The sequence below is a fragment of the Pyrgilauda ruficollis genome, unplaced genomic scaffold (genome assembly GCF_017590135.1).
Source record: "Pyrgilauda ruficollis isolate IOZ18807 unplaced genomic scaffold, ASM1759013v1 scaffold2, whole genome shotgun sequence".
Taxonomy (NCBI): domain Eukaryota; kingdom Metazoa; phylum Chordata; class Aves; order Passeriformes; family Passeridae; genus Pyrgilauda; species Pyrgilauda ruficollis.
This window is the reverse complement of record NW_024519206.1, coordinates 26,618,462-26,762,640: the sequence shown is the minus strand read 5'-3', so window position 1 is coordinate 26,762,640 and position 144,179 is coordinate 26,618,462. Positions and strand designations below refer to the sequence as shown.

The window sequence follows — 144,179 nt, the reverse complement described above, 5'->3', positions numbered from 1 at the left end:
ATACTTTGGAGTAACTTATCACGGTACATTTTCCTCATTAGTGTGAATTAAAAAAAAAAAAAAGATAAAAAAACCACTTTGTATTTCTGGTCTTTCAGCATCTCCCTCCAGGCAGAGCATCCTTCTCATGGGATGCATCTCCTACAATCCCACCCCATACCTTGTGTTCATGAATCAGGAGCTAGATGGATGGCTGCAGGGGCCATTGCAAAGGAGCAGTCTCCGGGTGTGCTGCAATTAGAACTAAAGCCAGACTGAGGTGTTCTAGTCCTCACCTGCTCTTGAGGTGTTCTAGTCCTCACCTGCTCTTTCCACACCTCTGTGTCTGTGAAGATTTTGGGGGCCACAATATAAACCAGATTAAGAACAGGACTCCAGTACAAAGTCTTACCCAGTCCAATGACCAAGGTTAGAATGTTATCTCTGAGTGAATGGCGTTGGAGGTGGGGAACAGAAACAGGCTGATATTTTCTATCATTTTTGCTGCAGAAGGAAAAGTACTGTATAACCTTACCCTGAAAGAATTACACTTCTAGGAATTGCACCACCATGGGGGAAAAAAATCAGATCTTACACTCATTTTTCTCAAGTCTCTGCTGTAGTATGAGGAACAGCATAATGTTTTATCAAACATGATATGTGCTTAATGCTTCTTGATGAAATGGATAAACTGAAATATTCTTAGTTGAACAGACACAAACCTCAATAGTTTATTTTCTGAGTGAAAAACAAGTTTTTGTCATATTGGAAAACTCTTGATTCTCCTCCTGCTAAAATGCCTGTCAATAATTTATTCAAGTCAAAATTTGCCCACTGGTTCTTATTAAGTAATATAAAAACAGAATAAAATGGACACATTAAATGAAGTGGTCTTTGTGGTGTCTTTGCCAGATCCAGAGAGTGTGTTCCATTTTAAGAGCAGAGATGGTGCTACAACACATAATAACCCTAAAATAGGAATGAACTAAAATGAACTCATTTCAATATTATTTGTAGCAGGCAGAAAAGAACAAACATCAAGTAAGTCAGTCAAAATGTTTATTTTTCTTAATTTTTCTTTCTCATGTCACATTAAGGAAAAGGTGGACAAAGAAGAAAAGACCAGTTCTTTTTTCACTCGTGGACAACATATAATATTGAGTCTGAAAAACAAAAACCCAAGAAGCACATTTCCTGAAACTGGGAAAATGAGACCTCAGTACTTAAAAGAGCCCATGAAAAGGGAGTATTAAAGCAATTTCTCATTTGATTTGCATAACACATTGCTGCAGCTGTAGCTCAGCTATATCAGGCTGGAGTGAATGTGATACAGAAAAGGAAGGCTTAGTTAGGCTGTGGCTATTTGACAAGTGAGGGACTGGCGCTCTGCAGTCTCACTGTGACCCACATGCCCAGCTCCCATTTCCATGGAAAGCACAGCAAAGGGATGGAAGACAGAAAAATATCTTCTTCTTATCTAAAGTTAAAATGCCACCAAGTTGAGTTCTCAGCTTTGGGAAGTGACTCACACAGTTTATCTGCAAGTTTCTAGCCTCAGCTTGCATTCTACACAGAAGCAGGGCAAACCCTTGGCACCCTCTCCATGCAGTATGTGGATGTATGCTGAGGATTTTAAGGCAATCTTCCTTATCTCCATAGCACACAACAAGGTTTCTCAAGTCTATGTGGGTACTTTAAGTTGGCATTTTTGTCGTGGGTGGTGTTCTCCCACATATTTTATATTCATTGGCTTTGCTGCTTAAGGACATTTTCTCATGCAGATTTCAAAGGCGAGGCAGCCTGGGAATGGGACATTTAGTCTGAGAGGAAGATGAGATGTTTAGTTTAACTTACTGCATTCAAGTAGCCAATACAGATCTTGAGCATATTTGTATGGCATTTAAGGATTGTCACACAACATGCAAGAAACCCCTGCTATAATTTTCACCTTCATTTTGTGGGAAAATATATGGGTTTGGAACAGCTCCAACACAGGTCTAACCGATCATTTGTAACCTGTGTAGTGGTAAAGAAGGGGTGACCATTTTGAATTGCAAAAAAATTCTGTCTTTATTCAAGACCAAAATTCAAAATCAAAGCTCTCTACCTGGGCACAAAAATGGGGAGGTTTCCTTAGGCAGCTTTTCAATGATTAAGCAACAAATAAATTGCCAGTTTATGGACAGAACTAAAAGAACCAAAGTAAAGTTTCACACCAAAGCTGAAGCAAACAAAGCATTCACTTAAACCCCCAACTGGAAATATTAATGGTTATTATAACTCATATTAATTATTAACTGAACTAATTAAAACTTTGGCATTTACAGCATTTTAGGTTTAGGAGAAAGAAAGAGCCTTTCCTCTTATTTCCTAGCACTTAAAGATTTGCTCAAAAACTTGGAAAAAAATTATGAACAGCTTAACCTCCTAAATTAATAAGGGCTCTGAGAGGAACACTGATGTAAACCCATTCAGCCCTCTCACTACCACCACTGTGATCTCTTTAATTACGGGCACAGTATGTTTTATAAATATTAGTTTACAGCCTCCTGCATGTCAGCAAGGGGAAAATATTGAAAGAAGTTTTTATAATTACAGTTCACTGATCTGCATTTTAATTGAGATTTTTACCAAATAATTTCATAGGAGGACAGGAATGTTCCAATAAAACTGATTCATGGTTAGGCATTTAGGGTTTAAATTGTCCTACTTTGTTATATTTGGACCTATAAGAACATGGAGACAGGGACATCAAAATATTTCTAAGTGTTAGGGGTTTTTTTCCTCACTTCTGTTTGCAATATTCTAGAAAAACACATCTTACTCCCTTATGTCTGCCTACTTCTGAACAATCAAATACATTATACAGTGTTTTGAAGAAGTACTTTAATTAAAGTTGATAGTGGGGTCTCAAACATACTTGCAAAACACTTGACTCTGCTGCTGTTATTTTCTGAGATGCCTTCTCTGTAATTCCACTTTGTTGAAAAAACACACTTTCTTTATTTTGCATTTGCCTACTTATCCAGTTTCTGCCCTATTTTCTCAGCTGATGCTTACTTGACAGGTGTTGTTACTTACCAAATAGAGAGTTAATAATGAGATAGTAGAGTTGACAGAACTTCTTCCAAGATAATTTCTGCTGGTGTGAGAGTTCCTTCCTAAGCAAGGAGAATTGGACCAAGATGTCTAATGGCTTGTGATACTACTACTGAATCCTTATTTGGAGCTCTAGCAAACTCCTCTCTGCCGTCACTCTAGTCCAAAGGATAAACACAGCCCCAGTAATGCTAAACTTATTGCTTAACTCCATTAAATGGTGTTGGAGAACAATTTCTCAGAGCTTTTGTTGTTGTTGTTGTATTTCCTAGGCCGACAAAGTGTTGACAAAAAATTCTTGCTACCAATCCTCTCCTTCTCTTATCTCTGGTATCTGTGATAATATTAGCCAGTCTTAAACAACCTGCCAGAAACATGGAACTTCTTTTCATGCCAACAAGCTGTGTGAGAGAGGGAGGCTCAAAATTGTGTCACTCTGGTAGAGGTGGTGAGTTTGCTCTCTGATACCACATTTGGCACACTTTAGATGCAGATCTGCTAGAAATCAGGTCTCAATAAGTGAGGTATGACAAAGCAATTACCAGTGCATTTTTTTGCTTTTGTCCAGTTGCTTTTATTGCAACTTTTTTTGTGTGTGTATTCATATTTCAGATTAAACTCAGGGTAAAATACCAGATGAATGCAGCTCACTGTTTTCAAAGTAGTCTAATAATTCTTGTTTCCCTACTGCTGTGTTCAGTGTTCTCAGCTTAAATGTGTTTATTTTCTTTGTGATTTTTTCCTTGCTGCCAACTGCTTAGGCACTTAATAATGCCTTCAAACACGTTTTGTGATTGGTCATTTATTACAGGTGCGGGAATTTTTTTTTTTTTTCTTAGTATAGACATAGTAAATCCAAATGTTCTTGGCAAGTGCATCAAATAAAAATGCAGTTCTTCCTACCTTCATGTGTAAAACCATTCAAATACATCTCTCTGGGTGGTCCTTTTCCAGTTGTGCAAAGGGATTGCTACCCTTTTGGATTGAAAAGATCACAACTGGGACTAGACACACTGAGAATGCATTTGAAATTGTGTTTCAGTTGGGTTCTTGTACAGGTAAGGTTGTAATGTATCTTTTTATGTTCCACTTTCACTTTCCCAGAAACCTTTTCAATATCTCACCTTCAATATCCAGCCTTGCCTTTTCTCTTGTGAACTCTCATCCATTTAAATTAGTAATCTTGGTCTACAGAGGCATAAACAGGAAATCAGAGTACTGTCCTTTCTGGGCATGGACATTTGCAATTTTTGAATATTCACTGACTACTACCAAGCCTCCCAAGTTATAGAAAACTCTTTATTTGAGTGCAAACTTGAGTTTCCAGCATGTGCTCTTCCCATGAAAAGTTAGATTTGGAAGAACCATCTGAGTCACATGAAGTACATGATGAGCAGAAAGCTCATGCTCATTTTACTTCAGGTACTTTTCCAGATGTGTGCATCTGTAAAAATAGGTTATGTACATACACTATGCATAAAAGTCATTCATAAATAACCTCATTTGATTAAGAAAGAACCCACATATAACACATCTCTCTCTTTTGCATGTAGCTTTTGTAATCCATGCCTTGGATATTATAATTTATCTGATTTTAATAATTTAGTATCTTTCTACTAATTTAGTAATGATAATAATAATACTAATTTAGTATCTTTCAAGTTAAATAACTCTTTTCCTTGATCATCTTCCTCCTTTCTTTTTCTAAGATAAGTTGTCTCTTCCAGGCACAATGTATAGCTGTCTCAAATTATATTGTAGCTGAGAGTCTCTGGCTTTCACTTCCTGTGATTACCTTTTTGTACCTGTGTTTAGAGAGTATATTCCATGCTTTGTCATATGCTAAGCACCCAGTCTAGTGAAAAACATGAAATCACCAAACAAACTGCTACTTAAAACCAGGAAAATAAATGTTGCACTTAATTATCTGTACTCTCATTTAAGCCTACCTGATACTCTATTAGGTTCTGATTGAAACTTCCAGAAAGTGTGTATGCACCCCAGGAGACAATTAGTGGAGAGTAATAGTGCACTCTTCTCCAGAATGAAAATAAATCTCATCACTGCAACATAATGCTACTTATTATTGATGTTCCATCTCAGCTGATAACAAGAATGCTCAGTTGCATTAGATAAATATCAGTATGTCATGAAGCCTCTAAAATTCAGTATCTTAGAAATACTTTTTCCAAAAGCCATAATAATAATTTTTGTCTTTATTTACATCAAACTACCGACCAGTGTTGGAAAAAAAGATAATGGCATAAAGTTAATATCACTGTGGTATCCTAAAGATAATACATGTTTGAGCAAATTTAGATGTAACAAGTTGAACTGCTCTTCCTGTACTAAAATCAGCAGCAGAATTTCCAATGGGATTGGGGCAAAGCAGCTGAGTCACTTACTGAAAGCTGTAATTTTTAGGAAAAAAGACAGCTCAGACTATGATCTTGTCCCATGACTAAATATAGGGGAAAACCAAGCCTTTCTGTCTTTTTTGTATGATTGCAGTGTGGTGAAATTCTCAGAGGATGAAAGGACAGATCTGAATGTGATATTTCCTGAGAGAAGGATATTAGTTTTATGAATCTAAATATAGAGAGTGGACAGACTGCATGAGAGTCACAAACTCCTAAACTCAGTGTGAGAGAATTACAATCACCAGGAGTATAAAACTGCTATTTGTGTAGCATCAAAAGAGTCCTGACCCATGTCAGAATGAAGGAAACTAGAAAGAATCCATTTTCAGAAATTCATCTAATTCAATGTCAGGCATTCCTAATGTAGGCAGAAGGATGTACCCTGCCATGCGAGAATGGATTTCCTACACAGAAGGTAGATATGTATAGAAAATGAGATTATGAGAAAATGCAACTTTTTGAGAATCCAAGATTCAAAGGATTAACTGCAGAAACTGAATCTAAACAAATACTCCACTCCAAAACTGTTTTTATACAGAGAACAGATTGTATTCCAGAGCCTTTCAAACTTCTTTTCTCACTTGACATGTGTTTGCTTATTTCCAGGAAACATAGAGCAAATTCATCTTATTTTATTCTTCCTCCTCTTCAGGGCAAGAATTAGTCTTCATAAGGTTTTGCTGTTTTGTGCTGACTGCAGCCTCTCCTTAGTTGGTGTTGGCTCACACTCAAAGTTACAGTAAAGCTCAGGTAGGTAACTTGAGGAGAGTTTTTTGGGGAGGCATTGTCCTTTTGACTGCAAAACAGCCTGTAAAGAAAGTACTGTAACTTTGCACAGCTTCTTCCCAGGGGTAAAAAATCCTATCTAGAAGGCCCTAAAATCAAGTATGAGGGTGAGAAATTTTCTTTCAGTCTAGAGAGAGGGTGGTTACTTCACAAGCTGGTGGTCTTCCCTTTTCTGCTGCCATTAGCTATTTCCCTTCTATTGACAAGTCAGAGAAACCAGGACTACTCCTAGACTTACTGCTGTCCCCATTCATTTTTTTCATACTGTGGGGAATTGAGCAAGAAGCTCGTCCCTCTTGTTAAATGCAGAATTTGTCTGCCTGAGGCTGAGTGGAGTGATGTTGCACTGAACATACTCCACTGCACTGATCCATTGCACCCAGGGAGGGCTCTGGTGTTGTATCCCTTTGAAATAAAAGTTTGTTCCCTCTCTACTGAGGGCTTTTTTTCCAAGTCCAACAGCATGGATCACTAGTGGGTTTTGTGTGAGTTGCTAGTTAGGGAACAATTAGAGAGAATTATTTACCTTGAGGGAAACACAATTAAAAATCCTTTCAAATCAAAAAGCCATGTCTCTTCTCTAACACTCTCTTTTCTTTTTTTTTTAATTTTAGTCACAAAATAAAAATAATGTTGAAAAAAATAATGGAGAAATATTGAGGTTGTGAAGAAAATAATTTGGTGGACTTAATGAGTCATATCACTGTTTTGCTTAACACCTTTTTCAGTTTCTTCGTAGCAGACAAATGGACACACACACAGGAGCATTTCCTCGCACTGGTTTGTAGCAGAGCTCTAGGTTCAGCTGCTTATGATCCCCCAGCCTGCCACCTCCTCTCCCTTTGGATAAGTAACTCCTCAGGATGCTATTGCAGTGCTTGGATATTTGACCATTTCCAAAAATAATTTCTTGTGAATGTCCCTGAGTTTGTAAATGAATCATTTCAAACTATGAATCACTGAGATGTTCTACAAAGGGAAAACAATAGCCCCAGTCACAGTTAAATTTATGGTTTAAAAGCTATAAACCCAAGGCTTGTAGAAACAGAATTCGAATTTGGTAAATACTCCAAACCCAAGACAGAGAGCGAGGACAAGAGCTGCCTCTGAGCAGCTTCTCTTCAAGCAACTGAAACTGTTGGCTGTGGTTTGGGGTGCTGAGCTGCAAAGCTCTCTTATGCTGCTCCCAGGAAAGGCAAGCCTTCAGCCTTCTCTGCCATTTGGGTTTAGCAGAGCAAAGATGGGACACTCACATCTCCTGGGAAGCATTCAGATCCTCTTCAATTCCCAGCAGATGCAATCAGCCCTGCCACTGATGACCATGACCTGGGTGTGTATTTCAGGCATGCTCTCATGTGGTATCTTCTGCTTCCATTGCCTGATATATCTGCAGCATGCAAGCTGCCATAATTAAGGCAAATGAGAAATTGCCTCTACAAAACAAGATTCTTTCGCACTGCCTCCATGAGTTGGTAATATCAGCCACAACCTAGTCAGTTTTAATGAGATTGTTGACGCCTTCAAACAGACAAATAAAATAAAATAGCTCTCCTGGCTACAAAAACTGCTATGATTTACAGTGAAAAAGCTCAATAGGCCCCTAGACTATGGTAGAGCATTGGAATTTCTGCAACACACCATTGTTTATCAGCTTCATCTGCGAGTTTCAGGTAAAGGCAGGGGAAATATCATCCTATTTAATTATCTGTTTATATGTGTAGGTGTTTTTCTCAGGAGAAACACATTATGGTGTATCTGCCATAGAGCTCAGAGCCAGGACATAAAGTTTTATAACCCTTTTATCCTCTCTTCTTTAGGTCCCCCAAAATATATTCTTACAAATTATTCCTCCATTTTGTCTTCCTAATGTGTTTTCCTCCTCTCCCAGCCACAGTGGGACTATCTACCATGTTCCTAATTTTTTTTTATTAACCAGCTGCATTTTTGTTCATTGTTGCATATAGGTAGTTTTTCAATCTTTTCCAGCACTGCACTTTTGTAGATGTAATTTTTTTTTTTTGTCCTGGTATTACAATGTCCCTAACTGACATCACCACATGTTTAAAGTGCACAGAAGGCTAAGTATGGGCATTAGTCTGTAAGCATCTTTCACAAATACATTACTGTGCATGCAGAAATGGGGCTTTTCTTCCATGATTACACATTTTTCATATATGACGTGATATGATTACATTTAGAGGGGCCCTAAGGGTCCAGTGTGTTAACTCCTAGGGGGTGCTAGTGAATTCTAGGGAATGTCCAATCAGAAAAGACCAAAGCTTTTAATATACTTCATAAAAATGTGTGGTTACTGAAAAACATATGACTTAGTTGAATGTGCAATTACTACTTGATTGAATGGTATATCTGATTTCATCTTTAAGTAAATGTTAGGGGATCTGCAAAGTAACCTATGAAATGAGGTTAGGATCACTGAACTGTTTGAGATAAAACTGGATGGAATATTAGATTAAAGCAAAACTTTTCAGTCACATTGTTCACTAGCTGGAAAATCAATTTTTGCATGACCTAAACAATCTCCCAGTGGGGAACTAAGTTCAGAAAAAAATAATTCCTTCAGGAAAAATGAGGATCTTATAATATTCTTTTTCATATTTCTTGCAGCATTTTCAAAGTGAAAACATATTCTCTTCAAATCCTCATTTTAGATCATGATAAACAAAATGAAAATTTAAGAAAGTGATACCAGCGCTAATAGAAAAGTGCTTTAAATTCTAAAACAAAAATAGTTATGCTTTTTCTTTAATCAGGTGATGAGTTGGAGGAGGAAAGCACCTTATGCAAACTAGATTTTATTTGTTGCTGGTTAGTTTATGGTTTCAGTCACTAGCCCAAAATAATCAATTATTTCTGAAGTTCCACCTTTCCAAGAGCTATGATGAAAAATAACATATTTAAGACTTTCATTAATTATTCCTACAACTATTGACATCAGTGTTCAGTGTTCATACAGAATTTGGAAAATAGAAGGAGGAAAGCTTAATGTCTTGCTTTTAAGTATGTAACTAGAAGGATGTGTCTAAGACACTCATGTGAGATGACCTATTTTTACTAGACACAGAGAACTTGTCAAAATTGACCAAAATTTAAAAAAAAACAAAACAAAACAAAACAAAAACAATCCCCCCACAAAAAAAAAAAAAAACACCAAAAAAAGGGTACCCACCCCAAACCCAAAACATTGCAAGACCTTCAGAGAAGTATTCAAAAGGCCTCCTATATCCTGCTATAACTGATTCCTGAGCTTCCCAACTATTAAGATTCTGCCAACTTTGATAAGCCTGTTTCATTTAAGCAAAAAGATTCTCCTCCTTCCTACGTATTCCAAGAAGAATCAGCAGTAGGGAAAAATATAAAGTGTTAGGTTGTTTTATGTTGGGTTTTTTTGGCAGGAAGTTCAGGTTAATTATTCTATGTGTTTTATCACATTCTTCAGGACAAGAGAAGCCATTTTAGAAAGTTTTCTTGATTCTGAAGTGATAAAAAATGCTATAATAGGAAGTCTGTTTCTTTTATCTTCTTTTCATGTTTTTCTCTAAATACATTATTTTGGCACCTGAAAAGAAGTGAGAGGAAAAAATTATTAACAGGAGTTCATCATATAATTCCCTTGTCAGCCTATTCAGAAATCAGCTGTCAGATTAAAAACAAAAGAAATTAACAAAACAAAAACATAGAAAACAAAACAAAAGAATCAACAAACAAACAAACTCCAACCAACCAACGGAAAACAACCCCAACGTTATGCTGGCACCAGGAAAAAAAAAAAAAAATTAGAAAAGAGTTTATCTGAAACTTAGCTGTTTAATCTTGTGGTTGTGAATCTGTAGAAGTGAAAATTGCTTTGATATTTCACGGTAGTGGAGGTGTCTACATATCCCTGTGAACACATCCCCAGCAGCAAGGTCAGGGCCAAAGGCCTCACCTGTCTGCCTGCTGGGAAATTCTAGGAATGTCATGCATGCATATCACCTGGCATGCTGGGAGTCCACAGGAGACATTTTTGGTGCTCCTGCCCCTGTTGTGCTGGCAATAGGAGCTGGTGAGATCAGCATGGCTGAAGGCAGATGCGAAAGGCTCCTCCCAGCACAGGTTATTCCATGATTTGCGACACTCCTCCCTCCTGGGGCCATGCACTCTTGGAGTACAGCCATGAAGCACCATCCATGTCCCTTGACCACCCTTTGCCTTACTGGGCAACCCTGGGGCTGTGGCAACACCAGCCACTTTCTGCTAGAGCTGAGCCTTTTGCAGGCACCGTTCCTACTGCCCTCACCACAGAAGGAACATGTCGCATCTACATGGGATGCCTGAACCTTGCCCTTCTCATCATCCTCATCAGCAGACCCCAAACCACAGAGCTGTAATACTTTCAAACAGCTTTGCTTCTGGCAAAGAGCTACAGAAACGTTTAATCATTATGGTCTTCCCTGATATGCAAGCAGTCTCTCTTTGATTAAACTGTTTTTGGGTTTTTTTTTTTCCTTTTATTGGTTTAATGACAGATTCATTCGTTTTTAAAGTGCTTGTATCTCTTGCCTGTTTTAGTGGTTCTTAGATGTTTGTGAATCTAATCTGAGCACAAGTTAGGTGGTCCTCATATTCCAGGCCAGATTCTGCAAATTAATTTAATTTGCAGTAAGTATTTAGGCACCAGGATAAGAGGCTGGATTTTCAAAAGTGCTCAAGAAGCTGGACTGTGTAGACACTTAAAATTCCACCATGAATGATAGAGCAGCAAGATGTTGAGAGTTCTCTAGTTTTCAAAACAACATACAAAATAAAATTATTTGTCTTGGTAAGAGAAGAGAGAATTTGAAAAAATCATCCTATATTTGCAGACACTAATTCCTGGAAATGGCACTGCAAATACTCCTGGGTTGATTGTTCAATATATTTGGTGAAAACTCAATTCTTCCTATCACTAATAGAGAATTGCAAGTTTTGGGTATTCTGCCAGCAGAGAAAATTCATCCAACTTTGTTACCAAGTTTTCTAGATTTTACTTTTCAGAATTTGAGTTAAACTTGTTTTTCAATCCAAAACAATGTTCAGGCAAGTACATTTTCACTTCTAGTTTAATTAGAGGCCAGCATGTCTGGTTGGAGTTGTTTGATGTCTTTTTCAATTCCTTGAGGTTCCAGTGATTTGTGATGTCTTTTGTTTGTAAGTAAAGGCACAGCCAGCTTTTTTCCAGGCCTTGTTATTCTATTATGAAGCTACATAAAGGAGTAAATGCCTATTGGTAATGAGCAACAATCAATACTGTTGTGTAACCAAGTCACCCTCTCTGCTTCCTGTCTTTTCATTTAGTCATCAAAGTCCCCATCTCACTGCAAATATTCTGCTTTCTGATAAGTAGCTGCTGGTGCTCAGTGGATACAGAAAGAGTTTAGTTGGTAGTACAGAGGCTGGCCTACAAGGTGGTGCCTGTAAGGGCAAGGCTTTAGCATAAGCCATGCCCAAGGTACTGCATTAAGTTTGCCCTTGGGATTGTAGGCTAAAAGGGTCCTGGTAGTGGGCTCCATGGGCAAGGAAAACTGTGCAAGTATTGATGCTGGCTGGAGATAATGACTCACTTCTTTCCAAGCATGATGCATCAGTCTAATGTCTTTTGCAGCATTTCCTGGGAGACCCATGGGTATTATGCCAACCTTAAGACAAAAATTGAGAAAATGGTTCTTCAGTTCCACTTACAGAGGGGAAGGTTTCAGTTGTGTATTGAGGAAATGTATTATTTCCACAAAGTGGGAGCATTAAGAAAAGGTCTGCATTAAGCATCTAAAATGTCCTGTATGCAGCTGGGAAAGAATGAGGACTGGAGAAATTGAGAGGAAATGTAGAAAATTGAATTAGGAGATTTAAGAAGAGAACTGAGCAACATTTTTTCCCCTTTTCCGGAAATTAAAGAAATAATTTTGAAATCCCTAAGTCATTTCCATCTTTCCTCTTTTTCTCTATAAGAATCAGTCTGTATTACATGCTCTGTTAGAAACTCTGTTCTGTTTCTTTGTAGTCTCTGGCACATTCAGGACCCCTGCCTTTCATTCTTACAGGTGACATTAACAGCCATTTGTCAGGAGTGCTTCTGTAGTGACATCCTCACGGAGACACTTTAAGTCTGCTACTTGGAGACAATTATCAAGCAGTGAGAACAGCACAGAAGGCAAGCATTTCAAAATGGAGTCAAAGCTGTAGTGAAACTTTTGCCTCAAGCTAAAATAAGCCAGGTAGACTAGAGCTGAAACAATAGCATGGTGCAGGCACATGCTGAGTAGATGCAACAGTCTTATTTTATCATAAAATCTTCCACACTTCATAGTGTAAGAAAAAAGAAAAAAAAAAAAAAAAAAACATTAGCTACTCAGCACTACCATTCTCTACTATCTCATGGCAGATTGACACCCTGTACTGGATGAGGGCTCCCCAAGTATCATCCAGGTCCACATAATAGAAAGCCACTCAGAATGACTCCCCATTCAATATGCTCACACTGAAGTCAGAAAGATAGTGAGTACTCACTATCTTTCTGACTTCAATAAGGTTTTTATTTTTATTTATTTATTTTAAAGTCACTCTGTTTTCTTTCTGTCCCCTCTTTGTTTTTAACCCAAACTATTGGCTATAGGAGTTTTGTCCAGGGTACCCAGCAAGGTAGCACAGGTAAAACATGCCATGCTCCAGCTGAATTTCATAAGAGGACTTTTCATAACAACAGGAATCCTGGCATGTACTTAGGAGCCTGTGAACTGGATGGTGGCTTTTAAGCCAGTGCCCTGGTGTCTAATTCCTCACAGGGAGTGGGAGAGCAAGCTTTTAATCTCCACCAGAAGCACTCTTCTTGTCCTGTGTGTGGACCTGTTGTGTGGGTGGTGAAAAGGCAAGAAAGCCCTGTCACTTCTCCAGACTTCTTGTAAGATTTATGCTTTCCCTTCATGACAGTAAGAGTGAAAGAATAGTTTCTGAATGACCTAAAATATAGGGATTTCTCTTGTCTGACCTCCCCAGCTGGCTGGTTGCAGGGAGAAAAACTGTGCAATTAGAGATGTCAGAAAGGTAGATGAAGTGTTTTTTCTTCTTTTAGTTGGTAGTACAGAGGCATAATAGCACTTGAGCTGTTATCTTTCTGATTGATATTAGCCCTGGGGAGAAAGACTTGTACAGTCTTACTGTAATGTGTAACAATACATTGTTTTGATTGTGCAGGATATTAGCCCTGGGGAGAAAGACTTGTACAGTCTTACTGTAATGTGTGTATACATTGTTTTGATTGTGCAGCAAAGGAGGAAAATATATATATATACCTACCTTTATCACCTTTAACTCTGCTGACCATATATAAAGAGATCCTAGCATTTGAGAGCAATTGAACTTGTTCTGGTCATTCTCTAAATATATTAGAGCAGTAGCTGTTTCTAAGATTCCCATTCTTAAATGTTCTGGCAGTACCTGAAATGACTCAAAGTTCAGTGTAAATGTTATGTGCTGTCTGCTCTATGTTGATATTAGGGTGGCATGTTTCCCAGTAGCAAAGTAAATAATTAGCACATGAGAAGTAATTATTTCTGTTAATAAACAGCCTACAGTGCCAGTTTGCTCAACATAAACCTATTGGATCTGTCTGCCTAGGCAGCACAAATAGTCCATGGGGCCACAGCCTCAAAAACTCTAGTAATACAGATAGGGTAAGGGTGGCTGCTACATGGCTGGAAATCTGGAACCTTGGAGGAAGAGATGATTTCATATTTGTGCTTCTACCTCAAATTCACCAATGATCAAATTAGCTGTAGGGGACTCTCTCCCTGTGGATGTACTGGCAGATTAACAACACCCAAAACAAAGGCTCTGAAGAACAGCAGGCAGAGCATGGTCTTATATGCCCAGCCACGAGAGTGGAGTTTCCTCTCCATTCTAGTAAGGATGATTGCAGTAATGTCTGTCTCAAGTTCTTTTTCCAGCCAGACTGAACATAATCCAGTGAACCTGTCTGTGTAAGCTGGTACAGACCAGCCTGTCACACAGTAAAAGGCAGTCTAGTTTGGCAGAGGAGGCAGTGCAGCACCCTTAGAAAAAGTTTCCTAGTAAACCTTGTACCACAGCTCGATTTGGCTGTATAGCTGGTTTCCAGCCCTCCTTCAACCTCCTCGAGGAGAGGTGAGGGTCTGGCTTTTCATACAGGTGTTACTGAGAGGAGGGGATGGAGACTGAAGCCAACCTGCCTGGCAGACCACCAACCAAGTTCACTCTCTGAGTGCAAGGAGGGAGAGCCGACTGTCAAGAGTAGGATGATGATCCCTTTTAAATTAAATTGTAGTGGTCCAGATAAGATTAACAAAGATGTTTCAGCCCCTGAACTTCTTGCTACGTAATTATGAAAGGAACAAGAGCACCAGAAAACTTAAAAAACATCCAGAGTATGAAGAGTAACCCTCACTAAGCTGGCATTTGCCCAAATATGAGACATGAGGAGGGAGGAAGAGTATTACGGGGTAGCAGTGAGGTTCAAAAGAAATACATTGTCTCCTTTCCTAATAGGAATAATAGGGGTGAATTTCCTTTTTCTTAAAGCTGCAGCTTTCCAGAATCTGTAACACACTCTGAACGGTTGCACTAGATGTTCTTAGACTCTTTCCATCCGTCATACAATTATCAGATGAAAGGGTAGTTGGTTTGAGCCTGAAAATGAAGTCTTCTATACCTTAGAAGTACTATTTCTCACTCCTCTTCGTCATTTTTTGAATCACTGCAACATGCAAAGCCGCTAACTTGAGCTCTCCTCCTCCTAATTAGGCAACAGCATTAAAACTCTTTATTAAAGGCACCCCTCCTGGGTGGCTGCAGATATATATACTTCCACTGAGTAATTGCTTTCTGGCCTTCATTTTAATTGGAGTCCGTGGGGGGCCTGTGGAATCCCACTGCCTTCATCTCCCACTGGCTCATTGTGCCTGTGACACAAATTTAGGAACAGGGAACTACTTTCCAGATCTGCATCTGAAAGAATGTAAGTGAGGGGGGGAAAAACTAACAATAGTAGATAAGATGTAAGAGGAATTAGACTGGAAGAAAACAAAGTCTTTCACTTTGGTTCCTTCTTTTACTGGGAGAAAAAAAATAGTGAAAAATTTTTTGGCATTTCTGTTTTTCGTCTTTTGTCTAACATGGTGCAGCTTGTAACTAGGTTAACCAGATCCTGAAGGAACTTAAAGACTATTTAAAGCAAAGCTTAAATAAAACCTACTTTGCAAATATGACCCACAGCTTTCTAGGTCCTTGGAGTCTCAGGCAAGGAATGTAACCCAAATATGAAAGAAACTGCCTCTTCCCATTCAGACTTTGTCAACTTTAGCTCCAGAAAAAACGTTTCAGCTTTACCAGAAGTTCATATTTTGTTGAAAATGGGCCCTTTTAAAGGCGCTGAAATAAACGATTTGCCTGAACAAAACATTTCTGTCAGAGGAACTCCAAAAAACTAACAGGTTGGAAGAAAAACGCATGTTCATGCTTCATTACACAGAATATAGTCAGGATGGTTTTATGCATAGAGACAATGCTTGGTTTTATGCTTTCAGTTTTTGAGATATGTGCTTTAGCTAGGTATTTCAAATTAAATGAATAGTAATAAAATGGTAATTGTATTGTTCTTATATGTCTTCAGAGTTAATATATTCTAAGATGAGCTAATTCATATCCACCAAGCTATTGTTTCAGGCAGTAACTGCAGACACTTCTACTCTGTATAGTGCTCCAATTAATGTTTTCTAAATTATAGTCATAATCATAAGGACTGGAAACTATAATTTTTCAAAAAAGTGTGCAGATACAACAGCATGAAAAGAAATTCTGTCTCATTTCAACATTTTAAAATAAGTTTTGTTCAATACTTTTTGTATCAACACAGAAATAACTTCATAAAACTGCAGGTATATAATTGCCTCTTTTGGAGTTTTTTTTTTTTCAACATCTCACCGTTTTGACTGTTTTCAATTAATTCCACTAGAACTTAATATACATCCTTCATTCTTCTAACTCTTTTCTCTGTAAGTCTAGGCACTGGAGCAGAGTTTTACCACAACCTAAAAATGCCCCAGTGCCACACACACAGAGACAAACAAGGCTCTGCACCTGAGTGTCAGTCCATGGTTAATTGTAGTACCAGTGTTTTTGTTTCTGGTCTCCGACAAAAGGCTGATTACTGTTGCCATCTCCATGCACAGTTGGGTCTTTCTAGAGAGGTCTGTAGCCCTTCATCACATCTATCTAATTAGGCTGATTGGTTCACAGTGCTGAGCCAACCTGACTGAGAGGTGTGCTTGGCTCCGTGTCCTTATTTCTAACTGCTTTTTTGTGTGTTAAATGAACCTTTGCTGAGGCCCTTTGTGAGCCACTCTGCCAACTTGAAGCAAAGATTTGTGACCAGTGTAATGCTGAAGAAGTAAAACCTATCCTTCTTACTTGCAGTGGATGAACTACACTAGAAATACCCTGAGGTCTTAGTTTTAAAGCTGTGGCTGCATAGAGAGAGAAAAAAACAGCCATGGAGTTCAAAGATTAAGGATTTGGACAGACATTTAACAATACAGGGATCTAAACATAGAGATTAGTGCAGGTTGATTAAACTTATTTTCCATTTAAAGGTAGTTTGGCCATCCCAGATTGCTTTAAGTCTGTTTTGTAGAAGGTATAAACAAAAAGCCCAGTGTACTTGTTTCACGGGCTGTGAGCCTACATCTGATATAGTTTCAGGCCACAATTCTTGCAGCCCTTTCATAACTCAGTGATCCCATTCAATTCTCCTCCAAGGCCTCAGAAACTCAGCTTCCAGTGTTGCATAAGAAATAGATTTTTCTAGTAGAAGTATCATAAAAACATATGAGGAGGTTGATGATGGGTTACACTGGAGCAAGAAGGATGAGACAGGGCTGTGCCTGGAACGAGCTGCCTGACTTCTGTGCTGCAAGACCAAGATGGAGACAGGGGAGAGAAGGAAGCTGCATGGTGTGAAGCAGAATTCAGGCATTGGTTCATCTTTTACATCCGAAACTTGGAGATATTTAGGTTAATGAGATTTATTCACTCCATAGTGGTGGCCCAGGAGCTAATTCTCTGTTGGCTGTAATTTTTGTAATCAAAATAATTATTTCAGCACACCGTGCCTAGAAAATCATTTGCAGCACTTGCAGCATTTGCAGCATATATGTCAAATTGGATTTTGAACTCTCCTTAATGTGCAATTCCTCTATTCTCAGAGAAACCAGCCCTCTTACGTTACAGCCTTCAAGTTATCCATTGACTTTGACAAGCAGTCACAGGAATGCTCTGCTATTTAATATGGGCTGTGAATTTAATATGGGCAAATGTTCCTTTTTGTTGAACCTTGTAATGAAAATGTCTCTAAATATCTCTAAACCTTAAACTATCAAGTGCTCTACTGGGTTCAAGTTCTGCTACAGTTAAGTAATGGTTAATGTCAAGTGCATCAAAATTTGCAGAAATCATGTTCCTCTAAAACAGATGAACCACCTGACAGATTTACATCAAAATCAGAGACACTTTTTGCAGTTTCATTTGATTACATGTGAGAGTGTTTCATAATCTGATGTTCTGCTGTGCAAATTTAGAGTGCTGCCATTAGCTTTGAAAGCACTGCAGTAAATCCACCTTCCATGTATCTGACTCAGCAAAACTAAACCCCACATTCCTCTTTAGAAAATGAGCTCTTAAAATTCTGCTCTTTTACCTTTGTTTATTCCTAAGGGATCCAAAGAAAAAATCAAATGGTTTCATTTTGGAGGAGAAGGAAGATGTTACAGCTGTAGCACTGTGCAACATTTGGTCCATTTTCCATTTCAAATATACATTGGTATTTACAGCTGACATCCACAAAGAATTTTGCATTCAGAATTAAAAGCTCATTTGCACACAGTATATGTAGTGCATTACCTCCTTTTATAGAAAGACCACTGCTCATGAGTAGCTGTCTAGAAAAGGTCTTACTTCAGAGACGTGACAGATAAGAAATCAAAGCACTTCCACAAACACACTCCTTCCTCATTTCATGCACCCATGTGGTTTGGACCAAGCCATAATAACTCACAGGTTTGAAAGGCTTTGTCCACATCATAAATGTTAAACACTGGAGAGATTTTTCTGAAGAGATGAGATAAATTGTGCACAAGTATTGCAAAGACCAAGGTAGAGTGTGGGTGAGAGAGGGCAGTTTGCACTGGTGTAAGAGTGAGAGAGCTAGGAGCTATGTTTGGTGTCTCAATAAGCATTATAGGTATTAGTCTTCATGCTTACATGGCTTAAGGCATTACAGCTGAAAAGCTGGGCTTAGGGAAGGCTCAACAGTCTTTGATAGGATACTTTACATTGTTGAAATAGAATTTCAAGGAATAAAAGACCATCCCTTTCTCTTCAGTTTGAATAACAGACCTTTATGCTAGCATCAAGCTGAAACAGCCAATGAGTCTATGGTTCATAGGTGTTCCCTTTAAATAAATAGGAAGCAGTTTTTCCTGTCACCCCCATCAGCTAATCACTGAACAAGTAAACATGTTTTGAAATCTGCTTGCAGTCTGTTCCTGAGTCTACAGGTTGTGAACAAAGGCACACAGGCTCGATCAAACACATTGATGGACAAAATCACTCTAACTCCATGGTCTTTCCTTCCCCACCTGGGGAAGGAGGGAAAACCCTCAAGCAGCAGCTCAAATGGACATGCTCACAAGCCTTTAGAAAATGTCCCCCAGGAAGGCTTACAGCTCATGGATTTCCTCCATATCTCCAGTGAGTCTTTAACAAAGGCCAGGACACTGGCCATGCTCTCTCTGAGCAGCAATTCACCTCCTCTTCACATTGGGAAAACTTATCCAGCTGGTTACAATGCTACCTAAACTGGCAACCATACTTCTTCACATCAGCCAATAAATCCCAATAGGGATTAAGGTGTTGTAGTATAATCTGAGTGAAAAAATAGTAGGTGAAATTTGTTGGAGAGACCTGACAAGCCATTTGCTAGATAAGGCCCCCAGTATCAAAACTACGGTTGTGGGGAATATATAAAACATTTACATGTCCAGGACCAATAGTGGAATATGAGCTGATAACTAAGGTGACTAATTAAAGCAGAAAACCTTTGCTTCCTGAATTAACATATAACATTTGAATGGAATTAATGGGAACCCCTGAGGCTGAAATAGGGACATGGCTTTTAAACTGTGCTGAAATGTATTGAAATAGTTACACTTCTTTGTAAGACAGACTATACAGAAAAATACAGAAAATAGGAAAGTGTGTGCTAAAAACGGAGACTGTCCTTTCTCCACTGGAATGTCTGACAGCTAAAACAAATTGGTTTGGCTTGTAATTTAAAACAGTGACTGATATTTTTTCAAGTTGTTCCCTTGTGGATAGATTCTTACAAAATGAGAGCAATGATTCCATTAATTTGTGTCTCATCTGTGGTCCCAGGTGATGTAGTTAATATAGTTTCCGTAATGTCAAGTTAATACTTGTTCCTCCTTTTGGAGAATTATTTTACAAACTTGCCCTCAGCTTGTATTATATGCTGTGCTAGTAGAGGAGTTGAACTTGGGAACAGAGACTTTAGGCTTGAGATAAAGAAATTTATAAGATCTAAAGAAATGAAACTTCCACATATGTCTTCAAAAGCAAGTTGGGTTATGGCTCTCCTCTTTCCTGTGGGGGGCCAACCCAATGCCTGGACATTTCACAGAGTTTTACCTCTTCCATTCTTTTTTTTTTAACATTTTCTGTGTGAAAAGCACAGTCCCTCATCTTGACTAAAGAGGAGGATGAGGTATTTCAGCTGGAGACAGTGGGACAAAGTTGCCAAATGCAAATGTGCTGTTGGCATGGACAGTGCTCCCAGGAGGCCTGGTCCTCGGCCCAGGGAGCCTCTAGGCAGAAGATGGGAAGAAGTAATATTCATCATCAGAATATCTAACTATTTTCATGAAACAAGCTGCACATCTATTCAGAGAAAACTTATGCTTTCAGGAAGAAATTTCACACCTAAACTTTAATTTCTATTTAAAATATTAATCAAAATTTATGACCTTAACTTTTCAAAAGAGCAGTTGTTTGTATTCTTCCATGCCTTTGGGAATTTTTGAGTGGTCGTCTCAGAGATGAAATGAACACTGGTGTAAAACTGTTTCACAAAATAAATTTGTATGTTTCAGGAAATGCTTCTCTCACAATGATAGAAAGAAAAAAGTAATTGGCATAATTTGGTACAATCAGATGGTACAAAAAGCACTGAAAAGAAGTAAGCATTAGAGAGTGATAAATCCAAGGATTTTTTTTTTTTCTATTTTTCATTCCACTTGAAAAAAACCCCACAACATAGTTAAAGCATTATCAGAATTGATGTGGATCTCTCTGGCTAACATCTCAATGAGTTAAAACTTCAGGGATATTTGGCTATATTCCAGTTTTTTTCAGTTCTGTGCTCTTTTAGGAATTTTAATTTTTCTTGGATAATTAGATCTCTGACATTAGACGCATATAATTAACAGGGAAAATGGCTTGCATGCTGGCTATAATAGCACTGTCTGATCTGTTTGCCAGATAACTGCTATGACCTGTTTTTTTGGAACCAATTTATTCCCACAGATAGCGGCACACATGCCTAACTGGAACCACTTCAATTTGTTTGAAAGGATGAAATCTTTGGACGTTTACTGATTTCAGTGGTCCCAGGACTTTGCGTGCATCCTCAACATTTCCTTTTAATACTTTTTCAACTTTTTTTTTTTAATGTAGTTGAATCTGAATGACTCCCCCATGTCAATAGAATAATAGGACTGAAACTTCATGTGCACAGCTGTATTGCTCAGAGATGTTTCTTAGAACTGTCACAGAAGCTTTTACTGTAATTTTCAAAATGTGCCTCTCTGGGTGGGAGGGAGATGTGTTCTCTTTAAACTAAAATATTAGCTTTATCTGTCTGTTGTTACCCAAAGTTCAAGACTTGAGTGTCATTCACGTCTTTTGCAAAATTGTCCCCAAGACTTTTTTAATAGCCTATTTACCAACTGCTAAATAAACACCACCTGACAATAAAGGAATGGAAAAAAATGTTTTCAGGTGCTTGTTACCATGTCTTTTACGCTACCTACAACTTACTTTTGCATTTGGATTAAGTTTTGGTTCACTAAAATAAAACTTTCTCTCCTCATTTTTTAAAGAGTAAAATATATGGCTATGAGGTGAGTGGAGCCAGCACCATATTACTTTTTATTTTTGCTTCTGAGCATGGGGTCCATGAAGAAGTTTTAGGTGACAACAAAAAAAAAAAACACAAACAAACAAAAAAAACAAAACCAAAGAAAACCATATTAAAGTAATAATAGTCTGAAAATAGGCTGAAAGTGTTTTGGACCAAAGTGATGTTAGGATTTTCAGCTGAGTGCTTGATTATGGTCCAGCATTTTTGATCTAGGCCACAGGAAGCAGGTTTCACTTCGGTGGCATAAGCGAAAGGTCCATTAAGCATTTTTGAAAAATCCCAGGATGATCTGACAGCAGTGCATTACAGTTCATGGAGAAATGGCTGTTAAGACATGTTCCAAGCATCCTTATAATTCCACTGGGTGCAATAGATTTAAAAAATAGATCACTGAGAATTCAAAACATTTACCAACTCTGTAGTTAAAGCATATCATTCACATTACCCCATATTCTTTGCTTTTCTATGTGGAAGATAAAAACAGATTTCCTACACAAAGCTCACATTAGAGGGTCAACAAATACAGAGCAGATTTTTTTTTCTAAATCAGATAATCCTCTACAGTGCTACTTTTGATGTATGGAGTTCCTAGTGCAGTGATTTTTTTCCCCCTCATCTCTCCTGAGCATAATTTGTTGTCTTTCAACATGTCTACAATACATGAAGCCACTACTGTGCTAAGTATGTAGCAAGTGAATATACATGTGTGTATAGAGTTACTGTTTAAATTCCACCTTTTTATTTCAATGTTTTTGCTTAAGCTATCAGGTTTGAAAACAACACTGTGCTTTTTTTCTAAAAAGAAAAATGGTTTTATACTTCTTCCTCCAGTTTTTAGTAGTCAGTGCAGAATAGCACTCTGTTTATCATAACAAACTGAGAGGAGGGGAGCAGCAAAGGGAAAAATTTTGGTGATACAATTTTTGAACAAAATCATTTTATTGCACAAGTTAGATTTACTGTGCCTCTGGGATTAAATAGACACATATCTGCTCTTTAAAATGTCCGGTTTTTTCTGCAATGTTTAAGACCAGACAGAATCCCCAACTATCTGCTAGTTTCTGTACATGCTCAAATTAGAACAATACCTATCTTGAAGAAGTCACAATTTACATACAAATTTTCTGTGTTTGGAAGGCTGATCACATCACTTTGTGAAGGCAATCTCCTCTCTATCCCAGTTTGCTTGCTAGAACTTTACTTTTCATATTTTCCTGTGGATTAAAGTCTTTTTCTGACAGAAATGATCTTTTCCTAATGTCTCATCTCTTGCATGTTGAATGTGGACTTCAGAGTCAGCTGGATTTCCTTGTATTTGGCATTCCAGAGGAATGCCCTAGTTTGAAACAAACGCTTGCATTAGGAGATGATGGGTATCCCTTCTGCTGTAAACTTCTGCTTTCTTTAATTTTTTGGATTACTGTGTTTACATATGTCCAACCACCAACACTCAGTTCTGCTTGTTCTGCTTTTGGCTAAATTTCAACCACCCGGATGCTCATTGCTCAGTAGCCTTTTCTTTCCTCATGGTCCTGGTAAAGAGCCTAATAAGACTCTTAAGCCTAAGTGTTATGGACTACAAAATGAAAATAGAATTTTTAAATTGTAGAGATATATTACCTAAATCATTATTAATTAACTTTAGCTGTCTGAGTTAACAAAATCATTTTGACCAATTACATGGATAAATCTCCAACATACTTCAGTACCCAGCTTATTCAAAGTCTGAAATCATAGACCTCAGTGATTAGGCATGTGAATTTGAGATACCCCTTTCCATGGAAACAGCAGGAAAGATCCAGCTCTTACTGTGTCCAGTGTGCAGTCCCGTTCTGCCTGAAGAATTCAGACAGATTCTGTGACATCAGAATGACAATTATTGGATGGTTTTACAGCAGGTGGTATGACTAACTTATGTTTATAAGGAAACCTCATGTTTATAAGGAAACCTTGCGAGATTCTTTCTGGATTCCAGTGAAAAACAAATAGTTATGAATGAGGAAGGTATGAGCACTCATACTTTGGACAATTCCCCTCTCATTTTTCTTTTATTTCTCCTCTTTTATGATATTTGCACTCCTAAAATCTTTAATATCTTTGCTAGTAAAATAATTTGCTCTTGTAGCTGAGCTTGACCCCTTTGAATTATAAGAGGCTGTGACCTGTAACTCTCAAAAGAAGCAGTGAGTCCAGGATGCTCTGTGTTGAGATTTCAAATGGACATCAGTCATCACAGATAAAACTGCATGAAATGAAACACAATAAAAGTAGGTGCTATTTCTACTAAGAAACCAGGTTTTAAAGGTTCTCAACTACAATACTTAGTGGTTTAAGTAGTATCTGTTATCTTAATAATAAAATCTGGGGGTTTTTATGTAAATTGACTTGAATACTATAAAATGGTCTATTTCATAGGCTCGTAGGATTGTGATAGTCCTGTCTTTATTAAGAAGACAAACTTATCTTCCTATTTTCATTTTTCACTGAGCTCTAAGACTTTTTATTGTTTCAAAACAATACAAATCATTATAGCTAGCCACTTGCAGTGTTTTTAAAGTTTACTTTTTGTTCAATTAAAATTTTATTTCCATTTCTATTTTGAATTGGTAAATATGTGGAGAGCTAACAACCCAGCTACCATCAATATCTTTCAAATTTTGCACCTTATCAAGAATCAAGGAATAAACCAAATATATTTGGTCTTCAAGATATTCACTTTTTCATCCAGTTTATAAAGGGCTGAACAATTACTTCCTCGATTTTTGTTTGAGAGCTGTGATAGATCTTTATACTGAATTACATAATTGCGGGCAACTCTCATCATACACACTTCTATTCCAGTTGACACATGCACTAATCTGATAGAATGAAATGTTAATCTTGATAATAATTTCTTCTATTTCTACAAAGCTTTTCATTCTTTAATGTCCAAAGGCATTTAAAAGATTTGCTGTGCACTACTGAGTTCTACAAACCCTGTAGAAAAGCCCGCTTTCCTGATCAAGGTCATTAGAACAATGAGAAATATTTTTTTCTTCCACAGCAAAATACATTAGGACAGCATTTGCAGGTTTGCAGTCAACAGTGAGGTTCATTTTGCATTCAGCATGCATGTTTGTGACTAAATATTACAGTGACAAGCATGCTGTAACTACCTAAGACAGGAAATACTGTGCATGCACAGCCTGTTAAAAATTGGTGCATACCCATAAGATATCTAAAAAAAAAAAAAAAAAAAGCAAACCATATATATGGAACACATCCTTGTGTTCAACACTGGTTATGCTGGGAATGTTTGCCAGATCTTATTTTGGATTCTATTTACAGTCTAAGCAAAACATTGCTCTCAATGCATTTTCACTGACATTAGTTAAGAAATAGCTCATGATGATGGTATTCAATACCAGAGTAAATGGAAAGAACAGGAACCTGAAACAAATCCAGTAAAGCTCTGAAAGCTGTAATACCCAGCTCATGCCTGGAGAAGCTAACAACCAGACAAAGGAATTTAAGGAGCAATTCAGATCAAGAAAGGTCGAGGGAAGAAAGAAGTGATTGAAGCCCCTTCTATCAAAAACCTTTCTAAAAAAAAAGACTGAGATCCAGCATGGTTGGCCTGTTGGTCCTTCCTCCCACCACATCCTGGAAAATGCTGAGGATAAAAGAGACACAGACCTGGCTGAGATGATATGATTATGTGAAGTAATTCTGACTGCTATTGAGTCACCTGGAAGAGTCTTAATGACTATCCAAGGAAGTAGAAGTGAAGCAAAGCCTCAAAAGAGTAGAGGAGATTATGTTATGCATCATAATTCTATTATCTCTTAAATTTTTTGTGGCATGGATACCATGAAAGGATTTAGTACTTGGCTAAATCAGCATTTCAGCAACCCATTGAACTGGTTCAGGTCATTCCTGTTAACAGTCATATTGGACCAAATCAGTAAATGGCTATTAAAAGGGAGGAATTTCTAGGAGCATCTGTGAGTTGCAGGAAATGTTGCTACTGATTCTTCTTTTTATATCGCATTCCTATAAAAAGTGAGAAGGAATCTTATTGCCAGCAGAGATGTAAAATCAGGTCGGGACTGTCGCTGGTTATTTAAAGGTATTGCCATGCTTTTTGTAAGACTGAACATATTACATGCTGTATCTTGGCTAAATTCCATCTTTTATAATTACATCCTCATCTCCCCTTCTCAAGCATTTCTCGCTGTCACAAGAGGATGCGGCACTCTTCATTTTCCTGGTCTAGATGACTGTGTAGCAGTGTTTCAGTCTCATCCTGACCTCCCTGAAAGAAATATTCAAGTTGCCCAAGATACAGCGTGATCTCTTCATCCGTGTGGCATTGTTGTGGACAGAGAGAAAGAGGGCTTTGAAATTAGTACTTAGGCAGAGGTTTTGGTTTTTTTCCCACTTAAGTACAAGCACAAATCTGTTGGTTTGGCTTCCTCCACAGTTACTCATTTGCTACACTCCCTGGAGCAGTGGGAGTCTTTATACTTTACCTCTAAAAGATACTTTGAGATTATTTAGTCAAAATGCAGGCCACCAGTGTTCCATTAGTACTGGGAATTCTTTCAGAGCGTGGACCAGCTTTTGCTTCCAGCTTGATGAGCTGATGATTGTAGCCCTCAGATGGCATTTAGATAAGCAGAATCCACAGGGATTTGTTAGCATGTTAGCCGCTCAATGAACTGCCAAGATTGTATAGTAAGCAAACAAGGGGTGGGTGATTATAAACAAAAAACCCCAGCCTCGTGATACTATTTTAATCTTGTTTTCTTTGTGGATGCAATGTTTGCTGGTGAGAAGAGCTCTCTAGCCTGTCGCTTGGAAACACAGAAAGATACTCTGAGCAATGGTCTTTGCAGTCTAGTAGTCAGCTGTGGGTGAAGCAGATGTTTCAGGGAAGAGTCCAGTGAAGATATCAACCAGTACATCTGACTAAAAGCACCATGCCAACAGTAAAATTCTCATCACAGATGGCACAAGGTATCCTGTTATCAGTTTCCACAATGACAAAATTTATTTGACAAAGAAAGAGTACTACTTCTCACCTGAAGTGCTCAAGAAAGAGAACTATTTCTCACCTGGAATGCTCACAAATTGGCCTGAGGGACTTGAGACGAGGCTGATCAACTTTCACTGCAAGTGCTACTAGGACAACATTTTTTTATTGTGTCTAATGGATTCTGTGGCTCTCAGTCTGCATCCTCTTGGAAGTTGGACTCTGTGGACTTGATTCTGCTTTCTTTCAAGAGACTGCTTTAGAAGATCCAGACTACAGCAACCAGACTGATTCCTCACTTTGTAAAGCTTTGTAAACTTCTAGAGAGTGGTACATAGTAATTTGAACCAGTGCCATCTACAAGCAATATCATCTCTCTGTGCTCCCTTAGACCCTCTCAGCTCAGAAGCATGGGATGGTTCACACACCAAGCTCTGAATACTGACAATTATATCTCTGTCTTTCCTTTTTCCTTGTTATTTTTTCTCTACTAACATGGGAGTCTAAACAGAAATAAAATATTTGGTAAGTACTGATTCCTTATCATTCTTTTAGTGAAATACAGCACCGTGCATGTATATCATTGGCAGAGAGGTACTCAAATATTTCAAAGGAGTGTCCATACCAAAAAAGCAAAAAAAAGGGAGGCAAAAACCATGGCATGGGCCAGATCCCACCAGCCTAATCTTGCCACTGTGGAGGTTTCCAGCAGGTAGGACTTGGCAGAACAGCAAGTGTGTATTTATATATTCCCGGAGTCAGGAGTTTCGGGGATGCTTTTATCAGGCTGGCTTCAGCCAGAGCTTAGGAAGAACTACGGGAGTCCCAGCATGGAAAGCTGTGTCACACCACACCCTGTCACCTTCGTGTGTGGGACCCGAGAGTGGGAGTGAAGCAGGGCAGACAAGACATGGCACCCATGCAGCCAGCATCAGACCACCAGCAGAGGAATGCTTGGCAGGGACTCCAGGCAACACACAACAGCCTTTACACAGCCAAACAACTTCAGCTGGGGGCTGGGAATTGGCACTCATGTTTTATTCATCCAAATTGCTTTTCCCCACTCCAGAAATCTTACACTCCTCTCTACACTACAGAAGCTGTTCAATTTCCTCTTGTTTAGCACTGTGCTGCAGTGCTCCCATTTCCTCTGAGCACCTTCACATAGAAACTGATCAGCAGTAATGACTAGTCCAACTTCTCAGGAGTGAAGCGTGGGTGAGAGATGTAGGCTCCTCTAACTTGATCAGTCTGTTTTGTTTTACTGTATATTAGATCTTCAATAGCCAGCTCCCATGGAAGGAAATAAAAATACAACAAATCCAGTTTCCTTTCCTTTTTGCATTTTTTGGTTAAATTTTATGTTTGACTCATCTTTCCCAAGCTAATTGTCAAGAAACTGACAAATCCATCGCGGTTGACAAGTGAGTAATTGGGGGAAGAGAAGGAGTGCAGCAGGTGTTAGTACTAATTTGGTAAAACAATTAAAGAGTGGTATGACAGTCACTTACACAATCATGACGTTACAAGCTCTTCATACAGAATGTGTGCAGGATTTTACTACACTCAGAGAATTAACTATTAACCAGCCACTCCACATCCATTTCAAAGGTAACCTTCAAGTTCACCATAAGATGTTTTTGAGCCTCTTAACAGGAAAGAGCAGGTCAGAACACTTGTGGGGAACCAGGCAGAATTTAGTTTTATGATTCTCACCTGTCAGGTTGCTGGGCACACAGAACAGTTCCTTGCAGGGGGCAGACCCCATGTGCTGGCCATGGCGCGGCTATTCTAGGCTGGACCATCAGGGAAGGATGCTACTGCCAGGGCTGGAGCATTCAGTTGCTGTTGCCCTGCCAAGATCTCCGTTGCCCTAATTCTCAAAAACTGTGGCTCTAACGAGTCACTGCTCATTGCTAAGAGGATGATTTTACAGCAAAGCCCAAATCTTACTTGCCGAGTGAAGAAATTACCTTTGCACCTGGAGAATTCCTCCAGTACTGATAGGGATGGTCTAAGACACTGCTGCATTTTAGAAAGCAAGCCCTTGGAAAAAAATTCTTCTGCTAACCTGCCAAATCTGCCCCTCTGAGCTCTGTATTTTCTTGCTTCAATCTCAGTTGTTACTGCCACTGCCTCAAGAGCAAACAGTGTTCTCGTTTTGATCCCTGTAATCGTGTTAGTGAGTACAGGCCAAAAAATAGGTTCTATTGGCAGACCCTTAAGACACTCTTTTGCTCTGAAGTAGCTGTACAAATAGCATTGCAGCATTTCATCTTTATTGTCTGCTAAGGATTATGGTATCTTATATGCTCTGTTTCAAAAACATAAAGAACTTTTCCCCGTCTAAGTTCCAGTCCTGAAGATTCACTGGGGATTCAAAGAGAAGCTGATTTTTTTTTTCTGACTTCTGCATAGTTATTAAGAATACAGAGGCTGCAGGGCAATTTCTGCTCTGGCTTTCATCTGTATAACCAATACTATCTTGTAAACTTGCTTTCACTTTCACACACTGATTATTTGAGGTGAAGGGGGCCTGCAAGGCAACTCCAAGTAGCAATTGTGTTTCTAAGGGATGGGGCCAGAGAGGAATCTGGTGTCCTCTCCCAGAGCTACAAGGTACTAAAGATCATCTGTGACTTAAACCCCATCAAATCACCTCCAAACACCTGTACAGATCCACTAAACAAGTTTGGTGTTTTTCTCCTCACTTTCCAGGATGTAGGTATTGCTATTAGAAACACCTTTGGGTTGCTTTTTTCTGTTTTCTTTAAATGAAATAGTCATCTCCACCAGCCATATGGAGTGGCACCCTCTCAGCAAAGCGTATCTGGTCGGAAGCAGATCCATTCAACCTTTCACAATACAGACCTCAATTCAGCAGGGAAGAGCGCTGACAAGCACCTTTGCAGCAGATTTAAATCAGAGGCAAAACCTCAAGCAATATAAAGCAATCTGAGGCAGACAGCAAAGTCACGCTGACCTTCTGCCAGCAGTACTGCAGACCCAAGCGTGACTTCAGGTGCTGCATCCTCAGGAATGATGGCACTGGGGGAAGCCAACAGGCTCTTCCCAATGGCTGCCTCTGCTCTGCTGCTGCCTGATGGAGTGTTGTCACTATGACAACCTACAGGTATAGTATGTGCATGATAGTGGGAGCTCCAGATGACCCAGATTGCGTGTGCATGGCTCAGAGCAGGGCTTCCCTGCCTGGGAGGGGAGCAAGGAACACGTGGATCCACAGGTAACTCTCCCTTGACTCTGTCTTGTCATTTGCTAGCAAGTTTGGGATGTGGGCAAGGTGGGAGCCTTGGAGACACTGAGTAGCTAGGATTTTAAATAATCTTCTCTGGGACAAGGTAAAACAGAAAAAGGGCTCCTTTTCTAGAGCCCTTTTTCTTCTTTTTCTTCTGCTGGGCTTCTTTTTCTTCAGTAAAAGACATGAAAGACTATAAGGGTACCCTTCAACTCTGTCTTTGCCAGTCTGTTAAAAGGTAAAATGCTTCCAAGCCTCATATACACTGCCTGCCTGCCTCTGTCTCTGTGTGTGTGCGTGCGTGCATGTGCATGCACGCGTTAGTTTCTTTCACTACTATGACAGCACATGCTCCTCCAGAGCTGTTCACAGCATCAGAAATACAACTCCTCCCTCCAGTGCCGTGAGTGTGTGTGTGTCTGTGTATCTGTGTGTCTGTGTATGTGTGTGTCTGTGTGTGTGTGTGTGTGTGTGTGCAGCTTGGGCTCGCTGCTTCAGCTCCCTGCCCTCTGATTGTGGGGCTGACGGTCACGACGCCGCTCCACACCTCCAGGCTTCATATGGAGGGGAGGAGTGTCGGGGAAAAGCAGGCACACAACTGACCTACAGAACCATCGATAACTTACTCCCTCGCAGCACAATCGCATAAAAAAAAAAGAAAATCCAGAGAATTCTAGTCTGGCAAATATAGTGAAACCAAGCGGTCGGAGTTCATTTGCTCTAGAAGAGCAGAGAAGAAAGAGGATATTAAATGAAAAAAAGCAAGAACCATCTGTAGCTTTTTTTTTCCCTGATAGTAGCGGTGTTTTAGAGGTAAAATGATTCCTCCAAGCAGCACGGCTGAAGTCAGCGTGGACAGTGTGGAGAAAGAGAATGAAGTGGAGAGCACAGAGCAGCCCCCCTCTCCAGCATCAACTACCAGCCAGGAATCAAAGGTACTCAGAGAATGAGTTTTTTTTTTTTTTTCCTCTTTCTTTGTTTTGAAAAGAGATGTATTGCTTTGATTTTCATTTGGAGCCCTGTGCCAGGATCAGCGGCAGAGTGCAATGAGCCACCTCTGACTGCGGTGCCTGCTCCGACACTCCTGCTTCTGAATTCTCCCTGTCATCTCAGCAGTCTGAGCTGGGAAATCCCTGCCTTCTGAGATGTTTGGGTTTGCAGATTTTTGCCTGGGTTTTCTTCTCCTTATAACATCCTGGGGTAGTGACGGGGCTCAGGAAGGGGATCGCTGTCAATGGATATTGTTAGCTGTTTTCACACCAAGTATCAGATCACTAAGAGGGTTTTTGTTGGAAAAATTTATTTTCCTCAAAGGTTCATAGAAAATAATTTTGTCTTGGGGCTTGGGGTATTTCACCTGACTTTACTTCTCTGGCAGACTCATCAGTGAACTTTCCCTGTTTAATGAGTCTGTTAAAACAGGAAAGTCACAGCTTTATCACAATGAACCTTATGCACACCACACAGAAAAGGATTTTTGTTTTCACAGCCTTTTTTCTGTTCATGAGTTTTTCAGTGTGGCTCAATTTACCTTACCGAAAAACAACTTTCAGCTCAAATGGCATGGCCTCTGAATTTTTAATTGACTTGCATGTGAAAAGTTCTTCTGACTGCTGGGGTATTACTTGGAAGAAGGAGAGGTAAAAGATAAAGTAGTAACCTCACATAATGAAAGTTCCTTGCAGCTTACTTGGATAATATGCTTGTACTGATCCTCTGTTACTTATGATAGCACCTGACAGATCTTTCTGTGAACTTCATAGTGATGCTGTGTAAATATGTAAAAATAAGGAGGTTCTTGTCACTAGGAGCTTACAGGTGGGTAAAGCCACAGGAGGTGTGAGCAAAACAGCTGCTTGACAGGGAAGGTCTTGTGCTGGCCTGAGTTTAAAGGCAGTGGCTGCCTAGGTCTAATATAGAAAGACTGCTACATTATTCTGCAGTTACAGCTTTCCACTTTCCGGAGAGTGAGTTCAAATTATCTGTCTGTGTGGGTAGAGTTTTGACGCGGGCTTTGAGCTTCTTTATTTTATATATTTATCTAGAAGCTATACTCCAAGGAGGAGAACTGAGGTATTTCCTGTGTAATACAATCTCTTTAAAAGAGAAGTGCTTTCCCAGTAATAATAGCATACAATATTCACTATACAAATTTAGCTTTACTGGAGTCTCCCTTGTTCATGGAAAATGAAAAGTAAATGGATTATTGGTACAAACCTGGGCTCTAAAAGGATACAGTACCTAAATTCCACCCCCCCCGAGTCCACTTCTCTGGAATTGCTGAAGTGTTATATGGGCAGTGGAAAGCTTTGCCCATAGTGAGGTCCCCAAAGTACCTGCAGCCTTCACTGCACTGCCAGCACCAGCTGCTCAAGTGTTCTGGGCTGTGCATGGGGCCTGGTGGGCTGTGAGCTCCCCTGTGATCCTCACCCTGTGCCGGAATGGCTGAGGAGCTCCATGTGCCACTTGATAACAATGTGCTTGAGGGACTTTCCTGCTGGGTCACAGAATGCTGTTCCCAAAAGACACTGGCATGGATACAAAACTCAGAGAAAGTGAAGAGCTGCTCAGAGGGTTCCCTCTTGCTGTTTGTGCTCCCATGTGCTTCCAAGGATGACAACGGGAATTAGGCACATCTGGCCAGAGAACATATACGCTGCAAACTAGTTTATAATCAATTATCATCATCAAAATTTTTCAGTCTTTTGAGCGTTTGAAGAAATACACTGGAATAGCAAAAGCTATGACCATGCAGTTGATGCCATTACTTGGAGAGAGATATTCTTAGTAAACAAATAATCTGTGTATTCACATTTTAGAGCTGCAAATATGATCAGATAGTATGATGTATTGTCATTTCAATAGATAGAGTCAAAAGAGACTTCTGGTCACTGGAGTAATAAGCTTTCTTTTTCTGGTCCAAGGAAACAGGAGGATGGAAAAAATTCTGTGATTTCATAAAGATATTGTTTATGCTTGGGTTTTTTTATTTTCTAAAATAATTCCTAAGGTACTTCAGAAAGTAGAGTCTGACAGAAGCATAGGTCAGTGCTTTTATCATGTGGTGTCCCATGCCGAGGGAGCTATCCTGTCATTCACAGGAAACTAAACTTTCTTCAGGTACTCTCTGCTGCTCATGTTAACAAGTTCATGTCTGCTGCATTTACTGCAAAACTGTTTGTGCAGTATCTAATTAGCCCATAGCAACTTTTTTTCTGTGGCAAAACACTTCAAACTTGACAATTTTTTTCTCTGGCAAAACACTCCACCTATTATGACTCCAAATATACAAAGAGAACCAACATGGATAATAGCAACCTTCAAAATGCCTTTGAAAACACTTCAGCAGAAAAGCAATTTTGAAAAAAATAATGTAGAACTAATAGCTGCAAGCTTCCTTCCAGTCCAGAGTAATCACAGACATTGGTGGTACATAATCCCTGCTCATATTAAAGTCCAGAAATTAGTTTTATCTCGCACCCTCCAGAGCGTACTTGGAAGATGACAGGGAGCAGGTACTGCAACTTCTGACTAGAGCTGAGTTTGAGAGGCAGAACTTGAGGCTGCTACCAAGTAGCTGAAATTTGGAAGGATGACTCTTGTGTGTTAGTCACACACCTTTGTTGCAGGAAAGCAGCTCACTCTTAAATACGTGCTAAAGCCTCCCACCACCTTTTCCTGAGGATTAGGAGCATAGCTGCAGGTGAGCACACCCTGGCTGTTGAAAGAGCCATCCTGTGGTACTCTATGCACTGCTACTGTGCTAAAAACCCTAGATCCTGAGTGACTAAGAATCTTGCAAAACTAATAATTAATTTGTTAAACTAATTTATTGGCTCTTGAAAACATTTACTTCACACCTCAGTAAGACTTGAGTGGATACTTTAAAGTTTACCAGGAGAATGACTTTAGGAGGGTACCACACAAATACATGAAATTGCTGAATTTCTTACATTCATGTAGTTGTAGTTATGGCTCCCACCTGTTTGGGACATTTACACCTGGTTTCCAAGAAGGCAAATTACTAGTTTGTCAAAGTCTTTTGTAAATTTACAACTCAGCAAGGGAGGAAGTCTTTAGTTAATGAATCCTGAGGGAAAATTTCTTCTGGGTGGTAGCAATTAGATACACACTGCATATTTATTTAACCACTAACTTAGCAATATAAGCAGAAATCTAGTGGCAGTAGAGATCATATTTCTAATGTCTTTTATCTAAATGTACCTTGGAATTTAGTAAAGAAAACTAAAATTTGTCTAAAATCAATATGTGTCCATGGAAAGGAATCCTACACATGGCATGATTTCTTTACGTTTGGTAGCTGGCACATAATTCTGTTAACTTTATTCTTGTTTTATTTTACCGACATTTGTATATGAAGAGGAAAGAACCCATTTCTGCTCATTTCTTTAGGTATGAATCAAATTGTTATCACTCTTCTGTGAGCAATGGCTGGGGTATTCCTAGGCAATAGGGTTATCTTTGGAAATTCCTTTAGCATTTTTAAGTTTTAGAGGACACCTGAGCATCTACAATGTTTCAGCTAGTGCCACTAGAGTGGATTAGCACTGCTGATCCTCAAACTATTAGAGTTCCATGTCAATATGTTAAAAGTCTTTCAGGCTTTCTCATATACTTCAGAAGGGGTATCAAGTCCTGCCCCTACCATTGCAGGCAATCTGTCATGTAAAAGTTACTTGTTTGAAAATATTGATGGATTTCTGTGAAGACCAATTTTTTTTCCCCACAGTTTTCCCATTTCCGTCTACTTTATTTGATAAAATACAGCTGTAATTGTGTTGTACTGTAATCACATGTCTTTGGAAGGACTCAAAATTTTCCTCTGAACCACAAATTGATGGGTCAAAGAAATTGCTCGCACTCAGGTCAGCTAGGTAATTTCAGCAACTAAAAAAATTGGAGAAAAAAAGATAAATTAGATCTCCAAATGTATATGGTATCTGGACTACGTATTTAAAAAAAAAAATAGCCCCAGTCTGACACTTTCACACACTAACTACCTAGTGGACAATATTCAGGGAAATGCAGACCATTATCTTCAAATTCAGGTATGTCAATTCAGGAGATGCAACAGTTTTTCCAACATGAGCTAACCTGATTAGCAGTACATAAAATGGAAGTTGAAAAGAGTAGGAAGCCAATAAAAGGATTAAGCATTGAAGTTCAAGATGTGAACTTCTTTTATGAATATCCCCACATTGATCACGAAGATTGAACTTGCATACCTGTCCTGCTGGATCAATAGAGCAATATTGCTTACTTGAGGTTCAAAACCAGGTGTTAATATTGAATATTTAACCAACATAAACAGCTTGAAACTCTTTGGGTTGTGTGCCTTTTAAATCACATAGAACTTGTGCTATGCTGCTAAGCAGAGATCTTCCCCACTTAAAGAGTTAATACTTTATGAGGCTCCATAGATGGGTACTCATCAATATTTTAAAAGGGCAGGCAGTATGGTGTGCAGTTAGTGTTTCACCCTCCACACCAGAGATAAATATCCAGCATGTAAACTACTGCTGTAGTCTTCAAAGGAATACCAAACAGCTTAAAAACATCCCATGAAAGGGGAAGAAAGAACAGTTTTCCTTCTCGGTGTTACTTCCATGCCTCTGTGTCAAATGGTGAGTACATACTGTGGAGGTAAGACTAAGGGAAACAAATTAGTTTAAGTATTTTTATGTGTTTTGCAACAAATTATGTGAAGGAAAGTTTCATTAAAGCAGGAAAGTAATACTCTAACCTATCAATGTCTCCTCAGCAGACTCATTCTTGTGTTTACACTTACTTTGACTTTTCTTTCTTATTCTTGTTCTGTTTGAAACTCTGTGATATTGTTTTTTCTTTGGTATATATGTCAGATAAGTTTCTAGGCACTTTGAGATATCTAAGACAAAATAGAAATGTGATCCGTTCATTCTATTCACACTTTCAATGGTGCCAAAGTGGAGAAGAAATCTATTACATTTCTACAACCAAAAATGACTTGACTGAAATCTGGTGTGGTTAAAAAAAAAAAAAAAAGGATTTTTAAAATAGTGCAAATTTTCACTGATACAAACAAATTATTTACACATCTGAAAGAGAGTTCAGTCCACTGTCTCAGTCTCTTACACTGTATTCTTCTTAATAAAGTAATTCTCTTGAATTCAGCTTTTACCACTACTTTTAAAAAGCTCTGTCAACACCTATATGACCATAATAATGGCTAAGGGATGTCCTCTATGCTTCATCCTCTTCTAATTCCAGTATACATTTATTTTTTGCCAGCTTGTGTGGCATGTAATTTTAATAATATTGCTTTAGCTTAAACATCTCCTTTCCATGCTTGGTGCAGGTTTCCGTCACACAATTTACTCTCATATCTCTTACCAACCTTTAATTTTTTTATACTAAATAATCTGGGCTGGGCTGACATAAAATAAACTCTCCATTCTTTGTCTCATTATGGTAGCAGAGCAGCGCCCCCGTTTAAATACTGAATAATCTTTCTTGAAAAAGAGTGACTGACTTTGTGCATGGTATTCTCTGTGGGAGCTTGTACAGTATCATTAATTCCCAGAAACCTTGCTTCTAACCTTTGTGTCTCCTAGTCACTCCTTGGTGAACCAGAGGTCTCCATTCTATTTTTCTGTAATTTCCAGGGGACCCAGACAGGATACATTTGTCTATCTTCATCTGCAGTGGTTTGAATCAGGTCACTGGCACTGAAGTTTGCATTTCCAGGGCTGAACTTTATCCTATTTCCCTGACTTCATCCCTCAAGATCCAGGCCTCCCCATACATGACAATGCTTCCCACCTCAAGTTAAAGAAGCTTCCCCATCTGACCATCCATGAGCCACTCTGGTACAGTCCCTCTCGGACCACCCAAGCTGGGACCAAGGCCTCTTCCCAGCTTCACATGCCACACTCACACAGTCACATCAGGTTTCCTTACCCACTTGACCCCAGATTTCCTATAGCCCATTCTCAGACATTTTGATCCTTAAAACAATTTAATCAAGGTGCAATAGCAGAATAAAAGCTTGAGGCGGTTGCCTCCAAGGAGGGACCCCAAACCAGGGAAACCGTGAGGGTTTACAGCTTTACAGGTAAGCCTGGGAAAGCCTGGAGTCCTCAGCTCCTGCCGTGTGGCTCCTGCCATGTCTCTGGTCACTGCGCCACAGGTCCCCATAACCTTTGTTATGCAAGGTCCTGCCACCCAGAGCTCAGTCTGCAGCTGCACACGGAGCTGTCTGTGCTAAATGTATTCCTCAACAGTGCCAGAGGGAAATGGCCTTATGACCTGCGTAATCTTTGCAAAAAATCCAGTAATAAAAGTAGAGAGAGGAATATTGACCCTAAAAGTGCTGTTCTTTGAAGAACTCCACCAATAACCCTCAACCTCTCCTTTCAACAGTATCCATATCCCACTGAACTTTCCATGAAACTTATTTACAACTTTCCTTCTTTTATCTTTTCACGAATAGATTCCCTTTCAGCAGCATATTCAATAATTTAAATGAAATCCAAATAGATAGTCTACCTTTGACTTAATACATTTTCTAGAAAATTGTCTAGAAAATTGTTCATCTTATTCATTACAACTGATCTAGGAGGATTTCTCTTTTTTTATTGTTTCATTTTGATTTGGTTTTGTCAAATTTTGTTGAGGTCAGATTTACAAATCTGTATTTGCTGGGATCACATTTTCTGCCTCTCAACAGAGACCTCCATTTCACTTTACATCATTTCTGTCTTCATAAAGCTTGTTAAGGAAATTTGTTTCTAGACTTTCAAAGTAAAATTTTATAACAGAGCTTAACTAGTTTATTTTCTCCCTTTCACCTCAACAGACACATTCTTTTTTAATGTTGTGCCATAAATTTCTGTAATCTCTTTCCTATTGTTCCTGTTGTTTTTCCCCAGGATCATGGCTCTGGGAAGAAGGTATGCTGAACTGCTTGCTGAAGGTCCAAACCAGCCTTTTATCCTGTCCTTACTGTACCACAGCCTTTTTCTTCTGTTTCTTTCCCTAGCCCAAATCTGTCCATTGACATCTGCTAAAATACATTTTCAAAGGATTCACTCAGCTTTTCTTGACAATTAATATCCTTTTACTTTAGGAACTGTGCTTGAAAGGTCCAGTTTTATTTCCACAGTGTCTGTTTTACTTTTTTTTCTTTCTCTTGTTCCCTTCCCCACAAGAAGGGGGGACTCTTTTCTTAGTCCAAATTTACTTTTTGAGGTAACTATTTTCATGCAGTTTTCCAAGAGCACACATTCACAGAGTCTTTTTATTTATCATCATTTCATAGAATTAGTATTAGTAGTAGCAGCTTTGGAGACATTATATGTCTTTTACACATCCAAGCACATTCAAGACAGCTCTGCTGCTTTCCAGACCACTGCTGAGACATCCATAACTTCCTACAGTTAAAAGTTCGGGTCCTTCTGTGTCACACTCCAAAGAGTGATGCGGTCTAAAATACGCCTCTAAGTATCTGAGAGTGCTGAACGCCTGAAATTTCTTCAGGATAATGGAGCACATCAGTTTTGGATTTTTGAAATCCAAAACATGGCTTAGATGTTCATTTTTCCTGTGCACTTTATTTAAATGCAAGTAAGTTGTAACTACTTGATAGAAAACTGTAATTCTTTGTATGACAGGGATTTCACGTACTGCCTAGGACCCATTGCTGCATACTCCTGATAGGTATAAGATTGCATATTTGATAAATTTACACTCATGTTTGTCAGGCAGAGGACTAGGCTTCCAGATGTGAGCGTGAGTTGAATATTCTTAACACAGTACTCAGTCCTGCACAACTTCCAGTTGCATAGGCAAGAAGTCATTCAGTGTTAAATAAGCACTTCCCAGGAAAGTGCTGAAGCATAAGCAAACGTTGCATGTTCATTAGCAAAGAGGACCAGCTGTGAAAATGAGAAATCTATGTGTGAGTGATTGAAATAATTTGAATTTGTTTTCCTTTGACATATGCCTCTGTTGGAGGAAACTCCCTTTGATTCAGTAGGCCAATTGAGAGAGTAAATGCTCCTTGTCAGGGAATTTAACTCAGGAACCCTGTAAAATATATTTACAATGGATGTCTGAAAAACAGATTTCTTGTGTCTCTGACATCAGCAGTTAAATGTGACAAATAGCTTGCCCATTTTCTTATTTATTAAAATAAAATTAGTTTCATGTCTGTAGTCTCACATTACTAGAGACTCATGGAATTTTTCTCCCTGACAGTTCAGTATTTCTTAGCTGACCTGTTTTTAAGTGATGAGAGTGGTTTGCTAAGTACTGTCAAGTGAAAGTGCTACTGTTTAGGGGCTGCAGTGGTGTTAAAAATACCATAGCATGAATAATTGTGAGACAGAGGTCTTTCCCAGCCACAGGAGGCTGTAAGTTCAATATGGAATTGCAGTCCTTTAGGCAAGTAACAGCAACAACTTTAATGCTTTTCTTTTTTGTAGACATAATATGCTCCATCTCTGAGTGCCATTTAAAAGCTTTATTAAAACGCAACACATGCACTGCTTATTAATAAAGATCATTTTAGCAGTCTAGTATTCTGAACAGAAAAGGAAAATGAAGCTGACCTACAGTAACTGATGATTAGGCTTAACTAAGAAAGGAGAAAAATTACTATAAACTGGTATTCATAGAGCTATTCAAATCTGCATTTAGAGTTTTTTTGGTCATAGTAAGACAAAGAAATGTATGCTTTGGAGGCACAGCTACAGGTGAGAGGGCAAAGTCAACCTGATAGACTGTTATAGCAAATACTGTTAAATATGGTCTTACAGACAAATGTCTGCTACCTCAGTATTCAAATTCTTTTTTTTTTTTTTTTTTTTTTGCAAAAATTGCCCATTCATAGTGAAGGGAGACATCAGCTTTTGTCAAAAAAGGGCCAGATTTCTAGTGTGATACAAACAAGTCACCTTCTAAAACATCACTTATATAGGTGTACTATTCATCATTGATTTGCCAGTGTTTTCCCTGCCAGTTTAAATTCTGTGGTACCCAAAATCAAAATAACTTGCGACTGAAATGAGAGTCTAAAAGCCCTGACCCAGCCTCTCTTGCCTCTCTGCATACAGTGAGAAACAGCCCTGGACCGGGCATCTCTATGCTCACAAGTAAACAAAACATTCAGCATGGTAAACCTGTCAGTGTCCCTGACTGCTGTGCAGTTACACTGAGAATCCAGTTGTTAAGAGGTTTCAGGCTCAAATGCATTTTTAAAATGCACTTACTCTTATCAGCTAGTATCAGTCAACTCAAGGACCTGGCATATACAATTTTTGTTGTATCTCTTAGTGTACTTATTTATATTTTTCATAAGTGGTATTAGATAATTTCTTACTTATGTTCACACAACATCTTTCAATTTAAATTATCTCATTAAGGAATAATTTACGAATAAACATAAGGTGACTTGTAATGATTTGCCAAATATTTCTGATAACGAGCATTCCAGTGAAATGCATGCTTCTGGAGTGCTTTTAAAAAAAAAGCACTTACTGCTTATTTTTCAATGTCAAAACATCTGGTCCTGAGGATTTGTTCAGATTCTTAATTGTGTAAACTTTTGCTAAGGTGCTTTCCCTGATTGCAAGTGAAATTTCCAGAAAAAAGAGGAGGAAAAAAAAATGCATCCCAGGTTACATTGTACAGCCTCACCTGTAATTAGAGACCATCTATAGGCAGGTAAGTTAGTAGTTCAGTCCTCCTCTGTTATAAATGGAACACAGACCAAAACTGTTTTATTAAAGGTGACTTAGAGGAAAAGCCTGCTTTGTGTGATCTAAATTAGCCTCTCTGAGCAGAAATCTTTTTTCCATTGACCAGGGTAGGCAGGTACAGCTGAGTTAAAAGCTCAAATTTAAGTAAGGTGACCACCACCGAGATTCTGTCAGAGTGAGGTCTTGAACCTTGCCTACAAAGACTGGTCAGCTGTCTGTTCCCCTGCATGGCTAGTCTGTCTGACTTTTCCCTCTCCTGCCCACAGGTCCCTAAAAGACATTCTGAAAAGCTGCAGTTGGTTTTTGGTTTTTTATGCCAACGTGGAACAAAATCATTCAAACTTTGAAAATTTTTTGCTAAGCGAAACTGCTGTTTGCAGACAGTCCTATAATGGAAAGTTATGCACCTGTGAGAAAAAGAGAGAAAAATGTGAGCCTATCTAGGCTTCAGAATGTGAAGTGCTGCTGTTAAGCTGTAGCCACAAGATGAATCAGTTTCACAAAGTATGGGCATGCAGGAGTCTTTGGCAGGTTCACAGCAGTTAGATCTACCTCCTGTAGCTGGTTATAATGACAAATGGATTTCATCCTCCTGACCATTAAAGATCCAGGGAAACAGTTAACTTTTGTGCTACCTCGCCCACTCACGCTCTGCCTTTCAATGATTCTCTCTTCCTTCTCTGTTCCTATTCTCGCACTAAACCATGACCAGGCTCTCTGATACAATGAGTCTTTACAGGAGAAACTTCCATGTTTCCAGGCTTAGCCAAGTTTAGATATTTCTGTTAAGAAAATGGATGGTGGTTCTTCTGTTAGGGAAAAGGACCTTTCATAAACACTGTGTGGATGCTGACGCTCAGGCTATAAGTACGCTTGGAAAAAAAGTAAACCCCACAGTTTGTACTTTCCCTTTCAGCTATACTCAAGCTGTACTTGCATTATTCATAGAAGAAAGCCTTAACTTCCATTTAATTTCCTCACATATTCTAGTTTTACATGGCCTGTTTCTCGTGTGTGGATACCTATTTATCCCTTGAGGTAACCTCATTGTCTCTTTATATGTCTATGCAGGAAACTATACGCACATTTAAAACCTGAACAATGAGGCAATACAAAACATATTTCTTCTCCTTATGGAGAAGAAATAAAGCCCTTTTCCTAGTTTCCCCATCTTGTCACCTCCTTTTGGGGTAGGTAACTGAGGACCAGTGCTATTCAAAACAGCCCTTTTCAAGTGCAGAGCTGCTGAAAAATCTTTTCAGCTCCTGCCTTCCCCAGAAGCTTAGGTTCCCACAGACTTCTTCAGACTGCAATTCTGCCCTTCAACAGGACTGGCTTTTTTTAGCAGTACCTACCTGGCATCCAAGAAAAATGCTCTGGACATCTTTCTTAGAGATTATCAAAGCTAACATGAATGCCAACAGCTGTAATAGACCTACCTGAATCCTGTTAGAATGTAGAAAAATTAAAAACATTTCATAAAGGTCCAAAAAAATTACAGTCAAACCTTAAAGGAAAAATCTGTATAGAGTAATTTTCCTCAGAGGAGAATGCACCCATGACTAGATGCTGGCCATAAGAAGTAGCCACTCAGTCCAGTCAAAAAAGCATCAGTTCTTTTTTAAACAAGATGAGAAAGCTAGCCTATTTTTTTTCTGGCATTGTAGGGAACACACTGTAATAAACACAATATTCCCAAAGTAGCAATAGAGGTAATGTCATTTTATCTTTACTAGCAGCTGCTGAATTCTAGAAAAAAAAAATCTCCTTTTCATGAGTTAATATCTCTCCAGTACAGTCCCACACATAGCCTCTGCTGTGTTTAAAAAATGCAGCTGATGGGAGAAAATTGATATAAATCTCAGAGTTTAGCACTGCCCTTGTTTTTTACTTCAGCGGTAGACAGTAAGTGTATTTCTGCTGTAATATTTCACATGCCTTATAAGTCAGTGTTACTCAGCTATCAAGAATTCAAGAATTGCACCTACTATAACAGTAGAATAGATGAGACAAAGGAAGTTCTTAGTGGAAAAACCCCCCACTTTCATAGGATTCATATTCACATTCTTTAAAACTCTTTCTCTTAACTTGACTTTCCTTTTTTCTTCCTTCTATGTCCCTGCTTTCCTGCCTGCCTGAATCCCTCATGCAGCCCCACGCAATATGCTGCTCCTCTTGAAGTCACAGATATTACTTTTGTCAGACAAGGCATCACAGTTTTACTGGTTCCCTGAATCTCCTATCAAAGCAATAACTCTTATTAAATTAAATAATTGGTAATTTATGTCAATGACAACAGCTCTTTTCTCTTGCAACACCAAAATTAAGAAGCTTCATTTATTAGGTGAACACAACATCGTACAAGATTTTTTTTCAAAAATATTACTACAGTTATTAGATGTTTATGTGCAGGATTTCATTAGCAACAGTTTAACTTTAGAGAGTTTTGAGGAACTTTAAAAAAAGTCTTAATAGTCAGAAAAAAATGTAGTTCTTTGGAAAGGGTTATAGTCTTATTTCTCTACTTTTCTACATATGGCATCCTGTATGTAACCATCTTTTTATACAAAACCAGCTATCTCAGTATGAAACCACATTTTTACAGTTCAGTCATTATAATCTTGAAATTTTGATAGAGGTAATTTGAGAAGGAAAATTGTGCAGCTGGTGAGGATAAAAATAAAATGGTTTTGTGTTGCAGGGTTGATCTTGAAACAGTAGCTGGCTGAAGATATGTTCAGCATCTTGGAGGTTTAGAAAAAAATACAAAAGAAATGGAACAGCCTGAGGCGAAAGGAGTCAAAGATAGATCATAAATCTCAAACTTAACAACTCCTGCTAATTAACATCTCCAAATATACGTGTTTACATTGTCAACTTTTTGAAGCAGTGTTTAGGCCTTCAAATGTCTCCATGAAGTGCCAAGTAACTGTGTGTCATCTGCATGACAATATCATCACCAAGTTAAACAGATATTCCATGTGGAGAATTGTCCTATTCTTTATGTAGGACATTGAATGCAGTTTTTGCTTGGCATAACTAAAAAGTCATGACAAAAAGACAAAAGACAGAGTTAGATGGAAACTTTCTGTAGCAGTATCAGATTCATTGGAAACTGGTACTACAAGCATAGTTTTCCCAAAAAAAATTCTGGAAATGCTTTTTGAATATTAGAGAGCTACTACAGTAGATTTGTTTAAAAGGATAAATGCATACTGTAAGTTGCACTTTGAGAAGAGCTTTAATGGAAAATGTACCAGATCTGGACTGGATCTGAAAATAAACATATTTTTGTCATGGTGGACAGTAAGATAAATGGATGCAGAACAAATGACAAGGAAAATGTTATCAAGGTAGAAAAAAATTTTAGTTGACGCAGCATTTGTTAGGTATGTGGTAGCTGCTACAGGACTTAAGAACTGAAAATACAAGATGAAGGACACCCTGTAGGAGCCCAGGTAAAACATGGAGAAGCCCAGAGGATTAACTAGCTTTGCTCCTTGTGTGCTATCAGCTCTGCCCCCAGATCCAGGACTTCATGCCAGAGTGGTTTCAGGGCAGCAATGTGCACCAGGACCGTATGGATCCTGTCAGATTTGTGGTGTCTGAGCCGCCACTGCCAGGGTGCCCAAATGTCCTGGCTGGCAAGTAGCAGTGTTCACATGATGAGACATTGTTAGTCTTAGGCAGGGGCAAAAGGAAGATAGAAGGCAGCAAATTTGGTACCAGATTGCAAAACTATGCGCAAGAAGAGGAAGGGAACCATGGAAAAAGAAAAATTGGAAGGGAACCAACAAAGACTGCTAATATTCTGTAAAATGTAAGTTCCTATGCCATCTCTCACAGAGAAGGGTTTGAAATGGAAACATGAAAACAAGTTGTAAAATTTGGATCTGAATCCCTGTTTGTGACCAGGCAACAAGGAAAAGAGTGAAAAAACCTGTGAGACCATGTAAGACAAAATATTGGCTTGTGGGCTTCTTTTAAGCCAATAGGCCATACAGCACTCAAACTCTCGCATTGTGTTCTAGCTCTTTCTTTGACTGAAAAACAAAATAATATCATCTCAAAGTTAAAGCACAGTAGCTAGGCAAGAATTGGACAGAATATATTCACACAAAATATGAATTGATACAATTGTCCAGGAAGGACAGGAGAAGCAGAAGAATAATGTCACCTAGATCTATCTATAATTGGTTGTGGAGCAGCACAGTTTAGAAAAGAGTAGTTTAAGAAAAAGATGAGGGAATTGAAAAGTCAGATAAAGTCGGCTGGGTAACAGAATATCAAATGTGGCCAAGTGTTTTTTCATGCTGCATGCAGAAATCCTTTCATTTTAATGCACAGTATAAAACATTTTAAAAGTTTTATTTCAAAACATACAGACAACAAAAAAACCCTCCAATAAGCCATCCAAACCCTGAGCTTTTACTCAGGATACATGCTCACTGAAGCCAGTGGGAGTTAGCAGTAAGCAAAGACCTTTAGGATTTGGCCCAGTGACAATTACTTTGTTGTAGAGCTGAGCACTTACATGTTTTCATTGCAAAGCAATTTTAACAGTGTAAGTTTTGAGCCCCAGAAGTAAGAGTGGAAACACTGACAGAGTATTAACTGTAACAACTCCCAGCAGGTCTTGGACTTCTTTTTTGTTTTAAGATGACACAAATGTGATAATTCAGTATGTGGGTTGTGGTGTTCATGTTAATTTGCCCTCAGTTAGCCTCTCTGCGAAATGTGTTTCCATATTTGTTTCAAGAGATAAACTACTATTTAAAGTATTATAAACCAGGTCTGTTAACAAAAATAAAAGAAAAAAAAGAAAAGAAAATCGATAAAATATATTAGTGGAAACTATTGCTGTGGGCAGTATTTTTTAGCAGAACACTGTTGTTTTGGGCTTTTGTTTTTTTTTTTTTTGGAGGTCCAAGGGTGCCGTACTGAGGTAGAAATCAACAGGGGAAGTGCACATTTCATAGAGGTACAGACATGAGATACAGTCAAGGATGATTAATCTTGCATTCACAATCACATTTGCTCCAGATTATTCATAAGAAGGAAAAGAAACAAAACTCAGGTCCTGTTATTATCAGTCTGGAAGACTCTCAGCAGGTAGTTACCAGTGTAGCTTCTTTCACCTCAGCAGGGCTTCCTGGATTAAAATCACTCTGAAATCCAGCCTTTTAATCTCCAAATTTCATTGTGCCACATCCACCACAGCAAAGATTAATAAATGACTGAATCAGGAGTTACCAAAGAGCTCTAAATTTACCATTTAGAAGCTGAAATGGAAAAGAACTATCCAAAAAGAGATGCAAAATATGGGATTCCCAGAAGGGACCTCAGAGATAACAGTCAAAATGCCTTCTACATCCAGAGGCAAGAGATAACAACATCCTGATAGAGACAAAGTATGGAGATGACTGGCTGCTTAGCAACCAGGTGCCTGAGGTGGACCCCAAAGTACAAAACAAGATGTTGTAAACACCTACCTTTCTTGAAATTGAAAGTACAGGCTGATTTTTTAAATTTTTTTTTTTTTAATTGAAGGACTATTCCTAACTATCTCTTGCTTTCTTCATGAGCTTTTGTTTTGATTTCAGGGGGAAAATTTTGAGATGGTTCTATTGTCAGACCATGAAAGGGAGCTACATAAAGGTCTGCACCAGACACCTTTCATAACCTGAATTCTAAAGGATGTCCTGCAGCTGATGCCACCCATGTGGAAACAGTTATTTAGCAGCAGGGAGAATAGAACCCTGGATATAGCTACAGGATTTGTAGCCTTTGCTCCTGAGAGAAGCAGCCTGTCTTCTGTTAGGCGAGGCAGCAGGGGAGATCAAAGAGATAAAATATTTTGCAGCCCTGATATTTGATAATGACTGAAGTGTTCTGTCATTTGATTTGCAAATTGTTTTGTTTTATGCACATGCTGACAAAGGATGGAGAACTGATGATCAGTGAGCTCAACATGGTGAACTCAGTAGATCTTCTTTTGGGACTGTTAATCTGATTTTTGTCAATTAGATTACAAACTTCAGAAAGCTCCAGTACAGATTCTCTGAAAGACACTGTGACTTTTTATTTTGAAATACTTGTTATTTTGAAATACTGCAAATTTGAGAAAGATTCTCTGCTAGAAGCAGTCTGAATGCAAACCATGATTGAGTTATTACAAGCATTATCCCCACAAAAAATAAACTTGAATCAAACCTGTTAGGAAGTTTGAAGAAATAATGATAGACACTAGACCTCATTAAGATAATGTAATATGCACTCTTTTCTTTCTAGATTACTCTTTCTAATACTGCTTGGTTAAAAGAAATCAAAGGAATATATCAAAATAGAGCCGTTCAAAAACACAAAAGCAAAATTATGTTAGATATAAAATTTGAGAGTTTGGGTGTGAATTATACTCCGTTTTTGAAAAAAAAAAAAAGTCTTGCATTTTTCTTCACTTTCATTCATGCAAGTATTTATTTTGCATATGTTTCCTCCTTTTTATAAGCTATTTTAAACTTTTTTAATTACTGTGAGTCTGTTGAAGTTACAATGAAAATATAATTTAGCAGGGTAACTCACAATTACAAAAAATCTAATAGAGTGTCTACACTTTTTATGCCTTAGGACTAAGTAGAAAGTTCTAAACATAATAGAGAGATAAAAGGATTTCCCTGAGATTTGATGTCAATTGATACACTTAATAAATTGTGTTTCCTCAAATCTATCACTCACTGGACTGCATTACTTTATTCGATCATATGTGATGCTGAATTTTGAAGATATATAAAGGAATTCAGATCACATAGGAGACTTTTCATATTTTCAGGCCTTAAAACTTCATGTACTTTATTTCATGTTTACCTCACATATTTGCCGGTCCTGGTTCCTTGAAGGGTTAGAAGATGACACACATTAAAATGCAGGATAAGTTCAAACCAAGTGCAGGAGCAACTGATGAGCACCAGGTGAATTTTTATCTTGGTTTAAATCAAACCAGAGTCACAGAGAATGAACAGCTCTGCTAAGCAAACTGCCTGTTTGGCTATATGTGGAGGCTGACCTCTTGATAATTCAGAGGTCTGCCAACTAGAGATGCAAATGCACAGCTGGCAAAGATGTAGTACATCAGGAGAGGGCTGAGGACATGGGATTCACACAGACATTTGTGAGGGTAGTGACACCTGGGCATCCCTTCAGATTTCATGCTTTCAAACCCTGATGCTCTTTCAAGGATTTTTGCTGCTACGCTCTGTCATGTCAATCAGAGCATTTCATTGTAGTTTAGGACTCTATGTGTGAAACAAAACCACAGAAAGAGCCCTGCCTAGAAAGGTTTATATTCTAAACAGGTCTGAGAATCTGTGAGTGGATTTAAAAAAATAATAGAAGAAAGGGAGGAGAATCTAAGGATGACAATCAGAGAGCTGCGAGAGCCAAAGAGAGTAGCTGAAGGTACCAATGAATCACTAATAATATTATTGGTAGGTATTACAAAAAATGGCTCCTGTTTGACTATTTCAGTACAGTATTCAAGCAGAAAGTTTGACTTACTTACTTTTTACAACACTAACAAACATATTTGTTCTAACAACAGCTATGCAATCTGTTTGGGAAAATACAAATATAATACGTAGCAGATTCTTCAATAATGAACACTCCCTCTTTGTCTGTAGTGGATTAAAAGGATACAGCTTCCAAGAGAGCTGGCTAGAGCAAACACATCTTCATGATAGGGTCAGATTCTCAGACTGTATAAATCATCTACAATTGAAGTCAGTTTAGCTAATTGTACTAGCAGAGTACTTTGACTATTTATTATTTAGAAAGAAGATGGTAGAAAAGAAATTGGCTTTGCTTGCAAGTTTTATCATGGGTGCTTTGCCAATAAACAATACAACCCCTTAAGTATTAGAAATATCCTTTTATCTTGTTAATGTTATAAGACATGGTACTCCTCTCATCAGCAGGCAAACACATATTGTTTATGAAACTGCATACTGCCTTTAGGCATGTTATAATCTTATTTTTGCTCATTAAAATGTCAAGGCAGAGCATTTTCAACTCAAAATTTGTAAAAAACCTGCTCTTGTCTGTCCTCAAAAATCACTTGCTCTCAGTTTTAAGAAGAAAATCATTAGCCTTCATACACACAAAAAGTAAGCACTCCTTTTTGAGCTGGTTCCCTGTTGGCCCTAGATCAGCACAGCTAGCTGGAGCCCAGAAATGCCACCAGGGTAGCTCACACCCTGGTAACATCCAGTCCTTCAACAATGCAAGTAAACAACTGAAGTATGTTCAGAGAGTTGCTAATACAAATTGTATGTTCCTTGACCCAGAAAATGGACTGTACTCAGTAGAGGAGATGCCATTCATCAAGTCTTTGTTCTCTCCCTTATTTGAAATGCTTTTGGTCTGAATCCCTTTCTGTAATAGCCCGTGTACCTGACATTCTCTCTAGCAAACCTACACAACATCATCTGAGCCATGTGTGTTAAGTCCTTCTTTTATAACAATGTTCTTTTATAAAAATGTCATATATTGAGAGTCAGATTATTTGGAAATTTGCTCTAAGGAGCTGCAAGGAGGAAAAAATGGTTCCTTACAGAAGGTGGATGTTTATCTCACAGCAGAGTTAAATCTGTTGACAGAGCATTTTTAGGCTGCATACTAAACAAAATAGCTACATTTTATAAGGCTTGCAGGATTCAAACTGGCTTGATGGCTCATTCCAGCTCCGTTAATACCCTGAATTACTTGTAGTGGATCTAATGATACTGTTACACCAGGGTAAAGAAAAGGCTAAAGAAGAGCAAGCAATATTTTTTTTTGTTGTTGTTGTTTATTGCTAGTCCAGTAGCAATATAGCAAACACCTGATATCTGAAAATAAGGGCTTGGTTATATGGTGAGTCAGTGAATTAGGGTTGATAAGTAGGACTCATTTATTCATTTCTCCTGGAAAACAGTTAAGAGTGGAAATGTACAAACAATCTCCCCATAGGCCCCACACTGCCCAGGAGCCTCTGCTGCTGGAAAGGATGGCTAGCAGTGACCAAGTGGGCAACAAGACCAAGGGTGCTGGGAAATCACCTGATGTGTGCACGCTGGGGGCCCAGCAGACCCTGCTTCGTTCTTCCCATCCACTTCTACTGAGCTGACTGCTAATGTAGGCAAGCTGAAGAATCAAGAGGAAAATTGTTCCTAGATACCAGGAAGCACTTAGGAGCCTGAATAAAGTACTCTGCAGGGTGGACACCTATCTTTGTAATTGCATAGCTAAGGATTATGGAACAGCTCAAATCACATCTTTCCGATTTTCATGGGAACTTCTTAAATGCAAATTGTAGAAAAGCACTGGGTGCTTCCAACAATTGCATCAAATAAAGTCCTGGTGAGGACAGGTGCAGTTTCCATTCACAGCAAAAGCAGTGGCACGTAGCTAGCACTAGCAATGAATTTGAGTAGCTGTTCTTTTACTGCCTTCTGTTTTCTGCTTACAGCAGCTAAAGAGTTGTAGTATAAGGGAATTAGGAATGGAGGAGTGCTGATAACAGAGCTTTCTGATCCCTTGAAGCTTGAACATTCAGTGACTTGGAGGAAAATTGAGATTGTGCTGCAAGATACAGGAAAAAAAAGGTTAATCAAGCTCTGAGGTTGAGCTATTGCTCTTATCTCTGCCTTGCCTTTGGGGTTAGTATGTGCAGTCACTGTGAATATGTGTGACTGATAAAAAGCTTTTAACTAGAAACAAAGATTTTCCCCTTACTCTAATTTCAGACCACAGGAACACCCTGGCTTTAATATGAAGGGCTAATGTTTCTGAAGTGTCAACATTGTGAAGTCTCATGATGCTACCACAAGTCTAGAAAACCTCCTGTGCTTTTGGGAATGTTGTTTTTATTTAAATGAAAGCTAAATTATAGCCTTGCTCACAATGGAGAAAATGTGAAAGTCTTAGGAGATTTATTTCAAATATGTTTCTTAAAACCTTCTTGTGCTTGATTTAGCGGTTGTTTCAGTTTCAATACATGATTTTTCACTGAAGAATTGAAGTATTGAGTGTAGCACAACACTAGCTACAGAGTTTTTTCACAAAGTTTTGTAATGTTTCTTCATAAGGTTTAACTTTGGACTAATTCACTCTACAGAAATAAAGCATAAATAATAAAATTTGCTTATGTTCCTCTCTATTAAAAGACATGATTCCCACCTCAGGCGAATGTTATAGCAGCTGTGGCATCCCAAGTGCTTTAACTCAGTTTATAGCAGACCAAAATCAGACATATATTACATACCTGTATTTAATTACATTTGAAATCTGGCAATAAAAGAATGGGGATAATCCACAGCAAATTTCAAAATGAGGAGATGGTGATATTTAAGTAAGGGAAGTGATGCTTACACAAGTGCAGTCTAATAATTACTTAAGCTTTTATGGTTTTATAGTTTATACAATATGTATAACAACCAGCCCTTGCCCTCGCTTGGGCCAACTTTTCCTAAGTAAACAATCACATACCATTGCCCTATTTCAAATTCTCTCATGAGTCTAATATGAGAAAGGAAAGTTGGATCTGATCTTAAAACCTGATGCCAATCTTCTGTGGCTCTGTATGTTCTCTCTTACGCATCAAGGGCATAAAACCTGCTGATCTGAGAGGTATTTTTAACAGTAAAAGTGTGTAATTAGCTGCACAAAATGCTAGATTTTGCCAATATTCTTAATTTTCTCCGAGTCACTTCTCTAGGCATATAACCTATTTGGGATGTAATAGTCCCAGACTTCCACTGGTGTATTAGCTATGCAACAGAAGCCAAACATGCAGGTGTCTTCCAGTCTAAATGCAAATGGGCATGAAATCTGTATTTTGGCTAATGAAAGGGATATCCATCTTGTCTGGGAATTATTTAACCACATGAACCCAGGATGGTTCTCAGTGAGTTTCAGAAAGGGCTGCCAGTTTGCAGAGCTGCAGAGGTGCCTCCCAAATATGTGAAGGTGACTTGCTCAACTCATTCTTGGGTATGTGTCTTCTGAACATTCTGGGAGGGAATGCACAGAATACATAGTTTCATGCTCATTAGTGTTTATCCATGAGTTTGGGCAGGTATAGCCTGAATGCTGGACTATTCTTTTTTTTGAAAACTTGACTTTTCTGCTTGGGGGAAGAAAAGATGCTGGTAGATCCCTCAGCTGCTAAATGGCTGTGTGCAGGAGAATGGGATAAGGATAGTAAATGCAAGCTTCTTAAAATGTACTGCATACATTATCCAAACTAGCAGGACTGTTGTTTCATGATAAAACAAATACTGTATTGCACAGCTTAGGTTTCCGTCTCTGGCAGGAACAGCATTTTGAAATTTAGTTAGCTTCATGTGGCACTGTAGAAATGGATGGAAAATCAACAATGGAAGCCATTTCAGTCACCTTGTGGTGTTGTAATTCTCTGTGTTTTGCTACACTAATTAGGTCTAACTTCAGTGAGGAATGTTTCAGGAGCAAGAAGGTGAATTATTGCTGAGTTCCTGGCTGTCACTGGGGAGATGAAGTAATCTCAGAACTGACTAACCTCAGTGATTTAAAGAGCTGGTAACTTAACATCCAAGAGGAAGAGGGAAGATCTCACATTCTGATGGTGCAGTTTACAGTGAGTTTTAGACTCAATCAGTCTGTGGCTTGGGCTTCAGCTGAAAGAGCATCAGAAACCATAAACTGCACTTACAACATAGTTGGCATTTAATTACTTAATTGCTCTTATTTTCACATTCCCCTCCAGACTGAGAGTTTCTTGCAAATAGGTATTTCCTTCCTTTGGATCCAGGGCTCCTCCTCTGAACCCAGAGTGAGTTGTGGGTGGAGAGAGGTGCATGTGAGATGGGCCCCAGGTTTGGATGCCTCCCTACACCCAAAGCCATTGCGAAGGAACAGCTCAGGAAGTAGAATGGAGTTTGCTTCCATGTAGCAAATCAAACACTGTTAACTGGAGCCAACAGCAGCTCCTTGTCCATTTATTTGACTCTGGGGTTTTATTGTGAAACACTGGGGAGAAAGCTGGTGTCTCCCTCTCCAGGAGCAAGCTTCTTGCTTCTGAAGGTGGAAGAGAGGCTTTCCCCCAGAGTGTCTTGACTCTCCTCTCCAACAGCGTGCTGTCAGCCACATCACAAAGAAAACAGATGGATAAGGAGCAGAATCTAGGGAGAGCAAGTACTCTGAGGCTGCTAAGTCAGTGTGACGTACCACTTCTATGCTTTTTTTGGGAAAGCATGTAAACTCCCTCCCTTTATATTAGTGTGAATTATGATTCCAAATAATCATTGCTTCTAACATAAACAGTTTCTAATATAAACCATTCCTGCTGGTTACCACAGACAGCCTGAGCGGCATGGAAAATTTCAGTTGTTACATCACAGTCACCCAGAGAATAGCAGCGGTGATTGAAATAATTTTGCAGTGGTTTGAATAATGCTGAGTGAAAGGTGATACAGAATTATTGCACTTCACAGAGGGCAAACACAAAGCAGACTCAGAGCTGGAGTTCCTTTTACCTGGCCTCTCCTTGTGGGATGTTGGAGCTGACAAACCCACAAATTTGTGTGGCTAATTTCCTAATCACGTCAGTGACTCATCCAGAACCCCTCTCAGCCTTATACAAAACTGGGGAAGAGAATGAAAAATTAGACGATGACTGATATGGCACAAGAGCATTTACATATAAAGAGTTTGAGTTAACAGCTCTAATTTAGTAATGCCTTATTGTGGTGCTTTATAGTCTGACAATCAACACACAATACAACATACAAGAACATATGTGAATGTGTGTTAGCTAGTATTAATTAATGCATTAACTATCAACTGGCCAGCTAATTACACTCTTACTGCTGTTAAGACTTCTGTCCTTAAAAAAATAAATAAAAGTAGAATTTCTTAGTCAAAGCTAATCAAATGCATATAATCTAAAATATATATAATAAAAAATGCATATAATCTTTGTTTCTGCCAAATTCAAGAACTTTAAGTATGTAAAATATATTCACTGAATTCACTTGTCATGTACCACCATTTAACAGGTATTCCTCCAATGGCTTTACTGACTGATTATGTACTCTTAGAGGATGAATAATGCTCTAAGTTCCCTCATGCTTGAATACAAAGGGTGTATTCTCCCATGCCTACAACTTTCAGCAATGCTTCTTTGCTGTTGTACCTGCAAATAAAGACCAAAAGAAGCATTCATTAGGACTATCAAGTTTATTGTCCATCAGAAAACATATGTAGGGTAGGTTGTTTTCTGATTGGGATCTGTTTTCTTTGCTCAGAAATTGCTGGTTAAATGTTAAAGTCAGTTTTATTGTTCAGGTGGTTTAAGGTCTGACAGTAGCTCCCAGGTTTGCTTGGCAACAACACACCCCAAAACCAGGAGCCTTGCCTTACTTTTAGAGTAGAAAAAAAAAATAGTAATTATAATTGTTTTATTTGTTGCAGCTGCAGAAACTGAAACGATCCCTCTCCTTCAAGACTAAAAGCTTGCGGAGTAAAAGTGCAGACAATTTCTTCCAGAGGACTAATAGTGATGTGAAACTGCAAGTAGACTTGATGCCTGAGGTGAGCACAAGCACTGGGCAGCTCCCCAACTCAGACAGCCAGGCATCTTCACCCACCAGAGCCCAACAGCTGCCAGAAAACAGCAAGACTCACATCTTCCAGGAGCACATCTTCAAAAAACCAACCTTCTGTGATGTCTGCAACCATATGATTGTTGGTAAGAAACATTTTATTTAAAATCTCATTGTGTGTCCATGCTAGAACTTGCAGGATGACCTTTGTCTAACTTCTGTGAGCCCAGATGTCTCCTTGAGAATATTCATGCAGAGGGATTCTGGATTTATGTCATATCTGCCACAGGCTAACACAACTTCTACATTTGTTGACAGATGTCTTGCCTTGTAGACACACACTGTTATCACAAATTACAGGTGAGGGATTCAGCTGGAATCAAACTCTTCTGTCATCCAGGTTATACTGAGCACCAAGCACAAGTTGTATGCTACACTAGAAGCAGCAGAAACCCATATTGCAAATGTGTCCCCTATCCTCACTCTTTCCCACAGCAGTAATTTTAACTTTCTTCCTCCTCGTGTCTGCCCTCACACCCTGCATCACCACTTTCACTGTGGTGACCATAGCTACCTCCCCCAGCTGTCCCACATGTCACTTAAGGGACAAGAATTAGCATCTGCTGGGTGGTAGGCACTTACCTGCTTGTGTGGGTGTGGGTGTTGGCTGTCTAGGATGAATATTTTGGGAGACCAGGTCAAAAACCAAATATAACAGCCAAATTTACACTGCAAAAAGTCAAGTATATCAAATATATACTTGGGATTTATGGGATTCTTCTACCCAATCCCTCCTATGCACAAAACCTCACACTAACTTTATACCTTTGAAAGACAGGCCTGTCTACTCTCTGAAGCTGTCCATGAGTGTGTAAGTTCCAGCCAGGGACTGACTGACTGACTGACTGACTGACAGGAGATAATTTTGTTATTGTCTCTAGTGTGCAGAAAAAACCTCCCTGCTGAGCCCTGCTTGTAAGGTAATTTTCAGTGCAGTGTGTAGTCCTAAAAAGCCAGCCTTCATGCAGATCATCCATGGGGCTGTGCAAGGAGAGGTCAAAAGATAAGTACAAGTGCCTGGAGGTGTAGAACTTGCATGGCCACCACAGTGGGAAGCTGCAGGAGTTGCTATTCAGAAATCTGATCCTGGAAATTCACATCCTCATGGCTAGTGTTGTGCACATGATTTGGTCCTCCTGCTTACTTACCATCTACTTGTCCCAGCACAGTGGAGCAGGAGTAAATTCAGCAGCAATTTACCGGTGTGAAAGTGGGTGACACAATTTACAAGCTTTTAGGCAGGACAGGGAGGTAAACATGCTAATGATTTAGCTTCATGTCGAAGTAGTACAGGTCTTTGAGTACAAAATATTGTCTGCAATTTGTATAATTTACTGTCAGAAACTTACGTCCCATGGCATGGAAGTCACTGCCTTCTAGGTAACAGTATGGTAACTTCTTGAAAGATGCTGATAGGACTGATCAACATTTTGCAAATGAGGGTGCTCGGTGTTCCCCACTTGTGTGAGGAATTTGTGGTCTTTGGAAAAGGCAGCTGCCTACAGAACATTAAAATTGATGCAAGACAATCTTGCTTCCATAAATTAACTTATATTCTCACTTCACCACAGCTGTACTGAATCCAAGGAAATGAAGGAATTTTAATCACAATTTTTGGTGTAATTTTTCCAATCTTTTAAGGTTTTTTCTACTTGAAGTGGTAAAATAAATGAAAGAGAGAAGGAGTAAAGTATCAGTATGAGGGAAGTTCACAGTCCAGAATTTGACAGGAAGTCTGGAAAAGTAGTTAATTGAAATAACTTTATGTATGAGAAAAGGCACGAATTTGTCTCCTTCAGTAATGTGGATGGATATTCTATCAAAGCTTATTTTCACAAATATATACTGCAAATATAAGTTCCTTGAATTTCTGGCAGCTTCTTATGAAGTTGTATGGAGATAAATATCATCACAAATCTGCATGACTCAGCAGTAGTGTTTCAAAATACTGCTGCTTATGACTGATTATTGCTGGCAGCAAACTTTGCAGAGAGTAAATCCAGTTCATAAACACTGCTGCCCTTGTCCTTTGCTGGGCAATCTGTGTCCGCCTGGAATAGGAAAGTCCTGAAGCACAGCTCTAAGCTTCAAAACATCAGCTTTAACCCCCTGTGCTTTCTGAATTTTTTTCTGATCTCTCTGCTGAGGTCTTTGTTTTTCTGTGTCTCAGCCACTTCATTAGCTAAAGAAGCCTTTTATAATTGCTGAAGAAACTACTGTGACCTATTTTGTCTGCTAGCAGTCTGAGTCAGGTAAATTGCTCTGACCTCCTCCAGCTCATCTTTGCTTGGAGGAAAGGCAGAAAAGATGTTGAGAGTTTTACCTTAAGATGCCTTAGAGTATAGATGCCCTGATTTTCATAGACAAACGTATTCTCTGTTCCTGCCATCTTCTCTTTTTGGTCCTTACTGCAGTCGTGCCTGGTTTTACTGTATTGTTATTTAAGCAGCATGGTAGATCTCGCTGTTATCTGTGTGCCATTCAATTAACCCATATAGGTTGTGCAACTGTGGATTATAGGAGTAGAGAAGCAAAACAGGCAGCTTTCAGGAAACCCTGTCAAGCCTGCTCCCAAAGACAGACTGAAAAAGCCTCATGTTCAGAGACTCTGACTGCTTGAAACATGGAGCCGATTTGTTCCCTCTATTTGCATTTTTCAGAGGCAGTGACATTTAAGAGTAATGAGTCTATGACTTTAAATTCCTCATTGATGAGAATAAAGGCAAAGACAGATACATGTTTTGAAGGCTGGAGGAAAGATTCCAGGAAAATTTTGTCTTGCCTTTAGATGGCTTCACTTTTGCCACCAAGAATGATTCCAGGCTCACCTTAAATGGCACTCTGATCTATGAACTAAGCAGCTCTGTTTGGTACACGGCAGCGTAATGAACAGTGCACAGCATGAATGTGCAGTGACTGCTTCAGTCTCACTCACGTGGCAGAATCCATCTGTAGCTTCAGAGTGAGCAGGACACATGGAGCAGAGGCAGCAGGTTCCCTGTGCTGCTCTTTTCACAGCAAAATTAAAGAATTTGAAACATTATCTTACTAGAAAAAAAATATGTGCATCATCTCTCTTTGATCCTTTGGCACTAGGAGCCAAATATTGCCTTTGGGATGCAATGCAATCAGTATATATATATATTTGAGTAAACTTACTCTTTCAAATATTTTTCATGCATCCCAGAGTACAATGCAACATATTCGAAAGAAAATCTGTTTATTGATGTGATTTTTAAAAAGGAAAAAGAGTATAAATAGTGTGCTTCATACTGCACTTTGAAGGCAGGAGTTGGAGTGTTCCTATTAATTGTACTAGACTGAGACTCAAGTTCCACCTCAGTAAACAGAAGAAAAATTTGATACAGAAGCAGTAATTTTCTGTCAAATGAAATAACGGAGGAAATTTCACATTTGAGGGAGCTTTGAAGAGTGCATGCAGAATCCATTTTACATTAATGGAGCCTTCTTACAGCATCTAATTCTCCGATAAAAATCATCATTTCTAATAATGAATTCAACAGTAATAGTTCACATAATTTCAGAGCAAATCAATAGTGTGTTGGAGCAGACTCTGCACTCCTTTCTCCCACTCATTGTTTTGCTGCTGTGGGTGCCTGGCATCGGTTAGTTTAGGACTGGGGTTTCAGCTCCACTAAGGGCTGCATATTTTCCTAAACATATCCACCCTTGAACATCCTCTCACAGTATGTCTCTTAGAAAACCATTAATTTGCAGTTTTAGTAGTAGTATTTATTGCTATTTTAATATCTAACCTCAGCAAGGGAAAATTTTGAAAATCAAAGTGTCTTGTGGAATGTATTACTAGATCATCATTTAGGAAACACTGGGTTTATTGGGTTTTTATTTTACATCACAGTGATAAGAAAATCAAGTCAGATACCTCTGAGTTTGCATTGTGTTACCTACCATTTTCTGTGATAAGCAAGAATGTGGTAAGCTTTGGCAATGACAAATTAAGGGAGGCAAAACCAGCTAGCACCAGCAAAGATAGATACTGTTAAATTAATGTTGCATCAGATTATGATCTTAAACTATGCTGATCAGAAGCAAGTTCTTGCTTTTCTTCAGTTTCTGGTGTGTCATCCATCATCTCTGTGACAATTCGCCGTTGAAGAAAACATGATGTCAGTACTCTTTAGTTGTAAAACATTTGTGTATTTTTTAAGAAAACCTCCATCTGTAGAATTCTCAACGTTTTACTCATTTGCAGATCATTTCCTGTGCTGATTCACATGGAAAAAATGTTATTTTCCACATATTCCAAGCATATTACATGCAATTAATGTATTCCCATCTAAGTCAAATATAAGTAATGCAGCAAAAAAATAAAGCACTTTGCTTTTAAAAATATATTACTTTAAAGTCAATATTTCAAAGCTGTGTTTTAAAGAAATATTTTCTTGTTTATATTGTATCTTTCTTTGTGTTTCCAAGGTATATGTAACTGTTTCACTGCATTGTTAGCCTTAACTATGGCAGAGGATGTTAATCAAACACCTGGGGGTTTTTTTGGCATACCTGTTAGAGCAGGTTTTCCTGAAACAAACTTGCAGGAAGACCAGAAAAAATTGTGGTGTGCAATGTCCAGTAATGGTCAGAACCGGGTCCTTCTGGGTTATACCACCCCTGACATATATGCATTAATAGGTGTTCTCAAGGCAGCTGGGTTTCTGGTTTGGATGCAGATTCTCTGGACCTTTGCAGCTCTGGATAACTCAGTACCTGTCCTCTCAGGGAACTAACCAGATTGCAGTTAAAAAAACCTGTGGAAAACAAATAAACAAGTTAAAAAGATAAAACCAAAATATAGCTGTAGTGTAGCTTCCTTTCAGTCTATTAATCAATAGTGCTTAAGCAGTGAAATTGTGTTATCCCTTCAGAACTGACTCACTCCTACCACCGTCTGTTCTGATTTAGCCAGTCATTCTGAAGGTTCAGACAGCCAAAAAAGTACCATGAATAATTCTTTCTCACTTCATCTTTTAGAAGCAACCTGTATTTCTTTATTTCACTGTGCAGTTGTGGCCACTAGAACTTTCAACCACTTTCATCCCCAAAGCTGTATTGTAAAATCCTCCAGAAAGTGAGGGTAAAGTTGATAAATTGGGCAAGCTTTTCAAATGCAGGAATAAAGGAAAGAAAGAGATCTAGATTGAAGCTATGGTTCCCTTTTTCTGTTGGATTCTGCTTTTGAACTTCTTCTCTTAGACTATCAGTAACTGCGACTAATAAGTACTGGAAAAACTCCATGGTTAGAGGAAGTGTTTATATAACTGTAATTTATGTGGATGTTTATTAAATATAGAAAAATTTCACAGGAACTATGACACAGTGCTTTCTGCCTCCAGTCTGATCAGCTCTCTCTTAAAAAATATGCTTGACTGTTTTTAAGCTTGCTGCCTCATTTCATGAAGTAGGCTTTCTGGTTTGGTCCAAACCTGCCTATATCCAGCTTAATCCAGGTAGACAAAGGTGCAGTAAATGGTCACAGATTGATCACCACTTTTTGGCAGCAAGACAATGTACACGTACTCCTGGAAACATGACTGTAACTGGCATTTTCCAAGGCTATGGTAGTTTGGAAGGCTCTTTGGACAGAGATCTTGGAAAAAACAAAACCAAAAAGAGGCATTTTTATTTATATTGCAGGATGAAGGCAAAAAATAATGTTATTCATTCAGTCCTGCCCTCCACTCTTCCTAGTCTCTCTAGCATCTCCCAACACAGATGACCTTGAGGGAAGAGATTCATGCTGCCACTTCATCAGAACAGAGTTGTCCCCTCTATTGAAGGGTGAAGAGCTTCCAGCAAGCGGGACATACACCTGGAACAGGGTTTGTATAGTCACAGCCAAGCCTTCCCACTTCTATTCTCCAGACACAGCATTACTACTGCAGTATAAATTTGTTTTGTTTATTAGTAAGAGTTTTCCTATTGAAAGGAACCTTTACTAGCACCATTTTTTTTTCATTTGTGAGGAAATATCATAAAATCATTTCTGACCAACCTGATAGCTTTCTATGATGGCATGGCTGGCTGGGTAGGTGAGGGGAGAGTGGTGGATATTTACTACTTTGACTTCAGCAAGGCTTTTGACACTGTCTCACATAACATCCTTGTAGGCAAACTTAAGTGTTGGATGAGTGGACGTTAATATCGATTGAGAACTGGTTGAACAGTAGAGACAGAGAGTCCAGTTGGAGGTTCATTGCTAGTGATGTTCCCCAGGAGTTGTGACCAGGTCCAGTCTTGTGCAACACATCCGTCCATGACCTGGATGAAGGGACGGATGCATCCTCAGCAAATTCACTGACATTACAAAACCAGGAGGAGTGGCTGATACCCCAGAGTCCTCTGCTGACATCCAGTGAGACCTGGTCAGCCTGGAGAGTTGTACGGATGGGAAGCTCCAGAAATTCCACAGAACTAAATGCAGGGTCCTGCACCTGGAGAGGAATAATCCCAAGCACCAGTGCAGGCTGGGAGCTAACCTGCTGGAAAGCAGCTCTGCGGGTCCCAGGGGACAACAAGCTGTCCAAGAGCCAGCAGTGTCCTTGCGACCAAGAAGGGCAGTAGTATCCTGGAGTGCATTAGGAAGATCTTTGCCAGCAGGCTGAGGGAGGTGATCCTGCCCTGGTGAGGCCTCATCTGGAGTGCTGTGTCAAGTTCTGGGCTCCCTGGGCAAGAGGTACATGGAGCTCCTGGAGCAGGTCCAGTGGATGGCTGCAAAGATGATTGGGAGCTTGGAGAACCTCACTTAGAGGACAGGCTAAAGGAGCTGTGGTTGTTCAGCCTCAAATGACGACATGTGCGAGGGGATCTCAATGTGTGTAAGTACCTGAAGGGGTTTTGCAAGAGGATGAAGCCAGGCTCAGCAGTGCCCTGGAAGAGAACAAGGAACAACAGGCACAAACGGAAACAGGAAGATCCATCTGAAAATGAGGAAGAACTTGTTTCCTGTGAGAATTACCGAGCACTGGACCAGGTTGTCCAGAGAAGTTGTGGGGTTTCATGTTACAGAGATGTTCAAGGCCCACCTGGCCATTTCCTTGCAACCTGTCTAGTAGAACCTGATTCAGCAGGAGATCAGACTAGATGATCTTCAGATGTCATTTCCAAACCCAGTCACTCTGTGATTCATTGAAAAAGGGCATTGGGTAACCTTTTCAATAAATGCTACCAGGTGCCATCCCATATATTACTAAATGATCTACAATTCCTGCCTCTACCTCCTCCTTCCCTACACTAAATTTTCTCCTGGATTTAGGATGCTTCATTCCAGCTGACAACAATGAATGGCTCTGGGCACCTAAATCTTCTGGCACTTTTGAGAGTCAGTGTGAGTGAGAATTGCTTAAATCATCTCTGTCTGCCGTGCTAAGGTTTAGGGCAAACAAAAACATTGTATTTTTTTAACACACATCTGCTAAAAATTGGTGTAAAATAATAATTTTATCCTATTAGATTGAAATTGAACCTGGCTTATCCTACAATCCCTTTCTTGTTTTCTTGAATTAATAACTCTCCATAAGCATAGACCTTCCCACTCCTGAGTGGAGCCCTGTAAGAAGGGCCAAACAAAAACCTTCTGGAAATATGAAGTACTAATTCACCCAAACTGTGCAGTATGCATTTAACTGTTAGTTATAGACCAGTCAGGTATAGGTAATATCATCTGGACTCTCCAAAATTTCCCAGCAGTGGACATTCTCTCTGTTAGAATAAATAAAGTGGGAATAAACAGAAGTGAAGACGTAGAAACACATACGGTATGTGCAGTATAGATGTGCTCAATCTACTTCTACTCCTATTTTTGATAAACATGGCAAAAAATATCCAATTCATACCGTCCCACATTTGTAGAAAAGCTACAGGGGGCCACATATTATCCCTGCACCAAATCATTACTTTTCTCTTTTAACAAAGAGTTAAACATGCTTTAAAGCAAATATTGAAAAGAAAATATTTAGATTGTTTATCCTCTGGGAGGGCTTCTTCCTCTGAGATGAGGCAAGAATGTTATCAGTAAATTGGATAATCAGGAACTGCTTAGCTGAGAAAAGAGGGTGGAAATATATTTTAAATTCTAATTTGTCCTTGAACAGCATCAAACACGTTTCACACTAGATAATTTTCAAGCTCACTTTAATTTGGGGGAAATTGCTATTAATACGAAAGTGCAGTTAATCCTCAGTCAAAAGAGACTTTAAAACTGTTGACCAACATTTGCTGTTTAATTAGATGGAAAACAATAAGCATTTCTAGAACATCTACAATTAATATTTTAATATTATGTTAGCCATGGTGATTTTTAACCAAAAAATACATTAAAACCACCAAACACCCTATTCAGTAGTGAGTAGTTTCCCGGTACCATTGCTCCTGATATCAGCTCTAGTGAAGAACATAATGGCAAGCTCAAGGTTTTTTAAAGGCCAAGGGATGAAGCAGAATGCTAGTGAGGTCTTTACGTCCTGTCATGTACTTTTCCAGAGCTCACATGGGATACCGGGTGTTTACAGATAAGCAAATTAAGTGCATCTTCTTTCAAGCTGACCTTCTTATAAAACTATTATTTTTCTCTTTAGAGTCCTTATCTACCAGAGTGTGACTGTTATGTGGATAATTACAATGCTGAATAGCTGACAAAAGCATCATCCAGAAGCAAAATTATTAGAAGCTTTACCTAACTCTGAGTTGCAGAAATCTTAAAATGAGGCACTTAACAGAAATGCTTCTGCAAGAAATAGCACTCTGCCATCATGTAGAGTAAAATGCCTACCCACATTTGCTTGTTGCTGTCCTTAATATAGAAGGATGTCTCAGAGAGCAGTGATCCTTGCGGCTCACATGGATCATCGCATGTTTTCCTCCTTTGGTAATAGGAATGCAAGTTACCGCAACTTCACTAATGCTCTTCTCTGAACTGCTGAAATTTTAGTTTTCCAGATATACAGATATACATAATATGTTTTCCCCCTTGACATAAGTTTATCTTGTACACTGAAGGATGTTTTTAATTCTGAAGACATACTCAGTTAAAAATGGCATGTAATTGCAAATTGTGACTTCATTGTAGTTTACTTTATAACATGCAGGGAGTTGTCTGTGTCCATCATTTGACAGAAGCTTTTCTTACTCACTTAAATAGTAATTGATGCCACATGGAACTGCAGGTGTGCTTTAGGCCAGTACTGCTATGTGTCAAGTAATGAATTCTCTCAGGTTAGAACATCTGCTTACAGCAGCAAGGTGAGACATTGTCTGTCTTGCAGTGTTTATTACACTGTAAAAAATTCCAGTGTGGAGAGCATCTGGGCACCGGGTTTTATTGAAGAAACACTGACATTACAGATGTTACCCTATTTATTTTTTCTTACACTAACTTCCTCCCTCCCCACCAGCCTTTCATTCCCTAAGTGTCCCCTTCCCTGCATGGAGGGGCCACTACTAGTGACATTGGGGCAGAAAGTGATTTTTTATTCCTGCTGTGATCTCAAGCACAGCTCCTGGGCATCCCCTGGCATTGATGTCCATCACTGAATGTCCAGCACTGATATACAACATTGATATCCATGGCTTCTTCATCTTCAGGATCTTCCTGCATTTCCCAGATCCCTCCCCAGGCCAGGATCTTTACCTTTGTGCCCCTTCTTCTTTCTGAAAACACTTCTTTCTTTCAGGAACTCTTGGCACCAAATCTTCTTTCTGGAAACCAGGGTCACAGTTCCTCCAGTCTAAATAATGTATGTGCATAAGAACAGCACATGATCAGCCTTTTGACCAGTGCTCTGGTCTCCTGTCTCTTTATTAATTGCAGGATTTGGGATATACTCTGTTTAGTCAGAGTATATTTTGATATTTTGATTAGCATTTCCAGCAGCTAATAGTGGTTGCAGCTTGCAAGTAGCAGCCTCTTGCCTGAGAGTTCAGGGGCTCAGATTCACACATTCACCCATGCACTTACACAGCAGTTACCTGCTGCCTGTTCCTGTTCACAGTTTCCCCTGTTCTTTGCCTATGACAGCTCCTAAATCTTAATACCTGTGTTGACATTCAGCTCTGTGCCAGTACCTTCTGACACATTGATCTGCTCTTTGATGGACTTTTGTTATGTGTTATAGCTTTGTACACTGTACAACTGTACAACAGACAGATAATACCTGCCAAGCCTCTTGTTACCCCTCTGGGCTTCCCTACCCCTGATAGTGGTAGCACAATTAAGGTCAATGTTAATTAAGTTTTTTTGGACAACAAACCACCATGGCTATTTGGACAATAGCCATGCTGGTCCAAACCACAAGTGTTAATGAGAAAATCTATGGTTTGTGTTGGCTTGGCTGGTTCCTACTGGAATCCAGGGTGAATTCAGGTAATGCAAATACTGTCTAAATATGGACAGCTTATGAGTGATGCATTGAATTATTCATGTTGATTGACAAAATCTTAAAAAGCAGATCTTTGGTGATTTTGATTAATGATTTAAATATTTAGCAATAGAGTGAAATTTCAGCTTAATGTCCCCATTTTTTTAACTGTCCAGATTGACCCTTGGGCAGGTAATGTTCTTTTTACTTTGCTGAGCTACATAAACTTCTGTACAATCAATTGACAGAAGTTTTTCTTATTCATTTAATTATTAATTGGTGCCTAATGGAAATGTACCTGTAGGTGTGCTTTAGGCCAGTACTGCAATTTGTCAAGTAATGAATTCTTTCAGGTTATAACAGTGAAGGCTGAGATTGCCTCTTTGACAATTGTAAATGAAGTGTTTTTACTGCCCAGCTTGTGCGATTTCACTGAAATCAGTAGCAATTTCTGGAAAAAATTACCAACACCCTGTCCCCCCTCACTCCCCCCCAGCCTCCACTTGGTGTGAAAGGTTTCACTTGAATGTTTTTCCATTGCTTGGAAATCAGGAAAAATTCACAGAAAACAGGAACAGATATTGGAAGGGGCTGCTGAGGCAGGTGGTGGAGTCACTGTTCCTGGAAGTGTTTAAGGAAAGACTGGATGTAGTTTTCAGTGTTGTGGTCTCGTTGACGAGGTGGTGTTAGGTCATAGGTTGGATTGATGATCTCAGAGGTCTTTCCCAAACCAGTTGATTCTGTGATTGTATATTTCCCATGTGGAAAAGAAACTGAAACACATTTTGCTTTAAAACGTGGTTGTAAAATTCCAAAAGGTAGAAGCATATTGTGACTAAATGTAAGAATAACTTCCCTGAAAACTGATCCCACCAAAATGGTGTAACTAGCCAATTACTTATGGTCGTGCCATGAATTCCCTCTAGTCCAAGCAAATCATGCTGTCAATTACACCTGTACTTCTGATGAGATCCTCCTTAGCTGTGTGTGATCCAAGGGAAGAAATAGCTTTGGAACAGAAATCTGTGTGTGTGGCCAAATCCTCACCAAGCAGTAGACTTTAGCCACATGTAGTTATCTTCTATTGCTCCATTTCCCATCTCCATCACTAGCTACTGTAAAATGGAAAAGGGAGAGAGGAAGAGGAATTGTTGTCCTGGTAAGTCACACTTCAGCACTTTGCATGCAAGGCCCATTGCTGCAGGCCCTGCCAGCCAGTTTTTGCTAACACACACCTGCAACAACGCTGGGAGCTTGCACTGGTGAGGGAGTGGTTTTAGTGTAGGAAGAAAGGGCCCAAACCCTCAGTAAGTCTGAAACAGCAGAAGGCCAGTGAACAACCAGCTATACATACACACACACACACACACACACACACACATATATATATATATAATGGGAACTAAACTTCTTATAGTTCTAATTGATTTTCCTGATCTTCTGTCAAAGAGCAGTCTCTCATTTCAAGCCCACTGATGACGATGGAGCCACATAAGCAATAGAATTTGTTAAAAATCCATTAGCAGAGAAGACAGGACATCAAATCCCTTTGCTGAGGACACACTGTTCTTTTGTTCTGTAATTATTTTCCCACATTTTCAGCAAGCTCACAGTCCTGGTCTTCATTTCACATCATAGTTTTTTTTCAGATTTCTGGTTTCTGTTTTCCAGCTCCTCTGTAATGGTACAAGGTCCTTGGATGGTACAAGGCCCTTGGAAGATAAAGGTTTTGGCACATGTGAGCTGCCTTACAAAATTTAACTGCTTTTTCAAAGCATTGAAAACACAGGGAAAAAAAGTCTGCAACTGATGACTTTTCATTTCAAAACATGTAAGAACACAGGTGCAAATAACCTGATCTTGTTTGAAATCTGACTTTCATCATGTTCACCTCAGGAAGAGTTACTTCAGGTGCTATGTCTACTAATACTACTGAGACCAAGACCAGCCATTCATCTCTGCTTGTCCTCATTTGAAATAACACATCAAGCTTAATTTCTCCATGCTGCCTTGTCCTGTTTGGTTCTGTCACCATCACCTCACACAGTCAAGTTTATGCCTATCCTCTCTGAAATATTTTCCTTTTCAGCAAAGCAGGATCTGTAAGCACAGGTTCATCAATCTTGAGAATTATCTAGAAAAGCAGGTATCAATAAATCAGTGCCAGTTTGTTCAGAGCACAGAACATTAGACATGATTTAGCATGTTTAGTGTTTAGGGAATGGGGACTTTTTTTCAATAATAGCTGTTGGTTTATTTACCATGGTGTTCCAGCATCTTAATTAACATTTAGATGATCAAAAACCTGAGATGATATTTTAAGAAGTGCAGAGGTGGATATTTCCTTTCAGGGATAGACGTTTATAGCAAAGCTGCTGAATATGTGAAAATTGCATTTTGAAAAAAATTCTTATGGCCAAATTTTTAAAAGGTTTTATTTTAGCAGGGATATTTTTCATCTCTATAACCGTCTTGCAGAAAAACCTGCCTATTACTGCCTCATTTTTTTCTCAGCATGTCATTTCTAAAGAAAACTATGCCACTAGGAAGTCAATTCTAATTTTATGCACTGTTTTGTAGCCTGCCTACATGCAAGGCAACTTTTCTTGCTATTTAAACATTGGATATTGTTATGGAGAAACTGGGGTAGGCACTCAAATGGACCTACACCTCTAAGTGGCATATAATCTAAAATTTATTCATTTGAAAGGATAAGTACCATGCTTAGATATCAAGTCCTACTCTACAGAACATAAATATACAATCTCCAGCTTCTCTCCGCACCCTGTTTGGTTTAGAGTGGCACAAGGTAAACTCAGGGGAGCAGGACACTTCAGGCAGTCAAGGCATCAGGCAGCTTGCTCCCAGATTCAGAGGTTCCTCCTCTCATATGGTTGGACATCCCTGTACAATGTGCCTCATCCCAAGAAATTATAAATTTAACATGCCCAAAGCTCTGTACATTTTGAACTGGTAGATTTTACTGTAAAAAAAAATCCAACCCACAATTTAATAAAGAAAAAAAAATCATTACTAAAGAGTAACTCTGTGTCCATCAATTTAAAGCCTCAATCAGGTATCAGATAGCAGTGACTTCCAATGTTCAGCCCTCTAGGGTGGCTGGGGAAATCTGTGTTCAGGCTTTGATCTGTGGCGCACCTGATGAACAGGTGAGGGTCTGCACCTCGGTACTCTTCAAAATGTCACCTGGGGAAAGTGATGGGGCAGCATCAGTTAAAAAAATATAATCACAAGGATGCCAGGCATTAGGACAGAGCGTAGTTCCCAAGGTGGCAGGAGGCACTCAGGGAGGCTGGAGGCTGGGGAAGGGTGAGAAAAGGACTTCCCAGCTCATTCTTACAAACCAGCCTAGTGGTTTGGATGAATTAGGCTCAAGGTTTTTAACTTTAAAGATCTGGTAGAAAATGCCATTTTCTGATTTCCCCACAGCTCTTGATTGAGATAGAGCAGGAGAAGGAGAGGCACTTGTCCAGCAGCAGCCAGCACAGGGGCAGGAAGCTGCTACAGAGGAATTTTTAAAAATAGTCATCTCTTTCAGCATCAGAGGTATTACACAAAACCAATTAATTAAGAACTAAGAAGGGGGCATGAGAGTAGAATGCACAAAGGCTTAGAGGTAACTGCAGAGGCACCAGTCCAATTTCAGGGATTTCCTCTTTTTAAGGTGACATCCTAAACTCTTCACTGCTGCAATACTGACCCAGCTTGCTTAAAATTCTCCATTTCCCATAAACTTTGGCATGGATGAAGATTTCTGTGACAACTGTAAATGCATTTAGGGAGAAAGGGGCAAGACACTCATTATTTTTATCAGCCTCCCACAGCAGAAGTTGAAGTTCTATGGAAATTATGTAATTTAAAATATATTTATTTTTGAAAGTTTTAAATCAAAACAATTTCTGAGTGGTATGTTCCTCTCAGCTGGAATAATAAAAAAATAGTGGTTGGGTCATAGCTAGATTAGTTGGAGGTGACAGTCTCTCTGTGTCTCTTTCCCTTCCTCTTTCTCTCTTTTATAGACCTGAACATTTTTATCCTCTCCTTTCTGGTTTTTTTCCCCACTTTGGCATAAGTGCCTAATATAGTTATGTTTATACAGTCAGTATAACATCATGTTGTTACCAACATCTGCAGTTTTCTTTGACATTTCTCCAGGCTGTGGGGCTTGTTCTCCCTCTCCAGTTATTAATCTTATGTTGAGACTTGGAACAACAGGCAAAAAGCATCAGCCAGCAGTGCTGTGGCCACAGCTGTGCTGGCCAAAGGGGTGATACAGGTTCCCTTTGTGTCTGTGTAACAAGCAGATTCTCATTTCCATTCCTTAGGAAAAATATGGCTTTCCTGAAATGCACAGTAGTTACTAAACTGCTTTTGTAAGGAAACACAGACAAAAAGAGTTGGAATCAAATTCTGTCCTGTTCCCTCTGCCTTTCTCTGCCTCCAAATATTTCCATTCACCTATATTGAGGTGTTCTGTTTCCATTTAGGCTTCCTCCAAAAAAAATTTAAATTTACAAAAGTGATGCAGTGTGTCCTTTTAGTGGTATTTAAGGTCATATTATCAGAACAGTTTAGGATTCAATTTTCCATGACTGTTCTGGAAAACCTAGCCACTAGTTTAGATATTCAAATGGGAGCTGACCCAGTCACAGAGTATTTCTAGTGAGGTGTTATTAAACATGACCTGCTTCTCAAAACAATGCATCCTTCCAGACCTAGGTGCCTGGATACATTAGCTGATATCTGAAGAAAATTACTGGGCAGAACCTCATTTGTAAGTTTATTTAAGACCTACTCGGTATTCTGGCCTGAAATTTCCTCTTTTTTTTTTTTTTTTTCCCTGTGAAATACTGTTTCTTTTGTCAGTTTTGCCTTTTGTTTGTTTGAAAAAGGAATACCAACCTGTACAGACTTGGAGATAGTTGATACATTAATGAATAGGACACAGAGGATATTTCTTCTAATGTCTGTGTGGTTTTTTCTCTGTATGAATTTCATAACTACATAGACACTACTTCATTCACCAAAGAGGATATGTTAAGTGTTCATGGACTCTATAAGTCAGGTAAACATGTCTAGTAATTTCCATTCTGAACTCCCACTTTCAGAGTTTGCAATTTTTATAACTTAAACACCAGCATCTGGGCCAAAATAATATTAGTGCAACCTCTGACAGTTTTACCCCTTATTCCCCTAAATGAGAGCCATCTCATCCAAGTTTTGTCAAGAGACAAAGACAGTGAGCCCATAAGAAAAGTCATGAGGCCATTAATCACTTTGTATTTGGAATAAGGCTAACATGGGATTCAAGAGATGATGCTTAAAGACACACACTGACTGAGGAAAGTAGAAAATAAATGTTGAATAGAACTGCCCATTCATCAAACAATGTTTGCTCTCTTTGGTGAATGAAGCAGTGTGCCTTGAATAAAAATAGTGAAAATCACATCCCTAGAGAGCATCCAAAAAGCAACTGAGCAGAATTTTATTCTGTTCTGCTTAGTATTTACCAACCAACTTAAGAAAGCTTAGTAAGGGTTTTTGGAGAAGAAGGTAGGAGGGATGATTACTTTTTGAAGGTAATAGCAAAGCTATCAAAGCTGTTAGTTTACTCCCCCTTTGAATGAAAACCAGAGAAAAAAGTAGTTAGGTTACTCCAAGTGGAGCTTAATTGTTAAGCCTTTAGTTCCTGTATTTCTGATCCACCACTGACTGAAATTATTCCAGGTGGGCTAAGACATAGCAGTGACTACTGTCAGCTTTGCTTTAAGGTTGGTATAAAGGAATATCTGCTGGTGGGAATAAACAGCAGGCTGCAATGAAGCCATCAGCTATTTAAGGGGACAGGAATCATCCTAGACAGTGATGGTCAGGCTTGCAGGTCATCAATGTGTGTTCAGCAGATATCCCTGAGGAGACTGTGTTAGTGTCTGAGACTTCACTAATTGGAACACTGCAGCTTCCAGACAGTGCTGTAACCAGCTCAAATGTGAACTCTCTCCTTACCCTTTCCCTGCCCTAGGCTTCAATCCACAGAAAGATTAACCCAGTGGGAATAAGCATGCCACAGAGAGGCTTTCAACTTCAAACAAGGTCTGGTACCCTGTGGCAACAAAAGAAAATTATCCTCAAATAGTCTGCCCTATTGTGGTGTTGAAGCTATTGCTATTATTGTTACTATCTTTGTCATTGTCAATTTTTTTTTTACTTTTATGAGTCATTAATAATACTTATTTTCTATTATTTAATGTTTCTCCAGACCAAATTCCTAACTTTCTTATGATTTCCAGGGGAATTTATTGGGAAATAATATTTCAACACATTGCTATATCCTGTGCCACTACTTTAGGCATAATGAAATAACTCTCTTATAACAGTGCATGACTGTGGAACTCTCACTGTACTCACTCAGTTTTAAATTGCATCCTTGCAAGATCCATGTTCTGCCTGCTTTTTCACTATTTTAAACTACCAGATGTCTCCTAAAACCTGCCCCATTCAGGCATCTGCAAGGTCAGTAAGTGTGCATAAATGGGAGGCCAGAAATTGTTGCAATGAGTCAAACCCTGGTATCATTTACACCTGTACTGAATGCAATCTCTTATCTGTGATGTGAGCTGTGATTGTGCCTCATTTCTGAATCTCAGAAACTTTTCGGTCAGATACATTGCTAGTATGTAGTTATCTGATTCCTGGCGTGCACTAGTTTTGAAACAGCTTAGCCATAGCTCTATGAGTGATTTAGTGTAATGGGGAAGAGAAACTGAAGAAAGAATTATTCTGTGGGAAAAAAAAAAAATGTTTCTTGTAGAAATGCCATTTTCAGAGCTTGAGATATGATGGTTAAGCATAAATACAGCATAAATGACTCTTCTCCAAGCTCTGTACTTATTCCTCAGTGGGAGGCAGGGAGATGCAGGGAAGTTTTTTCCAAGCTAGCCCCACTGTAAACCAAGTAGTTAGAATTGAAAATGGGTCAAAGATTGGAGCTTTTGGTAGTTACAGGAATTTCATTTTGATTTACAGTCTTCTTGTGGACTCAAGTGTGTGACCAAAATACTTTTCCTCTCTTTGGAGCCACTACTCATCTACTCAGATATAAAAATATGGCACTCAGCACTGGAAATACAGTGTTGTTCTTTTGTAATTGTCTTACTCATTTTCACATGACCACAGACTTCTGTTCTGAAAGAGCTGGGGTTTGATTCTTGAAAGCAACTCAGATGCTTCACATTCATTTTGCACATCATATGGGCACACAATTGTTTTGACAAATGTGTATCTTCTGTGATCACATGGTTATAACATGTAAGGACCAACATCCACCTTGTAAAATTAACATTAAAATGGCTGGAAAAGCATAACATAGTCAGCAGGAAGGACTGTGAGACTGTCTGCCTCTTCACAGCTACATCTTAGGAGTAACTTGGTACAGACCAGCATGAGAGGAGAATTAGACCCGATGTAAGCACTGACGTGTTGCATAGGCCAACTGTGGTGTAATTTTCCTTTTCTCATTCTGCCCTATAAATATAATGAAAAACTGTGAGGGAGCCACTCTTTTCTCAGTGCCAATTGTTGATCACCAAGAAGGGTGATTCAGCATTTCATCATCAGTAATAAAAGCACAAAGCCACAGAAGTCAATATTGGTTTGGGCATATGTAATTGAAAAGAAACTCTAACTGAAAAAATCCTCACAGCTCCCTAATCCAAGTGCAGCCATGCAGGAAAAAGAAACAAATAAACAGGCATGTGTCCTTCTAAGAATCCTGTGTTTGCTAGGAAAAAAGACCCCAGAAAACAGGATAGAAAGGATGTCTGCACACACTGAATGGTGGCTAAAAGGGGCAACAAGTGGGGAGCAGGCACTGATCCCCACTCCCTTGAAGTCCCTGGGGCACACCCCACACTCAACCCCATTCAGTCCCTATCACTCCAGCAGTCTCTATAGGAAAGTGGGGAGAATCTTGGTTATCTGTCCTAAGGGAAGCACACAGGTGAAACATCTGAGCCTGGCTCACTACAACAACCCATGGCTACCTCAGCCTTACCTGGCTTGCCAGTGGCCACTTCAGACACCTATTGCTCTGAAAGTGGAACACAAGGCTTGGGTTTTGGCACCAACTTGATGAAACCTTACCTGAAGTGCTTCTTTCAGAGGCAGAACTTCACTGAATTAAACTGGCAGCATGTACATAACCAATGAGCTAAATGAGTACTTTCAGATGCAGGATCCTGCTAACTAATATTTATCACGTCTGGCTAATGAGGGTTGGTTAAAATGTCAAGACTTTTTAGGGTTCTTTATAACCTCGTTTCGTACTGATTCTCACAGTAGATACAACAAACAGATATGTTGTTTACTCGTTCCGTTTACACAGTCCTGTAGGGGATAAAAGAGTTGCTGCAGCATCACTGCTTCTGCATAGTTTAGGAAGTGTTATGGTTGTATGAATAAAAGTGACTGTTCCTGCCTGGAAGCAAGCAGACTTGGGTCTGTCATTTAAGAGTAGGTGCTCACTGAAGCTAATACAGAACTACATTTGGCCTAGTGAGAGAATTCTGCTTCTTTAAAGTAAAATTTCTGCTGTAGCTCCGCTACCTGTGACACGTAACTTTTCCACTGACAAGAGAGGAGAGCATGGTCAAACTCGCTGCACCCTCACTGCCCCACTCAGGGACATGCAAGGAGCCCTTGCTGCACCCTCTGAGCACTGGCTCGGGATGGTGAGAGCAGCAGTCCCCAGGAGCAATTGTCAGTATTGTTTTGAGCATGTGTAATTGAAAAGAAACTATAACTGAAAAAATCCTCACAGCACACTAATCCCATGCAACAACGCAGGAAAAAGAATCCACACAAACAGGGATGTGATTGCCTGTGGGTGGGAAATGGCAAAGGAGCTGGGTTAACCCTCTCACACATGCCTGGAGCTACCTCTCACCCACAAAACCTGGGCCTCCACTGATGGCCCAGCTCCCCAGAGCTGCTCCAGAGCCTGGGTGCTCCTTCAGTGGCTCCCTCAGCCATGCACAGCCATGCCAAGACCTTTCAAAATAACGAAGGGGTTTTGCTTGGTGTTCATGAGGCAGAGACACTGTTGGTCAGATTATAATATAGCAGAACATAATCCAATATAAATCTCAAGGCAGCAACAGCCTGGGAAAGAGCCTGGGGGACAAATGCCTAAAACAGAGAGGCTGTAAAGAAAATGGGTGTACGAATGTGCATTTTTAAAAGCAGGTAAGGCAAAGAATGCTGTCAGTATTTGCTCTACTGCAACTGACCCCATCAGTTCTTTCAGGTCACTTGTTTAAATGGATGGAAACTATTGATTTTGTCTAATTCAATCTTTGCCGTGCGTTTCACAGGGACAAACGCTAAGCACGGACTGCGCTGCAAGGCGTGCAAGATGAGCATCCACCACAAGTGTGCAGACAGCATCGGGCAGCAGCGTTGTATGGGCAAGCTGGTAAGTGAGCAGTCCAGGGCAGCTTGGGCTGGAGCTACTTCTTTGTGTGCCTGAGCCCCAGGTGTGCATTTAGCTGCTGCATTAACAGAACCCACACCAGATCGCTTTACTGAGGCGGAAAAGTGAAGCCAGGTGGTGCCCTGTTGTCAATTTGGGCAATTACTGCTGCACAAGGATGCAAACAAAATCTAAGCACAAATCTGGTCTGCTTTGTGGATGTGAAAATGCAGTTACAGAATACAAATTGCTAGCTAACAAAATTAATTACCTTGATTTCAACTGTGTTTGCTGTAGTGTAAATCTCTCAAAGAATGCTATAAATTAATCATAGTATTTCAGTAGGGTTTAACAAATGAAAAATCCTTCAAAATATGTTTTATTGTTTTCTCCACTGCTAGGGCTTGAATAAAAGCAAACATAATTCACCTTAAAAAGAAAATCAAGGGATATTTCACAGTAAAACACAGCAGAGTTTGAAGCAATCTCTCAGCAGGAGAGGCTGGGAGGAGCCTGCCCCTGTTGGGACACAGCATTTTAGTGCCTGGGTTGCCTCCTGAGCAGCAAAATCTCACAATTGGCAATGGCAGTACACTGTGTCTGAGACAATTCTAACCCACCTTGTTGACTATTACGGGACTATGGTACCTTCTGGTTACTTTTGGAAAAAGAAATTGGGAAAATACCAATTGGAATATGAAAAGTGAATAATACATAGATTCATGTTTCAGATGTTCTCAGATTTGTTGTGACTTGAAGACACTTGAGACAACTGAGGTAAAACCAAATAGTTTTACTGTGTTAAGTGATGGGAAAATGCAAGCACTGACTTCAAAAGTGCTACAAACCCCACCTTTCACTAGAAAGATCTTTTCTGTCCAAGAGTGTTTGCTGAAAGTTATTGTTGTTTACATCCCCAAGTCATGTCTTCATGTATCTAAACCATAATCATAGCTCTAGTATGAGGCATTCTGGTATAGGAAGCTGGTCTGTGAAGAGCTGAATGACAAGCCCTGGACAAGGCAAATATTATCCCATGTTAATTGATTCATGCATTTCTTGATTCCAGTCTCAGCTCTTGTGGTTACTAGTTTACAAAAACAAAAAAAAAGAGACCAAATTTACATCAGGAAGTTGTCAGCAAAGTCACAGGAGTTTTATGAGCTCATGCTGATGCTCTGTTTGAATCTAGCTTGGGGGCAGACAAAGGCTGAAGAATATGAAGTTTATTCCTCTAGGACTCCAAGATTATCAGTCATCTCAGTCTTTTTCAGTCTTTTCTGCAACTCATTACCTGAAGTTGTCTATCAGGTTTTGATGTACACTGAACAGAGGATATGGAAAATATGCACATCTCTTCATTTCTTCCTCACTTCTCTCTGTGACTAGAAGCTCTCACAGGCTGCAGACATTAGAAATTAGAGAGACCATTTGTGAAATTCCAATGTCTTGAAGGAATTAATTTTGGGTGCTAAGAATTTGCCTGAACTGAGATACATTTTTTTAGAGCGGTATAGGCATCTTGGGTATGTCTCGTAACAAGTAACAGCTTGGAGTGCTTTTTGACCTTACAAAACAAAACAAAACCAAAAAAAAAAAAAAAAAAAAAAAAAAAAAAAAAAAAGCAGTGGAAGCTGAAGTCAGTCAGCAGTAAACCTTAGAAAAACCTATAGGAAGGTTCTAAATTCCTTGGGTTTCACACATGTGGGAACATGAGGATTTGGGGCTAGGGTGGGGAACAATAGTCACATGTTTAACAAATACAATACAATGCAAATTCAGACTCTATAAGAAGATAAGGAGAGGGAAACTTCCCACAACCTCTAATGATTCAGCACTTCAGCTGAAATTAATTAGTGTTGCTTTTGTGTAAGACAAAAGAAAAAAGCTGAAAATGAGCCCCTTCTTCCACATAAATATAGGAAATTGTTTTTTATTCTAGGCGAAAAATCAAATAAACATCTGATCTCTAAACCTCACAGTGACTGAAGAACAGGAGGCAAATTTCCAGCCTCACCACAATGTTCCACCATTAACCAAAGAGCTGAGGCTATTTCTGTTTCATCAATCAAGGCAAGCAATGCCCTTCACTTGTTTTTGCTTTTTCTCCCTCCAGCCAAAGGGATTTCGACGGTACTACAGCTCACCGCTACTCATTCACGAACAGTTTGGCTGCATCAAAGAAGTGATGCCTATTGGTAGGTTTTGTCTGCTTTTCCATTCAGTCTTCCCTTGGCAATGCTCTGCAACAGCAGTGGCAGACTTCCAGCCATGGTCTTTACCCTCAGCAGCCATCTGAGGTCTTTACCCTCCAGCTCCTTTTGGTGACTGGATGCTCTTCTGCCATCTCAGGAAAGGACCACTTCAAAGATACAAAGCTGGAAGAGGAGAGGGTGTGTTCATTGTGTGTTTCACTCAAAACCCTGTTTGCATACCTCTTAGCAATTACCCTGCTTATGATAACAACTACCTGAAATCAAGGTAGGAACTTGGGAATGAAGAAACACTGAAATATTGAGATGAGGGTCTGAGATGGGAAAAAACAGATAAAAGACAGGGAGATCAAAACAGCAGGGGGCATTCAAATCACTTGTCCAGCTTTTGAGGGATGCTGCTAGGTTCCTGTCCTTTTTCATCCATATTTATTACTTGCCTTATATTTTTCCTTATTGATCATGTCTACACATTGTCTGAGTACTTGAAAGACTGTGGTATTTACATTTCCTCTGAACAGAGAGAAGCTGTGAGAGAAGCAGAGAAAAGAATGATCAAAAAAATTCTTACCTCATTTGCTACTCCTGCTGTTGTGAACATGTAGCATGTGTTAGAAGATTATTTACCTGAAGAAATTTAGTAATTAAATTCTAGTAATAGTATTTTAATTCATTAACCAATTAAATCCACACGTGTGTGTATCCTATCAGGAGACAGTCACAAGTTTCTCAGTAGTAGTTAAAAGTACACATAATATAATACAATATAATATCTCTCTTTAATATAGCATAATGTAATATAATATAGTATTAATAAAGCAAGCGTTTAGCATTCCAAAGCCTTGGAGTCACATGCCAATCTTTTCCTTCATCAGGGAGCCTGATTTTACTACAAAAGACCACTTTTTCCTCACTGTAATACCAAATTTCTGAAAAGAAACATTATGAAACAGAGAAGTTAAGTTTATTCTGGAAAATATTTTTCACCACCAATACAATAACCAGGCAGAGTAGAAGTGCAAAAAAAATCAAATCTAAAACTAGGCATTCAGTTTAAAACTACTTGTCTGATGACATTTGCATTCTTACTGTCAGCAGTTTAAAAAAATTAATTACAAGGATTTCATCTAAGTTTCTCTTTCTCCAAAGCACCCATCATTTTTATCAGAAGTAATAGAAATTTTTCAGTACTTTGGCTAAAATTTCCCTCCTTCTACATAGTGCTACAAATGTATAATTTTCTACATGCCCACATCCTTGTGTCACAAGGGAAGTTGAGGTCTAAGAATGAAGGATGTAGAAGCGAGTTTGAACTGAGTTTGCTACTTCCCATTCATGGCATCCATTTCTCTTCCATTTTTGTGGAGATTATTTTTGTGACTAGCTATGAGGGAAAGCTACTGTTGAGAGCAATCCAAGAAGTCACTGGTGGAGACAAACATGGATTAGAACCTCCTGGTACTCTGTCTTCTTTATCACCACAGAGGTAGCACCAGTGATGATTAGGGAAGGAGAATGGCAGGTGAAGAGAGACAAGGCAATAGCCGAGAATGGAAGAGCCAGGATGAGAGGAGGATGACCTTTCTGGGAGTAGAGAGGCAGCAGAAAATTGACAGCAATTCCATTAAGTTCAACACTCACTTTTTATCAGGATAGTCTCTCAAATTGTTTCTAAGCATACAGGTTAACCCCTTGGTAGAGGCAGGTGTTGCTCCAAGTTAAGCAGGAACATGACCAGGAATATCCTCAAGGTATTGACTGATGCGTGTTTTGCTCCTTCTGTTGCAGCCTGTGGAAATAAGGTTGACCCTGTGTATGAAACTCTCCGCTTTGGGACTTCCTTAGCCCAGAAAACCAAAAAGGGAAGTTCTGGAAGTGGATCTGACTCTCCCAACAGAAACTCTGTAAGCATCCCACTTCTTCTGTTTTCTTTCTTTATCAGCAACAGATATTCATTCACATGAGATTGTGTCAGAGTTTGCTAAACTTGTATTTCAGATCATAAAAAAACCCTAAAATTTTACTCTCAACTTCCATACTGAGAACAGAAAACTTGTTATTTTTGCAAATTCAAGTTTTATGTATCTTTTAGATGACTCTTGAGAAAAAGAAAAAAATGTTAATTAAATTAGTAAACTGTTTTTATCAGATTGGAAAATGAAATGTTAATCTTTTTATTTTGCATATCCATATAGAAGTGTAACAGAAATATTGAACTGTCAGGCTGAAGTAGATGCATAGTACCTGCTGTTGATGGTGGCCATTTGCCCTTCATACAAGTGATAACGATGAGTTGGAGTCCTCAGAACCTAGATTTAAAAGTACATGACCCCAGTGCAAACCCAGACAAAATTAAGACACTGCTACTGCAACAAGGCAAGGGACTGGGACCTCCACGCCTTTCCAGTGCAGAATCATGAAGGAGACATAACAGATCACGCTTCTCTCTCCAAACCCCAAACACAGACATGTGTGATCAGGTTGTTGTATCCAGACAGGGAGGTTTTAGTCTTAATGTTTGTCATTCACCCTCTCCAATCATAAAAGTTACTGTCTTAAGGATCATGGCAGAAGAGGTAGAGAAAAGGGACGTGATAGCTCCCGTGGCCATGCCTTTGTTATATCCATACCTTGTTCAACAGTAACAGTTGCCAATTTCTTCCTTATCCTAGAATTGGGATCCACAAGATCAGGAGCTCCTTCATGGTGTTGAAAGAACATTCCCTACCTTCTCAGCCTCTAATAAAGAGGTGCTTACCCCTATGTTTGAGGTTCTCTTCCATTCATGAGATCCTCCCCAGGACACCCCTCCCTCCATCAAAAAAATAATAACAAAAAAAAAAAAAAAAAAAAAAAAAAAAAAATCACACCTGAATGCACTGGAAGATAAAACTGATTGTCATCCCTAAAAATCAGGCCCACATTATCTGACAACCTCTTCCGCACACACCTCATAAGACAAATAACTGGGCACAGAGACATGATGAGAGTTGGTCTCCAGGTCTCAAAGCAAATGTTTATATGCTTAATACCAAGTCATGCTAATATCTGTATATGTTTGTTACAACATATCCCTGGCATTTAAATGCATGCTCATTCACATGGCTGGCCTGTAATCTCAGGTGGTATAGGTGGATTCTAAACAGGCATCAATTCATGTCAGATGGGAAAGAAGACAAACGCATTTAAGCAAGAACTACATGAAGTCTGCGAGAGATTTTTAAGGGACACATCCTCTATCCACCCCCATTTGTGCCTTAAAAGGAATTTGCTAATTCACTTTATTTTTTAAACCCAAAGTGACTCTGCCTTCTGTCGCATTATTACATTTCTTTCTTTCAATTATTTAATTTCCTTTGAAACAGAATTTCTACAAATGTAATTATTGCTTTCTAAATCAATAAAGTTTATGTTGAATTATAAATGAAAACTCAAGCGTAGAAATCACTAATGCTGTGTCAGCTTACTCTAGGGAGCTGATCATAACTAGGTGGGGTGTGGGCGTAGAATTAGGAACGCAAGTTCATTACAGGAATTTCTCCAGGGTATTGGAGGCTGAGAGAGAATGGAACATGTGTCAGCATACAGGAAATAGAACACATTAGGGAACTGAATAAACTGACCTGAAAAACCATAAATTCTGCCAGCACAAGCTTGTGGATTGAGACAAGGATAAAAAACAGGGTAGACACAACCCTGAACAAAATGATAGAGCTCAGGACCTTTAAAATTGATGTGTGACCTGGGAGTAGGTACTGACCAGTGGCTGCAACAGGGATGTGGCACAGAACCCTTAGAAACATGTGTAGTTAATAGCTTAGAGGGACTACTACCTTTCCCCAGTAGTCCTCACTTTGGGGCTGCTCTGCTGCTCTCCAAGCAGAAGCAGCAATGGAGATGTGAGGCTGTGCCGAGTCCCAACCCTGGGAGATGGAATGTGATTCAAGGTTCTGCCATGTCACACCAGGGACATGGGGACACCTGGGATACTACTTCACCTTGCAGGTGGTGTCCAAGGTGCCCAAGACCTCGCTCTGGGTCAGCACAGCAGAGGTGCTCCTGCTGAAGGTGATGAAAAGCAAAGGTGGCTGGATTAGGAGCTGTACCTTGCCCCTACAGACATGAAGCTTCCATACTGCATGCAGTTCATGCAGACAGCCTCTACTCTCTGCAGAGACAACCACCTTCCTCTAAACTAGCCAAAGTATTTTTAACATGACTGAGCTGTGTGGACGTACTCACTGATTTTTCCGCCCGGATTCTGCATTTCCCATAAAAGAAAGTGGCCATATGCTCCAGATTTACTACCTACTGCTTGCTTCAAAACTGTGCTTCTGCAACCCACATTTGTACAAAAAGGCACTTGAGGTGATGTAAATGTGAATCTAGTTCTTGTTAGTTTTTTGTGGATCAGGTCCTCTTAAAAGCAGCTTTGCATCTCTATCATTTCTATTAGACAATTTTTCATGTAGTCATTCAGTGAAAAATTATTAAGGGTAAATGAGGTTGACTCAGAAGGTTTTGGATGAGGTAAATAATGAAGAGACAGTCACTACACATATGCACTAGAACTTAACAAAATAATATTAATTGCTAATCAGCAATAATGAAGCTAATCTGTGAAAACTGGGGACCATGTTGTAGCAATGAGCTGAAAAATAGCTGGGACTTAGGATTTCAACAAAGCCAGTCTTTCTCTTCTCCACCCAGCAACCAGAATCCATAGATATGCTCTACACTGGATCTGTGTAAACTTTGCTATTACAGTGCCTTCTCATCCTCGGGTGACCTATTTGGGCAAGATGCAAGACAAACATGACCTGGAGCAAAAGGCTGAGTCTAAAAACAAGGAGCAACAGAGCAGCAAAGTAAAGTATATATTCTTAAAACAGCAAGGGAAACAAGATAGCCAAAAGACACCTGTGGCACAAATCTACTTTCAACCCCTTTGTTCATTGGTTTCCTTCATGGAGAAATAGCTAGGAAGGTACTAGATAGGAGAAATAAAATTGTGAAAGCACTTTCTAAAAAAAGCTTTGCTGTCAACACTAGTAAAAGGGGAAGAAAGCACTATGTAAAATCTATAAAACAAGTCAGATTCTGCTCCCTAAACAAAAACAGAAATGTTCCTGTGATGCAGGTGCAGGACTGCAAAGCAATAGAGCAAACTGTGCGTACAATACAATTGGAAAGTGCCATACAATAACACTAAATCCTTCTTGTGACTTAAAATTTGTGAGCTAGAAAAAAATAAATCTTGGGAACGATGATTAGGAATAAATTTACATTTATTCAGATTAGTGAAAACACCTGACTCAAGTTCAATCTTTGGGTTTTTTCTGGTGTAGAGAGTTCAACAACTGAAGTTTTGTTAAGGTCAGACTCACACAGAGTTCTTTGGAGCAGCTCCTCGTTCCTGTTGGGCTATACAAGGAGAAGCTGACTACCCAACCAAGGAATCTGTATGCAGAGTATACTTCTGAGCCTTGAGATTATGTCATCCCACGTTTTCCTATACCCTGGAACACTGGGTCCCTAATCATGACTGACATTAATATGGTACAAAAAAGTAATCATAGTAATTCTAAAAGCAACACTTAGGTTTCAATTTCCCTAACCATACTGGCCAGATAACTGTTTAAAAAGAAAGTGAGGGCAGATATTTAAAGACTGACTTCATCCACTTCATTGCGCTCTAGCTCTTTCTTTTACAGCATTTTAACAGAATTAAAATGACCCTTACATTACAGTTATTTTACTGAGTAATGCATTCGGGACTGATATATTAAAATTCAGTAGTTTCAACTAATGTTCACTCTCCCTAGATGATAGCTATTTAGTATACCTGCAGAATTTGCAAATTCCCTCATGCCCTTTCTGTTTTGTTCAGAGAAGCACACTGCTCAACATAATCCTTTGTTTCTTAACTTTCACTTTATTTTATACTGCAGAAATCTTTTGTACTCCAGACTCCAAACTTGGTCTGGAATTTTTTTTTCTGGGTTTCCACTGCTGTCTGTGCAGTAGGTATGTGTTGTGCATCATCAGATCCAATGTTTCCTTTCATCCCTCTAGGCTGACTCTGCTCTGCTCTCTCACCACTCAAGTATTGTGTTTCCCAAAGGTCCTTGCTGTGGTTTTATTTCACTTCATCAGTCCCTTTTTCTGCTTTATCCTGTCTCATTTGCTCATTTGTCTCATTTTCTGTCCCTGCAGACAGCTGACTTGGTAGAAGTTCCGGAGGAAGGCAATAGCTCTGCAGGCACCCTTGACATAAGCAGAAAACGCAGCAACAGCGGTGAGTGCCCCCAGGCCAGGACACACCCTCGGGTGAAAAAGCCCATGTACAGCCTGTTTCAGAGGGAAGGGGGTTATGGCATGTCCAGGTTTTACCAGTGTTCTGGTTTCCAAAGCAGGAGGTGAGTTGGTGCAAAAATGTGGGGAATGCTTTTTGACATTCAGATGAAATTGAAGACACCACTTTCCTTAATGTAGTGTGTCCAAAGCGCAGCTGAACAAGGTTCAGGTCCATTCCCTATCTCCTATCTTTACTTCATGATCATGACTGTAGACAACGTGCTTCAGTTCCACATTGGCAAAGTGGAACCAAAAAAATACTTTCTTTTCCCTGTGTTTGATTTTTCCACATGATTTTGTATATCATAACCTCTTTGGGACAGAAAATGGATCATAAAAGATCTTTGTGTAAAATACACAGCACAGTGTATTTTGATTATAATTATATCTTCTCAGTACAACTGTAGTATGTACCCAGTAATATTAATGGCCCAATTCCTTTGTTTGATTTGCAGTACAAAAATAATGTTTTTTACAGCATTGGTTTGATGAGATTTGAAAACCATCATAGCATCAAGAGTTTAGTAATGAAATCTCAGCCACCAAGAGTTGGTGTTTGTGACCCTGTTCTTGAATTCAGTCATGGCAGTGGAAGTCACACACAAAAGGAGTTATTGCTCAGCACAAATTCAGGCCCAAACCATCATGGCAACTTCTCTAGCAGCACCTGAAATCTGCTTTGCTGAATCTCACAAGATGTACAGAACAAAAACAAACCACAGTGAACATAACTTTTTGCTTTGTGGTACCCCCAGTGCTCCTTACATACTGCTACCATTTCATGTAGGTGAAAGGCCAGCTTTAGCTGTCTGTTTCTATATTTTGCCACCTCCTTATTTCTTTCCTCCCCTCTTGGTCCTATCACCTCTCCTCACTGTGTTCTGCCATTTCCTTCCTCTCATTCTGTGAATATCTCATCCATATTATCTGATTTGTCCTGAAAAATTTGTTAAGTTTTCTGTCTTGCAAGTGCAAGTTGACCTGACCTGGTTAAAGATAGAGAATTCAGTCTGCACCACATTGTTTAATCCTGCCCACCTGAGATTGAATTGACCCTGTTTGAATGTTCAGATAACTTTTTATTTCTTTGCAAGTCAATAGTTTCATTTCTGAAACCCAAAGAAACTTTTTTTCTCTGAGAACTGCATTCACTCAATGCACAGAAAAGCGTTCAAGGAACTTACTTAAAGAGATTAGTTTAAAAACTCAGCATGTGTCAAACCTCCAAATAACTTGCTCGGCACATTAACGATTCCTTTGATCAGCACTGGCTTTTTTACAATCCATCCTTTAGGGGCTCAGGATATAAATTATGCATCAGTCACTCCAAAAATTTTAATAAACTGCCTGCACTGTTTGCACAAGCTATGGAAATGGCAGAATGTAAAAATCTCTGGTTCTGGTTTTTTCCTTTCTTCTTTTTCTTTTTTCTCTCTTTTTTTTTTTTTTTTTTTTTTTTTTTTTTTTTTTTTTTCTTTTTTTTTTTGGTCTGCTGCTAGGGCAAAGAAGTATGAAAATAGATAGATTTCTGTTGTGTGGAGATATGAACAACATACCTCTATGCCTTTCAGATTCAAGTGCCTCCTATTAACATCCAGAGACCACAAATTTTTTTAAACATAGATTAAAAATATAAGTGCATTCAAAATGTTTTTACAAAGTGACTCATGACTCCTTTTTCCTTAGTTACCTACTGCCCCTTTATCAGGAAGTTCCACATTAGTGCCTCAATGACTCAGGTCCATTTTAGTTGAGTTTGTGTTTTTGTTCTTTTTTTTTTTTTTTTTTTTTTTCTTTTAAAATAGTGTTCTACAAATAAGTATTTAGGAAAATGTACATTTGGTGCTCTTTGGTAAAGAGAAACAGCAGAAAAGACAGCCTCAAGAAGGGTAAAAGGCCCCAGCACATGCGTGGCCATGTAATTTTCCCTGCCGAACGCCTATGACAACAACTTCAAGGGGAGATTCTTTCATTCAGGCCCTGGCATAAATCCTATGAAGCAAAGCTTCCCAGTTTACAACTGTGAGATTGCATACCTAATTTCCAGCCCTTCAGCCTCCTCTAAGCCAGTTAAGACTCTTTCACTGCTGTGATCTACTGTCTGTCCCAATAGCCAAAATGTACTTTAGGTGACGTCTATAAGCCTGTTATCAACAGTGATATGAGCACTTTCCCCTTTAATCACTTATGGGATGTCCTCCCTGGAAGCCCACTTTTGATGAGCACTTCTAAGCCAACACAAGGACACAGTTCAGCCACATCCCCATGTGCTGGGTCAGCTCCACAGTTCATGAGGCTGTACATTAGTAACTTCCTTTATTTTCTGTCACCAAACAGGAATTACTCCAGACAGGATACTGAAATATTTTTACTTCATCTGGTGAATGACTTTTTGCAAGTCCAAAAGGCCCCTGGTTACCCAATTCAGTACTCACCAGAACATCTTCAATTTGCCTCCTAACTCCTGTTCCTCTGAACATAAAAAGCAAAGCATAGTGATTTGAGTAGGACTTAAACCCTGCCAAACTGTAATAGCAGCACTTTAAACCCCTTCATACAGATGCCAGACATACGTGTACCCCTATATTAATGATACAGGAAATTAGGTTTATTTCTAAGGTTTTCCTTCTCATACCTGTGATAGTCTGCAGGGTCAGAGTCCCTTTGCAACAGGACGTGGTGAGGAGCATATTGAGGCCTCAGGTCCACTGCAGTGAGGACAGCCAGGCACAGCTTGTGTTGACATTTTCACGTTAAGTGTGGCAGGTATCAGCTCACATGCTCCCTTCACATTCACAGATTGAACTTTATGACTACAACATTGTCTTACATTTTGTCAGAGAAGATGTATGTGCTCATGAATGCCTGTCACTTCGTACAAAATCTTTCTTGTGCATGTTGTGGCTGCCGTTTCACTTGTCTTTTATCTGTTACAAGAACACTGTCATGTTTTTCAATATCAAAGTATAACTCTCTACTATCAAAGAACCTTACTATTTCCCTCATAAAGCTTCTCCACAGACTCTGTTAGGTTGTCAACTACCATGTAGACTAGTCCAAGAAATATGTGTCAATGAAAGAAAGGACAAGCAAGTGAAAAAACAGAGAAAAATTCAGTGGATTGGTGTTCCCTGGAGCTTTTTTCCCCTGAATTCATGTAATTGTATGCCAGAGAAACAAGAAGAAGAATGCCCTCAAGTCATCTGATACTACCACTTTGGAGATTGCCAAATTGTTAGAGGCTACAAAGTCCAGCTTCTGCTCAAAACACCTACAGAGGTAAATGGTAGCAGAAGACGTTGATGGTTCTAGCTGCTCAAAGACTCCAGCTATTAAAAAAAAACATTTTCAGACTTTATCCAGAAGCAAGAAACACTGGGCAATTCTTAAAATGTGAAGGGGGAATTCAGTCAAAAGGATAAAGTCTCTGTGTTTTTTCTAGGGAGATAACTGAGGACAAGTATCAGTCAGCTCATTAATTAATTACAATAGAGGATAACTGATCACTTATCAGGTGTTACGTGCTGTGACTGTTGTCTTATTCTATGAGTTTCTGATTTAGTAACTTAAAAGCAAATTTTTTACATCTACAGGCCTGTTTCTGAGTTTACCTGCCCTGATTTGAAAACAATTCAGGTATCTCCTGTAAATTCAGAGACAGAAGTAGTGTATCCAGTGCACCCCAGGCTTGGATTAGTGGAGAGAGGGACCAAAGAAGGCTATCAGACACTATCTAGAGGTAGAGATCAAAGAGGTAGAGGGAAGAGGTTTTGCACACAAATTTTCCCAATATTGCTCATATATGATCATTAGCTTTTGCAGGTGCTTTAAAATGGAAATACTGCTTATCCTAGACATGAGAATCCAGTACTGAATGTAAGGAAAAGCCTGCTGGGATTTAAATAGAAATGCACTTACAGTACCTGGGTTCTGTTCGTAGTGCTGTGCTTGTGTATATTCATCTGATCAAAATGGTTCATTTGTTACACTTGTGAATTCTGGAGGACAGAGATTGTGTCATGTGCCAATGGCATCTGTGGTTTTGTTGGGAGTGTAGAAGGGGTCAGAGGAGACCACAAGGAATCAAAGGAAATAAAAGAGAAAGGGAAGAGATTAACAAAATCCAGGTGATCCTGTTAAAGTGAAGAGTCTTAAACTACTCCTAAAATGTCATGTGTTTTCTTTATTTCAGTGTTTACATACTCTGAAAATGGCACTGAACACTTTGGAGAAGAACCAAAAAGTATACATTCCCCGGTATGAGCATAAATTTTGTGATGATGCAATGGTAATGGGAAGTTGTGTAAAACTCTTGTTTTTCTGGCTGTCTGAGGATCTTGACTTGGTCTGATGGTCTGACTGTTGTGTTCTTACACAATTTCTGGGCCACTGGGCATGTCTGGAAGCAATACACATTACTTGATGGCTTTTTGTTTTATCCTTTGTCATCACTTTATGTTTTCTGCTTATTGCAAATTGATATACGAATGCAAAAGATCCAGTGTGCAGGCCATGTAATTACAATAGAACTCTCATAATGTAAAAATCACAGATTTGATTTTGAAAATTATTTAGTGTTTGCTTTAGATGTTTTGGTTTTTTTTTCCCCCCAGATTAACAGTGGAAAAAGTGAGAACAAAGAGTAGCCAGTCTTCTGTGTTGAAAACCCATCACAAAAAGCTTTCACACATTAAAATCACTCTTAAAACATTATTTTCCTGCTCTGAATTTGGGCCTGTGCACTGTACAATTCTAGCTCCATCCATAATGAGAACTGTAGACTAGACACCTTATATAATGCCAATATTATACTACTAGGCTCATAAGAGCTATCACATGTACTACGGAGAGAAAAAAGGCACACTCATTTTTAGGTCTTGTCCCAAAGAGCAGCCAGTGCAAATTTCTGCTTGTGTTCTTTGGAAGCCTGGAACTTGGAGTTCAAATAATCTTCTTTCTAAATTAAGATAGTTACTGCCTTAATAGCTTTCAAAGTACCTGGGCCATAGTCCTCCAAGCTGTGAGGGTAGAGAGATGATTCTGGCTAATTTATTGTAAGATCAGGTTCTGGTTCCTCTGTCTGTAACAAAGTGAACCAAATTCAGAGCAGACATTTAAATTTTCTTTTTCTCTTTTTTTTTTTTTTTTTTTAAGGGACCATTTTATAAAAGCACGTTACAAATGAACACCTATGTTGCCTTGTACAAATTTGTACCACAAGAAAATGAAGACTTGGAGATGAGGTAAACTCCAAAATATTTGATAGTTGATTTGACACATTTGTACTCATGATCATATATGATTTTGGGGAAGGGAGGGCTTTTTGTGACATTTTTAACATACATTTTTGTAGACATAACCATCAAGATACAAAGATATTCTCACAGTTAAAAAGAACAGGTGACCAATTATTTTGGCAAGTATACAATAGATTAAAAGTTTCAAAAACACTTCACTTCAGGAGCAAGATGGCTTTCAGTTTTAAAATGTTCTCAGTTGCTTTGTTTTTCAGTCAGAAGTTTTCAGCTAGGAATTCTCCAGCGTCTCTCATGATAATGCTAACAATTTTACCAGTCCTGTTTGATCCTCTCTCTTATTCAGTTGTGACTGAAAAAAGAGAATGGTGTCCAGCTGCTGCGTAGCAGTGTTTTCAGTGAGAGCTTTGCAAAAGAACCTTGTTAATTGCTATTTTTGGCACTTACTTCCTCAGTTCTGCATCAGTTGCTTGCATTGCAAGGTCTAATCCGAGCCAAATGAAGGGAAAGGATAGCTTTTCTTTCACTGAAATTATTTTGTTCATGCTACTCACATTTTGCATGGAGTTCTTACTGTGAAACATGTCACCTGTCTTCAGGATATCCCTATATCAAAATAATCATGCATATGCCACAGAATTTAGGGAATTGACAGAGAAATGCCCCTCTCCTCAGCATCTCCAACACTGAAAGTCTTTTTCCTGTCCACATCTGTGCCTTCTCACTGCTCTGGAACTAAAGGTGGGGATGTAATGCAGAAATTACAAGTTTTCCTATCATTCTGCTTTTATGGCATTTCCTGATTGTTATTTTAGGAATGTCAGCTCTTCTGGAAATAACCACAGTATATGGCAACCTTTATTGCAACTTGCCAGCTATTCTTCTTGAAAGATTCCACTTTGCATCCTGCTCTTTAGGAGTGTATTCCATCTTGTGCATTTCTTCCGTGACATCTTCCAGAACATCTCTCAGACAAGCCTGCACTGGACTACCATCCTCATCCAGACACAGAAATCCAGAAAACACATCAACCTTAAAAATCCTTCTGTTCCACTTTTTAGGGGAAAAAGCAGCCTGTGGTCTGAAATGTTCTTTTTCAGGGATCCCCAGTCTCTTTCCAGGGATATCAGCTAGGATAGTACTAGTGGTACTCAACCACAGCAGCACTGTTTGTACCTTGGTCAGAAACTCAGTAATATATGTGTTAACATTGCTCCATAAGGGATGCCCAATAGCTGGTAATGTTTTGTTACTGCAGAGCCAGGCAGGATCCAGCTCAGTTACATGAATTCCCATTTAGCGTAGTTGAGGTGCTGGAGGTGGGTTCAGCAGAGCAATGTTGTCAAGCACTGTCCTTGGGAGTCAGCCAGGCATTGATCAGCTCCATCATAACAAACGCAAGTAGTAGGGGAACGGCCTGAGCTAAAAGGAAGTGTTAGGGAAGATTTCTGGAGTTCCCAGCTCATCTCTGAGAGGATACAGTGAGTGGCAGATTACTGCAGTGAAAATGTGTAGCCCTGATTTCAGCTGAAATTAGAATTTACCACAGCCTGGATTTCTTCCTTAACAGCAGGAGCAGTCAGTCAGATTTTCCAGTGCTCTTGCATAATTAAAGTAGGACATTGCAGTAATACACTTATTCTAAGAGATGGCCTTACATTACAAGAGAGAATCCTAAAGACAAGCTATGCCATGTTTCAGATACTGCAGAGAAGAGGAATAGAATAGAATAGAATAGAATAGAATAGAATAGAATAGAATAGAATAGAATAGAATAGAATAGTTGGAAGGGACCTACAGGAGTCCCTGTAGGGTCTTGCCACCTTGCCACCTCCTGAAACCTAGATCACTGAGGTAGAGCAGACAATTTATCCAAAGCTGTGATTTACAGAAGAAAAATATTATTTCAACTAGTAGTAAGAACTAAGTGGGTTACCTCCTATCAGAGACTAGCAGCCTAAATCTAGGGTGCAAGAATAACAGGTCTAGATGGGATTTCTATTTTGAATCCCTTTTGGAGATTAAAGACATCTATATTAGCTCTCTTGTAGGAAAAAGAAAATCAACAGAATCAACAGGCCTTCAACATAAAATTCTCTGTGCTCAGGCAAGTGACAGGAAGAGACTTTAGGTTCAGTTGCCATCTTTCTCTGACAGCCAAACAAATTTATATTTTCTGGGTTATTTTCTAACAACCAGGCTGAAGAGTATGGGTTGCACAAGGCTCTCTAAATCCTTCTTGTTGAAAGTGTTTTTCCTTTAAGTGTAAGGGCTCCAATGGTGTTGGCCCCAGTCTATTCACTTTGAAGTTACAGGTTCCCTTAAAGCCTATTTGAGTGTTTCATATTAAATATTAACTGTAGTAAAGAATTCATATATTCTTTCCCATTTAAAAAGAAAAAATCTTTTACCACTGGGATACCAAGTTGTCCTTTTGCTATAGCCTCCTTCCTCGCCTCAGTAACATTTCATTATTCCAAACAAGGTTCTTGAGGAGGGCTTGAACAAAATCCTGTTTCAGATTACACAGTTAGGAGACTAAATGCCTGTTTCTCCAGTTGTCAGCAGAATGATAACCACTTGGAAAGTGCACCAAAGAGGCCCACCACTGACCACACCTCCAGCTTCATACTGGACAGATCCACACTTTCTGTGCATGCTCTGAAAGAGCCTGTTTAATTGGACCTGTTATCCACCATAACAGATGCTCCAGATGTGTTTGCAGGCTCTTATGCTGATACCTCAACAATACAGTGAGATAGGGGTCAACAATTAATTTTATTAATATCAAGAAATGTCTCTTATCCAGCAAACAGAGCTTTCTGGAGTTAATCCCTTTGGAAATGGTCTCCCACTTACTTTCTACAACATACCACTATTATAAGTACATAGGAATGTTGATGAAGTGCCACCAGTGAGGGGGAAAAGGTCAAATAACTGTTCAACTACCTGCACAAAATCAGCTTAGCAAATTTTGCTATTAGTGTTTCCAGCCAAATTATTCTCCTAGCTCTGCTTTGGAACTAGTCAGCTGGATGCTGATACTTAGCAATTACAACTCAGCACCACACATTATAAAGGTAAATATGTCCCATTCAAATCAAAAAGACATTCTTGGGCAGAATTATATCCCCGCTGACTAATTGCCTTTGTCAGTAAAATAGAACTATTTTCCTGCCGCCGTCCTTCTGCAATCACAGCTTGAAAACACAGATGATGAAGTAGTGTGTCCCAACAGTGTGAAATGCCTTAAAGTAAAGCAATAATGCCTTTAACAAAGTGGGACTGCATTTTAAACAGTTCCTTAATAAACAGGAAGCAAAACTTCCAGTTCACAGATGTTGTCTCGAAACAAAGATCTAGCCCCAAGTGGGACTGCATTTTAAACAGTTCCTTAATAAACAGGAAGCAAAACTTCCAGTTCACAGATGTTGTCTCGAAACAAAGATCTAGCCCCAAGACACAGAGAGTGTCTTTCAACATTAACATATGTGACTGAAGAAAACCTTGCCACCTTATTGAGTCTACCTTCAGTGAACACTCAAGCAAAATAACCATATAAGGACCACCTTCCTATTAGAAGGGAATTGTGAAAGCTGATTCAACATGACAATTAAGAGTCATCTTACATACTATTCCTCTTCTAATTACAGGCCAGGAGATATGATCACACTTCTGGAAGACTCTAATGAAGACTGGTGGAAGGTATGTGCTAATCAATTTATATCTGGTTTTTTTTTTCAAAAGGAAAAATATCTTGCTTTCAATACTGAACTTTTATTAAAGCTTCTACTGTTAACAATCTTCTTCTATCACTATGTTTCCTTCATAGGGGAGAATCGATGACAGAACTGGATATTTTCCTGCTAACTTTGTTCAGAGAGTGCAACAAAATGAGAAGATTTACAGGTGTATCAGGACATTCATTGGCTGCAAGGAACAGGGACAGATAACTCTGAAAGAGAACCAGGTAAGAGCCTCTGTGCTGGACCCTCGCTGGACTCACTAGAGCATCCAGCAGTCTTACCAATGACTGAAGGGAAAATTGTGCAACATGAGGACCGGCAGATTTTTTTACTGCAATTTTAGAAGGTTTATTATTTGAATGGTAACAGTGTCTAGTAGCCAGTTAAAGCAGTGTTTGCCTTGTGCAAACACATACTTGAGGCGTAACATAGCCTGAATTTTCAGTCTCACAGACATTCATAGCGATACTTTACATATTTCTCGCTCTCTTACTGACTTCAGAGGGATGAACACAGAGTCTTAGCAGTAGACCTTGTGTGCCTGAAAAATGATCTTTTCTCCTCACTATTAGAGCTAATCTTATAAAAGATAGTGCCTCCCTCCCCAGAACTTTACTTACCTAAAGATCTAAACTCAGCCCGTGGTCTTGGCTTCAACAGGAAGAGAGTTAAGACAGCATGACACAAAGCTGTAAATCCTAAATGTGACACTTGTTCGCCAGTGCAAGGTATATTTAATCTTTGTTTGTGTGTGTGTGTCACCACTTAAATACCCTCTCTACAGGCTGTAATATATTTTAAGCTTTAAGTGCTCCGGTGAGCTACATACAGTGAGGACTTGCAGGGTCCATTCACCCTGGTGTATTTTCAACAGCTCCTTCTATTTTGTGTCCTTCAGGTGGATTCACTAGGCACAAGCCATGACCCAAAACCTGCATTAAGGGACAGGTTTGTGCCATAAGCTCATCTAAATAGGATGATGACATACCAAGGGTATATACAGCTTGAGTTCTCTGAAATCTGGATGCAATAGAAAGGTAGATTTTTTTTCTCAGTACACCTTGCAAAGCCCAATGTTTATCTGCCTCATTAGGTCTTTCCTTTCTGTGGCAACTGTGTCATATCACCAGAAGTTTGCCTTATAACCTGAACAGCCACTGATTTTAATAAAGCAGAGAAGTCAGAACCAATGTGGACTTGAGGGCTGTAGATTTTTCCATACAGAACTTCTTTAATGCTTCACTCCACTTGTGGATAAGATTAACTTACAGCTTTGCTGCTGCCGATTTGTGGGCATAGCAAAACATAAAAGTGCTAACAATCCTTGGGTGCACACAGCTTTTTAAGAAAGGCACAGAAATACTGTGACCAGAATACATTTTAACTGCCCCTGTACACATAGTACATTTGGCAGCTCTGCAGTTTCTGGAAAGAAAGTTCTTACATTCTTTTTACCCAACATCTCTTTTAATTTTTTTCTGTCTGTACACACAGAAAAAAGAAATATTACTAGAGCAGAGCAAGAGCTTTTGGATGCTTTGTGTTTAAAATGAGCAGTACACAAGGGCAAAGGTAGGAAATGGCAGTGTTGGAACATGGGATACCAGCATGAGGGAATGGTCAAGATCTGTGTCACTTCTCATTAGTGGGCGTACCAGATCATCTCTGTCAGCATGGCTACTGCTGCAAGCAGTGAGAGCCCAGTTGCTTGCCTCAGTTCTCACAAAACCACAGTTTCCAATTGGGCAGTTCTGGCAGCTTCATCTAAACACAAGGACCTTCCTATTGTCCCTATTTCATAATAGCATCACAAAGGGAGCTCAGAGTCAGGGTGCCTCATCCTCTCTGGCAAGGCAGGAGGTAAAGAAAGGGATGAATCAATTCTGTCCCCCTACTACCTCCTTTTTTTAAAAAAAAATTTCAGCTCTATCTCAAGCCCACACAAATGCTGAGGCTGAATATGAATGCTGTCTGGTCCTTGCTCCATGTGGGAGAGGCTTCAGAGGAAGAAAGAAATAAATATTTGTTGTGAAACGGGGCAGAGATCAGACTGCGCAAACACATGAATGCAGAGACATGAGAGGAAAGGAGAATAGCAAACAGATCCCACTCCTTTCTCACACAAATTATGGAAAAGGGGGATATTTAAGTAGCTTGAAGGCCATTTCGAGTAATTTCCAGGTGGGACAGCCACAGTGAGGCCATGGACACTTACCTGCTTCCTGCTGTCCCTCCATACTGGGCACAATTTTTTTTTTTTTTTAATAAAAAACAACTCTGCCTTTACTGTGGAAAAACTCTTATTGTAAAAAAACATTTTAATTGTTATTGAGAATTTTTTACTTTAAAAATTGATTTTATATGTCCAAAGTCAAGTTTCCTTTCTTCTTCCTTCAGCCATTTCTCTTATTTTCTGTCCTTTATTTCTCAATTGTTTTACATGTGAAGCAGAGAGAGAGGTGCAATAGGGGAAGGCATGGCAAAAACAAAGTCATCTGAATGGGACTTCTGGGAAAACTTAGGCAGAATATTTTTTGTTTGTCTTTTGGTCTGTTGGGAATTTCTGTGGATGTCATCAGCCATGTTACCTGTCTCAGGGCACAGTGTTCAGAGTGCTGTGAATGCAATACATGTATTATGTGCAAAGCACTGACTTCTTCCAGATTAGCCAGCAGGGGAGATTATTCATCATTACCTATTCCTGTCAAGTCTCACTTTAGCTAGAAATACTCATTAACTGGTCTAATAAATTCCTGTGACTATAGGATGGTGAAGTTACTTCACTGAGTCACTTTCCATGTGGCCTAACAAGAGCACAGAACCTTTCTGACAAAGCAAGAAAGGATGATACACTAACAGAAAAACTTATCATGTGAGAATAATACAAATTTTCTTTATATTGGTTGATACCTCCCATGGTTTATCCTTCAGGTCTCTGTCCTCTCATGCCCTATATGAATCTTTCTGGGTAAAGAGTCTACTCTTGTAAGGCAAAAGGCAATAAATTCACATCAACAAAACCACATGACTACCTAAAGAAAAGCCATTTTAGGCAAGCAGAGATACTTTCAAAGTTTGAGGCACAGTGAATGATACTTTTTCTGGAATCAGTTGGCAGTTTCATGCCTTGGAAATAACATTTGGAGTTTCAGCTTCATGCAAACCTTTCTGCCAACACCAATATTCAGGGAGAGGGCTGAAGAATAACCACAGTTTGTTCACCCATCTTGAGCAATATGCACAAGCTAGTCTTCACAAAGGATCCCTTGAAAATTTCACTATGCAATATGAAACCCAGGCTGGAGGATAAAAAGTGTACTGCTTCAGAGATGCCAACATCTTGGAGTTTAGGGTTCTGACAGATTTTTGAGTCTTAAAACCAGTTCAGAAGATGACTGGGCACTGGGCTCAATCAGGGATCCGTAGGAGGTAGGCAAGCATAGCTCCTTACATCAGTGAATCAAGATTATCAATAAGGAAATCAAACCTGACCAATTTCAGTGGCTTTCCACATTTTCAAGGTGCTCTCACAAACAGTATGAACTGCATAATTTCCACCTCTGACTAATTGTATCATCACTTGTATATATATATATATATTTTCTCCAGCCTGTAACTTCTGCCCTAGACTACCCAAACTCATTACCAAACATTATACAAATACTTTGCATGACAATGGGATCTGATTTGACCTCTGTTCACAAAAGAAAAAAAAAATCTTCTAAATATCTACTGTATCATCAATATTTGGGAAAGCATCTCTTAAAATGCTTTCCCAAATATAAATCCTTATTTTTAAAGGAGTCAAAATAATCTGCTCTTTGAATGTCTGCTTTTACTCTGAAAAAGTTCCTATTCACACCTTTGCCTGGCTGCCTCTGACATCTACAGTCACACAAACACAAATTAGTTTAGAGCTGGGCTTTTTGTATTTAAATAACAACATTTGATTTTAAATTGTGCAAGTGATCTTGGGCAACAGAAATTACTCCAAACCATGACATTTGTAATAAACTGGGAATTAGAAGCTCTTTGCCTCATCCAGAGCACACTGTGAGTTTATCTAGAAGTGAGTGCAACAGACCCATTTTGTGATGGGTGTTTTACAAATGTCTCATATTTTACAAATGTCTCATATCCACAAGGCTAGGCTTAATAAGGCAGGGTTGGAGGACAGGCCTATAGACCCAGAAATCCACCTCTCTCAGGTCTTCTGATCAGCCTGGATGCTTTCTTGCTATCTGGCTTTTCACCTCATTTCCTAGGAGCTACTTTATGTCCCCTTATTTTTGTGATGCTGTAAAGGAAGCTGAGCTTCTAAGAGCATGACTCAGCTGCCTTTGAAAATCAGTCATCACAGTGACTTATGCATTCAAATTAGATCACTTAAAAGGCAAACTCATCACTGACAGTGATGTTGCAGTTCTTCTTGTGCTCCCCAGCTCTAAGTGCTGCCCCTCACAGCTAGGCTGAAAGGGAACAGGGTTGTTTTCCAGCTCTGATTTCCATTGACATCAGTCTTGCAGAGAAGGGACGGGTGTCCCCATTTATTCAGGGATGCTGAGTGGCACAATAGATTTGCAAGAGTCCAAAACAAGACCACAAATCATCCAGTCTAGTCCAGGTCTTCTTTAAAACCTTAAGTGATATAGGTAAAACAAGAGAGTGTTCTCTGTCCAAAAGTCAGTGAAACAACTGATATAAAACCCTTCATCATCACTTGCATTATGACTCTATGGGAATGGAAACTGAACTGCTCAGCATTTCCATCACATGGCTCACACAGGCAAGGACCTTGGTGCACTGGCAGCAGCAGATGTAGAATCTCACAATGTCTCTGTGCTGTCATTCTTGCAAACGGAAGACTTGAACTTGCAGACCTCTTGACCTGGCATTGTCTACAGGCTCCAAGATAGCTCTTGAAATTGTACTGCCCTCATAACCTAAGTCCTGTTTCATCAGAACCAGTCTGTGGCTGTCAGATGGCTTAATTATGTGGAAGAAAGAAGAGTTGCAAAAAATTACAGCAATTTCAAAATTACTCCCAAAGAGAACTGGCCATTTAAGCCCAAATTCAAAGAACAGGATTTAGAAGAACAGGAATGACCATGCAGTTCAAAGGACAATTTCCTAATTGCTCATCTCCCCCACATTCTCAGGGCTGACTGACAGATAAAAAATTCTCAGGGCAGCTGTTGACAATTTCAGACAACAGTCACAAGCTGAACACTTGGGTTTGTTTTGACTATTTTTTAAAGATAATAAGATGAAAAAATGGGGAAGTAATTTTATAATAATATATCCCACTTTCAGATAATTCTGAAAATAACTTTTTGAGTGAGAAATAGCCTGAGATATGTTTTCTTACCTGTGGAAGCCCAGGGCACAAGGAATATATTTCTCTGTCTGCTCTGGGGTGCCCTGACCCCCAGGGGAGCACTGACTTTGACCCTCATTCATGCAGAAAGTTTCCTAGATTTCAAGATAGACTAGAATCTACAAAAGTGTGAAATAGATTATAGAGAGTAGTGTAGGTGTATCACTTGATGAGAAATTTAGGTTTTGGGATTTTTAGATTTTTAGTATTTTAGTTGTGGATGGAAGCAAGATGGAGGGCACAGGGTGTCATCCTGGGTTTCTTCTTCATGCTTCTTCTTCCTTCTTCTTCTTGGGTTTGGGTGGCATGTTGTAATTGGGCAGAAAAGTCTGCAACCCTATTGGGTTAAAAGGGAAAATAATCCAGGTGTCAGTTCTTAATTGAATAGTTTAGCCTTAAAAGACCTTGTAACAAGAGATTGTTAGCCATTTTGTGTCTTCTAATGAAAAGCTGCCGAACTCACAGTAGTGAGACAGTTTTACTGATGAGAAATAATAAACACCAGAGTCCAAACATGAACTACCTTCTCAAGTGCCTTCAATCCAGACCCAGAGAAACCAACATCTGGAACACCCACAGGTACCTGTGGCACCTTGTGCCTTCATAGCCGTCATCTTTGCCATCTCTCATCAGGGCTAATCCTCAACAACAGCTGATTTGTCAGGTGAAATCCAAAACTTTGGATGCTACCATGTCCTCATCTGGGACTGCTCTGAATTTACACCCATGTAAGAAAATCAAGAGCCAAATCTCCAGGCTACAACTTGTGAGTGAAATCCTTGACAGCATATATAAAAGGGGATGAGAGCAAAAGTGGCCATAGATGGTATTTTATTCAGTCTTCTCTGAAAAGTGCAGAATTTGGAGCAGCTCCAGGGCTTTGCAAAGTTCCAGCAGCTGTCACAGACCCAGGAGACCTCCTGAGTTGCACAGGATTATGAAAGTGACATATTGTGGCTGAGCTTATTCTGCCCCTGAACCCTAACCTTCCTTGGAAAGTAGTGAGAACAAAACTGCCATCAGGGGTCTGGCACATGCAATGCTTAGAGTATGAGAGAATTTCAGCTGGAATTTGAGAGAATTCAGATCTGTATATTGGTATGTAGAGTGAGAGTTCTCACATAAAGGCATTGTACACCTCATGCCCAATGAAGATCTAAAGTTACCTCTGTAGCAGAGAACACACTGATATCAAGGATCACTCAAATGAGCAAGAAACAAAGCAACAAAAAAAATAACCCATTCCACTGAAAAAAAAAAAGAAAAAATTGCCATATTTTTCACTCCAAAAACAAACAGTGTTCAGAAAACTCAGTATTTTTCTTTTGTCCACAAATCTGCTGACAATACAAGACAATAGGAAAAACCACTCTGTTCTTGCAATATGCTCTGCACAGCACCAGAGAATTTAAGCAAAAAAAAAAAAAAATGCACCAGGTTTAGTGAACAATGTAGACCTGCTGGAGATGTGATAATTTTGGGGATCCTATCAAAAATATAGAAGTTTTGCAGATATCTTCAGATAGGAGAAAAACACAATGATGTAGCGAATCACTCCTTTTAACCAGCCAGCTCTAGTTATGGAGAAGCTGCAAAGGCTCATGGCAGTAGGGATCAGCTGAAAAGGGGAACTTTTCAACTAATCCTTCCCACACTTGGATAGTCTTCCATACTTGGCCATCCTTACTCTTGTGCTTCTTTGCAGGTTTTTTCTTTCATCATTTCTTTCTCAGAGACAGAGACCAACATATAGCAATAGTTAGAAGCACCTTTCACTGTCCATGTGCTTTGCACCTCTCTGTTTTGAATGGTGATGTGACTGCAGAGGAAGCAGATGCTGTGCTGGGGATTCATGACATAAATGAGCTTGGCTGTTTTGCAACAGAACCTAAACTAGACAGCATCAATTCTAGACCTCTCCCACGCTTTCCATGTGGTTTAGCCCAAACAACAATACATTATTCTTTCTAATTGCATGTCAGCCCCGTTGGTGTACTCAGTCATTCTGCCCCAGGGATCCAATTCCGTTAGTGTTGAGTAATCAGGATAAGTAAGAAAATTAATGAGTCCGTTTACTTCCCAAAACTTTGTTTGCAGGTACAGAGATCCACCTACCTATTTCCAAATACTAGAGGTGGTAAATATAAAGCACCTCACCGCCTTCTTATAACTTTTCATTTCCTTCTGGCGGCATCGCTGCTGCTAGTAAATTTTATGCAACAACAGGACAAGCTGGCCTAGAATTCAGACGTGGTATTTAGGTGTCACCCATAATAGTCATGCTGAAATGGATTTATCCAGGAATACTTTAGAGCTATTTTTGTTCATTTCATGTCCTGTGAATTATTGTAAATAAACATTGTAAATACTTATCAGACAGAGATGAGTGTTAGTCCAGATAGAGAGCTGGCACTGACATCATGAGAAATCAGTGTGGAGTGGTCTCAATAGGACCGTCAGTTTTCCAGCTATATTTTAACCTTGTTTGACTAGTAGGATATATAGAGTTCTTTGGCACAGACATTTGAAAACAAGTCTTTATTTGGTGTGGTACTGTGCCCAGTCTAATGTGCCTGTGCCACTAGGCTTTCAAATGGCTCAGCCGCTACCTGATGTTTCAAGAAGGGCCTTAAAGTGGAAATGCCTGAGATCACAAAGGTCAGGAGGAAATTAAAGCCTTTACCACAATGTAATATTTGTGCTATTATAAAAACCACATGATTTCATGACTGCTTCCCTGTGGAGTAGGTGTTATGGAAACACTCTCACAGAGCTGGATTTGGGTCACGCATTTTGGTATCCAAAACAGGCATCTGCAAGTGTGAGGTAAATATAAATAAATATAAATATAAATATGTTTATATGTATATATGTTTATAAATATAAACATAATCCACTGCTTGGCTCAGAAGTACTGAGGCTCCTTTAAGATGCAAAAGAGAATGTGCTTGCATTCAGGCCAGCTGCTGCAAGTGACCTATGATTACTTTTCACCATCAGGTGCTGAGGGAGTCAGATAGCTCCTGATCTGAAATACCCATTTTTCTCATACACAGACAACTTCAGCATGATCATTACAGTAGGCTGAAGTCAACATTCAAGTTTCAAAATCTTTTATCCACCACAATGTTCTTAACAATTTTGATATCTCTCATGCTTATGTGGCACTTCAGGGAGATAGGGGATAGTAAGTCTCTAAATATGTGAGTTTGAGATTCTTATCAAAGCAGTGAGAGTCCAACAGGGATTGTTCTACTTATAGAAGTAACTAGCAGGATGTCTAACTTGCCTGATATATACCCTGGAATAATTTGTCTCTTTGATCATGGCAATGAGTTTAACATTTTGATACCTTTTTTGTATTCAGATTTGTGTGACTTCTGAAAAGGAACACGATGGCTTTATCAAGGTATACAGTGGGAAGAAGAAAGGCTTTGTCCCCATAGACGTCTTAGAAAACATCTGACTTCAACAGCCCACTCCCTGCAGTGGGAGCCCTTTGTTGGCAATGCCTGTCTGCCTCATCTCACACTGTGTCAACCCAGATGGGCTGTCTTGCAGATGTTCAGGGAAATAGTGAGAAAACCGCAACAACATGAAGAAAAAGACATTTAGACTGCCACAGCAACACTAAAATTATGAAAAGTTGAATGTTTGAAAGAAAATGTAATCAGAAACCACCAGGGAAATGAGAGGCCCTTGGATTCTAACAGGAATAAGGTAAGGGAGGGAGAAGAACAAAGCCTGGGCTGATTTCTGGTGCAAGATGGCTGCTGCAACCCTGACGGAGACAGACAGCTTATTCTGAAGGACTAAACTAGCGTCCTGTTCTTGTGTCTTGGAAAACTGTTGGACTGCTTTCTTGTTTGAAGTGTGTATTTTGGGGGAGGGGGGAAAATACCGTTCAAACTGTCCTCGTACTACAGTCCAATGCTTGTAGTAGAGTGTGGCTGTGGTTCTACAGATTCGTCCCCACTACCAGCTGAGTTTAAGCGTTTAGTCCTGGTGTTTAGTCTCATAACAAATCGGTTTGGAGACACCGTGTGAATGTCAGTTTGAAAAATGCACTGTGCCCTGGAAGCTGGCAACTTTCTCTTTCTGTGCAATCTTCCCATAGGAAAGAGTAGCGAATTTGTGTGTCCTTTGTTTGCCCTGTATATGAACAAAAGCTCTCAGCGTATGTTGGGTGTGTGTTGGCTGCTCTCATAGGTCACAAAAATAGCTGATCCTTGGATTCACAAGCCTGCTTAGAAGCATCGCTCTGTGTTTCCTTCACCCTTGTCTGGTGATACAGAAAATGGGTAAAATGCTGGGAGACAGCCACAGGCTTGAAACATTTTATATTTTTCTGTGTTTATTGCACTTAAAACATTTTATATATTAATCCTATTTATAAAAAAATAAAACAGTTATATAACCCACTGGAAGGCTGAAAATGTTAGGAAAGGACAGGCTGCACACAGGACTAAAGTCTGTAATTATCAAAATGCAGAACTTGTGACAGAAAGGCACTGAGTGTCTTGGTGGTGTGCTCACACACCAAAGCTCTCTTCTCCATTTGCTAAATAGAAGTTTTGCAGATTCAGCAGTAAATACACCAACATAAATTTTTCCTTGGCATAAACCACCGTGATCATCCCTTGAGTCTTTTCCATGCTAGTGAGACTGTGCAGACATCCCTGTTTTGTCCATATAAGCCTCCATCTTCAAATGTGTTTTGGGCACAGGAACCTTTCAGGGAGCAGTCTTTGAGTCTTTACTAAATTACACAAGTCAGTCCGTGCCAATTCTGTTGTGGAGCAGGGGCCTATGATATTTGAAGACAGCAAACCCAATTTCCAAGTATTTAATTGGATGTAATTGCACCAAATACACTTAAACAGCTTAGCATGTCTTATGACATAGAGATTAAGCCCTATCCTAAAGCTCCCTGCTGAATTCATGCCTTCTTTGAGTAGCTTGAAACTAAATGCCTGTCTTTTCTGTGACTAACCACAAATTGGTGTCCTGAATCCTGCTACTGCATGCCAGGCTAGTATAGGCCTTTGCAAAGTTGATGCTCTTTCTGAAAAAATCAGCTACTGATCCTGTTCCCATGTATTGAGTCTGGTTGAATCTGTGTTGCATAGCCCAGGTCTCAGTGGTTGAGTTGCCCTATTTGAATTGCTGATCTTGCTCAAAGCCTTATAAAATCCAGGTGAACTCTACACTTGTCCAGAAGTTCTCAGAGCAGATCTTCAGTTCTCAGAGCAGGTCTTCAGTCTCTTAGAGACTTGTTTTGCTGCTCTTATGCATCTTTTAATTGCAGAGGAAGTTGCAGGGCTGCCAGCTGCTGAAATACGGCCCATTGTAATGCAACTGGTCCATACTGATTATTAACAAACTCCTGGCTGATCAAAAGAATCTGATTTCATACCTTCTGATGGGAATATCAGCAGGGATTTTTTTTCACTTCAAACAACATTTGCTCAGCTCATTTTCTTAAACAACCAGTCAACTCAATGGGAGAGGATTCTGATAATCCTTAAGGATCAAGAGGAAAAGCAGTAGAGACATATTAATCCAGTCTGCTTTATAAGATTATTTTATATATATATATATATTCACCCATTCAAAGGAAAAACTCAAATGTTCGTTACAACTGAAATATTTGCTACTTTTCATCAGGCCTGTCGAGTGGAGAAAAGGAAATCTGTATTAATCTATACATATGTGTTATTGTTTACATGATTACATCATACTGTGATTCCCCCCTTTTTCAGTCTTCTATGACTTCAATTTTTCCCTACAATGTGCACCATACCATTCAAAGAATTATATTAATATTACCTACAAATCACAATGGCCTTTAATCAATGTCAGTTTTATTCCTTTTGATACTGAGCAATAAATAATAAAGTGACTGAGTAAAAACAAAACAGGCCTTATGTGGACTGCATTACATCTGAGAAACTATTGCTTCTGAACCAAAGCTTTCATGTTTATCTTTTCTTTGTGTTTTTGGTTGGTTGCTTGCTTGCTTTTGTCTTTTTACTGGACTTTTGCTGCCATTCAATATGTAGATGTAATTTATGCCTAATTTAGCAAGAAGCACATATCATACATGAGTCTTACTTTAAGCATGTGATTCATTGGCTATTTCCATGCTTAAAGCTGAAGTACTTTGCTAAATTAAGGACATTTTACTCAAATTTATTTTGGATGCCTTACTCTTAATCCAGAAAAGTATCTCATCACTTTTTTTACTACCGTATGCAGTTTGCAATAGGTACTGTGTTAGCAAGCAGTAAAAAATCAGACAGAAGATGGAATGAATTTTATCTGACATATGTTAAGAAAAATTGAATTTTAGGAGATAAATGCTGCTCAGATTTAATTTAATATTCTGCTTAATAAAGACTATGTGATGGCTGGAAGGAGAAAAGAAGTGTATGTGTCTTGACTTTTTTGCATCAGACTATGGAATTTTCAGTTACCCAACTTGAAGAACAGTCACTAACCCATCAGCAGCAGATGTTACTGAGCATTTCCATTTACAATTTACAGCACTTGCACTTGCCACATTTAGCAAACCATTTTTAATGTATTTCTGCAATGTACGTAGCATGTGGACTCAGAGGGAAATTTTGTGGTGGAACCACACTGAACACTTGTTTCTGGCATATCAGAAAGTAGTTTTAGCCATTCAGCGTCTCATGACAGCATACAACTGCCTATAGAATATTTTCCTATGTGCTAGGAACAGCTGACCAGCAGGAACTGAGTATGAGCTGCCCAAATCCTGATCTTCTCCCTTCAGTAAATAACACAGTATCACAGTTTACTATGACCTCTTCCTACACTTGGACTTAGTGACTCCATCTGGAGATGAGTGCTGCAGCCCAACACCATTCATCTGTGGATTCATTGCCCCAGTGGAACTACCATACTTATGCCTACAAACTTTGGATACCTTTGAAATGCTTACAGCCCTTTTTTCTAATTATTTGTCAAGATTCGATTGACTAAATATAGCACTCAGTGCCATCAGAGGAACATGCACAGGGTTGGCAGAAAGTGTCATGGGAGACTTGGAAGAGCTGCAACCTTCCAAAGAAGCCACTGGAGACCATGTAGGTTTTCTAAAATGGAACTAGACAGATGTCTTTGTAAAATTAACCCAACTCATTTATTTTAAATATGTGCAGACAAGTCTGATTTATTGAGCATTTAAAAGACATATTTCTTTCCGTAAAGGATACTGAATAAATGCAGTATGCCATATCAATCTTATCTCATTTAAATCCAAAGTAAAAAAGAACTCTTGAATGCCATAGGGACTAAAGTTCATTGTTTTGCAAAAGGCTTGTAAGTGTTACTCTTCTCCCAAAAACCTATGATGTCATTTTTCTGATCTATTTATGTCTGTACTAGATAACACCTGACTACTACACATCTTGTACTTTTTACCGTACCTCTGAAGGTACTGCTCATGATTATTATTAGAAATGAGGAAAGAGATTCATCTTTCCCCTTTTTCTTTTTATAGAATTTCTTTAGCTGGCTGGTGGGTAAGGGTCGCTTCCTAAATAGAACACATAAAATATAAGGAGGGAGGAGTGTGAATGATATTCCCATGCATACTCCTTCTGTACTTTGCTCTACTACAAATAGGATCAGACCAACACAAGTGTTTCATTTCAGATTTGAGGCATTTCATAATAAATGCGGTCCCAAATTATCATCCAGATTTTGCACACTGCATTTTGCAATGCAAGGAGAATAAATATTTTCCCCAGTGGGAATATATGTCATCACAATGTTGAGTTTTCCATAGCTAAAAAGAGCATCTGGATCTAAGAGGTACATGGGAGTTATTTTTAAAACCATCCTTTATATAGAAAACTGCTATGTGCCTGGAGAATGAACACTTGGCAGGGTTGGTACAAAAGAGGCCCAGAAAAATTTTAGTAGGACTGCTGCAGGTCAGCATGTGCATCCATCTCCTGAGTGCCCCAAGAAACTCTGCACAGAACTTGCCTACATTAATGTAATTTTTTCAGTCAATGAAATGAACTGAAATTAATTTCTAATCTTAGTCACGTAGTACAAGCAACACATGCATAAATATGTATGTAGATCTTACATACATTACCATCAATCCAATTGCAAGCGTATATACCCTTAAAAAATCTGTCATGACTGAATTTTTCCTTATCTTACTGTGCTCAGCACTGAGTTACAGTAGTGAATGGTGTCCAGTAAGTACTGAGACAGGCAGCTAGATGGACAAAGTCTAGAAGTTTTATCTGTATTAGACAATGTGTATAATATATAAAGCCAGAGTTGCAGCAGTTGAACTGGAAATAATGCAATACATTGAGCAGAGTCTAGATGCTCTCACTGCTCTAAAGAGCACGTTGTTCATCAGGCAAAGAGAGAGGACTACATGCCACATAAAAATTGGCAGCCTGAAAACATTGTCAGAACATCATGTAGATCATACTGCTTTGACCCAGTGACTCACAATAATGAGATATTTAAAATAAAGAATGACTTCTCCTGGGACACCTGAAGGAGAGGAAGCCAGGAGGCTTTAGAATGTGCTAATCAGTCACACATGCACACCATGAGAAGCACACCTAAATCTACCTTCATTAGAATGAAGTAAATCAATGTCTGGATAATTACTATGCTACCAGCAGTTTTCCAGCTGACAGGGTCAGAGGCTGACAATACAAAACTGAGAGACTGTGAGAGTTGTTTCAGCTTTGCATCACAAACAGGAAAAAATGAGACATAGCTGTGGGTAAAATTCAATGTTTAACAGAAGCAGTGCAGCAGTGGTACTGAAGCAAGCCCTTCAATTTGTGTTGTCTGTTCCATGTAACCCACCCTCCCTGGCAGGCCCAGAAGTTCCCACCCCTTGCTCTCTTCCAAAGGCAGCACTACAGGAACATGGGCACAGTTGAAAAGCAGACCTCTGGGCTCTTTCCAGACTGCCCACCCCATGTCAACAGAGCCAGGCACTCTTCATTTCAGCCACTGTCTTTCCAGCCATTCTTCATTTCAAGGGTCATGTCAGTTCAGCTTCTGGCTGCCAACTGCTTGCCCTTGTGTCTAGAAGAAAATAAATATTTACAACAATAACAATAATAACAACAACAAAAACAATAATAATAATAATCATCATCATCATGCCAAGGAAAACAGCAGCCAAACAAATCATTCTCCAAAACCTTGGAGGTGGCCTTCCTGCAAAACATGGTGGTTCTTTGTGCCTCCCTGAGAGATGTCACTCACCTATTCTGCTCCCGATCCTTCTCTGTCTGGGCAGTTGCAGCGCATTTCTCACAAGCTATCCTCATTTTACACCCACTGAGCCTCACTCTGTCATGCCAGGAGAAACCTTTCAGGCCTATCCAATGCATCTGCTCTGCTAAATGTTTGCTGTCAATCTAGTTGTCCCAAAAAAGGGAAGTCTGGCATTGGCCCTGGCTCAGCAGGCTTCCCACATGGACATCTATGAACTGATTGCAAAAATCTCTTTCAAAGGGGTGTGGCTCTGCTGTGAGCCTCGTCCCCACCAGCACAGGGGATGGACAGGGTCCACTTCCATGTAATGAAGGATGGAAGGGGGGAAGCTATCTTATTTTGAGCCTTTGGAACAAGTCTGTGTCTCCAAGCCCAAGTGTTGCATGAGTCATACTAAAAACGGAAGAATAACTTCTGATTTTAGCCCATCCACATTCTTTATTACTCTGCATCCCCATATTTTGGCTCAAGAAATGCAGAGTGAATGCAAACTTTTCTTGCTTTCTCCTTCCACTCCACATCCTGATCAGCTGTTGCCTTGTGTCTTTCAGCTCAGTTTTGCACAGGTCTCCCCTCCCTGGCTTTTCCCTTCCTGCCACAGGTGATGCTTTCTGTGTATATTATCCAACATCATCCAGCCCCATTGCTGTACCTGTATCTCAGCCAGGGCTGAATACGGCCAGCACAGCCACCTGGTTTGCAATTCATCCTGCTGCAAGCCCACATAGCATCATATGGGTTCTTTAAAATTCCATGGTAGACCACCTAATCCTAAGTAGACCCTAGATGAGTACTGGGAAGCTGAATTATTTGACTTGTGGAATTGAGTGTGATCAGACCTCCATTGGTGTTATTGGTATTTATATGGTTTGTAGCATTTTACAATGTAAATAAAATTGTAAATGCACAAAAATAGTCCAAGACAAAATTAATAGTGAGTAAGCTATTATTAGCCCTCATCTTATACCTGTACCTTCTAAACTGCCTGCTGTAGTTTTTCTGTAGAGATGTATACAGTCCTCTGGCTTCTGGAGGTTACTGTAAGTACAGTATTATTAGTACGACTGGCAGGCAAATATGCTTTACTGACATCCTGAAACTAACTCACAGGTGCTTTATGGAAAGAACAGAAAATGTGTTTTATTCCTTTACATAAATCTTCATTGGATGCTAAGGCATTTCTTACAGTTTTCCTTAGGAGTACAAAAGCTCCCACATACCCAGACAGGAAGAAAGCCATTTCTTCCTGAAGACTAAAGCACCAAGAGCAGTGCTATCCTCCACATCACTTGCAAGAGTCTACTCTGTAAAGACCCCAGAGATACCACAAAGAACCTGTGCTGATCCTCCACCCGAGTACCACGAGTGCAATGGGACATGCAAGCCTGCATGAAATGTTAACAGGGACAACTTCTGTATTCTGCACACTTGCATGTATTTTGTTCAACTAAAAGGTGGCAGGCTGGGCACACCTGTATCTATGTAACTTTTTTCTTATGTTAGGTCTCAGCTGCCCTGCAACAGGGCTGGAGCGCAGGGTCAATGTTAGCTGTGTAGAAAGCATCGCTTTCCAGTCTGAGGTCAGGCAGCAGCTGCCAGGGTTGTCCATATTGTATTCACAGGCTATAGTGTGGTTTCTCAAAAATCCCTGTGGCCTTTATGTTGGTTCATGTGACATTAGAAAAGTTTGTGAAAATACAGTCTGCTTCTCTGCATAATGCACCTCCCAACACACAAACCCAATCACCATAACACATGAGCTGAGAGATCAGATGCTGGAGCAGACACACAGTTCTTCATCTGACTGCACTGTACTCCCCCCTCAAACTTCAGTTACATGAGATCTGCTAATTGAGATGGAAGCATCTTAATTTCTTGAGTTTTAAGTGCTCTTTAAGAAGTCTTCCTGCTTCAGTGCTGCAATTACGCCCCTCACAGAGTTAGCTCACTAGTCACATTTAATGTTAGCAATTAATGAAACAATCTGCAGCAGGCCAGAGGAATCAAAGGAGCCCCTTGTCTTCAGTACTTCAGTACTCCTCTGCCTGCCAGATCAGGGTAGCATTGGGTGGTAAATAGGAATGTCACTTTTGCTCTCATTCTTTTACGGGGGTTCCACCTCCAGACTAAGCCACATCCTCAGCCCCTAGAGGTCCTTTCTGAAGGCATCACCAGGTAGTGGTCTTTGCATGTTTTCACTTGAAGATCAGAATGATACCCTCTGCCCCCTCAGAGTAATACCACTTTCATAGCCAGCTTTTAAAGATATCACCCTTTTTATAAGTCAGATTTTACCTTCTTTTAAGCAATATCACTGTTGCCTTAGTCTCAGACCATCCAGTCAAGCAAAGTCCTGACAAGTAGATAGAGCAGCATCTAATGTAATGTTCTAGCCTCTGAGTCTCTCCATGAAAAGATGAAGAGTCAACACTTGCTTAGTGGAAATCCAAACACAGGTGGTGTAAGTGCCTTGCCTTTCCCCACCATTTTGGGAGCCAAGGAAGGAAGAGCTGACAGTGCTAATGACTTATGTAGCAGATGATGTAATTATCATCTGAGAGCCTGCGTAGGATGAGACAGATGTTACTTTTAGGGTTCATTGCTTTATTAGTGACACCTGCTAACCAGCTTCTGTGATCCACTCCTTGGCACACCAGATACAGACTAATATTAAATGAACTGTTTTGAGTAAAACCAAATAAGTGTAGGTGATACCAAAGCCATACTTAAGGCTTCCCTTAAACAGTGGGAGTCCCAGCAGAAACTGTAAACAGGGACATAAAAGACTTAAATAAAGTAAATATTCCTGAGAATCTGTGTTGAATCTATTATGTCACCACAAGTCCCTTATTCTCAAACCAGAATCATCAGCTTTGCACAGAGCTGCTGAGGCACAGTGACTCTCTTCTCAGCTGCAGCCTGAGAATAATCTAGTTAACCATGGGTTTGAGGTTATTTGAGGTAGGAAGGAGGCCCAGCTGGTGTTCACCTGGTCAGACTATGTGGCATTGAGGAATGGAGGCAGCTTTCATCATGGAGGGAACGGCAACAAGGAGCCTTCAAGCATGCAAAAGCCACAGGTGATTGTCAAGTCACAGTCAAGCATTGAAAAAATGCCCAACATGACAGATCATCACTCAAATAGGCAGAATATGTTTGAGCACTAGTGTTGCCCTAGAGAAGATGAAGGGAGGCAAGAAGACTTTATGAATCAATTTAATCCCCTGTTTCCTGCATGGCATATCACAACAGTTGTATTCTGTGTGAAGTTTGGATCTATGTTCATCTTAGCTACTGAGAGCTAAGAACAAGTGGACAAGAAAAAAAAATCTGTTAAACATGGGACAAGGTGAGTTCAGACTGTAAAGCACTTTGAGTCTTGTACCACTTAATTCCAACGTGTTACCACAAAACAGACACTGGGCAGCAATTAGTGCTCTATAAATCACTGTAGATTGAATTAGATTAACTCTAAAGTCACACCCACAAAAAGTTCTTGTTCTTAAGCTTATCTAGATTTTGAGGAACAACATAAGAGCTTAAAGGAAGGTGGTGTTAACAGTGTCAACAGGCACAGAAGAAATCTATTTTGTGCAGCCATTCCAACTTGACAAGAGAAAATAACTTAATCTTTTTAAATTGTGTACCCTCATTTAAATATTTTTCAGGTAATTAACACTGGGCACCAACAGAGCTGATGTTTCTTGAAGAAGAGTGAAACATTTATTGTCCTTCATGTCTTCCTTCCTGAAATGATTGAGGTGAAAGAAAGGTTAAAAAAGAGTCTTTTCTTGGTTGTCTTATTTCTCTTTTGTCTTTCACATTGGTTCCAGGAATGGAAAGTCATTAATCACCTATCAAGACTGCATATAGGAGTTGCCTTGGGGTTAGAGAGGATTGGAGAAGATCATTTAAGCATGACAATTAATTGAAATGAGTAAAATGGGGACAGATTATTCATTTAAAAGTAAGTAGCAGGTGATAGGCAACAGATTTGGGCTGCTATTAAGAAAAATTGAGTGAAGAATCTTAGCTGATGAAGATGGAAAGTAGTTATAAGGTAAAAAGAAAACAGCAAAAGAATGGAGAAAAAAAGTTTATAGTGATAATCCCAGTTTATTTATTGTTTTAAATTATTCAGCTGGAAATGTCTGGTTCTGCTTTTCCTCCTTATTTTGTTAGCTGTGTGAGTACTACACAGATGAAGCAGTGGGAGCCAAACAGCAGCACCTTTTAGGCTCCCAAAGAAGAACATTTCAGGCAGCTATTGCATTATGCACATCTGCAATAAAGTTTTCTCTCCCAGTTAGACTCTGGAGAAACTGCAGGTATATATCCTGGAATCTTGCAGCTGCTGAGTTGCATGATATCTCATTTTATCTCTTGCTGATTTTATTTACCCAGTGCTTTTGGCATAGCTGCCAACAATTCCAGCCTTAGCTTCATGCAAGATTTCCTCTGTGGAAACTACTCCCTTGGAAGCTCCTGCTGACCATTCACCTCTCCCAGATTTGCTGCAGACTCACAGTGAGGATTTTCAGTGGGCAGACAAAATTTTATGTCCTTTTAAGTCCTGCCCACAATCTAAAAAATACTGACAAGATTCCTTTGAGGCATTTCCTCTGAAAAGTCTTATGTTAAGAACAGATGGGGATGAAATGTTTTTTGCCATGTTCAGCAATAAAAAGCTTGCATTCAGAAAAGCCATTGAGCGATAAGACTTGACCAGCATGCAATAATTTAACTCAAATCAGTTTTCACATGGGTTACTTTCACCTCTTCAATGAGTTCAATACATTGTCTACTAAATAAATATGGTGTACCATACCCAAGCAAAATGCAAAAACTTTCCTGATGGCATATTCTAGTTGGAAGCTCAAAAAATCCCAACTTCAGCTACTACAAATTGCCATTTCTATAAGAAAATGGCATTAGAAAAAAAATTAACATGACAATGGATACTGCTTCTTATGTACTTAGATGTTTAAAGACAATGTAGGGGCTGCAGGGTTATCTGGTATCAATTTGCAGGGTTTGCTGTTCTTTGCTGTTGAGACTATTTGGGTTTTCAGCCAAGGTCTGGCATGACACAGGGAAAACACTATGTTGCTGTCACAATCCAAATTTGCCACTGGAGCAGCTGCCATAAAAAAACCTTTGGTCTCAGATGAACTTGAGAAAGGGAAAAGTTTTCAGGAAGAAAAATTAATTATAAATTCATAAATATCATCAGTTGACTATTAATTGTTTCTATCTAGAAGAAAGGAGGAAACAGGACTAAGATTTTTTGTCAGACAGTCATATTTTCAGAATTTCTCTCCATGTTCTTACTGAATAACTCACATTCTTTAAATCAGGGCAGAGGAGTTTTCATCTTCTCTGCATCCCAAATGTCCATCTCTTAGTGAATTCTGGCATGCAACCATCAAAGGTCAGATCCTCTCAGAGGATACCTCTTGGAGCAGACTTTGGTCCTGAAGTGGTGGTTTCCAGATAAATTAGTAATTACTCTCCCATTCACCTTCATTAAAAAAAAAAAAAAAGGCAACTGAAAGAGTCCCCTTTGAGTTATAATGGGTGGCTTAATAAAAAGACATCCACCCACCTCTTGGAGCTGACAAGAGATTTCTCTGCTACATGTGTGAAGAATCCAGTCATGACTTTTTAATTCCTGTGGAATAAAAGAGCAATTTTGATAAATCTTCTATTCAAAGTTCAATATGTGGTGCAATAATCATTTTTGCACAAATATCCTGTTCGGCTCCTAGGCTAAAGCATGCAGAGCCAGGTTGGTCTACAGCATCAATCTTGAGGAAATTGGAGACATTCATAATAAGCTCTCAAATATATTTGCAATGCAAAGATAAACACCATTTATGCATGACTTGGCTCATTCTAAGTCTTGAAAGACTGATAACACCCAAAGCAGCTGTGACTGAGGTTCACACACTGGGCTGTCATTTAGTGGACATTATACTAATTACAGTCCTGCTGGCTACAGAGAAGAATTGTTCTGCAATGATCTGTGATGCCTTTTAAGGCTGCTATAATCACATGTACCGCATTTTCACAAATTGGAAATAAATCTCAAAGAACTGCAAATAAATCTAGGGGGAAAAAAAGTTCAGGTAGCAGTTTCATTAAGATTGGGAACTTGAAACTAGCTCTGCTGCAACATGGCAGATTCCACTTTCCAAAAACGATGTTTTCTTCGGATGTGTTGGCTGGTGCAATTCTCTTTGCATGCACTATTACTGCTCAGTATATGGGGCATGACTCATGATACAGAATGATAGCAAGAGAAAATTGAGCTTCTGAAAAGTGAAATTAAAGTGGAAAAGCCAAAGGAATAAATAATTCAATAGACATGTCTGGAGCATACAAATGAGATGTCTCAGGATAAATTTCAGCCTGTGGTCCAACCCCTGGCAGTGGGCTGTGGACACACTTTATCTTTCTAGTATCCTAAGGGAAGGGTCGAATAACTGTGTGTGCAGCATGAGGCCACAAGTTTGCTGGTGCTTGAGGATCAAACACTTGTATTTTTTTCCAGCATCCTTTTGCCTTTAGTCCTCTCATAAGCAGTTCCAGATCACCAGCCAGCTCAGCCCCCCTGCATCCTGCAAGGACAAACACTCACAGCATCTCCTTATGATTCAGGTCTCAGCACTGCAACCCACTCCCACACAGCAAACCTCCTGCTTGCTTTGGGTGTAGTGGGTCCAAGCCCAGCCACACACCTTCCCTTGGGAGGAAAGCTGCAGTCCAGCTTTGCCCCCACAGTAAAGATCTCTGTGGTACAAGTACCATCCCAATTATTTTTATGTTGTTTTTGATGGTTTGTTTGGGGTATTTTATTGAATAATCTGACTTGAACATTTGTTTCAAAGTTCTTCCTATGAACTTTGTATTTGTCAGGAGGGGTCTTTTACAGCATTATGTGACTTCAAGCACTTCCTACAACTAAAAATATTTATGCATTTTTAAGGAAAAGACTTTTTTTTTACTTCCAGTATTTCACACTGAACGGAATACGCATGCAGAGCACAGTGCATGAGCTGAACAGAGCATGACTTCCCACCTCTGCTTCTTCCTTTGGAGAACAGAAGAGATGGCATGTTTGGCAATTGGAAGGCAAACAGAGAAGGAACAGTCCTCTCTAACCTCTTGCTGCTGTTATGGCTCTGTAGATATACACACAAAATTAAGTTAATTATCAGACCTCTTTTTTTTTTTTCCCAATGACTATCACTCTGTAGCAAGACACAGAGACTGATGTTATAAAAGGGTGGATGGTTTTAAATTAAATTAAAATAAAACAGTAATTTCATAATGGCTTTTCCAGAACATAAGCATCCTTCTAGAAAAAAACATAATCAGATATTATTATAAGAGCTGATAAGCTTTCATGCCCAAATTGCCACAATACTGCAATCTAAATCCAGGCAACTCATGTATTGTTTGTTATCCTTAGCCTTTCACTGGACATGCCACCTGCCCTTTTGTTCTGCCTTGTTTTCCATACTCAGAAATGAGCTGCTAAAACTCTTCTCAGAAATGCCAGGATATATGCGCCCGCCCAGAAAAGTCACCTTGTGTGGGCCCACCCACTCGCCCTTCCACTTGACAGACATCTCTTGTTAAATCAATTTCACAGGAAAGCCGAAAGAACAGGTTGCATCTTTCTTTGAGCAGTGCCTATAGCACTTGAGCTTTGCTCACCCTTGAAACAACTGGGACACTGGGAAATAACACTGACAATGGCCCCTATTATCCTGAAGAAAAGTGGAATCCCAGAGGTATAAATGAAATACTTGTGCTCCATCCTTACTTTTAATATGATGGCCTTCATCCCCATCCCGTCAAGTCCCAGAGGTGCCACTGGGGTTTTGTGTAGGCAAAAGTTTTAACTCTCAAAAGCTTGTGGCTCAAACCAAACAGGTCCTGATCCTGCTTCACTTGAAAGACTCTCACAGAACTGCTAATGTTGATGTTGAAGTTCCAGTTCAGCACTAGGCAAATACATTGTGGTGTTGCATTTTAGTTAAATGGTATGCTCTGTCCCACCCCTCGAAAATGTACGGTTTATTCCAAGCTGTGATCCTCCCCTGAAGGATCATGTATCTGTAATCCCATTGGCCCAAGTTAAGCTGTGTGAGGGAGACGAAATGGTTTCTTGGCCCTTCTCTCCCTAGGGTCTCCTCTCTCCCCGTCCCTCCCCCTTCCCCCCCTTTTTCTCTCAGTAACCATGCTGCTCCCAGGGGATGGGACCCCCAATAAACCCTCATCAATCAGCACCTTTCCACAACAAAACAGCTCTAATCTTTTTGGAAAGTCAAAACAAGAGATACTACAAGTAGGTGAATCACCTGTAAACAGACCCATTCAAACACGCCGTGTTCTGACAGCCCACGGACACAAGATGTCTCCCAAACAGGCCTTTTAGAGATACCACAGACCTTCAGGTCAGGACAGTCACGTCCTGGAACTCACTGAAAAGAACGTAAGTTCTACAGGTTTCCCACACAGCTCAAAAGAAGTTCCAGCAGGAAGCCCTAGGGATTTAATACGAGATCCTAGAACATATTTTAAAAATAAATATGTGACCTGCTGTAAGGGAGATTGTGTTACTTGTGCAGGCAACACAGAGAAGTTGAATACTAGTTACAGAACTAGTCGCAGTTTAGGTGCTGAAAAACCTAGTGCTGGAAAAGGCATAAAAAATTATGTCAGACACATCAAAAATTACTTTCAGCAAGACAGTTACTCAGAAACTCATCAAAAAGATGGCTTCTGAGTAAGTTTTTTCACTTGATGTTATTGCTTTCAGACAGCAAGACCAAGGCCAGTGACAAGTTCTTTCAGCCAAAGAAGACATAAAAAGCACCAAGACCTCAAAGATGAGAAAAATTCAGATTTTTCTGAAATGCTTTGAGGAGCAAGGGTAACTGACTGATTGGACAAGATGACAGAAAAATTATAGAGTGTGACAAAGAGAAGGCTTACAAAACTATCTTCATTCTGCACGGGATCTTCTAGCCTCAAGAAAGTAGTAACACTGCAAGACCAGGAGTAACACAGGAAATGTGAAAGACAGTATAAGTGTCATGTCAGAACTCAACCTCTGAGCTATCATTGAAAAGCCTTGTTATTGACCTGAAACATAAAATGGTATTCAGTCACTGAGAGGTGTTTCCCTGTATGTATCCTTACTCCTATTCAGAGTATTCAAAGAACAAAAAAGAACAAGCAGTTTAAATTATTTTAAACACTAAAAATGGCACTGACTTTGTCAAGAAAAGCTGCACAAGTGTTTACAGCATTAACCAGAGTTTCCAATTCTCTAACCATAGTTAATCTCAGCCTCAAAACCACTTAATAGTCAAGCAGTCACCAGGAGAGGAAGGGGAGGAGGGGAAGGGTTTGATGTCACACAGGGTGTCAGAGCAGCCCTAACAAAGCCAGAGAAATCACAAAAATGTCAAGCACACTTAATATAAAACACACACATATTGCAAACCAGACATATTCTAACGGTGGGGATTGTGCCCATGCCAACATGACTGGCACATGAGTCAGCAGCAGTGAGAAGTAGCCCTGGGTGCTGACAGACACCTGCTCAGCCAGTCCTGTAATATACACAGGGCTTCCCACAAAAGCACTCTCCTAGCCAGGGAGGTGCAGCAACACTTGCAAGACTGGCATTGGAGGGAAGTACCACAAGCTAATCCAACAGCCACTTGTGCTCTCCTATACCCTGAGGCTCTGGTTTTAGGGAGGAAAAGATGGCGGGACCAGACAGGTTTCCTTGGTGGCCAGACTTGGCATGGAATGATCAGCCATATGAGTTCATGTGTCACTGGTGGGAGCAGAAGACATGGTGGCAGGTGTCTGCTGGAAATGACACAGAGCATTCCTGATCAGTGCTCTGAAAGCAGCTTTTATCCTCTTCTACATAACAATGCAATCTTTTAGCATGGTCCTGGGAACTATCCTTTTTCCAGTACCCTGTTTGACTTTGTTGTTGATGTCACGGAAAAAAAAAGTAGTCAGTTGTTTACCAGAGCATTCGATTTCTTATCAGCAGATCTGGCTATGAATAATTATATCACTTATTAATACCATAGTAAGCCAGCTAATGGGCTACAGACGCCTAACAAATAACAGGATGAGAGAAGAAAGGGCAGATTGGCAGGAGGGTTGCCTTTGTGAGGGTTGAATTATAGAACTGGCCAGGATTCAAAACTATGAATCATTAAGAACATGCACACAGCAGTTTTACATCAGTGAGCTCTATTGACTGTAGAGGAGCTAATATTGATCTACTAAACATATGGGAATGGGGAAGCAGGTCCCACATCGTTAAAAACCTGTTTTAGTGTCTATCCTTTGAATTATGTTGGTTCCCTGAAACACCCACTCATTTCTCACATCATGACCAGACCTTTATCCGAAGCCTTTGAAAGGATAGGTCTCTTTTCAGGTTCACAGTGACAGAAATCTTTGAAATGTGACTGGAAACAAGATGATTGTGAGTTACCGTGCTTATCTTGTCTTGTATCTCCCTTATCACATTAGCTCAGTTTGCAGTACCTACACTGATGTTTCTATTAACAGAGATGTTTCTGAATATAAAATAAAACTCATTAAAACATTATCTTGCCTTTCCTTAGTATCTGGGATTTATCTTCATTTGTGCAAATGAGACAAAAAACTTGCCTCACTAGGCTCCAGACTTAACAGTTGTGAACTCTGACATCACCAAGAAGCTGCTGTACAGCACTTTGTTCTTCACTCCTGAAAGTGAGGAAGAGTGAATGTTGCATTCAGGGAAGGGAAGTCAACTAGGACTGCTTTTCTACCCATAAATACACTTCATTGCCCATTATAGAAAAAAGCACAAATTAGCCTAATGCTATTAGAGGCTATTTCATGGGGCAACAGAAAAAAAATTAAACAGAAATTCTATTTAACCTGTTTTAGTCACAGGACTTGGAGACTCTGGACTAACATCAATTAGACCAGGATCATATGGGCTTCCACCAGTGTGTTTTATCACAAGTTTGCATACAAATAACAAACATTTAGCACACTGGCATGTAGTAGGTAAACAGTGAATGTGGATCTTAACTATAACATTAATTATTTTATGTGCCCAGTTTATGCCACAGGTCATACATGCACCTTGAGTACATATTTGCATCTCTCCTCAAATCTTAATATTTGCTTGAATTTGTTCATAAGAGCCCTCACCAACATAGTCTCTCCCATCTCCAATGACTTTGAGCTGACACCCTCTTACTTTATTATTCCAAATATCTCAGTCACATCCCTGTCATTCTGAGCCATAGTACAAGCCTAGATAAGTGGGAGCTGGACATGGTCCTCTTCTTTCATTCTGACAAGCAGAAGCACATCCACAAACACTTAACAGTCTCAGCAACCTTCAGCAATAATAATCAGTCCTGCTACTTGTTGAAATACAGACAAGAAATTCTCTGCAGGGTAGGGTTACTTGAAATACAAGACATTCTTCAATTCAAATGCTGATTTTCCATCTCTTCACTGTAAAGAAACAGGAGTGTGAGATATGCATCAGTTTCAAGGCGAAGTCTGTTTGCAACATGACCTCCAAACATTGTGGCCTGTGCACCAGTAAACAAACTAAGCCTGATGGAAATCTATCATTTCAGCTTTGGCTATTGAAAACCAAGAATACATCTGATTTAATTTTCAGCTGTTTATGAAAAGGATAAATAAGACACAAAGCTCTTTCATTTCTCCGTTTAATCCAACCTACCTCATAAAGAAATTGAGCCATAGCCCTTTGTTGACCCTTTTCCTTTTCTTTTATGTAAAAGAAAGAGAGGAATACTAAATGAAATTTTTAAAAAGCATGGGAGATAAAGTGATGTCTCAAATGACCAAGGCATTGAAAAACATTCTAAACCAGCAATTCACCTTAAGGTTTCCAAGTCTCCAGTTTCCCAGATCCTTTCAGGGAGCCAAACTTCATGCCTTGCTATGACCACAACACTATCAGCCTCTTCTACTGAGAAAGGACATAAATTTTTAGATGATGGGGAACAAATGAATACTTGCTCTAAGACTAATCTTGGCATGAAAGGTCTCAGAGAAGGACTAATTTAGGGCTATGGGCCTTGCACAGACATTTGGTGCTGTAAAATTTGACCACTTAAAGTCACTCAGTCACAATAAATCTCTACATCTAATTGCATCCCTGCTTTCCCTGAGACACTTTTGGAAAAAAAAAAAAAAAACTACATCCCTGAAAATTTAAGTTAGTGCAGAATATATTTGATAGTAACAATCGGTGCAGAAATCAATCTATCTCACCATAGAGAGGAGAGTGTAAGCTAATGGAAGCAGGGCGTGACAAAAGCTTTCTTTTACTATCAAGAGCATTCAATGCAACTATTATATACTTCTGAATAAAATGTAGCCTTTCTGACTGCAGTAGAACTGCATCTGCACAAATGAGAAGAACATCTAGCTTACAAAGCAAGAAATAAAAAATAAATGGGAACCCTTATATCCCTGAAATAATATGGGAATACTTCATTTATGGAAACTGAGCTTTCAAGAACTGAAAAATATTTATGGTACTTTTACAATGATCAGATTCACACCTTTTGCTCTACAATACATTTTTAAACATAGTGAATCAAAAGCAATTTGATTAAAAAGCAATCTTTAGTATAGAGTCAATTAATTTGTTTTGCACAGGATTTCTAGTATTTCTAATTATTGTTGCAATGCTCCTAACACCTATTAACTTCCTCCCTTTCAATTAACATTCTTCATCTCAGACAAAATTCTGGTAAAATTTTCACACCAACTCTTCTCAGGCACTTTGATTGCTGGATTTAAACCACTGCACAGTGTTGAATATCCTTAGTCTTTAACAGGAATTACGCCTGCTGGACCTTGAGCAAACTCTCATAGAGGTAGCCAAGCTGGTCCAATTGGAAAAGGAAACTTGAAAGTTGCCGTGTCAGAGGCTTCTGCCACAGTCCAGCCACTTGGCTTCTTGAAAGGGAAGAACTGACCAGGAATGGTGGGCAGAAACCAAAAGAGGTTATACCCTCCCCATTTGGCAGCACAAGGCAATGTAGTCCTTCAATAACCACAGGAGTGGGATAAGACTCCCTTTAAAAAAGGGATAACAGAGAGAAGAACCAAGAATTTGAGTGGTCACGAAGACATGAAAGAAAACAAGGCAAGATTCTTGCTCTTCTCCATCTGAGCTCTGGATGCCATGAGGTTACCCCATTTTCACTCTTGTGTTTCTCACCTTCAGTTTATTTGATGCTGTCTGAAGTAATACAGTCCAGTGAAATAAAATATTCCCACTGCTCCTTTTCACACTGATCCTGCACTCTGCTTAGAGCTTGGATTTCAAAGTTTCCTATTCATTCCCTGTACAGAGAGCCAATTACCTTGACTAGATGACAGACCATGTTACTCACGAGTTACACTGACAAACCCAGAAAATTAACTGAGGATCACAAAAACTTCACAAATCCCATTTCAATGAGATCTTAAACAGAAAATTCTGAAGTTAGTTTTCATTCTCTGACTCTTCTCCACCTCCCAAAAGAATTCTGTCCAAGAAGGGAGCTGCAAAATGGAGATTGCTGTCAAGAAAATCAAATTTACAAGAGAAGGGGCTATACTGCTAGCTTCTTAATGGGAGGCTTCAGTTGCCTGTGCTGTTCATTTGCTTTTTTTAACGTGGAATTGGAATATAGATCTGATCATATAAACTAATCTGAAAATAGGAACCTGTACAGTAACTATTCATGTGGTATTATTCATAATAGAAGTGGAGATACGGCTGCTAATGGAATTAATGACCATTAATGACCAAGAGAACTGAAACTGATCCCCCAAGGAAAAGGATTTACAATGCTGCCTCTCCCTGCCCTCATTTTAAGACTCAAACTGGTTCACACTGTTAATGGGATAAATATTCAGCATTTTTCTCTCCTCTACCATCTGTCTCTCCTATTTTTACCTTGGCAGGCATCATTACCATAATATAGTCTCATTATGTTGTGCATTGGACCCAATTTTGAATGTTTAATAAGAAATCCTCTCTTGTCCATGTATTGCTGTTGAACCCAAAGGGACTATTTGTGGGGTGACTGTTTACATAATTAAGGATTGTGCTACAGGATGTGGAGTTGACTTAGCAACATGTTCTCTGTATTTAATAAATTCTCTTAATATATTTATTAACCAAGTAAATATGTTGAAGCATAATGTAATCATTATTATTTGACTTTTTTAAAACAAGTGGTGGAGGCAGAAGGGAGGGGCAGAGAATCCCGCACTTCCAATAACCACAAGGCAGGACACAGAAAAGTGGAAGGAAGGAAAGGAAGACACCAGGCAAACAAAATACTGAAGAAAGTCAATACAAAGGAATATTAAAAAAAAATTGTATGAGATATGGCAAAAGAGCAACTATGATATGCAGAGATTTTGCAAAGCATCTAATACCATGTCACAAAATCTCACTGTTAAAGTCAGTTCAAATTGCTTTGGATGCGAACACTGTCACCTGGACAGAAAATTGATAAAGCAGCTGTGAATTCTGGGTGATAACAGCAAGCAGCAACATGAAGATGAGAATCACAGAGTTGTAGAATCATTAAGGTTGCAAAAGACCTCTAAGATCATCGAGGCCAACCATTAACCCAGCACTGCCAAGTCCACCACTAAACCATGTCCCAAAGCGCCATAGCGAGATGTTCATTGAACACCTTCAGGGACAGCAATTCTACTACTTCCCCACTTCCCTGGGTAGCTTGTTCCAATATCTGAGCACCCTCTCAGTGAAGAAATTTATCCTAATATCCAATCTTAACCTAAAACAACTTGAGCCATTTCTTCAAGTTACCTGTCCTGTTGTGCTGTTGCTTGTTATGCGGAAGAAGAGACAGATCCTCACCTCTCTACTGCCTCCTTTCCAGTATTTTCAGAGAGCAATATGGTTGCCCTGAGTTTCCTTTTCACCAGGCTAAACAGCCCCAGCTCTCTCAGCCTCTCCTCATCAGATGTTTTCTCCAGACTCTCCCCCAGCTCTGTTGCCCTTCTCTGGACATGTTCCAGCACTTCAGTATCTTTCTTGTAGTGAGGGTCCAGAACTGGATACAGGATTCAAAGTCAGGCCTCACCAGTGCTGAGTGCAAGGGAATGATCACTGCCCTGGCTTTGCTGTTCTCTTCCATTGGACAGCTTTCCAGACAGATTCTGCCCATATCTGAGGTTTGGAGAGAAAGGACATTGTGGCAGTGTACCATAGAAGTGAATTTATAAGTCTGATTGAAAAAAAAAAAAAGCCTCTCCTCATCAGATGTTTTCTCCAGACTCTCCCCCAGCTCTGTTGCCCTTCTCTGGACATGTTCCAGCACTTCAGTATCTTTCTTGTAGTGAGGGTCCAGAACTGGATACAGGATTCAAAGTCAGGCCTCACCAGTGCTGAGTGCAAGGGAATGATCACTGCCCTGGCTTTGCTGTTCTCTTCCATTGGACAGCTTTCCAGACAGATTCTGCCCATATCTGAGGTTTGGAGAGAAAGGACATTGTGGCAGTGTACCATAGAAGTGAATTTATAAGTCTGATTGAAAAAAAAAAAATTGTATTTGCAGGTTTAGGAAAAAGGAAAAAAAAGTCAATGAGGAAAGAGAGTACTTAAGGAGAAATACACATATTGGTCAGAATGAAAGCACAGGGACTTAGACCTGTTGCAGTCTACTTACCAGTTTACATTTTAGTAAAACACCCTTTGCAAGGGTTAAATACCCCGACATCAAGAGTAGGAATGAAAGGTTGTCTAGTTGCCTTTCCAGACTCATGGGGGACCACCTCAGACCTGGAAGATGCACAGACACACCCTGGTGGCAGGAGCTTGTGTCTGTCTCCTGCCCTGAGTTCTGTGCTCACAGGGGCACCTCTTTGTTTTCCAGGTGAACATCACACCTTGCTGCCATGCCTCACTGACATGTTTGTTGCCACCTCTGCTGTGCCTTCCCTCTCCATCAGCAGAGTTCCTCCATCAGGTTTAGGTCAGTGTGGGAAGGTTCACCCTCCTTCTTGCCCCAGGACATGCTTGCTGCAGGATGGGGGACAGGATGTGTTGCTGAGGGCAGGAGTGCCCCTGCTCCAGCTTCAGTTACTTCCCACCAAACTGGGAGAAATACTTTTGGCAGCCCTTTCTACACCTCTTCACTGGAGGGGCAAGGAGAGGAAACAAAGAGAAGCAGAAATTAATTCCAGCTTGAATTCAGTGCACTTGTTAAGAGTGCTCCCTGCCTGCCAAATGAGAGCACCATGGAAACAGCAACAAGCAAATTAGTGAATTAGAAAACACTGATCTTTGCAAATTGTAGCTGTAGCCACAAAGCCCCATACAAGGAAAAAACACACAAATTCAGAGGCACGCGACACAGATCTAATACCACTAGCCAGAGAAGGATGCCAAAGCACAGCTAAATGCAGGGATCCGAAGGACTGATTTCAGATGGAGGACTGGTGTTTCCTCCACTCTGATGTTGTGCTTTTGTTGCCATCAGATTCTTGACATGGGAGGCTTTTGAAGGAAGAACTAAATCTCTTTCTATCTAAACAGTAGTTGAATTTATACTGAAGATCATGGAATTGTTCTCCATCACAAATCAGACTGCTTTTATGAGTGCCAGGTTCTTGCTTAAATAACAATACTAGCAAATTTCAGAAAAAGAATCTGAATTTGAGCCTCAGCTTAGGAAAGCAAGCACAAGTCATTTTAGTTATTCATGAGCTTCTTGACCTTTTTTTTTTGTTGTTGTTTCTTTGGTTTTTTGAGTTGTTTGTTTTTGTTTTTTTTTTTTTTGTTTTTTTTTTTTTTTTTTGGTTTTTTTTTTTTTTTTTTTGGTCTCCTAACAAAAGAGAGTTTTAATGGGAGATTTAACAAAAGATTAAAGATTACTCTTCTGTATGCTTAAGAAGTATCTTCTAAATGTGAACACCCAGCAGAAAACTGAAAATATTTGGAAAACTGAAAGAGATGGGCAACCTACCAAACAGCAGAGCTGCCCCAAAAGAGATTGTTGATAACAGCTAAGAATTGTGATGAAGGATGAACAGCTGAGTTTTAGCTTTCTTGAACTGGAGCCGGGGGTGACACATCGAGAGGAAATGCCAGAAGACAGGCTGAAATTTCATTTGGACACGAGCAGATGGGTCTGGAACAGAGAGATTGATCTGAGGCTTGTCCATATAAAGACAGTAATTAACTTTGTACTTACAGATGAGTCAGGTTGGTGAGCAAAGACAAGGAAACCACAGGCAGACTGCTCTACTAGGCTCAAAGTGTGAGCTAATATTTTCCTTCCCTGTTTTCATGCCCATGAAATAAAATGTGCACTTTCACATCACTTGCTTCAGTGATTTCTTAAACACAGAAATCAGATTTTCCACAGACCTGAGCCTTCAGAAGAATCCCACAATACTTAAATAGGGTACTGACAACAGCACACATTGTCAGAAAAACAATATGTATTTCAGTTTTGGGAATGTAAAGGGTTACTGGCATATGTACAAACAGTGAGTTATGTATTCAATATTGTAAGTGAGTGAGAAACATTTTATATGAGACTTTGAGATGTGAAAAATAAGTCCCACTGGTGCTGAGAGACCTGGAGACTGAAAATACCAATCTTCCTTTTCACTGACAAGATGTGGACTGCAAGTTATTTCTGGAGCCTGTCAAGAGGTCATCAGGCTGGTTTAGATGACAGAGAGCAATTCCAACACAGGATTTGTATGGGACATGAAGAGTTTCCTTGACTCCTGAGGATACTTAGAAAATGAGCATCCACCACAAGACAGGGTCTGAAGTGCTCTGCGGTCAGCTAATCTTCACAGAAGCACAGCTTCTTCAGTGAAATTCCCAATGGGACATGAAAGATGTGGGGTGACCTGTCATACTAACAGTAAGGCACCTTAACTTGAGCCAAAACAAACAACCTACTCTGGGATGTTTGAACACCCCTCACTTGCCTCACTCACTGGCCAAAATCAATCCTGCAAGAGTCCTTCTTGGACAGCTTGAAGGACTGTCTTGAGTCTGGTGCTTGGAAATGCAGCCCAGTTGCAATACCCCTAAAAATCTGTGTTCTATCAGGAACAGGCACATCCATACTTGCTCTCATCATCTCTGTCAACATCTGTCTGCTTCATGCTTTTGCCAATACCCACCCACACGTAGCAGCCCTCAGCTGACTTTGGCAGCTGCAGTCCTCAGCAGCCACCAGCTGGTCAATAACAATGAATACTCTCATTGCTTTTGACTTCTACACATTGCCTTTGGAGCCTTTCCCACCTGCAGCATCTTTGGGAGAAGGCAATGCAGGTGCCCAGACCCCCTGGAGATGTGCACAGCACATGTGCACTGGCTGTTCTCCACAGGCACCACAGCATCCATAATGCCCAAGGGGACACTAAGGCTGTGAGATGGATAAGGGTGCCGGTGTGCACCTGTAAAGACAGCTAAAAAAGGGACATTCTGCTGCATGTGAATGTTTCAATGCAGGGCTGCATCTTTGGAAGACATCAGTTTTAGTAGATCCAAATTAAGCACATACTGCTAATATAGTTTGCCATTAAGCACATTTTGCAGCAATCTTTATTAGATCTCTCTTGGCAAAATGTACTTTCACTCAAGTACCAGAATTTTCCTCAGCTTCTTTGTCTCCCTTTTTCTCTTCAGGTCATTTGATGATTGACAGCTGAATCTACTGCAGGAACATTGGAGGGGAAGAGATAACTGTGTGCTGCAGTCAGAAGGTCCATGCTGCATAAAAATGTATTTTCCTCATTATTATCTATTTGACAGAGATTTAAGAGGGTTTTGCAGCTAAGGGCCACGTATAAAAAACCACAGATCATTTCCAAAAGACAAATTGCAAAAAGTCTGGCTAATTTACAGTGAGATATACTCACCTACTTTAAGAAGTAGATGAAAGCACATCTGCAGGGTGCACCTCCATATCATGGGAAGGAAATTGAAAATAGCAGACAGCAGTACAGCTGGTTAAAAATTCTGGGAATTATACATGCTTCCACTGGAAAATGGGAAGTTGTTGAGCTGAGAATCAGTAAAATCCCCAGTGTTGGTTTGTCTCTCTGTTTTTCAGTTAGCAAAAGGAAAGGCACACATTGTATCTGCAGCCATGTGAAAAGGAAAATCTGCTGCTTTTGAGCTGCTGCCGAGCACTGCTGGAGTTGCAGTTCATTTCCCCATTGCTCCCATTTTCCCCATGGATCCTGGGCCCCAGCTGGATCAGACATCCCCAGAGCCACATCTTCCTTCCCAGAGACCCAGCTGAGCGTCTCCCAGCAAGGCAAGGGAGAAAATGTGTCATTGGAGGCACAGCACATCTGCACCGGTGCCAGGAGTGAAACACAACCTTCTGTCCTGCTCTCCTCCCCTGTCCTCACCTTCCTGCCCCGGTGCTGGGCCCAAACACTTTCATGATGGACATGATCCCACATGGGACAGCCTGACAATCAGTGCTTGGCCAGAGAGCAGTACAGCAGGGAGGGGGTCGGGGAGCTGGAGGTCCCATGAGGGTAGCTCAGGCAGATGGAAAAATTAATAAGAGGTCATAATGCACAAAGCACTCTGAGAAAGCCAGTTTAACATTCTTGTGTGTCGGTACAGATTATGGGAACCCCATTAATCTCCTATTTAATTAATGACTTCTCTGTAGAACCAGCTATCAGGAGCCTCATGTGCTCCCTGGCTTATCTACATAATCCAAAGGTGCTGGTAGAGGTCTCTGATGACCTGAAAGGTTGAAGAGATACTAACCCACAATGCAGTAGATCACCTTATGTGTTAAAGAAAAAATAAAATTTGTGAATGGTCAGATGACAGATGCAAGAGGGGCTATCCACAAACTTCTGAATTCAAGCTGATCCCAGTGGTACACATACCTTAGTCTGTGGGCTCCTTTGCAGAACTCCTGTATTTAGATAAAACACACCCAACACTGCCTGAGTGCTCCACAAGCTCACGTTTGCAGGGAGCTGTGCAAGGCCTGTATTACCTTAGCCTGTGAGTGCTTTGCTTTTAGTGTTTGTTTTTGAACAGCACTGAAAATATGTGCTTTCATCTTTGCCACTCTGCAACACCAAAACAAAAATAACTACTATAAACAATATTATAAATAAATGCAGAAGAAAGTAGGCAAGTCATTAGGAAATTTCCCCTCTTTCCTAAATGGCAATGATTCCACTCTAGAAATAATGCCCAGGAACAGTGTTTCCAGCGTCTCTTTACCTTAGTGACTCTCTGAGGCCAGTGTAGCACAAGCCTCTCCTCTGTGAATGCACCCCTCTCCTCCACAAGACACTTTCATAAGCCTTGTAGGACACTTTGAGACAAATACACCTCTGTCAGATATGACCGATGCTGGCAAAGAATTTTTAGGTAGGCGGATACATCCTCTGAGACTGTGCTCACACGGGCTCATTTCCATAGGGGCTAAATTGAAGAGGGCAAACCCTTGTGACAGGAGGCACTTGCAGCCAGACTGCGATGCCACCCCATCAACCTAGATACCTGAAAAAGCTTGGCCACTTGGGGAACTGACAAAATGCGGAATAAAGGGGCAGAAAAAATGCTGAGAAGTCCAGATGAGCAATGATTCAGTTATTTGCTTTGGCAAGTGCAAGGGAACCCACAATCCTCCTTGTTCACAGCTATCCCAGTGCCTGCATCAACAATTTGCCTCCTGGACCTCAGTTAACCCATGTTCAAGACAGAAAAGGGACAGGTGGATTGGCTGCCTGATCCCATATGCACAGCGCTCTCTGTTGTCCTGACTGGCCAGAGCCCATAGAGAAGAGAGGCAGGCAGGAATGCCTGTCAGAGATGACATCACTTGTCTCCCTCTCTACTTTGCCGTGCCAGTGACCTTTCCCCACCTCAGCTAGCAAACTGGAGAGGGAACATCTGTTGTGGGACTGGTGGTGAGAGTGGGAATGACACAGCACAACTGTGAGGCCACTAAAGACCAGGGAGGATGAGCATGAGAGAGATGGGCTGTCAGAGGCCAGCTGAACAGATGGAGCAGAGTGGATGCAGCTCCTGGAGCAGCACGGGAGGCTGGGGAGCAGGTACTGCCTTGCACAAAGATGTGGGCAAGGGTTTACTTGCCTGGGACCTCTCGTTGTTCTTCTGGTCATTTCTGAATGAAATAAGGGAAGCACATGAGGAAAGAATGAGGCAGGGAAAGAAGAGCATCTCTAGAGCAAAGCTGTCACTGAGTAACTTGGGAGGCTTTGTCCAGGGACAGAGGATCCAGTTCAGCTCCTTCTCAAATCACAGGAAAGGCTCTCATGCTCTGCTCCTTGCTTAGCAAACTACAGCTCTGCCGCCTGGTTCCAAATATTTCCATCCCTCAGTTTTTAGAAAATTCTCTTCACTTTGAAGTCAAGTAATCAAGAGACATACTCAGACCTTCCAAAAGTTTTACCCCACAGCTCTGTTGCCTCAGCACAGACAAACATCTACAGGATCCACTAATCTAGTTTGTGTCTCACTCACCTGGCCTGTGTACTTCTGCCTAAGAATGCAATCCTGTCCTGCCCTTTCCTAGCCCAAAGATGTTCAAGCAGAGAAAAATAGAGTAGTTGTTTTGTTGGTAGGACAAAAACACATGTTCTCTGTAAGCCACCAAGACAGATAAAGCTGTCTAAAAAATCCCAAGCCCTCTAAATTTAATAAGTGTCAGAGCATTGCTGATGCAGTGCTCAGCTGATGGATGGGGTGCTGCGAGCAACCCAAAAGTCAATGCCACTCTGAATACCATCTGCAGAATAAACTACCCATGTCATGGACATCAATAGGCAGCTGCATTAATGACAGCACTTTGCCTTGTTTAAATCAGGGTCAAGCTTTAGTCAAGCAAGGGCAGAAAGGGAAATTAGAGACTGAAACTGCTACAGCTTGAAGACAGAGCACGACTCAGAGGCCATACAATGCAATGGAGACAATCTCCTACCTTCATCCCAGGTTCAGTAAAATTGAAATTATGTGATCCCAAGCTAATCTTGGAACTATTTCACCCAGGCAAAGGACCGCACTAATGCAGCTGTATTTGCTCCATTATTGGAGTGTATAATAAGTGATTTGTGGAAACAACTTTGTCTTAAATAGGCTTAAATAGGCTTAAATTCCCTGGAACAGAGGGAAATTTGGAATTTTCTCTATACTCATATTGCTTTTTCTGTCTTAACCTAGAATTTGTTAACAAAATTAGGAAGACATTCAGTTAGGTCTCATACAAAGGAAATATGGAGACTCTGTTGAACATTCTTTCTCCATCAGGTTTGCTGGATTTTTGTTCCATGGAGTGCTGTGGAGACAGTTACTTAATGATTCCTCAGAATGGCCTTCGTTCGGTGTCCAAATTACATCCCTGATTTGGTCTCCCAAGGGTTTCCAATGTTTTGCATTTGAGAGAAATTCTTTGGGTGTCAGGTAGGAATAAGTGAAACAGAAATTCTGTATAAAACCACACAGGCTAGAGGGGTGAAAGAGAGTCTCATATGTTCTTAGAGCAACAACCAATGTCTTTTCTGGGTCTGGATTGTTGCACACTGTCACATACTCTTCTAGTTTGACAGCCCAAGGGGTTTTTGCTATCATTACAAAACAAAGAGGAATCTTCAACTTTAGACTTTGCCAGTTATTAAGAATAAAACCAGTGCTAAAGAAGAGTCCTACAGACAACCTCAACAGAGGGTGGAGTAGGAGTTTAAGTCAGTCAAGCAGTAAATTAGGATGCATTAATGGGAAAACATAAGGAGTTCACAATACTGTTGATGGTACCAAAATTATCAGAGCATGTTCCTGACCCAAGATCCATCTCTGGGGCTTTCCTGGACTATTCCATTCGCATACTAAACAAAAAGGTTGGAATAAGATTAAATGAGTACCAGAAGATTCACTTAAGAGAGGAATGAAGAATACGAGCACTAACAGAGCAGTCGTCTCCATTGCGTAGATGACAGAAAATTTTTGAGGAGTTATAAAATTATGTCAGAGAGTGTGAATGTCATGTTCTGCTTGTTAGAAGCCTTCAAGTTTCATCAGGAAACAGTTCATTAGAAATTCCACTGCAGCTAGTACAACATGCCTGCATTGAACGACTCAATATTCTTCAAACTCATTAAAAATCTCCAATATAAGCATAGTTTGTCTATAGATGCAGTAGCAGACACAATAACAATTATTAAAGTGCATGTATGATCAGCTTCATGGCAATTATTATAATGTTAGTGTGGAGTGCTACTAGTAATGCAGTTCTGAGAGTATGATAGTGTTGAGTATTTCAGCTTTTTAGAGAGCATTATATTCCACTTTTTGATAGACATCTGAGTTGCCACCATCAAAAAAATATACCAGCTAAAAACATCACTGTATGTTAAATGGTAGATGTTTTTAACCTTCTTTTTCTTGGTACCAATATCAAATTTTCTCACTCCAGTCTTTGACAGTACAAACCAGACCTTAACCTGATTTATTATCCAGAGGAAGGATGTGGAGGGTCTAGCAGGCAGTTAAATAGTCCACATTCCAAAACACACAGCTGTCAGGCGTGCTGTACACCAGGAATTTTGCTTTGCCAGCTCATCCTCTCTCATTCTAGCTGTGGAGGGTAATCCAGGCTTCACTGCCTAACATCTGGGCACCTACCTCCACAGAGCAGCTTTATTCCCTTCTCTAACTCTGCTGGCACCTGCCAGATGACTACATCACTGGTAAGCAATCTCTGAGGCTGTGGCTGGCACAACTGCTGTCTTGTGCATCTTTGACCTTCCCAGATAGTGTAGAAGAGATCTCTATTTTTTATTTGTCCTTGAGCAGTGAAAGTAGTATACAGTAAATTTCATTGGATGTCATTGATTTAATGCTTCTCCTGATTTACTTCTGCCTTGTATAACTTCTGGGTTTTTTTCCAGTAAAATTGAGCAGAACTCACATGCAGATATTTTCATGCATTAGAGCTTACAAAATCAGATCCTGTTGTTATTAATTTTATCTTTCCTTTTCAAAGTGAAAAATACCAGCAATAATTAGCTCTGGGTAATGGTAGAATGGATCGCTGTTCCTTGTAAAGAGCACTTTTGACTTTACATTCAGAATTCTGGCTGCTGCAATTTCATTAAGGTTTGTAAATACCTGTGCTTTCAATGGAGGTTCATCTCCTCTGCCACCAGCAAGTTAAATGCATGCTTACTGCTCAAAGTTACAGGTCACAGAGTCAAGCACCTTCTTTGCTCTAGCTGTCTGACAATCAGGAGCCACAGCATCCCACGGAGACTAGCACTTCTCACATACCTCAAACACCCAATGCTTATTTCCTCCCTGTAGACAGATCACAGGCAAGAGCAACACCACAGTGTGAGCAGCTTTCACTTGTTAAGTCTCCTTTCCCAAAGTTCAACAAGCTCTGGAACATGTTGATGCCTGTGCAGTGGGGCATCAGACATCTACCTTTCACTTTGGTTTTTTTTGAAGCATACTCATCCTTCATTACAAATTATCTCTTAAGATGTGAACATTGCATATTTTATGTTCATCACTCATCACTAGCCAATTAGATTAATAGAGATGGATTATAGCAAACATCATTTCCACAACCTTTGTGGACACCATTGGATAAGTTTTGCTCCTAAAGTGGAAGCATTGGCACACCCAATGCTGGAAAATCCAGAAAATAGAATAAAAGTCCTTTGAATGGCAGCTACCTGACAACTATTTAGACCAAGACATGCAGAGGAAATTGGATACAGATGAAGTCCCAGGAAACATTAAATATGGATAGGATACCTTAAAACAGGAAAGATAAGGAGATGTGTCTCAGCCTTAAGAAATGCATTGGGTTGAAAGATTCACTGCTAGGAAAGTCCAGTATGATCAGAAACCTGCTGCATTACCTTGTGGAACATGGCTTGACAGTCTTTTGATGTATTTCAGGGAAGACCTATTCATCTGAAAGGGTGAGGCCAAAAAAAGGAGAAAAGAGGGGGGAAAAATCCTGCCTGGAGACCTTTTTTTAGTGCATGTATTTCAGAATGATGACAGCTAATTATAGCAACTGCTCTCGTTATGGGTGACCTGTGCTCACAGTGTGTGGTACCTTGTTACTGGAGCAATCCAGGGAAATTAATTAAATCACCTCAACCTAAGTCCTCGCACCTTCAAAGCATAGCAGAATCTGACCCCTGGTTATCTATGCAGCCATCCTGTCCCCTCAAATTTCCAGTAGAAAAGACTTACTGCTGTAAAGGCAAACTGCTGCAGCAGTTCATCTCTGTGTGGGCCATCTGAGCCTAGAAAGCTGCAAAAGAATCCCTAACAAAAAGGAAGAGGTAATCAACATACCTAAGGCCTCACTTCAACTTACTGTCAGGGATAAACTTATGGTTGGCTTTCTGATAAAGAGCTAATGCTTAAGGGAATGTCTGTATTCCTGACTTGTTCCTGTCTCCTTGAATAAATTCATGTCACAGACTCATGTCACAGCTTGGTTAGCTGGTTACTACTCACAGACATCAGAGACATGAAACTTTGAAGGGGAGGTTGAGACATCGCTGTGAAAGGTGGGCAAGAGAGATTTGTCTTGCATATTTGTTAAAAGGTCATAGGAAAGAAATTAAAACAAGTTATCTTATCTCTAGACAGAGGAGGAAAATTGTGGCTACTTTCAGTGAGCTAGAAAAGTAGAATCCCATCACTGTTTGAGCACTCGAGCATTATGGAAGAAAAAAATCCTTTGAAACCCCAAAATATAATTTTTCTTTGAGAAATATTGAAAAGGTTATTTAGGCAATGGGATGTTTCTTGGTTATTTTTTTTTTCCCAAACAGAATGTTTTTGTCTCTGCTGCAATTTTTCTGCAGTGCATTTTGACTTCCATTTTCATTCCATATGAATCTCCATTAACCTCCAGGCTTTATTTTCATATTCTAAGTCAAATTAATTTAATCATGTTGCCGACCTGTAGCTCTTTGGCAAAAGAACTATGATAAAAGTAAAGCAATCTGAATGCCATATTTCTGTATACCAAATTACTCTGCTAGTAGAGAGAAGAGTTCAAAGGCTTTAAAAATACAGACTCCTTTTTCTTTTTTTTTTACAGTTTGTGAAATTGCTAAGAAGCTTAATGCACTGTTCAATATCTGTATTTAGTGACAAAACACTCAGATATGATGATGCACACATGCACTTCAGAAGTAGATTAAAAGCTTTGATGGAGCACTTAAAAGACTTTGTGTGCAAGCAATGCAAAGGGTTAAAAACTACCAATTTGACCTGAAAGGGGAACAAGTATGCTTTTGTATTTATTGTGCTACACAATAAAGCGACATGTCTTTCCTTTTAGAAAGGCTGGGACTAATATGTTCAGAAAATGTTAGCAATGCTATCAACCCAGAAGGTTAAGAGAAGGATTTACTTATCTGTAATGATTTATTGGACTGACAAGACAGTGTACAAATGGGGCTAGGAAATGCATGGGCACAAAATCTTAGAAGGAAATCATTGTGTCAGGGCACTGAGCAGATAGATCCTTTCAGTAATGAAGCAAGTGTTCTAATTCATAAATCTTGTTTGTCAGGAATAAATAAATAAAAATAAAAATAAAAAAAAACAGAATAAAGGCTGGTGCCTCCTTTCTTTAGCACACACAGAGCAAAAAGGTTCTCTCCCTGGAGCACAACAGAAGAGGAAGCATTATTTGTTGACCTACTCCAACAAGGCATGTCTTTGTGCCATTTTCCACCTTTCCTGTTGAGTTTGTGCTGTATATTATCAATATTGGCTGTTGATGCCAAGGTCTCAGTTGTCACCTAAGTGCTCTGCTGTGACTTGGGTTTTAAGCAGCAAATTGTCAATGTCCCTCCAAGAGATGGACACTGCAGTAAAACCTGTAATTTGCTTTAATGGCCCAGATGTCAGAGAGAAGTTTTCTCATGGCAGATGAGGTTGTCTTTTAATCCTCCCCCTCCACACCGAGACTGATGGGATTGCATTCTTGCCCATCTAGCAGAGCTCCCCACATAAATTAGCCAGAGCAATTTCCCAGGGGTAATAAACAACCATCAGCCTTTCACTGGTGTTCACTGGATGGCATTACAGATGAGACTTATCCAAGGACACTTTACTTCAGTTCAGCAAATTTCAACACTGGGGCAAGAGCAACACTTGACATAAAGCAAGAACTAACGAGAAATACTTCCCAGATACACCCAGGAAAAGCATGATTTGAGTGGCATACTCTTCATCTTGTATCTATAGCATGGTGCAGCTTGGATCTTGGATCTGTGCTGGATCTTTCTCTTCCATTAAATCAGACTAGCTGACAAATGTCACTACAAAAAAAAGAATCATCTTTCCTAAGTTTTATGATTTACAATTTAGACAGCTATGTTTAGGCAGCTGTGTGGTTGCCCTCCATAACTGACAAAGAATCATCTCCATAATGCAATTCATGCCACTCTTTTTATGTATTTCTGCCAGAGTGTTCTTCAAAAGTGCCTCCCTTTTACCTTTGGGAAGGAAAAAAATTTACCCACCCTGTTTGAGATGATTTAACATAACAATGCAACTGTGCTCTTGAGCAACAGACACATTTTGTTTGCCTGAGACTGCTCACATTCTGCAAGTCTTCTTCAAACAAGAAGTGCAAACAATTATGCTGAAGCTGTTAAATACAGAAGAGTGAAGATAGTGGGTCAGACCAAAAGTCTAGCTAATACAATATCCTGAATCCAACAATTCCCCCTGGAGATGGTCAGGCTCACGTATTTAAAAAAAAACAGTATCACATAGTTTGATATTTCACTGATTTATCTAGCCACCATCTAGCATCATTTTATCCTCAGCACAGTTTATGTATCCTTTATTTCACCAGAATTAAATCAGTGACATTTTACCAGAAGATGTGCACATTCCCTGTATATCTAATTCATCAGTAGTAAAATTTCTTGTCTATACAGGCAGTGTGCACCAAATCACCGGTGCACTTGCACATTCAGGTAGATTTAAAGGGTGTGAGGATTTTTCCAAAAGTCTTTTTTTTATGGAAGATGACTTCATTCATCTGCATTTCTGATACAAAGCAAAGATTAAAAAGACTCCCTATATACCAGACTACAGGGCTGTATCATGACCTCCATATACACAATATAACCACATAATAATATTCTTGATGGAAAACACTCAAAAATGCAACTATCCTGCATTGGACCTTGGCTGAGAGCAAACGTTCTCAAAAGCAAAAATGTTCACTCTATGTCAGTGTATCAGATGGGCTCACATTAGAGAAAATAAAGAAAAAAATGTAAGAGACACAGAGGAGAGAGGTTTGTGCCATCAGGAATAACCTGTTGTTTTGAACCTCCTGCCTTCACTGGACCTGGCACTCCTAGTAGGGGTGTGCCTTTAATACCATCATTTTGCAGGTTTGGGGCTCTATTTCTTGCACTGCTGTATAAGACAAGATTGAGAAAACTGAGCCCACCTTTCCCTTCACTGAAGAATAATTTCACAGTGATTCCTGTTAGCTTTGGAACAGATGTGAGTGAGGAGTCACAGAGAACACTGTGAGCATGTACAGATGCAGAAACAATTTGAGCTGAAAGTGTCAGTGCATTCTGTCTTTGCTCAGGACATGAATATGTAGAAAAGGTCCACAGCACCACAGAGAAGGCGACAAATTTCAGGAGCTGAGCAATGAGAGCTACTAATGACTGGAACTTGTACAGGCAAGAGAGAGTAGACAGAAGAGAAATCAGCTCCTTGTTGAGGTAGAGGTAGATGTGTCCTTGGCCTAGACAGGAAATGTTTATAAATCAGGGCACCGTCTATGTGCTGTTTCAGCTTGTTTCCTCCACCAGCAGCAAGCCAGTTCACAGCCCCCTGTGATGCTCCCATGGATGATTTACAGAGCTGTTGACAGGGAGTATCCAAGCACACACACTGCACTTGCCCATGCAGAGCTGTTAGGAGAGAGCTGTATCTGTCACCCTTCTGCAAGGCACAGAGACACACAGCATCTGCAGTGAGCATGTCAGAGAAGTGAGACTTTTATTCATTTCCCTTTTTTCCTCAGGAACTTTCATATTTAGCCAAGCCTGTGAAAACTGGCCAGGAATAATGCTAGGAAGCAGGAATGTGTTCAGGGATGTACTGTGTTAGTCCTGTCACTAATGTTTCACTTCCATTCTTTCCAGCTGAGAAACCATGAGCCAGAAAACTTTTTGACTATTCTAAGAGACTTTCCTTTCCCCAGGGCCACCAACCACCCATTACCCCATACCACACATCACCGTCTGTCACTGGCCATTCCGTTCCAAAGAACACCAGTCAATTTGCAAGGGTGACTTAGCCCACTTAAAGATTTCACTCAGGCTTAAATTTGTTAGAGTACTACACATTTCACTGGCATTTCAGAGCAAAGCTGATTGGAGGGGTAAAAGAAAGATTTGACTGAAGCGCAATAGTGTTTCTTTTTCTACTTTTCTTACATTTCCTACCACATTTGGCATGTAGAGAACTTAAATTCCTTTCATATATTGACACATTTTCTTTATTCATTCTAAATAATGTGTATTTCCCCATTTTGCAGAGGTATGAGGACATCAAATTAGTTTGCCTGATTTCCCCTTCTGAAAGAGCTAGGAAAACTTGGACTATGCCAGTTCTCAATCCCTTCCTTAGGCCACATGGAAATATTTTTGAACCAGAGTTTGATATAGGGTCAACCCCTCTATATTACACGAGATCAAAATTAATCCTGCTCTGCATGTGAGGAGTAGGGTGGAATATTCCTTTGTTCCTTCTTGTCCATCTAACATGAAGAGATGAAGTAAGGATAGAAATTGCTCTGTCTTACCTCTAGGAAATAGTTCCAGCTTCTCAGGCTTAACCATGCTCAGACAAAAGTGGAACCAAAAAACTCTCTGCATCCAAGATATTTGTTATATTTCCCCAGCTTTGCTCTTCCTCCTGTAGAGCTTTCTGAAGCCTTTATCAGAGGAAAGTTATATTGAATCAAGGTGGAAGGTAATCATTGCCCATTTTCCCCAGTATCTTTGTCATCCTTTGGCACATGCAGAGTTCTACATGTATATTTTTATGTATTAATTAAGGTGGTTTTCCACAAGTACCTCTATATAAAACCACACTCATGAAGATGAGCTAAATTAACAAACCCACTACCTGAAAAAAAAAAAAAATAAATCAAACTTCAAATGAACAACCAAAAACCAAAGAAAAAAGCAATCAAAAAAAGTCCCTTTTTATTTGTTTAAACCACCAACTAAAACACCAAGTGGTGCCTAGGAGAAAGTGTGTTTTGGATATTTTGCAGCCTCATTTTTTCCCGGAGCCTGTGCTGACTGGATCAAGCTACAGCTCCCAAGGTTCCCTACAGTATCTCTTGCTGCTCTAAAGGGACTTGAAGTGATAGCAATTAGACAGCAGCTTTGAGAGCCAGAGAATTACTGTGGCACTGGAGAGGGGTTTGGAGATACGATGGCTGTAATGTAGGAAAGTGTGGTGTTCCAGAAACACTTTGAGTTTAGGCTGGAACATTTTGGTTTGGAAACAAGTAATGCATGTGCTTGAGTTTAACTTCCAGTTGCTCCCATTTTTTGAGTAAATAAAAGGTGCTGAAAGGCATACATGGAAGGTTTCAATCCAGCAGGGACAAAAATGTCAACAAATCACTATTTTTTAACAATGTACTTTCCAGGAAAAAAAAAAAAAAAAGAAACAAAAAGGGGATGGCAGGCTAGGACTTTACAGAACCCTTTCACAAAATGGCTTGTGCCCTTCCTACTCCCCCACTGCACCCTGCTGCATCAGGAAACTTCAACAGCTCTCAGTCAGAGTGACACAACTATCAGGCTTAAGGCAGAAGAGGAAGTTTTCCTGAGCCTGATCCCTTCAGAGCTACTGCCTGAGCAAGCACCCAGTGCTCCCTTGGCTAATCCCTGGGAACAATAATCCTGCCTGTGAAGTTTTACCCAGTCTGTTGATGGGTGACAGTGCTCTTGCATTGCAGCTGGACAGGCAGTGCCACCACCCTGCCCTCCACACATTGTTAAACCCCCTACTGATCTCCTAGAGGGATGTTGTACCAGTGACACATCTATCTGTTATTACTGCACAGTTATGAGGCAAGTTTACAAGCAATCCATCAAATTACTAGCTCTCATGCCAAAATCTTATTAAACTATTAGTTACTGACACTTTAGTAACAGCATTTTCTATGAAATGATAAAAACACCCGATGGACACAAGGTTTATCTGTGAGAATTCTTGAAATTCTGGTTTTAGAAAAATGATGTTGTCATTCTTAGGCTTCAGTATTTAAAAATAATTAATTCAAAGAATATTAAATTGAAATTGGGCTTATTTTAGGCAATTCAATGGCACTTCTATCCTTCCAATATGTTAATGAGAGCTGATGCAAACTGAGAAACTTGTTGGAAAGGAAGAGGAAATACTTCAAATGAGCAAAAATTTGCAGCAGTTTAGAAAGCATGATCTTCAAATAAGGTTTTGAACAGCAATGCCACCATCTCACATTTTTCTAACTGGCTAGGGCATGAGTGTTTCAAAACATTTCTAACCATTAAGATCTACAGCAAAATTAAAACTGAACTGTCAGGAAATATCTAGGACACTGTAGAGGAAACTGTGTTTAAAGCAAGTTGCTGTGTTCTCCCTGAGATTCCTGTGAGGGCAAAAAAGCCATTACACAAAAGAAAGAAAAATAATAAAGTGGCCCAGCCCAGATTTAACAGAGCAGAGAGGATATTCTTATATATTATTCTTATACGTTATTTTTCTATTATTCTTCACAATATCTGATGACTGCAGATATTACAAGTATAGCAAATCATCCTCCTTTAGAGGGCCATGGCTTTTTGGCCATGGGTGGCATCACTGGACCAATCTTGCACCTCAAGAATTTTGCATGCACCATGCTTTGCCCAGGGCAGTGGAAGAAGGCTGCAGCACAGTTTTGAGTACCAAAGCTATTTTAGTCTTCCTTCTTGACCTGTTTTTTTCTCCCTTCTTTCCTTTTTTTGTGTCTTGTCAGTCCCATTTCACTCCCTACTACAGACTGCAGGGCTGTGCCAGCCCCTTCTCACTCACAGGTTTTTTTGGGGGATATCATACCATCACTGCCTTCCACAGGGCAAACTTTTACTCCTGGGGTTGAAGAGCAAGGAAGGGGGAAACTAAACACAGCCTCTGGTGGTCACACACTGCAAGAGGCCTCAGAGCTTCCCTGGTGGTTGAACTGCAAAGTTGTACCTGGCAGATCCAGGAGCAGCCAAGGAAAACAATGGAGGTTTTCCCTAAACATCAATAAAAGTGCATCAGCTTCTTAAACAAACATTTAGGGAGATTTTGGGTTGCTCTGCAGCCCTTGTGGCAAATGTGATATTGCTGTTTGATGCACACATATTTTGCTGAGAACCACACCTCTTTTGATGGTCATGAATTAGGTCCTTCCAGAATTTTTCTTTTAAATATTTTGTGTTCATTCAAATAATTTAAAAGGTTACAGCCTTTGTAATAATTATCTCAAACAGAGACATTAATGAATCATTAATCAAAAGGAAGGGAACAAATGTTATATAAAATGCTTTAGAAAGTTTGCCTTTGTTCCAGTAATTTAGCAGCTGGCAGCTGCCTCATCTTCATGCACACACACACAGAGATTAAAACAACAAGAAAAAAAATGGGCTTAGAGGTACCATGGACAAAGGCTAGAGGGTAAAATTTTCAGAAGACTCTGTGTGGTTTACGCACTCACATCCTACCCAAGCGAACAACTTTTGCATTTCCACAACACTTTTCTTGCGAAATTATCATGCAGAAATCCAGTTCCCCTGTTGACACTGCAGCCCCAAGGCACAAAGGATACAGGGACATCCCCACCCACAACCACACTACACTGGCCCGGGATATGGGATCTTCTCAGAGACTGCTCTCCACAGAGAAAGACCACTGTGACCAGCACAAAAGCACCCCATGCCCACAGCTGCTTCTCCGGGCTGAATGTGAGAGAATTCCAATCCAATACTGCAGCTGAAATGCTCCTTCTGCCAAAGGGTCAAAGCTGTCCACTTATACCATCACGTTTTCTTGCTTCATACCTGGGCTTAATCATCATTAGCTGCTTAAACAGAAGGCAGATGGCTGCCATTGTGCTGGGCTGGGGATTTTTCCACTTCTCTCCTCAGTGTGATGGGTAGTGTGTTATTGAATAAACAGACAAGACAGATCCTGGGAAAGGTCAGAATTCATTACGAGCAAGAGGAAACAACTTATCCCCCACATGCACATAATTGGGCCTGACTTCCATTAACACGAGGCAAACAGGTAGCTTCCAACTGGGTACCTCGAGGCAGTGTTCTAAAAATAGCTGCAGGCTCGATCAAGTTTATTCAGACAGGAGTGAAGGCTAACACAATAGCTAACAGGGAACCACAAAGGAGATTAGGATGATGTGCAAAGCAGACTGCAGGTGATTGCCTGCACCCCAGACAAATATTTTCTCCATTCATTTTTAAGCCCCCATTCATTGCTAAGCCCCCCAGCTCAGTCTGGAAGGAACAAAACGTGGACACTTCCAACTATTTTCACCACCTCTTTTGTGAAGATCTGATACAGAAGCAGTATCTTTTATGAAGATCTTTTGTGATACTGAAGCAATATTACTTTTTCTTGCTAATACTCACACGTTTTTGACATTATTTTTTCCCTGGTATTAGTTTCAGACAGTCACAGTCCAATTCAGTAGTCAGTATCTGAGGAGGATCAGCTGGTCAGATACCTGTTGGCTTTTGGAGAACAGGACCACCAGCACAATTGATGCTACAGCCAACCTTCCTTTCTGGTGGGGTAAAGGCAATTGTAACTTTAAAAAATTAATTGAAGTCTTAGGATACCCCTGGAGAAGACAGGTGATGGCAATGTTTCACCAGCATATTTCTGCTTCGAACTGAGATGAAAGGGAGTGAAACTTAGGCATGGACCACCTCAGAGTTTGCAACACACCCAAATCCAGCTCAGATCAGGCTAAATGCACTATTGTAACTCCCAGGATAAACAGCTGCACCTGCTTAAGCTGTTTTAACTTATGTTTGCTCAGCAGATAATTCAAAACAGTGCAAGTACCTGGTACAGTCAAATCAGCCTGGCTTTGTACGAACACATCAGAACCAACCTCACTGAGAGTCATTTGTGGGAGGACAGGGCAACTCAGTGTCAAAGGTCTGGGTTTTTCCTGGCATTCTCAAGATCTCTTCTGCCTCTCCACTGATTTAATTTGGACAAGGACAAACGCAACAGACTGGATTTTACTCCGCATGGGTTAGAGGCACTGCAGCTATTGTGAGGGGATATTGTGGGAATTGTGAACTCACCCACTTCCCTGGACATAGAAGTGGCACCAATGGAAAGTGGAGGCACTAATCAATTGGCAGGACTGGTAAATACAATCGATAAAATGGGTGATAAAATGATGGGAGTAAAGTAAAAGCCCTGACTCCTATCTTAGTTACTACAGGGAAGATGCTCAACATTGAGAAAGCCAGATGAGAGCTTCCTGCAAGTTTCTCACTGAGAACAGAACTGCTAGGTTGGAGAAAAAATATGTGTGCATATACATACATACATATATATATATATATACATATACACACACATATATATCTGTCTTAACAAAAATATCATAAGAAATTCAACATAGTAGTCTGCCAATGGTAATTGATTTGAGATATTACTCTGCCCTCCAAAGCACTTTGGTAGCTTTCCCAAGAGAGGTGTGATTTTCTTTTCTTAAAAAATCTTTAATGACTCTCAAGTCACACAACAGGCAGTTCATGTAATTCATTAAGTTACATTGCTGCTTGTCTTGCCAGCAGCAAGCAGAAAAACACAGACTTGCCCTTGCACCATTTCTCTGCCTATTGATTATATCATTAGGTAAGCAAATTGGTTACCTCACTTCAGACTTGATGCTAAATTACAGTCACTAAGGTTTGCTATCACCTTAATAGGGTATCGACTGCCACAAAAGTAATATGTGGAAAATCCCTATATCCCAGGAGAAGTGATTGTGAAGGAGTGCTCCCAGCTCAGATATACTCTCCAGCATGACACACATTGTAATGTTGCCATTTATATCAAGGTCAAAATTCAAGTCATTGTATGTACTGCAAGTATTCATTTTAACAGATCAAGTAAGCTACCCATCAAATAGAGATTTCCCTAATTTCCCTCAGTTAAATTGCTCTGTCAATGGACAGGACACTGGCCTCTGCAGACAGAAGCCCTCACAATGTGTTAGTGATGGCTGAACATCCTAAGAGACAGAGATATGGCAGATTTATGGGAGCCTTCATCTGCAGTGTTGCTTCTCTGATCCTGCAATCTGACTCCTGGGTTTTGTCTCCAACTCTGCCACTCTCTTTACTGAGGATTTTTGGCTCTGTTCACCTCTCTCCTGGTGAGACGAGGGGACTGTACTGCTTTCACCTCTCTATGAAACAGTCCCAGTGAGGGGAAAAAATTGGTTGAAGTGACTAAACCTTACCAGGTACAGGAGAAGTGTAACCCCAGATCTGGCTCTTCCTCCTTACAGAGTGCACGCTTTGAGCTGGAGATATAGCCAGCAAATAATCTATTCCAACCAGTCCTCAGACCTAATTTTCACCTTATAGCATAGATATAATGGGCTATTTGTTTTTGGGTTTTTTTTCTAGTCTGATCTGCTTAAAATCTTTTAGCAGCCCCAGAAGGATACAGCAAGTCTGGGCTGAAAGCACATCCTGACTTCAGCCTCAGGGAAAGCACAATGTCATTGCTCTGCAAAATGCCCCAGCCTGTATTAAAGGGACAAGGCCAGTTTGGTTAGGTCCTGAAAGCAGAAAGACAGGCAGGGATGGCTTGGGTCAGGATGATACCAGCATCCCAGAGGTAATGTCTCCATCCAATGCAAGCACACACCCTACTTCTGCTGGGCTCCTGGTGAGAAAAAGTAGATAGAGTCTTCTGAGAGGACCTCTCTGTTAGTCACAAAAAGTGTTCATTGATTTCCATCAGCTTCTAGATTAGGCCCTTAATTATTATTAACTTTGGCTGGGGACTGCAAAGCAACTTACCAAAGCAGCTTAGCAGCAAAAAGGTTGGCAAATACTCGAACTACTCTGGCCCTTCATGTTTAGGCTCAGCTCAAGTTTGGGGCAAACATACAGGTTATCACCTACTTAAGCTAGAGAAAACAGGTTGTCTGCTTTCTGGCTCTGTCGTGTGTCTCACAAATCAGCATTCCTTCTCCAGGTACACATCCATGTACAGTTTTCCTGGAGTTTTGCTGTACAAGAGAGTTAGCCAGTGAGTTGTTTGCATTTCCCAAGAAGCAGCATCAACAGTGTGTGACACCCCTGCCTGCAGCCTGTGATTACAATGTGCCCCAGAAGGCTGCACAAGCAGGTCATATGCCACAAACCCCACAGAGAAAGCAAGATGTAGAGGAAAGAGGTGGACATGGAGAACTTTGCACAGCTGTGCTGCTAAGCCTGGAGGAAAACAGCCCCTTTGCCATTCTCCAGGATCTCAACTTCCTTTTTTCCAAGAAAGAAGCAAAGCTGTGATTTTCCCTGTGCAATTAGAAAAATTGGTGGAAGACAACAAACGAGTAGCTCCCACCATGGGAGAGGCCACATGTCCAAGGCAGGATGTTGAAATGAATACACCAGGGATGTGCCTCATCCCCTGCAGCTTCTCCCCAAGCTCAGAACAGACATTAGGAAAATCCATCAAGGAAGAGCCTTATCACAACTGCATAGCCCCTGAGTAGTTTATTGCAGGATAAATATAGCCTTGGCTCTCTGAACCACAGTAACTGGATGATTATAAGTGTAGTTTCTTTGTAAAGATATTAAAAACTCTTGTCACCATCTCAGGCATTGAATTCAATGAAAGATTCACTCAAGCACAAACAAAATTCTAAGTAGCTTCAAGGAAAATAGATAACTTAGAAGACCTGACCTGAACCAGAAGAATTTAAGAGTTTGAGGCACATTAATTAGTGGGATATATTCTCCCAAAAGAGTGACTTAATATTTATTGAACTAGTGTCTAAATAGCTTTATCAATACTGGGTATATTTAATGGATATCTTTTATGATTAAATTTCCAGGCAAGGATCCATGAATCCTGTCAGAAAACAATTCTGCATGTCAAGTTGACACATATCAGATGTGCTTATTTCCCTGACATTTAAGTTTCAAAGGAAATTCATTTTTTTATGCTCCTCATTTTGTTGGTTTCCATATTCCCAAGAAGTTGCAAAGCTCAGTGCTTTTTCTGGCAGGGCAACCTCAGCCCCGAGCAGGGAGAGTGTAGTCTAGAAATCATGCAGTCTAGAAAGGAAAATGCAGACAGGAACACCTGCACAATCTGCAAAAACTAAATTCTCTCTGAAAAATACAGCAGGAGACAGCAATTGTAAGAACTGTGTTGCTGCCTGGGGACCTGACTGTTCCTCAGGCTTCAGTAACACTCTGTACCTGAGCCTGGGTGGTTTTGTAAGGAAGACATCTCACTCACAGTTCATTGCTGCCCAGAGGAAGATTGCAAGGACACTTAACCCACTAACTGGGCATTAGC

General features: G+C 39.8%; 1 protein-coding gene across 1 annotated transcript; it reads left to right on the top strand.

Moving 5' to 3' along the window:
• Positions 1-30,543: 30,543 nt before the first annotated feature.
• Positions 30,544-103,523, top strand: STAC (SH3 and cysteine rich domain). Its single transcript, XM_041466835.1, has 11 exons — positions 30,544-30,769; positions 54,080-54,356; positions 74,054-74,154; positions 76,268-76,349; positions 78,153-78,268; positions 82,581-82,662; positions 86,914-86,978; positions 87,876-87,964; positions 91,630-91,681; positions 91,809-91,946; positions 100,467-103,523. The coding sequence occupies exons 1-11, from the start codon at positions 30,653-30,655 to the stop codon at positions 100,563-100,565; spliced, it is 1,218 nt and encodes a 405-aa protein (XP_041322769.1). The 5' UTR covers positions 30,544-30,652; the 3' UTR covers positions 100,566-103,523.
• Positions 103,524-144,179: the final 40,656 nt, after the last annotated feature.

Bases quoted from the DNA above. Each gene is read 5' to 3' on its own strand.
- STAC (XM_041466835.1), top strand. From the start codon at position 30,653: ATGATTCCTCCAAGCAGCACGGCTGAAGTCAGCGTGGACAGTGTGGAG. The intron at 74,155-76,267 runs GTAAGTGAGCAG...TTCTCCCTCCAG, and splicing joins AGCGTTGTATGGGCAAGCTG to CCAAAGGGATTTCGACGGTA. The intron at 78,269-82,580 runs GTAAGCATCCCA...CTGTCCCTGCAG, and splicing joins ACTCTCCCAACAGAAACTCT to ACAGCTGACTTGGTAGAAGT.